The sequence below is a fragment of the Oryza glaberrima genome, chromosome 1 (assembly GCF_000147395.1).
Source record: "Oryza glaberrima chromosome 1, OglaRS2, whole genome shotgun sequence".
NCBI lineage: Eukaryota > Viridiplantae > Streptophyta > Magnoliopsida > Poales > Poaceae > Oryza > Oryza glaberrima.
In genome coordinates this window covers 20,507,109-20,649,711 of record NC_068326.1, presented here as the reverse complement: position 1 = coordinate 20,649,711, position 142,603 = coordinate 20,507,109, and the positions used below count along the sequence as shown (strand labels likewise).

General features: G+C 40.2%; 12 protein-coding genes and 5 pseudogenes across 15 annotated transcripts in view; 7 read left to right on the top strand and 10 right to left on the bottom strand.

Moving 5' to 3' along the window:
- The window catches only part of LOC127760087 (probable V-type proton ATPase subunit d), a 4,125-nt gene extending 1,877 nt beyond the window's left edge, over positions 1-2,248 (top strand). Inside the window, exons 7-10 of the mRNA XM_052284296.1 lie at positions 34-93; positions 169-217; positions 1,137-1,271; positions 1,817-2,248. Of these exons, the coding sequence (XP_052140256.1) occupies positions 34-93; positions 169-217; positions 1,137-1,271; positions 1,817-1,948 (376 nt within the window). The 3' untranslated portion in view covers positions 1,949-2,248. The remainder of the gene's footprint in view (positions 1-33; positions 94-168; positions 218-1,136; positions 1,272-1,816) is intronic.
- Positions 2,249-9,672: 7,424 nt separating this feature from the next.
- On the top strand, positions 9,673-11,420 carry LOC127779733 (plant cysteine oxidase 1-like). Its single transcript, XM_052306994.1, has 5 exons — positions 9,673-9,904; positions 10,434-10,552; positions 10,654-10,813; positions 10,934-11,131; positions 11,314-11,420. The coding sequence occupies exons 1-5, from the start codon at positions 9,673-9,675 to the stop codon at positions 11,418-11,420; spliced, it is 816 nt and encodes a 271-aa protein (XP_052162954.1).
- A 10,520-nt stretch (positions 11,421-21,940) lies between these two features.
- Positions 21,941-24,320, top strand: LOC127760273 (WRKY transcription factor 72B-like). The gene is made up of 3 exons (XM_052284503.1): positions 21,941-22,059; positions 22,745-23,128; positions 23,583-24,320. The coding sequence occupies exons 1-3, from the start codon at positions 22,009-22,011 to the stop codon at positions 24,099-24,101; spliced, it is 954 nt and encodes a 317-aa protein (XP_052140463.1). The 5' UTR covers positions 21,941-22,008; the 3' UTR covers positions 24,102-24,320.
- Positions 24,321-26,125: 1,805 nt separating this feature from the next.
- LOC127760494 (SNF1-related protein kinase regulatory subunit gamma-1-like) lies at positions 26,126-29,285 on the top strand. Of its 2 annotated transcripts, none has more exons than XM_052284762.1 (6): positions 26,126-26,323; positions 26,956-27,117; positions 27,198-27,640; positions 27,980-28,246; positions 28,400-28,572; positions 28,661-29,285. In XM_052284762.1, exons 2-6 carry the CDS (start codon positions 26,958-26,960, stop codon positions 28,968-28,970), a joined length of 1,353 nt encoding a protein of 450 aa, XP_052140722.1. In that variant the 5' UTR covers positions 26,126-26,323; positions 26,956-26,957; the 3' UTR covers positions 28,971-29,285. The 2 variants fall into 2 exon arrangements, with proteins under 2 accessions (XP_052140722.1, XP_052140723.1); XM_052284763.1 differs by having other exon boundaries at positions 26,126-26,334.
- A 1,699-nt stretch (positions 29,286-30,984) lies between these two features.
- LOC127779270 (amino acid transporter AVT1I-like) lies at positions 30,985-34,398 on the bottom strand (annotated as a pseudogene).
- Positions 34,399-39,549: 5,151 nt separating this feature from the next.
- Positions 39,550-41,834, top strand: LOC127760112 (histone deacetylase 1-like). Its single transcript, XM_052284324.1, has 2 exons — positions 39,550-40,615; positions 41,162-41,834. Exons 1-2 carry the CDS (start codon positions 39,587-39,589, stop codon positions 41,582-41,584), a joined length of 1,452 nt encoding a protein of 483 aa, XP_052140284.1. The 5' UTR covers positions 39,550-39,586; the 3' UTR covers positions 41,585-41,834.
- Positions 41,835-42,078: 244 nt separating this feature from the next.
- LOC127779183 (amino acid transporter AVT1I-like) lies at positions 42,079-45,059 on the top strand (annotated as a pseudogene).
- A 10,088-nt stretch (positions 45,060-55,147) lies between these two features.
- LOC127779100 (amino acid transporter AVT1I-like) lies at positions 55,148-61,224 on the bottom strand (annotated as a pseudogene).
- Positions 61,225-61,867: 643 nt separating this feature from the next.
- On the bottom strand, positions 61,868-64,677 carry LOC127778475 (amino acid transporter AVT1I-like; annotated as a pseudogene).
- Positions 64,678-67,387: 2,710 nt separating this feature from the next.
- On the bottom strand, positions 67,388-74,984 carry LOC127778458 (uncharacterized). 2 transcript variants are annotated; one of them, XM_052305067.1, is made up of 19 exons: positions 74,800-74,984; positions 73,826-73,929; positions 73,127-73,213; positions 72,969-73,044; positions 72,789-72,863; positions 72,562-72,615; positions 72,192-72,251; positions 72,002-72,118; positions 71,711-71,805; positions 71,240-71,442; positions 70,979-71,076; positions 70,034-70,137; positions 69,788-69,953; positions 69,594-69,716; positions 69,408-69,490; positions 69,169-69,310; positions 68,886-68,915; positions 68,592-68,662; positions 67,388-68,510 (listed from the first exon to the last, which is right to left on the bottom strand). In XM_052305067.1, exons 1-19 carry the CDS (start codon positions 74,836-74,838, stop codon positions 67,916-67,918), a joined length of 2,322 nt encoding a protein of 773 aa, XP_052161027.1. In that variant the 5' UTR covers positions 74,839-74,984; the 3' UTR covers positions 67,388-67,915. The 2 variants fall into 2 exon arrangements, with proteins under 2 accessions (XP_052161027.1, XP_052161034.1); XM_052305074.1 differs by having other exon boundaries at positions 67,388-68,507; positions 74,800-74,983.
- A 2,574-nt stretch (positions 74,985-77,558) lies between these two features.
- LOC127781465 (protein ALTERED PHOSPHATE STARVATION RESPONSE 1-like) lies at positions 77,559-82,274 on the bottom strand. 2 transcript variants are annotated; one of them, XM_052308430.1, is made up of 6 exons: positions 81,796-82,274; positions 80,382-81,654; positions 79,929-80,107; positions 79,442-79,665; positions 78,512-78,842; positions 77,559-78,293 (listed from the first exon to the last, which is right to left on the bottom strand). In XM_052308430.1, the coding sequence occupies exons 2-6, from the start codon at positions 81,304-81,306 to the stop codon at positions 77,889-77,891; spliced, it is 2,064 nt and encodes a 687-aa protein (XP_052164390.1). In that variant the 5' UTR covers positions 81,307-81,654; positions 81,796-82,274; the 3' UTR covers positions 77,559-77,888. The 2 variants fall into 2 exon arrangements, with proteins under 2 accessions (XP_052164390.1, XP_052164382.1); XM_052308422.1 differs by having other exon boundaries at positions 79,929-80,113; positions 81,796-82,273.
- A 9,039-nt stretch (positions 82,275-91,313) lies between these two features.
- Positions 91,314-94,235, bottom strand: LOC127760264 (DNA damage-binding protein 1-like; annotated as a pseudogene).
- Positions 94,236-94,814: 579 nt separating this feature from the next.
- On the top strand, positions 94,815-95,696 carry LOC127766549 (uncharacterized). Its single transcript, XM_052291624.1, has 2 exons — positions 94,815-95,028; positions 95,128-95,696. The coding sequence occupies exons 1-2, from the start codon at positions 94,909-94,911 to the stop codon at positions 95,569-95,571; spliced, it is 564 nt and encodes a 187-aa protein (XP_052147584.1). The 5' UTR covers positions 94,815-94,908; the 3' UTR covers positions 95,572-95,696.
- A 6,136-nt stretch (positions 95,697-101,832) lies between these two features.
- Positions 101,833-102,675, bottom strand: LOC127761463 (uncharacterized). Its single transcript, XM_052285759.1, has one exon. It carries the CDS (start codon positions 102,547-102,549, stop codon positions 102,172-102,174), a length of 378 nt encoding a protein of 125 aa, XP_052141719.1. The 5' UTR covers positions 102,550-102,675; the 3' UTR covers positions 101,833-102,171.
- Positions 102,676-102,768: 93 nt separating this feature from the next.
- LOC127761452 (glycerophosphocholine acyltransferase 1) lies at positions 102,769-107,532 on the bottom strand. Its single transcript, XM_052285747.1, has 8 exons — positions 107,284-107,532; positions 107,062-107,145; positions 106,517-106,574; positions 106,323-106,423; positions 105,806-105,901; positions 105,621-105,714; positions 104,024-104,261; positions 102,769-103,401 (listed from the first exon to the last, which is right to left on the bottom strand). Exons 1-8 carry the CDS (start codon positions 107,359-107,361, stop codon positions 103,035-103,037), a joined length of 1,116 nt encoding a protein of 371 aa, XP_052141707.1. The 5' UTR covers positions 107,362-107,532; the 3' UTR covers positions 102,769-103,034.
- A 9,163-nt stretch (positions 107,533-116,695) lies between these two features.
- LOC127759877 (WRKY transcription factor SUSIBA2-like) lies at positions 116,696-118,029 on the bottom strand. The gene is made up of 3 exons (XM_052284092.1): positions 117,691-118,029; positions 117,422-117,586; positions 116,696-117,321 (listed from the first exon to the last, which is right to left on the bottom strand). The coding sequence occupies exons 1-3, from the start codon at positions 117,993-117,995 to the stop codon at positions 117,051-117,053; spliced, it is 741 nt and encodes a 246-aa protein (XP_052140052.1). The 5' UTR covers positions 117,996-118,029; the 3' UTR covers positions 116,696-117,050.
- Positions 118,030-121,551: 3,522 nt separating this feature from the next.
- Positions 121,552-140,627, bottom strand: LOC127759917 (uncharacterized). The gene is made up of 31 exons (XM_052284130.1): positions 140,399-140,627; positions 140,139-140,261; positions 137,577-137,734; positions 136,958-137,002; positions 136,719-136,797; positions 136,569-136,642; positions 136,355-136,461; positions 134,865-135,050; positions 134,383-134,586; positions 134,080-134,284; positions 133,885-133,959; positions 133,439-133,791; positions 133,156-133,348; positions 132,819-133,053; positions 132,411-132,741; positions 131,456-131,636; positions 131,216-131,356; positions 130,864-131,125; positions 130,274-130,756; positions 128,432-128,895; positions 127,611-127,747; positions 127,315-127,496; positions 126,829-127,209; positions 126,623-126,748; positions 126,468-126,533; positions 124,329-126,112; positions 123,975-124,254; positions 123,552-123,782; positions 122,583-123,101; positions 122,356-122,488; positions 121,552-122,234 (listed from the first exon to the last, which is right to left on the bottom strand). Exons 1-31 carry the CDS (start codon positions 140,465-140,467, stop codon positions 121,978-121,980), a joined length of 8,064 nt encoding a protein of 2,687 aa, XP_052140090.1. The 5' UTR covers positions 140,468-140,627; the 3' UTR covers positions 121,552-121,977.
- Between the last annotated feature and the right edge of the window lie 1,976 nt (positions 140,628-142,603).

The following is a 142,603-nucleotide window of genomic DNA, read 5'->3' as shown; positions in this document are numbered from 1 at the left end:
GTGATACTGACATCTCTCTGTCATGTTTTCTAGTATTGGTACAGAGTTGACTAGAGATGACCGTCGGAAGCTGTACTCCAACTTTGGTTTATTGTAGGTTTCTATTAGAACCAGCTTGATAGTACCTTTTGCCAAGATATTGTTTGTAATACTTTTTTCGACCTCCAGGTATCCATATGGTCATGAAGAACTGGCTGTTTGTGAAGATGTTGATCAGGTTTGTCCTCATTTATGCTCATAGTTCAGTTCTAGCACGTTTTAGTATACATACATTTTCAATTGTTTAATCACATCTTGCTTCTCATATTTGCTTACATTGGCCAACTTAAACTGCTAATATGAAAAATGAACACTATTGGAGTGTTACCAACATGTTTAGCAAAAGGACCACTCATAATACTAAATAGATTTATTGGTAGTCCTATTGAACAAAAATCATGCCCTAGGCCGAGTGCTTCCTTCACAAGAAATGGAGAAGCGTGGTATTCCACGGGAGATGTTTTTGTGGCACACGTATCACATGTGATGGGCATACATCGAACTTGGTTTTCTGACTGCTCTATATCAACGTCTGTGGAGTAGTTGGTTCAGCCAAGACACAATGATTTTTTTTTTTGTATACTGGTATTACATTTATTTGTTTTGAAAATTCTGTGTTGGAACCTTCCTTGAGTAATGGAATGGGCATATTATTACATGGGAGCGCATGGTCTTACACATGTTTTATGCTTTGATCAATGTGTGCCAAACTATTTTTTCTGTGCCTTTCATCTGGAGCAGATTGGAAAGCTGCTTTAGCTATTATATGTTTTGTCTTCTCTTCTATTGTGCCCGTCATTAGTAGCAATAGGTAGTTTTAGTTATTGCCCTTTGGTCTACCATGCTTACTAGTATAACCATAGTTTTGTTCTGGCTTGACGCTGTTCTTTTTGTTAAGTTTGTTGTATAGGTAGATGAAAAAAGAGTGTGGTGCACCATTAGCATACATAAAGAATTCCTGTAAAATATGTTAGTTACACTATATGCATCATCATCACATTACCTTGATTCTTCTTTTTTTGCATCATCATCACCATTACATTGATCCTTCTTTTTTTGGACTTCCATAACACCTTTTTCCTTTTCACATCATGTAGGTCCGTGGTGTAATGGAGAAGTACCCTCCATACCAGGCTATTTTTGCCAAAATTTCGTATGGGGAAAGCCAAATGTTGGATAAGGCCTTCTATGAGGAGGAAGTGCGGAGGCTGTGCTTGTCATTCGAACAGCAGGTATGATTTTCATTGTTTTATATTAGTTACCTTAGGACCTCCATGGTGGGGGTGCATCTGCATTCTCATTTTGGACTTTAATATACCAACTTTCTTCAAGGGATCTTCTAGTTCCACTTACGAGTTTACTCCCTCAGTTCCATAGTTGTCATTTTGGACAACGACAGTCTCCAAAACATATCTTCGACTATGATCTCCTACTATACAATATACGATAAATAAATATACATGTTCTAGTGCCTTCAAACTAAATATTTTTGAAGTTATTGATAGTCAAAGCTCTAATAGTTTGACCTCAACCTTGTCCAAAACGACGGGACTTATGGAACCGTAGGGAGTAATAATAAGCACTCCGCAAAGAGCTAGTTTCTCTTGCTAAAAGAATGCATGTGGCACTGAAGCCTGCATACATGCTTGAGTGCACTCATCTAGTTCTGTTTATTTTATCCCTAGTCCAATATAAGGGGATAACAAAGTTGTGAGCATTATGCCACTATTGCGGATTCTCATGCTGGGATCTTTGACTCCATATCTTGTTTGCGCAGTTCCACTACGCTGTTTTCTTTGCTTACATAAGGCTACGGGAGCAGGAGATTAGGAACTTGATGTGGATATCAGAGTGTGTTGCGCAGAATCAGAAGAACAGGGTCCACGACAGCGTTGTGTTCATCTTTTGACCTGCTCCTGCCACTCCACGGATGGTTGTACAAAATGCCAGGTTTGATGATGGCACAATCGGGCTGCGATAATTATAAGCACATGACTTATTATGCCCCATTCATTTCTCTTTCTGCTCTGCTCGAAAGCAAGACCATGAGTGAATGTATTATTGTTTTACTTTTTGTAGTAAAATAAAGGCTTGATTGTCTTGTGGTAAATTGAATAAATCCTGTCTATTTTGGGAGGCTGTAACTATCAATATCTAGTGTACATGGAACAGTTTGTTGGCTTATTGCCAACATCCAAATTGCGCCCAACTCTTTTTTTGGTGCATCAGGTTCTGTTCTAATTTTCTACTTATGTAACCTGACGGAGTATAAAGAGAGAATGTTTCTCTTTTTTGACATTTTGGTACGCTCTTGAGTTGCCTCCGGGAAGCTGCTCATGTTTTGGTTTTAACTCACCATTATCGAGTCCAAAGTTTTTGGGAGTGGCTTAACATGTCGTGAGCTCCTGGCCCACATTGCATTTGATTTCCTCCGAGCTTTCAATATGGATTTGAAGAAACTCCCAACTCTCTCTTCTTTTTTTTTTTTTTTTGGAAAGGAGACTCCCAACTCTCTTATGAGACCATCAATCAATTTATCTAGATTTGTACCTTATATTTTAGGATGGAGAAGCAGTTATTAAGGTTTTCTTGACCCTGAAACTTTCCAATAGCAGTTTAGCAAAAGTTCTCGTAGTTGAAAAATAAATCAAAATAATGTAGCGCAAAAGCACTGTATGCCAATCATGATACCGTACAAATTTTGACAATTTAACCCTTTGAAAAAACTAATTTTATAAATAAACTGTTGCCAAAACTTATTTCAAAAGTGACCGCGTCAAATCGTGTGGCGTTGAACTTAGACACCTCAGCGCCACGTCAACTAGCGCTGAATGCCGTGCCACCGCGGATGGAAGGCTGAGTCAGCGTGCCAACGGACATTCAGCGCCGTACTATTTGGCACTGAGGTGTCTAAGTTTAGCGCCACACGATTTGGCGCTGAACAAAAGAATCATTTTTGAAATAAGTTTTGGTGGCGGTTCATTTGTAAAATTAGATTTTTCAAAGGGTCAAATTGTCAAAATTTGTGTGATACCCGGCTGGAATTCTGTGCAATTTTGTTCATTTCCTTCTTGGAACTACGAAGGCGCGCGCCATATACAGTTACTCATACTGTCATACACGGCCACACACCTGCTGAGTGTAACAGTGTAACATACACAAACTGATGGAGCCTAGCGGCAAATCCCCAACCACAGTGCATCCTTATTGAAAATGCAGCTACATGTGCGTAAAATTCATAGATACACTAAGGCTGATATCTTATCTCTACTTTCCCAACTCATCTCTCTCGTTTTCCGCGCGTACGCTTTTCAAATTACTCAACGGTGCGTTTTTTATAAAAATTTTCTATATAAAAGTTACTTTAAAAAATCATATTAATCTATTTTTCAATTTTATTTTAGCTAAAACTTAATTAATCATACGCTAAACGCTGCTTCGTTTTGCATGCTAGGGAACACAGCCTAAGATTCAATCGTATAATGGATGAAGTCATATCGTATAATGGATGAAGTCATAGATCACCTACAACTCTACCATAGTTACGTACCACTCATGCTTCCTCATGCAATTTTATTCTGATCTCGTTTACAAGACAACCAAATTGCGGGAAGGATCGCACTCATTCTCTCCGGCTAAGCCTAGGAAATATGCCGGGACATTTTTAGATGTTTCAAATTCGGTGATTGTATTGGCTACGTACTGGTCAATCAAGTTGTCCTATTAGTTCAAATGCGGCAATCGCCTAATTAAACTGATACACACAACATATCGTCAAGTTTCAGGTGCACTTATGATGCATATTTACTAACAAATATACAACAATTTACATGTCCTAATCATGGGATATGATGTATTACTCCTAAAAGGAATAAAAACCATGTATACAAATGCAACTCAATATTAATTTCTGTTATCAACTACCCAGGGCATGTACAGATATAGAGTCAGGTATGAGCTCTACGCTATTTAGAGACTAACGTCCTACAACAGTTGGAGACAATATGATATCTAACCATTAATGTATCAGTATTTTTTGTACTCTTCTTTTCTTTCTTGCACCACCATGCAACAAAATTTACTCTAATAAATGTTAAGAGGAGCCGTTGTCATATATAATAACCATATTTCTCTTTTCTCCTTTCTCTTTTTCCATGTCATCAAATTTACTTGCATGGTAATAGGAAGAGACCACTAATAAAAACCGTTGTACATGTCCTCATTAAATCCAAATCTATCTCTATCTCTAGTACTCATTAAATCAATCTTCAGTACTCAACAACTACACCTTTAATCTAAATCTTCTAGATATTATTCGCTATATCTTTTACTAGTTAATATTGTATATTTAATTCTTCATATTTCATTTATGTATTTACTACTAGCAATTAATGATAAGTCACTCATTATTATAGGGAATACTTCTATATATATTGCCCCCTCAACTATTAATATGTTCGTCCAAAAACATCACCCATCTTACAAATTTGGTATACCATCAAAACCGTTTAATTTATCCCCTCTTGGTCTAAAATAGAGTTGTTTTTGTCTATGTGGCAGTCGAATGGGACAAAAAAAAAATCAAATCAGTGAAACACATTTGGGTCTAATCACACTACCTCCAAATTTTAATTGGTGTACATAAGCTTGGCCAAATACTAGTGTTAAATGCATAAAAGGCCCTGATGTCACACATTTGGGTTTGATCGAACCTCCTCAAAATTTAAATTGGTGGGATATGTAAGTCTTTTACATATCAATATATACTTGGGCTACGACTACTATGGTCAACACTTTAGGAGCAACAAGAAGATAATTGTGGATAGAGTAATTTCACGATACTTGAGAAGGTTTTGAGAGGTAACATATTTTCTAACGAAAAATTTGACATATTTTTAGACTAAAAAAATATTCTAGATTGCAAAATGTGGTATTTCTCATCAGTACCGTACCTTCTAAAGGATCATAAAATTTCTCAGGTGAAAAGGTTGGTCCAAATAAGGAGGCTATATTCTACCATGACAAGGAAATAAGCTATTTGCATGATGAACACACTGTAAGTTTAACTGCCTTAATTTGGTTTCGGTGATTAATGACAAATCTAATTATATGAGACTAACGTTTTTATGAGCCTTTCTTTGACTAGTCTTATTTGGATATGAAAGTAAAAATGATGGGAGGTATGTATTAAACTTCACATATTCTAACTTGGTCTCTCTTGAGGATCCAAAATACAGTGTGAGCTCCCTCATTGATCTTGATTGATTATGTGCATATGCATTCCTTCATATCCATATGTATGCACATCTTGAGGGGGAGCTTATTCTATATTTTGTTCATTATAAGATCTCTACCTTGATTTGAAATTATCTTTCATCTCATCTCTTTGTATTGTTTATATCGGATTATTATCTATAACAAAAGAGAGAAAAGATTGAAAAATCTTGGATTAAACAATTTGTGTAATTGTTACTTTGGTGATAGATGATAAACCGATGTTTATGGGATTAACCTCTCTTTTACATAAGTTTTCAACAAGGTTATTTCCCGATAATGAGATGTGGTAGATATGCATTCTTTGGTGATGGACCTTAATCATGACAAGGATGAAATTCATGGAGATAAAGCGATATGTATCACTTCTTATCTCCTACTTTTTGATAGGTTCATATATATGATTTCCATGTTATTGTTATATAAGTGTGAGACTAATGTTTACTTGAGTCTTATCTTATTTAGTCTCCTTTGCATTGAGAACATGGAGATCATGAAGGTATGTGTTTTTTTTGTTTATCTTCATCATTACTACATATGCGTTCTCTATGTGTATAGGATAAACCCCCATTGGTTCTTCTTTACTTATGCATACACTTGTCTCTCTTGTATATTTCTTTGTATGCATATACTTAGGGGAGCAAATCCTATACATTTATTGTGCATGTTTTAGATCCATGTTGTTCACCTATTATATATATCGGATCTTTGCACTTGAGCTTGCACACGAGTATATGACACTTATGATGTTAATGAATACTCAACAAACATATCCATATCTTTCATATGCAACCGGTTGGTCACCAAGTGGAGGATGCCAACCGATTTGTTGGGACTAATGTTTTCCTTTGAGCCGTGCAAAGGAATAGATCTAATTGCGATGAGGCTAATGAATGACACCATGGGTTAATGGTCACCAAGCCAAGGACATCGTCATATTGGCAAGAATGAAGTCAAGCTTGTGATGAGAATAAAGTCTTGACAAAGGATGGCAAAGACCTCGGCATAAACATGGTTCAACCGAATGGTCACAAGTGTTGATGTTGGCTCAAGCATTGACTCCAAGTTGGATGGCACAAGGCAAAGGTATAATGGAGCTAAGAATGTTTTCTTAGTCTTTTTCCCGGTCTTGGTGTTTGGTGTAGACCGGATTTACTAGATAGGTGCCGTATTATCAAGAGGGGTCTATGAAGCGAGCATGCGGATGATTTTGTGCCATATTAGTTCATATGCATATAGGTGCATTTTGTGGGCTTGTCTAGCCAAGTGTGGTGAGTTTTATCAAGTCCCAAACAAAGAGAGAAGTGGGCACATCCTATAGGTTTGGGTAGCCTCATGTGGTTATGTCCGGTGGAGTATCCTTTGGAGTGTGAGCCATTTCTCCCTGAGAAAAGTTGTGTTTCTTGGATGGATTGTTCATGGTTTGGATAGCCCTTTGAATAAGCTTTCCATAGAGTCCGAGAACACCAAATTCCGAGATCCGAGTCAAGAGATATCGCCGTTTTACTAACGGTTGGTTGTGCTGAAAAGTGACCTGCGGTCTGACCGTGGGCCTTAGGTCGGTCTGACCGGGGCTGTTAGCCGGTCTGACCGGCGTGGTAAGGCCGGTCTGACCGGCCCTACTGGTCTGTTGCACTGGTCTGGTTTTTGGTGGCGATATAGAGCCGCTAGAGCCGCAACCGGTTAGACCGAGCCGATGGCGGTCTGACCGAGCCGTAGATGGTCTAACCGGCCCCTTCACTGCGGTCAGACCGGCCAGGTTGAGTGGGCTCAATGATTGCCCTGTAACTACTAGTTTTCTAGCCGTTACAAAGTAGTTCGGTCTGACCGGCCACTCTATGGCGGTCTGACCGGCAGAGCACAGAGTTGGGGATTTCGACTCCAACGGCTAGTTTTGGTGGTTGGGGGTATATATACCCACTCCCCAGCAGCAAGGGCAAGGTTTTGGCACTCCATTGCATTATCTTGAGCCCTTGCAAGAGCTCTCACACCCTTGTGCACTTAGTTTATCTAGTGAGGTGTTAGAGAGTGAGTTAAGCCAATCCAAGTGCATTGCTTCATTGTTATAGCTAGTGTGGCACTTGATCATCCTCGGCAAGCATCCTAGACTTGTTACTCTTGGAGGTTGCCGCCTCCTAGACGGCTTGTGGAGGTGTTGCCCGGTGACCTCTCTGAGGAGATTGTGGAGGAGGCCCGGCGCCGGTTGTGAGTGGTTTGGAGTTCACCACCTTCAGAGTGAAGGAAGAACTACCCCAGTGATCGAGGCTTTGGTAGTCCTCTCCGTGGGCCAGCTCCCGCCTTGCCCACCCCTTGACGAAGGGGGCGTGCGGTGGCTTCGTGGTTGAGCGGTGGAGTTGGGCTTGCCTCAACGGGGATTAGGAAACCGGCGACTTTTCGAACCTCGGTGAAAATTCCTTGTCTCTTGTCTCCTTTATTTTGTGCAAATTTACTTTGAGCAAGTTTACATACTAGAGTTTATTTGTGCTATTATCACCCTACGCTTGCAAACCTCAACATAGGCTAGCTTCTTTGTGCACTTACTTGAGACTAGTTGATTTAGGTTTTGAATTGTGCAAAACCATTTTGATTTACGCTTCCACATAAAAAACTCGGTTTTAGCCAAAAGTTTGAAAAACCGCCTATTCACCCCCCTCTAGTCGGCCTCCTTGATCCTACACACACAAAAAAAAAACATACAAAACATGAACCTTTCCTCCATTTGATGCTGTTAGCAGTAGTCATTACATGCAGTACCACCGCTACCACTGACCACCTCAAACCTCAAATGCTGCTATTCCTAGCTAGAACGTCAAATATGTAAGCTAATCATGGACCTAACAATGTACATGAGACTCAACTATAGCAAGTGTTTCCTGATTTGTTGCACTTGTTACGAACTTGGAGTTGATTCCTGTGTTCACTACCGGAAGTGTTTGTTTTACTGGCGGATCCAGAAATTTAGTTCGTTGGTGTCATAATGTGTTTATCGGTGTCATAGCATGCTAATTATATTTAGAATATAGTGTTATAATATATGGATAGGCAGTTTAAGCATAGCTTTTGCCAAAAGTCGTCGGTGTCGCCCGACACCAGTGGTATTACTGTAGATCCACCACTTTGTTTCCACCAACTATTAGTCCAATATTTTTTGTCCAAAATTCAGTCCAATAAAGTTGAAGAGTAAAATTTAGAAAAACTATGGATACTTTGATAAAACTACCACAATATTGCATATTTAAGCCGTATCATATTTAACCCATTGCATCACAAAACTACAAACTTGGTGCTGAACTTACCAAGAAACTATATATTTAAGTCATAGAGTCGTAAAATTACAGATTTAGTGTTAGTTTTTATCACAGAACTATGAATTTTAAAAGCTCCATCCTAGTTAATTGGTCATTCCTTGAAACAAAAATCCAAAATTTACACACCTTTATAAGTAGCTCTAGCCTAGTTGGTTACATGTGGATGTGAAGGGTTGATTTGCTTCTGAGTTCGTTTTCATGTAGGATTGGATCAAATTCTTTTTTTTTCTCTAGGGATGGTTTTTATGTAGCAGTGGGTTACCCATTGCGTGGGCGGATGGACTCCGTTTTTTTACTATAGTAGATAAATCATATGCTAAATTTTATAGTTTTATGCCTTCAACCTATAGTTTTGAGGTAGGTTTGACATTAAATGTGTGGTTTTGTGATATGATGATTTAAATTTATAGTTTTGGTGATAATTTTGTCAAAGTATGTAGTGTTGTGAAATTAATTGAATAATGAAATTCTCAAATGAATAACAACCAGAGTATGGTGAGGAAGGGCTACCTTTGCAAATCGGCCGTGAACTAGAAATTTGTGATACTTTGGGGTAGTGTTAAGTGAGGTTTGGGATTTACCTTGATGTGACATATTGGAGTTTATTGATTAATGCTTAAGTAGGTCATTTCCCTAAAATGTTGATATAGTTGAATGGTTAATTGTAAGTTTACAAAAACCAGCGGTTTGGATTCCAAGTTCTTAATAGCCCACAGAAAATGGAATCTTCTAGAGGAAGCAAGGCAATCTCGCCTTTGTCCCCTATACAGCCCGCCCCTAGTTTTCTCCTTCCTCCAAACCCACCATATGCGACCCTTCGCTCATATATACCCAATCGGCCGTTCCTCACCTTTGTGCCTACTCTAATTGCCTCATTTCCTCGCCGCTTCTACAATCTCAATCGTTGGGTTCCTTTTGGGGTAGGTTTTAATTAATCGTATTCATGTTCTTGTTGATTCTTTTGGTGATTTTGTTTATAGTTTTGGTGATTGAAAAGGTCATTTCTATATTGGAATTGTAGGATTTAATTTTTTTCTAGGTCTGTTACGCGATGAAACGGGCAGGGAGCAAGGGTGTTTTGGAGTCATCCTCCTCATCATCCAAGAAGACCACCCGCCGTCAGAAGAAACCGCCTACTTCCTCTCTTGAAGAACTAGAACTGCCAAACTCGGCGATGAACAAGATCCAAGAAGTGCATGACATCGCTAGGGATGTGTTCTCTGCAGCCACGCCAGGCTTTGTTCCATCACCGTTAGCCGAGGCAAACCTCACCAAGTTGCTCGGTTAGCAGTCATCTTCTTGTCTTTGCATCTATATCATGCGCATACCATCTTATATCTAGAAATGCCCGTCACTTTGAGCTTTGCATGAGCATGACTATACTTTGAGCTTTTATGGAGGTTAGTTTGATTTAGTGGTTTTTATTTCATACACGTATTCTTACAAGATTTTAATCCATAAATCTCAGGCATGATCTTTTATTGGTGGTTGCATTGTCCACTGCGTCTCTTTTCATATGGACATTTTCCTGCGATAGCAATGGTTGTTGTAATTGCCTACTATGCAATGTTTTCATCGCACATATTGAAATATGCTAGCTAAAAGTGTATCTAATTATGTGATCTGATATAGGAAGTTACATATATATTTTTTGTTCTTGTGGATGCTGCATAAATATGAGAATTTGTTGGGAATGTAATGGAAACGTTTTGCTTCCAATTGATAATTGTTTTCAAGAAATCCAATTCATAATTTTTAGCTACATGCACTTGTGGTATTCACACAAATCAACACATTAAACCATTGATGCAGATACCTTGAAGCTAGAGGATTTTGGGCTTGATGCAAGCATGCCGTATTTTAGAGCTGATCCTCAAGGGCATCCTAAAGTAACATATGTGCACTTTGGTGATGATAGTCTTAACTTCTCGGTAATTTAGTACTTCACATTTTATTGACATTGAATCATGGAAAATGTGTCTATTTAGTGTAAACTCCACTTAGATGACACATTTTACACATTTTTTTGTAGTTTGGTGTGTTTTGTCTACCACAATCGGCTGTCATTCCACTCCATGACCATCTAGGGATGACTGTCTTTAGCAAGATTCTTCATGGCTCAATGCACATAAAGTCGTATGACTGGGTTAAAACTCCCAATGGTAAAAATCGTATCTGCAGGGAAATAGATGGTTAGTTTGAGTGCTTTTCTCGCTAACATATTCACTCTTTTTTCTCTCTCACATGTTCCTATTTACACCACATTTTTTCACAAGTTTTTTTTTTCTAATATCCAGTCTTCTAAAATACAGGTGCTCATTTTGCTAAGGTGAGAACTAACACCATCTACGATGATTCATCTAAGACAACGGTTCTATACCCAGAGAGTGGAGGAAACCTTCATTGCTTCACTGCAGAAACTGCTTGTGCAGTGCTTGATGTCATGGGCCCACCATATTCCTCAGTTGAAGGAAGGGACTGCTCATACTATGGAGTGTGTCCTTCACCACGTAAGCTCTAAAATTTTCCAATTTGTTCTATTTATTACTAGTTATTTTGGCATTATAAATATTTTATACCCCCGATATCTGCCATAAGATACACAACCAAATTCTTTGTATTAGCTAAGTTTATGTAATATTTGAACACTAAATGTTAGTTGCTAATTTGTGTGACTTTTTTTTAACCGTAGGTGGAGTAAGCAGGCGGATTACTGATGAACTATCTGATTGGTTGAGAAAAGAACGTTGCACTTTCAATATGAACGCTGTGCTTGTGAAGCCAAGTACAATGACTTGATCCCCTTTTTATGTTGAGGGCATGCAAATCTTCCATCAGAAATTTGGATATTCTTTGCCTGGTATAGAGATATGCATAGTCGTAGAAAGAGATAGGGAGAGTGATCAAAGGATGTGAGTTAAGAAGCTAGCAAGATTTGTGTACCAAGCATTATTTTTTTTCCTTGAATAATCTGTTGTGGTGAAACTATGTGTCCTATTTATCGACAACTCTATTTTTTTTCCTATGTTAGTTTTTCAAGTGAATGTTTTGATTCAAACATATATTTTCGACCTCACATCCATTATAATTATATCAACTATTCAACTGATCTACGCGACCGTTATAATTTAGACCCACCATCCAATCTATTTAAGTCCCTTTCGACCTTGGTAATATAATAAATTATACGATTTAAGATTCTTAAATCTGTGTAACTGATTTCAAAGGGTAAATAAATACCGAAAGGAAATCTCCAAATTGTGAACTCTGAATTGAAACAGTAAAATGATCAATAAAATTGACCAGTAAAACCTCTATACCAAGATACATGCTATTCTGCAAAAGACTCTTCTCTTCTATACAACCGTAGAATACTAGAATACATATCCGTAGAATAGATCCCTGGAAGAAATCCTGACCGTCAGACGAAGTCATAGTTAATTTCGTGGCAATCAAGAATCCAAATACTACCTTGACCAATAATTTATCATTTAGCAGCACGAAAGCATCCATGTTTTACTGCAGGAGAAGGGCAGAACCAGAAGATAGAAGCACTGCATCTGCTAGCTAAGCATTTCAATCGTTTGGTCTTCCACTCTTTCTTTGCGTCTCGTCAGCTCTGACACCTGAAGATTATGCTCAATCTTTCTTTTTTTTTTTGGGTTCATTTGTGACAAGTCAAGCCTAGAGGCGAATTGAAACTGCCTGATGCGTGCCCAGTGGTGCATACTATGCATGTATAGAAGCAAAAATTCGACGTTGGCGATGACGTAGAAGTGTTCCTCGAAAAGATTGACACAAAAAAAAAAAGCAGCCGTGGAGCTAGAACTTAAAAAGTTTATAATTGAGGGGACCAATAATGTTAATTTTTTCAAATTTTGCTAAAGTGACAGTAACTTTAGCTAGTGAAAATTCAAGACATGGGGGAGGCTAAACCACCGCTCGCCTCTCCTATCTATGCCCCCTACAAAAACGCATATTCTCAGGCCATTCACAGTGTGTCTTCGTGGCGTTCGGCCTCAACCAAAAAGGCGAATATTCGTTGTCACGTCCTCTATCCGCGCGGCCTCCTCAAGAACACGTAGGAAACCTTGGCCATGGGTTCCTCATCGCAGGTGGGACCCACGCTCGTGCTCCGCACCGTCACGTCAAGGATGGGAGAGGGAGGAGAGAGACCTCGTTGTCCATCGTTGTGCTCCACGCCCGCCGAGCTCGTCGGCCAGGGGAGGAGGGCCGCTGGATGCTCGCTGGGTCGATGGGGAAGGTGGTGGGGCTGGAGAAGCTCGCCGGCTTCCTCCGCCCGACGATGCCGGAGAAGGGAGAGGGGAGAGCCACCGACGGGGGCAGAGGACCGGCGCTGTCGTGGGGCAGGTCGCGGCCCCGGCTGCTCCCGCGCCAGATCCGCACCGCCCGCCGTCCCTCTCTCCCAGGCCGATTCCACGCCGCTGAGCTCGCCCTCCCTCGCTCCTGCTAGTAGAGGCCGTCGCTCCTGACCTCGCCGTCCTCACTCCCGTGCCAAGTCCATGTTGCCGACCTAGTCGGCCCCCGCCGCCGACCCCGATCGCCTTCCCCAGCTCGTGCGCCGATTCCTTCCGTTGCTCCCGCCACGCCGTCCTCTTGACCGATTCACCGCCTGGTGCCGCGCAGCTCGAGCCGCTGCTCGACCACCCCGCCGGTCGTCGCCGCTCGGGCCGCCCTGTCGGTCGCTCCACTACTAGTACTTGAGAGAGAGTACTGGGTGAGAAAAGAAACAAAGGTGAGACATTGGGAGATGAAAAGTGAAAAGATGTATTGGTGGGACCCACTACTAGTACTTGCACCGTGGAGTATGAAGCTTATGAGGTTATTCGTCTATGTGGTATATGAGGAACGGCAAAAATTGGTGACGCATTGTGAGCGCCCTCAACATCTCTACCAAAATTATGATATTCTTATCTCTACAAGTACGTCACTCGCAAAAAAAAATGTAATAACCACCAAACCAATCAAGAATATCCAAATATGATAAATAGGTCCAAATTGGTTACTAATAAGATACCCTAATCCTATACAAAATTGGGCTTTTGCTAAATATCCAACGAGGGAGTAGCATCTACTTTGGTATCGAAATTTTTCATTTGAGTATCTATTTGAAATGAATTATCCAGTATTTGATTCCTTACCAACAAAGAATTTAGACTAGAGGTGGTCCCACCTTTTGAGTTGGTGAGATTATTGTGCATGTTTGAACGTATAAGTGTTTATAGAGTAACCTCGAAGGGTTTTGTTCATTTTGTTTGGCCTCCCAATTTTTCTCATTATGAGAGGCCTTCCTTGCCAACGGTTTCTTGTGCTACGTACTGTCGTTCTCGGTGTCTCCTATATATCCTCCCACTACGTTGCTAATCCAGTTGGCATGCAGCGCTCGTGCCAGAGAAAGACGGATGATCGGAGCATGCACCATAAGGAGAGCAAACATATAATTGGCAAGATCTTTTTTACTACCGAAAATTGTAATACATGTATCTATACTTAGCTAATAGATATTCAAGAAAGATATAGAGATAGATAGTAGGTATGTCATTATCTAAAAAAAAAGATAGTAGGTATCTAAAAAAATAAGACTACGTACATAAAAGTGTAGGACGTGTACAGTAGCGAATAGACAAACTAACAGGCAGATATATAGATAGATAAAACACATATGCTTTCTAAGAGTACAAAAAAGTGTAAAACACATAAACTAGTAATAGATACACCAGTAGACATATAGTAAGGTAGACGATACATATATTTAATTTTATTAATACTATATAAAGTATGTACACTGACTAATAATAGATAAACTAACATGCAAATACATATATAGATAGATAATACATATTTTTGATTTTAAGACTACCTAAAAGTGTAGAACACATAAAACTAGCTAATAGATACACTACTAGTAGACAGATATATGGATAGATAGATAATACATATATTAATTTGTTAGGACTACACAAGGTAAACGAGCAATTTTATGGTTTCTTGAGGAGATAATATAAGATATAACTTTTTGTATTGTAAAATTGGTACCTCTTAGTATCTAGTTACTACGAGGTATACCTAAATTTTATACTAATTTTTTTTACCTCCTAGTATCTACTTAAGGACCGTAAAATTGCTCTCTAAACTAGTAGGCAGCTGTATATATAGAAAGGCAGCACGTACAGATCAATAAAACAATTCATTTTCAGACGGCCTATATGAACAGCAAATTTAAGACTTACCTTCATTAGAGTACCAATTTTCTTGTAGTGTTTGTCACATCATACATGTGTGTCGGAGCCCAAAACTAATAACTTGGATCCGACTGAGATTAATGTATCAATCCCTGGATCAGTAAAAATTGATACATACAATATAACTGGTTCTTCATTGCATATGTTAAAGTCTTACAATACTAAGGGTTTTACAATAATAGGTACTCACCTATCTAATTAGTACACAGTGGAAGTTTCTATACATTCTGACTAGTGAGGTAAAACCCTCAGGGATTTTCTAAGTTATCGGGGTCTTCGTAGTAATAGTTATATGGGTCCTCCTCTTGACCCAGATCTGAAAAAGGGGTTATAAGAGCAAGGATGAGTATTCACAATACTCAGCAAGTTATAATGGAAATATGTTATGCATTGACATATAATAGGGTTCTTTGCAAAAAGCAGTATTAGACAATCTGGAAAAGTTATAGCAGAATTTATAAAACATATAAACTTTAAATTTCTAACCAGGGTACCATATGAGTCCCGGTACTCAACTACATGAGTACGGCTATTTGAATAGTTTCAAAGATATTCTATTGCAGCAGATGTACGCTTTACCTGCAGTCCACGACTTGCTGATAATTATTGGCTTTAGTCATGGCCCAGCATTAAGTCATTAACAATTATGGCACATGTTCCATGAACTTATATCCTCATATGCTCTGAACGTAATGTTAACAGCAGCAAGAGGAGTTCTGGCGTTCCCGAGGTATTTAAGGGGAACTGATCGTATGACACCACATCATCTCGATCAGGGTTTATAAATATACCATATAGTTTATACTCGAGTATCACAAACCATTTACTTGTACATGGTAATGGTTAAAGTTGCCCTTCGCGGCTATAGTTGCCTCCTGCGCGAGGACTTAAAAATAAGAACCACTATACAGAGGTGCCATATTGCCAATTAACCTAATAACTAGGTCTGTCCCCATTCTAGAAACTGCGGTCGTACTCGTTCGTTCGACATAAGTACCTGGTAAAACTTATATCGATTGAGACAATACTAGCCACCCGGAAATCATCCAAATCTTACGTATTGTCCCAATCTAAGTATAGGGTATTTTAACCAGATTGTAAGCAAAATAAGCAATACTAAATTATCTGGGTTTCTATGATTAATTTATGCATAGAAAATAGAATATTGAATAGAAGGCTATAAATAAATAATTTGTAAAATATAGGCTGAAATGATCAACAGGTATATGGTAACTTGCCTTGCTCGATGTCCTGAGATTGATTGATATTATCTAGAGTGTCAGAGGAATCCTCAAGACCTAGGGTTAGACATATAAAATTCAAATTCAAAAAGGAGTTTAAATAAAATCCAAAAATAAGAAAAATAGAGTAAATAAAATAAAATGTAAAAATAGCAATAAGGGGTCCAGTAGATAGAGGATGATTTTAGAAGAATATTGGTCCAAGTTTTAATGAAATTGGATCTATATTTTAAAAGATATGGGCTTCTAAAGTTTGAAAATCAAATAAATGTGAAATGGCACTATGTGTGGGTCCCACCTGTCAGTCTCTCTCTCTCTTTTCTTCTTCTACCTCCGGTCGTTCCCCAAATCGGGCCTGCGGCGCTAGGGTTTAGGATTGCAGCGGCACTAGAGGGAGAAAGTGGTTGCGGCCGAGGAGGGGAGGGAACTAGGGATCTCCAGCGACGGCGAGCGGCGGTGATGGAACTAATTTGGTGTGTGGACGGCCTAGCGGCTAGAGCGGCGGTGGCATGGTTAGGCTGTGATGGCGACCGGAGTGATGAGAGTTAGACATGGCTAGGGGAGGGGTTCTAGAGCATCTACGAGGTGTCTAGAGGGATTCCGGCAGCTTGCCAACCTTTGGCAAGGCGCGGAGCATAGTTGCCGACGAGTGCCTCCATAGGCGGCGGCCGTGCTCACGTCGGCAGCTCAGAGGGTGGCAAGATAGTGCAAACCGATTGCAAAAATGGACTCTAGGTAGTATGTAGATGGTTGAAACGGAAGAACTCACCGAGATCGGTTGAAACGACGGATTGCGGCCGGAAAAACTTTGCGGCGGAGAAGAACAGAGTAGCGCAGGGGGCGGTGGTGCTTGGCTTGGTGCGGCGAGGTAAAACTCGACACAGAGCTTCGGTTAGGGCCTAATACGCTAGAACATGGTAGAATATAGGTGTTCTAAGGGTTATTTAGGGCGGAAGATGGATGGAGAGGGGTGGAGTCGATCGCGCACAAGGTGTTCGACCGACAGGCGAGGGTGGTTGATGAGATGGATTGGTGAAGCAGAGCTTCGGGGTTGTGGGGCTATGGTTGTTGATGATCGATGATGGACAGGGAAGGGATTGGGGGCCTATTTATAGGGCTAGAAGGAGCGGATGAGCTCGGGCACCGTCATCGCCATGGAGGAGCTCGGGATTTGGATGAGGCAAAGGTGGCAGAGGCTGAGAGAGGGCGGGCAAGATCGATTTGAGTGGCGGGAGGCCACGTTCGAATACTTACCGGCGAAGGATTGACTTGACCGCGGTTGGAATCGGCTGGCGACGTGTTGGCGCCAATCCGGGCGCGACGCGCGGCGGCGGCGAGGGTGAAAACGGCCGGCTAGGGGGTGAATGGTTTGAATTGTGAGAGGGGATACCACCGTCTATCTTCAATCCAACCGTGCGGCAAGAATTGGCGCGATTCACCCCGGGTAGAAGCGAAATCACATTCGGCGGCGGCTTGGACGGGAGCGCACGGCGTCGAGCGGTGATTTCGTGCGGCGGTCGTCGTCCCGGCTTTGTCATCGTCGAGATTGGTGCGGCGGCGGTGGGCTGAGGGCGTCGGACGGGTGACGGTGCGCCAAGGCGGTCGGGCATGCGCAAGCGGCCCCGAGGCCGACGCGCGGCGACACGGCGCGCGGCAAAGTCGGATGCCCGGGCGGTGCGCGCGAAGGGGAGTAAGAGGCAAAGAAAGCCACGGTTTTGAGTGGGATGTGGTCCCCTAGGACCAAACCTAGACTTTGTGCAAGATTAAGTTGAAGGTGGGCTGCTCTAGTTGGGCTAAGCATTTCATCGAGCAGCTTGTGTGCAATGAACAATAAAAATCAAAATTTTTGAATATTTCCCTAGAAAAGATTTGAATTCAAACTAGGAGTTTGGAAAGGTTTTACTAGGGTTTAGAGTATAGCAAATCTCCACTAATATTAGAATAAGCTAAAGAAATAATCTATGGTTTGAATTTGAGAGAATTTGCTCAAATTCACTAGGGTTTAGAATAAAGGGAATAAGTTAGAGTAAATTGGTTGGGCTCTAATACTTGAACCAATTTTAAATAAAAATCAAATAGATTTTTGAACCAAGAAAATTTAATCAAAAGCCAGCATGATGCAGTCAAATTTTAGTTTAAAATTTGAGGATGTTACAATGTGTTTTCAGCTAGTACAATATAAAACATATATACTATGTATAAATTAATTAAGGAAAAAAATCCATGGTCTACAAGATTCAATAAATTAATTCCTTCAAGGTGAGAGATAACCAACAGGAACACATAAAGGTACGCATCAAAGAATATTATATGTGTCTTTGCACCGAGAGAACTAATACCAGACGACTTTTTTGACATTTAATTTACTCTATTACTATATAGTTGAGTGTACGCAAGCTACCGTTGCAGATGTGTCATCTCATATATCGAAACAGTTCTGGTTTGATTTTATTTTAAGGAAGGGCCAAAGCTTGGTGACTAAACAGTTTAAATTGAATGCGCATTATCTATAGTATGTTTTTCTAATACACTACTGCTACCTTGCGAAAAGGACCAGCCATTCATGTATATGTCCAATGGACCAATGATGCAATTTTCACGTGGTCGATACCAAATTATCATTTGTTTTGTTTATAGCAAACAAATCCCTAGCTTAATTAAATGCTAATCAATCCAGCCCCTCTGTTCTCTGGTTCATTCTACATTTGTCAACTTATTAAAGGTAACAAATAGAAACCAAGAGTACTCTCATGTCACACGGTTCATTACTCAGCCAGTTTATCACAAATTTGCACGTGCATCCTTCAATTGCTTGAAGTCAACCATTTCATTCACTTTGATGTTAAAATAAATGTTAGCTTGAGAAATAACTGGATGGTTGCTTTTATGAAAAATTGAACATTATAGATTGGCAAAATGAAACAAGCTTCAACACTATAATGTTGGACCAAATAATGGCCATATAAATAGAAAAAAGAACTTTATATCTCTCCCTCCTAAGGAAAAACTCACGGCGATAGGACGGCAGGTTCTGGGGAGACGGGTTGGTGTTCCGCCCTACACATGCTCTTATGTGTCTTTCTTAGGGTATATACAATAGGCCTATACAATAAGTGATTGTCAACTCATGTGCTGCATGAGTTATATATTAGTGTTAGTAATATCAATATTAAAATTTAATCATATGTCGAATACAATAATTAAAATTTTCAAATTATAGATGATTAGATTAAAATAATTGTTCACATCAATTATTACTTGCTAATTATTAATTTTAAATTTTTAGAATTGAATAAAAATACTGAATTCGAAATCCAACCTAATGTATCTTCTATTGTTTTATGTTTTATTTAAATATTTTTGAATTAATTAGTGTTTAATTGTATTTGTGTTAAAGTTTAAATTTAGTATGCTTCATAACTTAGGTCATGTTCATAGCAAATTTATTTATTTTTGAATGAATTGCAATCTACGTCATGTTTTATTATCTAAGTTTCACTTTGGACCATCTTTTACTTAATTTTTTCACTTTGGACTACGCAAATTTGCATTTGTTGTAGACCATTATAACTCTCCTTTTTAGCCACATTAGCCTCTCCTCCAACAAAGGGTGGCATACACGCAAGTGGGGAAGATCCCTAATGTGTGGGCACCGATGTGCATGAAGTAATTGATGTGCTCGAGCAGAGAGTTGGGATGTTCCAAAGTGCAACATAAGCAAAATAACCAAGTTAAGTGGAAGAGTGAATTGTGCTTTAGGCTAACCTTTTATTATCAAGGTTTCACTTTAGACCACCTTTTGACTATATTTTTCTTTTTCACTTTGGACTAGTTAACTTTACTCTTTTTTTTTTTTTGCACTTTGGATCAACCCCAAGTATTTTCTCCAGCTATGACTAACCGCTCCTCCAACAAAGATATATCTTGCGTATGGATGAGGGAGTTTATCGGTGAGTTGTAGTCAATGTGCTCAAGGTTTTTTATGTACTGAAGAAAATGGTTTGGGGTGATGCTGTAGGGACTTCCCCTGCAGTGGTATACTTGAAAAAAAAAAGAAGGTTTGGGGGTGGTTTAAATTGCAACAAAGACAATTATTTAGTCCAAAGTAAAAGGATAAGATAAAGGGTGATCTAAAAGTGATACTTTGATAATAAAAAATAACTCAAAGCACAATTTATTCAATTGAAAATATTAGCTAAATGGTGGTCCAAAGTAAAATTTATAAAATGGAGCCCAAAAATACAATCCGCTCTTATTAAATAAAGTTGTACTACGTTTAGACTTTATATGATATATAATTAGTCTTTTATATGTTATAATAATTACATAATTAATAATTATTATTTTGCAATAGATAGAAAGTCTTGTTTTATCTAATATGTTAAGTAAATTTGAAGAGTCCACAATATTTCTAGTTTTATGTTTAAATTGACACATTCTAAATACAATCTGCGGTACAACATAATTGTGCACTCGATCTAATCAACATCTATATTTTTCTTTAACATAGGAGGTCCATCAAAGTACCCAGTTAGTATAGAAGATTGCTAAATTGATAGATAGATAGATAGATAGATAGATAGATAGATATTCCCTCCATTTTATATTATAAATTGTTTTGATTTTTTTTAGTCAAACTTCTTTTAAGTTTCCCCGCAAAAAGAAAAAACGCTTTAAGTTTGATCAAGTTTATAGAAAAAAATATAGTAATATTTTTAACACAAAATAAACATATTATCAAAATATATTCAATAAAACTAATTTGATATTTTAGATGTTACTATTTTTTTTATAAATTTAGTCAAACTTAAACAATATTGACTTAAAAAATCAAAACGACTTATAATATGAAATGTAAATGTAAAGAGTATATATTATCTTTATTAGCACCACGACATGCTTCTCATGATATAGAGGATATATAGAAAAAGAAAAAAAAAACAACCAGTGTCTTCTCTCAATGGAGATAACCATGGTGCGAAAAAAACAAGACTCAATAGTCTTGTCGAACTAATAATCCTTTGTATTTGTATATGGGCCTAGTCAATCTGAATTAATTAATCCTACTAGTAGAAAACTCTTTCTATGCTGTTCCGTCTGTCTCGTGCCTTCCGAAGAGTTTTCTGTGCCGTCTTTATGTCAGACGATGATGAGTTGATAACGTGAAAGCCTCTAAACAAAAGCCCTTAATTACGCGTGCAGCTGACTGATGTCGCAACAATCCGAGAATTATTCTCAAACCTACTTCCTCCCTTTGAACACGGTACGGCGAAGACTCTTCTTCGAAATGTCTCAAATTTGTCTCCTTTTCTAACTAAACCAGCATATAAAAGATAAAACTACAAAATAATCACACGGGATTTATCGTTAACAAGTAGCCATCACGAGGGATAATCCTCCTAGCTTGTGGCTAAGAAAAAACACCCGACCAACCAGTTTAATTTAGTTCAGAATTCTGACCGAATTTTGACGAGACCACGGCCGGACACGCACGTGCACATGGAATTCACGAGGATTAGATCGAATTTACATCTTTCCGGCGTGGGAGTGGATGTGCGGCAAAGCGAGAAACCGTCAAATTGAAATGACCAAAGCGGTCACGTCTCGAATTCTAAACGAAATTCAACCGAGTTTATTCTCGTTTTTGACGCATGTGTTGCTTGCCCTCGGCATCTTGGCGGCTCTGTCAGAGATTGAATTCGGCAGTTCGTTGGATATTTTGGTCAGCTTTTGACATTTTCAGGTGCTGCTCCCTCTATATATTCAGATAGAACTCGCTGCAGGGATATGCTTAGTTATTGGCTTATTGCAGAAAGGAGCAAAAACTAGGGAGTGGGGAAAGAAAGGGTTTTGGATTCTGTCTGAATTCAGAGATTGATCGAGATGAACACTTTTACACTTTTCAGGGATGAGGTGCAGAAAGCTTCAGAGAAGGTATATATATGCAGTAATTATTTCATTGATTCAGAGTTGATTTTTTCTATGCTTCAGAGCTTCAGAAATTAAGATGATATAATTCTTTTGTTGGGACTACATGTTTTACTGCAAATCGGTTGCTACTAGGGAGATTAACATGTCCAGTGACTCTGTGACACACCTCTGCACTTCTTGTGCAAATTCCATTTTCAACATGTTGCCGGAAAGGCATATATCGTACACTTTTACTGTCTATGTATTGTCTGAAGATCAAACTCCAACAACGAGTTTTGAAGGATAAAAGATAATGAGCTATTACTGTTCGCCATATTTTCACAGGATATGCCCCCTCGATGCATATAGTTTCAGATTAATTTGACCAATAATTATTAGAAGAACATCTTTTTGTGAAATTTTGTTTATGCTCTTACATGTGTATTTTACATTTAATTGGTAGCATGCATGAATATTTGAATGTTACCTTGACAAAGATCTCTGTAATCAATATATACCAGAAACTAATGAACAAACTATTCTGAAAAGCATCAGTTACATACTTACATTGATTTGGTGGATTTAAGACCGAGAGAACGCCCATATGCATGCATGATATGATGATAATTATGTCAACCTATTACAGTTACATGCTGTTTAGTAGCTTTAAACATCTCTGGAGGTTAATCGATTGCTGATTTTGCTGTAGGTTCATCGGCATCACGCGAACGACGACGAGGCTGGATTATTCCTGTCACTTGGGCTTAGCCTCGGATCGTCTCCTGACGCGTGCCACGCCAGCAAGAAAGACGAAGCGGACGCCGGCAACGGCGGCGGCGGCGACGGCTACCTCGACCTCGCGCTGCGCTGCGACCCCGCCGCCGGCGAGCCAATGGTGCATCCCAAGAGGCAGAGGGCCACCACCAACAGCAGCAGTAGCAGCAGCATCTGCGGCGAATACGGGGGCGCCGCCGCCGCCGCCGCCGTGCCGGCGGACCACGACGACGACGACCGGTCTTGCATGATCACCGCTGCGTCGACGGTGAATCGGCCTGGCCGGGTCGTACTCAGAACACGATGCAGCGCACCCACGGTACGCACGTATTACACGCATATAGTGACAAATTTATATATTTCATATTATAAGTTTTCTTGGCCAACGTTTTTTTTGAAGAAATTAAATTTACAGAGAAAGTTAATAAAATTTACAACACCAAATTAGTTTCATTAAATTTGGCGTTGCATATATTTTGATAATATGCTTATTTTGTATTGAAAATATTAGTATATTTTTCTATAAACTTAATCAAACTAAAAAGAACTTTGACTAGGAAAAAAACAAACGACTTATAATATAAAATGAATGAAGTATTGTATAAGTTGAGACATGTCAACACTTCATTATTGTATATTCCCTCTATTTTTTTAAAAAAAAATACATATGACACCATTAACTTGAGACATAATATTTTAGTCTTATGTAAAAAAATATATGCAAATACAATGGGATTGCTGAGCTGATTTTTTTTTTTAATTTTATCTTACAGGTGAAGGACGGTAGCCAGTGGCGCAAGTACGGGCAGAAGACGGCGAAGGGCAACCCGTGGCCGCGCGGCTACTACCGGTGCACCGGCGCGCCGGGCTGCCCCGTGAAGAAGCAGGTGCAGCGCTGCAACCACGACACCTCCGTCCTCGTCACCACCTACGACGGCGTCCACAACCACCCCATCACGCCCTACGCCGCCGCGCTCCCTCCGTCGTCGTCCTCCTCATCGGCGGCGGCGGCGGCCATGCTCGCCTCCTCCTCCTCCTCCTCGTCGACGTTGTCGGAGCTCCAGCGCGCGATGTCGAGGAGCATCGCCATGCCAGCGGCGCAGTCGTCGTCGTCGTGGTGGAACCAGAGAAACTATCCTGTAGAGGCAGATGTCGTGGCGAAGGCGATCTGGGACCCCAAGTTCCAGGCGACGGTGGCGGCCGCCGTCGCGAGCTACGTCCGTGACCGTGAGCAGAGCGGCGCCGGCGGGAGGGTTGCCGGAGAGCTCTTCAATCTGGCTCCTCCATGCTGACAAGTGACAACACCCTCTACTAGCATCCATAAATATACAAATGATGTACTAATATGCACAGGTCGTAAAAAAAAATGTTTTTAATTAGTTTTGGTCCAATTGCTGACATGACATACAAGAATAACGACTTTTCATTTGTTTGTTTGTTTTTTTAAGTTTGAGACTCAAATCCGGGTGAGCAGATTGGCTCAGTTTCTCATGTAAATTCAATTTGTTATTTGTAACTAGGTTAAACAAATTATGTTGAATTGGTTAAATTCGTTTTGTTAAAATTGCCCTTGTGAAGCACTGATGCATTTTACGCAAAGCACTAGACCTACTTTTATATAGTGATGTAAGTGGACTATTCCAATACCCGCATAAAAACCCGTTTACCAGTTCATTTCTCATATGTTAGTATAAATTTTAAAAGAGAATTTGAACTAAATTTTAAAGGGTTAATTGGATTCATGCCACTGCAAATGTGGCAAATCAGAAAAATGCCACTACTATTCATTAAATCGGGTAGATGCCACTGCAATCTTCTAAAATTAGAACCATACCACTCCATCACGATTTCCATCATCTCCGTCACATTTTCCGCCGTCTCCATCTCCATCTTCTCGTCGTCTTCGTCTCGGCGCCGGAGGAGGAGGGCACTGTGTCGGATGGGGAAGGGCTTCGAGCGGGGGAACCGGCACGCCGTCCTCATTGGCGCTAAGCTCCATGAAAGGCAACGAAGAGCTTCTCCTCCTTGCAAATCCGACGAAGGCGATGTCGACCTCCAACGGCAACAGAAACGCGGTGCGCCTCGACTGGAGACGATGGGCCGCCGCAACACTCTGGTCCACGATGACGACGATGTTCTAGGGGGTTTCGACTTCAGGGAGATGGTGGCCGGGCTTCCTCTCTTCGCTGTGGTCCCGGTGGAGGTGGTTGCACTGATAGGAGACGATCAGGGCGACGGCGCAAGGCGGCTGAAACGCGTGGTGGCGGCATTGAGAGAAAGAACTCGTGGGGAGAGGCAGCCAGGGCATGGCGAGCTCGGGCTAAGGTTGGGAAAGAAAGAGGAGACCATGTGCATCCTTTGTATATGTAGATGAGAAGGAAATTGATGCAGATATGGCGCAATTTGGCTTCGGAAAGATTAGGGTTTCTCCCGAGTTCACCAGAATTTAGACGACGCCAAATCTTGAGGATATTCCAAAGTTAGTTAAGGGGAAATCGATAGGAGATCAAGGGGATTTTGTTTCTGCAATCAATTTGGGAAGAAGAGCAACTTGGAGGTCGTATTTGAACGGGAGGCGGAGGCGCAGTGTATGGGCACGGCCGCACGGAACTTTGTCAGGAGGTTGAAGACTGTAGCAGAGGCACAACGTATGGGCACGGGCACGCCGGTGAAGCCCTTCCCCATCCGCCGTCGTTCCCCATCTACTGCCATGCCCTCCTCCTCCGGTGCCGTTTTGTCCATCCAGATGAAGCCGACGATAAGATGAACACGAAGACAGCGGAATGTGACTGAGAGAACGGAAATCGTGATGGTGTGGCATGATTCTAGTTTTAAAAAATTACAGTGGCACCTACCCGATTTTATGAATAGTAGTGACATTTTTCTGATTTGCCACATTTGCAGTGGCATGGATCCAATTAACCCAATTTTAAAAGTAAGCGTCAACTGGTTAGGTTCCTTGTAGTGGAACAGCCCATACAAGTTCAAATTCTAGATTTGATACGGGTGCTCGTATTTACGGCTAATTATTCTTTCAGTCGTAGGCGATGTACCTCTCAACAATAAGACGAAAAAAAAGATAACCGAGCAAATTTAATAATCTCCTTTGCTTGCCCCACCTGTGTCTCTACTTTTATAGTAGTATATGTGGCGGGCTATTTCAACCGTGGGCCTAATTATGTAGGCGGCCCAGTAAAAAGAATAAAATAAAATAAAATAATAATAACAAAAACGCCACCTCTCGCGCGACGTGGCCCCACCCAAGCGCACACGTGGCACCGTGCCCCCATGGCCGCGAGGCACCGAAGTAGGAGTAGCTAGCAATCGAATCCATCTTCCTCCACCCCCTCCTCCTCCTGGATTGCCGCCGCCGCCCGCGGTTTCCAGCAAGCGCCGCGGTTCGCGCCGCCGCCGCCGCCGCCGCCGAGCGGAGCAGCGCCCCGATCGATCCCCTTCCCCTCCCGCGAGCAACCGACGCCGGCGGAAGTCCCAGCTGCTTCCGCCGCTTCGCCCGGTGAAGCATCCGTACTCACGCTCTTCCTCTTCCTCATCTCTCTCTTTACCCACTACCCCGACCCTTCTTTTTTTTTTTCTTCTCGGATTTCGTTAGCCTTAGCTTCTCTTCCAGATCCGGAAGCAATTTTCTTGAATTGGACCTAACCAGAGTAAGAGTAGCAGTTTGTTAGGATTGGATTGGGAGTGTTAGCCCCTGATTAGTTGATAGGACTAGATTAATAGTGTACCTCCGTTGAATTGATGAACTTGCTAATACTCCCTCCGTCCCAAAATAAGTGCAGTTTTGCACTTTTCACGTTCAACGTTTGACCGTTCGTCTTATTTGAAATTTTTTTATGATTAGTATTTTTATTGCAATTAGATGATAAAACATGAATAATACTTTATGAGTGACTAATTTTTTTTAATTTTTTCATTAATTTTTCAAATAAGACGGACGGTCAAACGTTGGACACGGATATCCACGGCTGCACTTATTTTGAGACGGATGTAGTATATGCCAAAGTGGCTTGTCGTGATTGGGTTAGTTATGAGTATCTACTGTGCCATGATTAGATTAGATGCGTGGTCCAGATTGCTGCCATCTACTGGGATTAATGTTTGAGTGAGTTTTGTTTTTTTTTTGTGTAGAAATGGATCGACCTGATGAAACCGTGAAATTCCCAAGCTGTGATGCCTATTTTGACACTATACAGTCCAAGAAGAAGCTGCCCCTCTCTTTGCAAGAATCGCTCACTGCTGCCTTTGCTCAGATTCCTGTCTCGTCTTTTCCTGATGTTCCTAATGGCCGAGGTACACACGTTCTGCAAGACAAAATTAACTAACTAGTTGTCCACGCCATGTGTTTGATGATCCCTCATATTGCATTGCAGTGATTGAAATTCCAGGAGACACTTCAGTTCTTGACGCTGTGAGAATTCTCTCCGAACACAACATTAGGGCAGCGCCAGTGCTAAATCCGGAATGTGGAGCTCCGGCTGATTGCAAAGGGAGGTACCTTGGCATCATTGATTACTCGGCTATCATCCTCTGGGTTCTAGAAAATGCTGAGATTGCCGCCGTTGCTCTATCAGCTGGGTCAGCAACCGCGGCAGGAGTTGGAATGGGTGCTGTCGGTGCAGTGGGAGTGGCAGCATTGGGTGCAACTGGTCCTGCAGCTGTTGCTGGCTTGACTGCCGCTGCAGTAGGGGCTGCTGTTGCTGGTGGGTTAACAGCAGAAAAGGGTGTGGCAAAGGATGGACTAACTGCTGCTGATCAATTAGGAGAAGATTTCTACAAAGTTCTGCTTCAGCAAGAACCTTTCAAATCAACCACAGTATGCATTTTACTCTATCATGAATTATTATGCATATTTGGCAGTTTTTTTTTCCTTTTTGTTAAATGTTGATCATTTATAGAGTCCAGTCAGTCTCAAATTATTTGTTATATTTTCTACCCTGAACCACTGTTCTGTGTGGCTACACCGAAGTTTGGCTATCCTAATTACAATATATGCCGCAACTTGGCATGATTAAACACTTCCTGTGATTTCTTAGCTGCAACTTATTGTTGCTAATAATAGTTTGGATATCTGTCCTCTTCGCCTCAGTTGAATATTGCATGATGATCTTCTGATGTAAATCCTGCTAACCTTCATTTTTTCTCATTATTGTAGGTTCGATCAATTATAGAATCCTACCGCTGGTCTCCTTTTGTCCCCATTACACTGGACACTTCCATGCTTACTGTACTATTGTTGCTATCGAAGTACAGGTTAAGGAATGTCCCAGTGATTGAGCCTGATAAGCCAATCATTAAGAACTTCATTACTCAGACTGGTGTTGTTAAAGGACTTCAGCAGTGCAAAGGAAGGGATTGGTTTGATTATATTTCAGCACTCCCTCTCTCGGACTTGGGACTTCCGTTTATGTCACTTGATGAGGTTATTGCGTCTCCCTAATCCAATTCTTTACTAATGATAAATCATGTCCCCTACATTATCAAGATAAAAGTTATATCTCAAGCTGAAATGTACTTTTTTTTTCACTTCACTTTGCAATAGATTGGTAATTGAACAATTTTGTGCTTTCTTCAGGTTATCACTGTTAACAGTGGTGATCTAATCTTGGAAGCTTTTAAGTGCATGAAGGACAACAAAATTGGTGGTGTGCCTGTAGTAGAAGGTCCCAACAGAAAACTTGTTGGCAGTGTGAGCATAAGGGATATTCGCTTTTTGTTACTTAGGCCTGACTTGTTTTCGAATTTCAGGTATCAAACCATCTGACTATTTGTTACCGCGTGAGTCATTTTTTAAATTTTGCATTTCCATGTTCCTAATGATAAATCTTCCATACAGGCAACTTACTGTCATGGAGTTCATGAAGACCATAGGCTCCACCGTTCCTGATTCAGGGAACGGCCTGGTGAAGCCACCTCTCACCTGTTCTCCTGACGCTTCTCTTGGCAGCGTGATTGACAGCATTGCATCAAGAATAACCCACCGGATATACGTCGTGGACGGTGACTTCGAGGTTGTTGGTGTCGTGACACTGCGAGACGTGATTTCTTGCTTTATCTATGAGCCTCCTGGTTACTGTGACAACTACTTGGCATCAGCCATGGATAAGCTTGAGGAGAAAGGTGCAGGTTCTGTGGACACAAGTTGAGCCTTTTTCTGTAACGCGAACACCAAAATAACAGACTGAATTAGGGAGCAGTAGCAATTCTGATGTATTCAGGTTTAATTTGTGCTGTTGCTGCAGTGAAAGTGTGTAGAACAAGACTGATGCTGTTGCTCCATGGTCTCTTAATGTAGTTTGCTTGGTGTTACTAAATTACTATATAGGGAGAAGTCAATATACCCTCAGTAAAAGTCCATCGAACACCTCATACTTTGAAGTCGGATAACCAACTCTATCAACTTCATAATACTGTTTGTATAACCGCTAAAGTGCTTTTTATCTAATTATTTTATTCGGTTTTATCTAATTTTACATGTACAATAGATGATTTTAGTGACGCGACACTCCCGCTATTCAAAAATAACTCTATTTTTAGTCTTTGGTGTTCAAACTTCAAACTAAGGTTGAGAGAAAAGACCAAAGTCTCCTTATCAAAAGAAAAAAAATAGCATTCCATTCTGATGAATGGATAGATAGAGGACATTGAAGGAATAATCCTTAAAATGGTATTGATGAGTAGGTAGATAGATAAAGGTATTAAGGAATAAAACTTATAACAGGATAAAAGTGAACTTATTTTTCATAAAGAAATAGTATTACGAGTGTTTTAGAATAAAAGGTATAAAAGAAATACAATTTATAATAGGCTAGAAATGAACTTATTTTAGAATAAACTGTTCATGTTAGAAATGAAGTTATCTTCGGAGTGAGGAGTAGATATATTCAAGATATATGTCAAATTCTCCCATGCACTCTTTTTTACACCAATAACTGAGGATCGATACAATCACAATAATCGAGGATCAAGGATTAATGAAGTGAAAATTTGTCATCTTTGTTAACCAAAACCTTATTTAGTATCTGTATACGGAAATCAGCATGTCCAAAACAACCTCAGAAGTTATATGAACAATATTATGTAGTAAGTTGAAGCGTTTAGGTTAGGGTGTTAGATATGCTTTTATCCAAAGTTATATTTGTGTGACGTTATAACACAATGAGATTATGTGCCTTCCTCGGATTGAGATCCATTGACTTACTTCCATCCAACTTTGATTTTATCCTCACCTATGCCATTTTTTTTAAGAAAAAGAGAAATAAAGAGAAAAGGAGAGAAAAAGGGCAAATAAAAATGTAGTAAATAAAGACACAAAGATATGATAATCATTATGTTTCGTCGTTTCCTTTCTTCTTTCTTATTTTCTATGGTATATACAAGGTAGAATGAACATTTTGATTTTAACTATGTATGCTAGGATGATGTGGCATGTCTGTATAACGGTTTCGGTGGATTAGAGACTATATCAAGTCACATGATAAATTTAGAGGTTTATTTGGAGTTTGGACAATATAAAATCAGGGATTAAACTAACGATAAAAAAAAATTAAGAGACCGCATTGGCTATTCACTCTTGTTGTGGAAGATAAAACTGTGCAAGTGTAAGTAAGTACGTGCGCAACGTGCTAGTGATGCCACCCCCGGTTGCTCAGTTCACAGATGTAGGATCTGTTTTGTTCTTTGCCAATATCAAATTTTGGGCAATAGCAAGAAGTAGTGGTTAAGAATATTTTATCCATCAATTGTGGCTCAAGTAATTTATTTGATTATTCCAATGATTAATGCTCTAGTGAGGATTTTTTAGATAATATGGTTCAATTTAACCCTTCATGAAGTATAAATAAACCACTTAAAAAATAAAACACCCAATAAAAAGATAATCTATTGTATCATAGAGGAATAAAAAACAGGACATGCACAAACAGAGCCAAAGGGCAAGTGCAACAGCCCATATATTGTACTAATAATAGTGCTTAATATCCATAGCAGGATATGGCACATAAAATAGTACCATGGATATGTATGCGTATAATGCTATTCTCTGATCTTAGAAGGAAACAAAGTGATAAAAATATATCTCAATCCTCTGGCTGGCCACTGCATGCGCTAATCGTCCTCAGCGCATGCAAACCAACGCCAAATCTCACTTCACGTGACCAATCAGTATATATAGACGAGATACAATCCAAATTCATCTCGGTCACCTCCCTTAACACCAGCACAGACCTGGCTCCTGCTTATGCTTTTTTCTAGATTAACACCAGAAGGCTTTGACTGCAATGAAAAATACAAGAATCCATATCATGTCTTCATGTTGTGATATGTCTTCATGTTGTCAAGCTATTCACTGTGCCTCCTTGATGTTGTCCATCCAAAACCATCAAAGAACACGATAATCTCATCAGCTGTACCATCTGCACCTTTTACATCACTTTGCCCAAAATCTGATCAGATACAGAAATCTACCGAACTGCATGCTATAGTTCTTTGCTAGTAACTTGCAAATAACCGATACTTCTCTGCACATATATATTTATTTAACTGACTCTCGAGCAAACCACTCAACACTTTTCTAAATAATTTGGCTTGCATAAATGGACTAACTAAAAGCCAAATTATGATACAAACAAGCCGCTCAGTTGATTCTTAACACTGTGTATAACGTATGTTTTTTTTCAGAAAAAAAATAAAAAAAGAATTTGAAACCTATATAATTACTACCAAAACCTACCACCATAACCTGCTGAAGGGAGGTGTAGGTGCCAACAACGGCGACACATACTCCGATGACCAGTATCCCGATGATCGCCGCCATCTCGAAGCAGCCAACTCCTCCTCGGGACATGTAGATCTTGAGGTAGCTCAGGCACAGGAACAACACGGCAACAGTGACGTTCAGCGAGGACCCGATGAATGACATGAGGTAGCCGAAGAAGGGCATCGTGCATGCCAGTACCACCATGCTGATAACGACGGCTGTGCTGGTGAGCACCCTAGTCAGCCTGTTGATCTCAGCGTCCGTCGTCGCTGACAGCTTCTCCTCTATCGCTATTGTGACTGGCTGGATCATGAGCGCGTACTTCGCTAGGTGATTAGTGTCGTCAGGATGGCGATCCTAGTGTACAGCTTCCCCGTGGGTAAGTTCAGTGTCACCTGCGCCTGCACAACTTCACCATAGATCAGATAACCCAACATTGTTGTCACTGCGTAGTTAAGACTGCACAGCACCGAAGAGATCAGTAAAACCTGCACATTAATTAGAGAGGAATAGAACATTATTGGAGTACTGATCCATTATCATCACCATCATGGTTTCATAAACCAAATTATGATAATTGGAACTAATAATTCGTAATCAATTATCATTGGTTGCCAAATCTCTCTAATTGAAAGGTAAAACTTAAAATGCAACATTATTGAGCTATATCATATGAAAATAAGGACCATTGAATGCAACGGTTGATACAATATCTGTCAATATTCATTGATAAATATCAGTAAACGAATGGTGAAAGGTTGAAGATTGTTCAAGAAACTTCCATGAGTTAATGGAGTAATAGTCAATGTCCTACCACTTTTGCATCTTATCCCTAACAATTCTCATGCTTATTGGTTGAGTCTAAACTTAGTACAAGAATATATACAATACAATAGATCTCTATTTTAACTTGGCATAGAAAAGTTTATGATGCAACACATCTTCCAAATTTAGATACGCTGCTTTTTAATTTATCTAAAATTGTATTGGACTACACATAAAATTAGTTAAAAACAAATTTCGTAAACTTTGTATTCAAATGACTAATATAATTTTTTCATTTTAAGTGCTAGACACATCTTCTATCTTTAGGTTTAACATATAAATTAAATCATATTAGGCGGCTCATGATTAGCTTTATATTTAAGCTACATTGCTTTTACATGGGTGGATGAGAGGTAACCAAATATAGTTGAGAGACGACCCTAATCGCCTCGAGGAACCTATTTATTCCACTGGAGTGATAGGCTGTTCTGTAGCACAATACACTGCCACGTCACTTCACACGTTAAACTGGTCGAAAGGCTATCCCAACATTACCCTTAATTTATGTCATTATATAAAAAAAAGTATATCAATACTAAATTGTGTATATTGCACTTGCCATTAATTTTATATTGCACTCACCATTCCTTATCAGTGTAAATTAACATTACGAAATTGATAACTAGTACAACATTTTTTTAGGGATGGTACAACTTATTTCAATAAATCATTTTAATGTTGATTTCTTCTGATCCTAATTCTTACTTTTACTTTTAATTGGATGGTCAAAATAAACTTATTAGCTTAAATTTTATGAACATGATGTATATAGAGTCAAAATAAACTTATTAGCTTAAATTTTATGAACATGATGTATATAGACCTAATGTATGAATGGAGCGCCAACGCCAACAAAATATATGAGAAGCATGCAATGATGAGTATGATGAGAATGTAGCACCGATGATAATTAAGAGCTGTGCGAGTATAGTGTGCATGATTAGTGATGTACGAGTTCTAAAAACTAATTATGAGTGTGCGCATCTTCTATGCATACATGTAATAAAAAACAATATGTTTGTATTCTTACTGAACCTGTTGCTAATTTAATTCCACCATTGACTATTCAATTTTCATTAACCATAATTCTAAATTTACATTGTTAATTGTTATCATAAATTTTAGCAAATTCACTATGAAGTAAAACACATAAATACATTTTAAAAAGTGTACTTAGGAAAATCCTTCTTAGAGTTCATTGAGGAGTACACAGTCGGAAAAACGCCATGTCCGGCGAAGCAGACGAAGTAGAGGCTAAGGGCGGTGGGCAGCCCGCTCAGATTCAAGAGGCTGCTGCCCTCCATGTGGAAGCCCTTGCCGGCCACGCCGGCCCAGACCAGCGATGCCGTCAGCGCCACCGACGAAACGAGCCCAATCGCCAAGACATACGCAAGCATGCTGAGGTTCTTGAGCCACGTCGTCGGGAGGATGACGGCGGCCGCCGCGAGCACGAACAGTTGCTTCCCGTGAACCTGGTACCCTAGGATCTCCACCACTATGCCAGGGAGGAGCTTGTCGAGGTTGTCGCCCTTGAGGATGAGGAAGCTGATGGCGACGAGGTAGAGCTCGACGTACATGATGAGGCCGATGGCCATCCGGCCGTAGCTGCCGAAGGCGAGGTAGCCGATGTCTGGGTAACTCCGTACACAGCGGTCGACGCGCATGCACCGGTCAATTAGGTTGCCGGTGTAGAAGCAGATGGCGCCGACCATGGCGAAGAGTGTTAGGCTGAGCCACCCGCCCTGGGATAGCGCGTACGGCACAGAGAGCATCCCGATGCCGGATATGACGTTGCTAAGGTTTAGGCAGCTCCTCCCGAAGGAAGCGCCGGTCATACAAAATGAGCCACCGCCGGTAGGGAGGAGGAGATGCTGCTCCATGTTGCTGCCGGCAGGGAGGAGGAGATGCTCCATGTCGTAATCCACCTTATCTCGTAGATCTTCTTGCCTATGGAGAAGAGCCTCATCGATAGGACTCTTATCCGCCGCCATAATCCCCGTGTCTGTGTGTGCACCTGTTAAACCAAAATCACCTGACAGATTTTTAATACTTACATGATACACATATGGAAATAGCGTGTATAACTTATCATACGTATCATAACACAGAATTCATTATTAATGATAACCTTATAGTTAAAAATAAAGTGCAACTTACATTTAGTGAAACAAAATAGAAATAAGAGAGATACTAGACAACTACTCATTACACCTAAAAATTTGCTAACAAAATTACAAACAAACAAGAAACATTTATTAGTAAATTAATACAAAAGGTGACAAAAAAATAATGAGATAACTAAAGTAGACGCACGTTGATTAAGCTAGATTAGATGTTGTACTAAAAATATCAATGAGATGACTATATAACAAAACAAACAGAGAATGGTGAATCGGGAGTAAACACGTGATCCTGACCAGTCTATATACATGTTAGAAAAGTGAATGAACACATATGGCAAAAATTAGCATAAAAAACTAGCATACCGCGTACTTTGCACACAAAGATTGTATACAAAACAGTACTTTTAAAAAGGGATAAGTCCATTTAACACCCCTCAACTATTATACTTGTCTAAACTACACCCTTAACTTTAAAACCAGGTATTAGACACCCCTCAACTCTTAAAACCATGCAATTTATACCCCTCATCCAAACTGCTCTGGTTTTTTGCTTAGGAAGCAATCCAGTCAACATAGGACCCACCTGTCATTTTCCCTTTTTCCTTCTCTCTCTTGGAGCACAACGAACTACGCGTCTACGCCTCAGTCTCCGGCAGCTTGGCGCAGGCGAGGTCGAGGTTGAGCGGCACATTACGGAGCCCTTCCTTTGGCATCTCGGCACAGGTGAGCTCGAGCTTGAGATCCGTGCCGAGTGTTCCTCATTGGCCTCTGCCGCGCATGTGGAGCACCACCTCTGTCGGTATGTGCCAAACTCTATCTCGTGGCTGTCCTTGCCTGGAGCTCGAGCTCTGAGCTACAGCTGCGTGTCCTCTTCCCTTGCCGCATTCGGGTAGGACTGCATGAGACAGATGATCTGCTTCTTCGACTCGATTGCTCACCAAAACAATGGAAGTGAGTCGCTTACCAGCCCATCAATGCCTGCACAAAGGGAAAAATCAATTCTGAACCAATCGATCCATTCTACTAGCTCGCAGAAAGAAAAAACAACTTTGTCCAATGGAGGAAAGATTGATCCATGGTAGCAACAAGGAAAAAATTCGACCGTCGCCGTTGTCTCCTCGAGTTCCATCGCATGCTCAACATGGGGCAGGTCAGGTAAGCTCGAACTCCGCCTCGACGGACACGCGGACCTCCACTACCATCCGCTCGTCTTCCACTGCAGCCCAGCTCCCGTTCTTTCAACCTTTCCCACGCCATTGATGCATCTAGCCCCTAGATCTAGACCGCGTCGAGCTCGCCGCCAACCCCGTGGCATCCTACTGTACCAATACTGCCCTACAAACCATTCAGGGATGAAAAATGAACGGTATTGAAAGTTTAAGGGTGTTAAATATCCGGTTTTGAAGTTTGAAGGTGTATTTTATACAAAGCGAAGAGTTGAGGGGGGTAAAATGGACTTATCCCTTTTAAAAACTTGTATACAAAACTACTTAAGTATTATATGCGACGGAGAAAGGAAGTTTTCCTTCATTGGTTTTATTATAAAAAACTATAGGTAGTTATGCGAAAAAGTTGTAACAGCTTAGGCCTAAGAAGGGTGTATCTAAAATTCTCACAAAATTGATGGCTATTTTGCAAAAAGGACAACTTTTAAATTCTGACGGAATGTGTGATAGGCTGATAGCGCCGCAGGAAATCGTTGGATCGTCCGATACATTGATCCAGCGCTAAAATAAGCGGCTGAAAGCAAGAAATTTTTCAGCCGGTAGACAGGTAGCACATCCTAACAAGAATTGAATTTATTCATGTAAAATCTTATGTATATTTTTACTTGAAAAGGGACCATAAATAATATGCTTGTATTATAAAGCAATACATATGTTATTATTTTGTTCATCGTGTATTTCGCTATTATTATAAAAATTGAAAATATTTTTGTTAACAAATGTTGTACGTCATCGGTTTACTCCGTAATTATCTAATCCGCCGATCCACGGGGCAATAGGATTTGGATTTTTTCTTTCTTCCGTCGTCCGAACAGCAGGCATATGCCCGCGCAAAAAAATTCGTCCGCGTTCCACTCACGCTTTCCATTTCTCTTTTACTTTCCACACGGGCCAACGCGATTGATTAAGCATGCACAGTACTGTCGCAGCCGAAGCCCTCGTGGTAGCCAACGATGCACGTTGACGGCATGCATGCAGCCTTGGTTTATGGCGCCCTTGTAGAACGTGAACTCCCGCGCGCATGCCGGCCGCAGGCGGCACACGTCGATGTACGCCTAATTAATTTGATCAGAGTATTACATAATTTGTAACAAGGCGTTAGGGCTTGTTTAGTTCCCAAAACTTTTTCTTAAAAAAACATCACATCGAATCTTTGGACACATACATAGAACATTAAATATAGATTAAAAAAATTAATTGTACAGTTTGTATGGAAATCGCGAAATGAATCTTTTGAGCCTAATTAATCTATGATTAGCCATGGTGCTACAGTAACCCACATATGCTAATGACGGATTAATTAGGCTTAATAAACTCGTCTCGCAGTTTCTAGCCGAGTTATGAAATTAGTTTTTTCATTCGTATCCGAAAATCCCTTTTCGACATCCGGTCAAACGTCCGATGTGATACCTAAAATTTTTCTTTTCACGAACTAAACCCACCCTAACCAATGTGATTTTGTGACGGCCTAATTGTATCAATAATCAAGTAGTAATAGCAGAAATTAGCTTCTACCTGAAGAAGAAGAGCGACTAGGTGAATGACGACAAAATTGACAGCGAGAGTGTCTTAGGGAGAAGCTAATCCTATCTTACTATAAAATTATAACCCACTAATTCTAAAACTCAACATGCAAGTATGCCACCTCATCATTCACTAGCAATAATTAAATAGAAAACTTATGCAAGCATGCAACATCATCTACAATTCATTTAATTCTACAAAACAACATCCAATCATCTTCTTTCACATTATTATTCACAATATTTTTAACACACATATATATTCACTATTTTTATAATATTTAACATATACTCATCCATATAATCAAGAGAAAATCCATGAAATACCATTAACAAACACCCTAATCCCAGAAATGCCATCGACAAACACAACTTCCTGAAAATGCCATCGTACAAGCATATTTCTCCCAGAAATGCCATCACAGCCAAACTATTGTTAACTCCTCTCCGTTAAGTTGTATGAAAAGGCAATCTTACCTCTGGGCAAACATTTGCTCACACATCATTTTGTATTGTTTGCTCATACAACATTATTTTGCATTGATGCATATTTAAATTCAGACATAATTATTTTGCTATCAATCAAATTATTTCAAAATTAAATTCACAAAATTTGGCATCAAAATTATTTCAGAAATTTTGCTATCAATTATCTGGGTTGTAATATGAGCAAAAATAGGGTTATATATAATCTTTTCTTATTATAAAGTTATAACCCACTAGATCCTAAAGCTCAACATGCAAAGATGCCACATCATCATCCACTAACAATTATTGCATTTAAACATCATGCAAACATGTTATATTATCTATAATTTTATAATTTATTACATTTTAGAGTTTTAAAATGTAAGCATGTTAAATCATCATCCCACATAATTCACATAATATTTCTATATATATCTTCATCATTTTTTATAATATCATATATACCTATATGATTCATCCTCACTTAGTTAGCATTATTTTTCTCTTCTCCCATTAAATCATATCATATCAATTGTTTTTTTTTTTGCCTTACACGATTAATCTACGGTCCAAAGTATCTCACTCCCTTTCTTCTCTCATAAAGCCACATCATCTTACTTTTACATTTGAATCATTATTATATATATCTATTTAAATTTAAATTATCATAAACCATATCAAATTATGTAAGTTTATATTGTTTAGCTATTTTACATATTATTTTTACTTATTGTTATTATACTGAACTCCCGCAGCAACGCGCGGGGTTTTACCTAGTATAACTAATGAACTGGCCATGACGATTCAACAAATACTTCCTCCGTCTAACAAAAACCTCCTAGAACAACATACATCAATCTAGAAGGGGTCACATCCCCTTCTAGGTTGAGTTTTTTTTGGATGAAGGGAGTACTTATTTTTCTTTCAATTCTATAAAACTCTAAATGATACGGCTGGTTTAACAAATATATTTTCCTGGAAAGTTATTTACCATCATGGCCACTCTAATGCACAATATCAAACATATAAGGTTTCATAAAAAAATATATAATGTTATTTAGATAATATCCTGAAGATATAATAAATCGTTGTCATCCATTTATTATTGTATTTTTTATCCGTTGCAACGCACGGGCACTATTCTAGTTTTAAACCTAAATTTTAAAACCCATTAAATTATAATATAATAGGCTATAAATATTGAGCGCGCCAACGGGCGCATCGATTTTCTAGTCCCATCCAAATTAGAGGAGCAAGGAAATTACAAAGGAAGCATGTATAGAAAGATATAGCAGAACATGCAGGGTAACTAGCCTAATAACAAAAATTGGGAAAAAAAGAGAAGAAATTATAGGAACGTAGCTAATTTCTCACATCTCCCACCAATTTGTAGATTGATATCGGCCGCGACGCGCGCACCGCCTGCACCGCTGCCGCACGCCCGGAGGAGATATACCGGTGGAGACGCGCGTGACAACGATGATGTGACGAGCTGTGGACGAGAGCTCTCACCGGCCGGGGTTATGGAAGAAGGTTAAAAGAAAATAGCGAGAGAGGGTTAGATCTATATATGGAAGAAGGTTAAAAGAAAAAAAAAAGGAAAGGTAGGGTTAGATATATATACGAGTTCCGTTCCAAACTTCCGATCAGGTAGTTGGAAGTTAATTTGGAAGTTGTTTTCGGATTAATTAATAATTTAAAAGTCAATTAACAATCCAACTCCGGCACGAACTGGGCTTCGATCAGCCTTACATATGTTTAGCCTATATATGTGCGTGTGTACGTCCGGTGCATGCGCCACCGTGACGTCTGCATCTCGCCGGTGTAGCTAGGTTAAACATGGCCATGGCCGGCGGCGGCGGCAATTCGCTGCCTTCGCCGTCGTGCGGCGACGACAAGAAGCGGCGGGTGTGCTACTACTACGACCCGGGGATCTCCACCGTCGACTACGGCGAGGGCCACGTCATGGTGCCGCACCGCGTCACCATGGCGCACAACCTCGTCGCCGCCTACGGCATGCTCGGCTACATGCGCCGCCTCCGCACGGCGCCCGCCACGGCGGCGGAGCTCGCCGACTTCCACGACGAGGGCTACCTCGCCCTCCTCCAGGACCTCACCCCGGACGGCTGCGGAGGCGACGACGGGGTCGGCGACATGGCGCGCGCCAGGGGCATCTACGCCGTCGAGGGCAAGGGCGGCGGCCGCGGCGTCGACAACCCGGTGTTCGACCGCCTCTGGGATTACTGCCTCCGCTACTCCGGCGGGTCGCTCGCCGCGGCGCGCGCCCTCGGGAGCGGCACCGCCGACATCGCCATCAACTGGTCGGGCGGGATGCACCACGCGTGCCGCGGCGGCGCGAGGGGCTTCTGCTACGTGAACGACATCGTGCTCGCCATCCGCGAGCTGCTCGCCCACTTCCGCCGCGTGCTCTACGTGGACATCGACGTCCACCACGGCGACGGCGTCCAGGCCGCCTTCGAGGCGTCGAACCGGGTGATGACGGTGTCGTTCCACCAGCACGGCGGCGGCTTCTTCCCGGGCTCCGGCGCCGTCGCCGACGTCGGCAAGAAGGGCCCCGGCCGCTACTGCGCGCTGAACGTGCCGGTGAGCGTGGGCATCGGCGACGAGGAGTACCACCGGCTGTTCGAGCCGATCATGGCGAGGGTGATGGAGGTGTTCCAGCCGGAGGCCGTCGTGCTGCAGTGCGGCGCCGACTCCCTCGCCGGCGACCGGCTCGGCGAGCTGAACCTGACCACGCGCGGCCACGCCCAGTGCGTCAGCTTCATCCGCAGCTTCAACCTGCCGCTCCTCCTCCTCGGCGGCGGCGGCTACACCATCAACCACGTCGCCTCCTGCTGGTGCAATGAGGTAACTAAATTTTACAAAACTCACTCAATTTAATTTCTGCCAAACTCACTCTCAACTGTTTGTACGAGAAATTAACTATTTTGATACCTCGTCCCTCATTTGTTTAAAACCCTTTCAAATAGTTTAGTTTATGATTTTTTATTAAAAAAACGTAGCAATATTCATATATACAACATATATACATATCCCACTCCAAAAGGAAAAAACTTAGGTACAAAATCAAATCACACATTGAGATATAAAAAAAAGGGACTAATTTATTGTATGAATACTATTCGCACCCGACTTTATCATTTGTTTATCAAAGCTTAAGTCGAATTTCAACTTGATTTTTAGAGGAGTGATAGATGCTATTATACTCAACACGGTCAATTTCTTTCAGAATTTCTTACAACCATATGTATTGAATTTGGAAGTAAAAGCTACACGATGGGTTATCCACTCGAGAGATTAGAATTTTATTTTTTTATGTTTCTTGCGAAATTTATCCAAATTTGATGGCAATGCTGATCCCGCGTTGTGATGAATTTCTGTGGATGGATGCAGACGGCGGTGGCCATCGGCAAGGAAATCCCCGACGACATACCCAAGCATGGTTTCGACGTGTTTTACAAGAACCAGGAGTACAAGCTCCATTACAAGTTGCAGACGAAGCACCTGCACCGCAACCGCAACACGGCGAACTCCATAGACGGCATCAGGATGGCGGCCATGGAGAACCTCTCCAAACTGAAGCTGGAGGCGGCGGCGAGCGTGCAGTTCGAGGAGCGCCGCCACCGGAGCATCGACGTCGGCGACCTCTACTACGACCCACGCGAGCAGGAAGAGGAAGAGGAGAGCCCCACGGCGAGGCTGCACCGGAAGCTCTACTTCGAGCCCACCGGAGATCAGGAGAGCCTCTACACTAAGCACAGGTGCAACGTGCAGCCAGGGGGGTCGAGTAGTAGAAAGCAGCGTAAGCTAAAGTGATCATGAAGATCAATTGGCCCTCTTTGAAAGAGCTGTACAAGAACATATAAAATTGTTCAAATTTTGATGGAACCTAGTAGTAATGTAACATAACAGAAGGCTGATGTGGAAATCGTTTCGAAAATCAATTGTGTAGTGTATGAGGAGTGCAGAGAGATTTCTTTTTTATCAAAAAGGACGTGTTCCATTTGAACTGACCCACGTCATGTCGGAAAAAATTACAAATAATAGCTAGGCTATAAATAAATAGCACATCCATCCCATATTTACAGTTCATAGGGGGTGTTTAGATCCATGGGTATAAAGCTTTGGCATGTCACATCGAATATTATATAGGGTATTGTATGGAGTGTTCGGGCACTAATAAAAAGACTAATTATAGAAGCCGTTAGTACACTAATAGAAAAAAAACTAATTATAGAAGCCGTTAGTACACTAGTAGAGAAACAATTTTTTCCGTACGGTCAAACGTCAACCGTCTGGAACATGAGATTATGGCGGCGGATAAGAACCCTATCGACGAGGCTCCCTTCTATGGTAAACATGAGCAAGAAGATCTACGGGACGATCGCGTACAGCGCACGTGCTCCCTCCAGCGTAAGGAACGTGCTCCCTCCAGCGTAAGGATGCTCTCCGTGCTGTACGCGCTATCTCAGGGCATGTGGCTCTCCATGCTGGTATCGCAGGGCAGGTGGCTTCACCAAGCCATCTGCTTCTACACCGGCAACCTCATGGACCGCTGCATGCGCGTCGATCGCTGAGCTACCCTCGCAGGGCAGGTGGCTCAGCCTGGCGCTCTTCACCAAGCCATATGCTTCTACACCAGCAACCTCATGGACCGCTGCATGCGCGTCGATCGCTGAGCTACCGGACATCGGCCACCTCACCTTCAGCGGCTATGGCCTGACGGCCATCGGCCTCGTCATGTACGTCGAGCTCTAGCTTGTCGCCATCAGCTTCGTCATCCTCTTGGGCGACAACCTCGACAAGCTCCTCCCTGGCACGGTGGTGGAGATCCTAGGGTACCAGGTGCATGGGAAGCAGCTGTTCGTGCTCGCGGCGGCCACTGTCATCCTCCCGACGACGTGGCTCAAGAACCTCAGCGTGCTTGCGTATCTCGGCGGTCAGGCTGGTCTTGTCGGTTGCGCTGAGCGGGTTGCCCACCGCCCTCAGCCTCTACTTCGTCTGCTTCGCCGGCTATGGCGTCTTCCCGACCGTTTACTGCTCAATGAAGTCCAAGAAGGATTTTCCTATACACTTTTAAAATGTATTTATGTGTTGTACTTGATAGTAAGTTTGCTAAAATTTGTGATAACAATTAAGAATGTAAATTTAGAATTATGGTTAATGAAAATATAAAAGTCAATGGTGGTATTAAATTAGCAACAGGTTTAGCAAGAATACAAACAAATTGTTTCTTTGTTACATGTATGCATGGAAGACGCGCACACTCATAATTCCTATACACTTTTAAAATGTATTTATGTGTTGTACTTGATAGTAAGTTTGCTACAATTTGTGATAACAATTAACAATGTAAATTTAGAATTATGGTTAATGAAAATTTAAAAGTCAATGGTGGTATTAAATTAGCACTAGGTTTAGTAAGAATACAAACAAATTACTTTTTTATTACATGTATGCATGGAAGACGCGCACACTCATAATTATTTTTAGAACTCGTACATCACTAATCATGCACACCTCTTAATCATCATCGCTGCTATGTTCTCATCATACTCAGCATTGCATGGCTCTCATATATTTTGTTGGCGCTCCCATCATATAGCATGTCTACATATACATCATGTAGATAAAATTTGAGCTAATAAGTTTATTTTGGTCGTCTAATAAGAATTAGGATCATACCAAATCAACATTAAAATCATTTATTAAAATAAGTTGTACTATCACTAAAAAATGATGTTGTACTACTTATAAATTTTGTAATAATTTCAGATATATGGAATGGCAAGTGCAATATTCACAATTTAGCATTAATATATTTTTTTGCATAATGATGTAAATTTAGGGTAATGTCGCGTTAGCCTTTTGACTAGTTTGACGTGTGCGGTGATGTGGAGGCGTACTGTGCTACAGTACAACCTATCACACCAGTGGAATAAACTGGTGACTAGCGTGGAGGCGTACTATGCTATATTAAAGCCTACCACCCTAGCGGAATAAACTGGTGAATGGTAGCGATTAGGGATGCCTCTCAAGTTGGAATTTGGTTACCTCTCATCCACCCAGGTAAAAGCAATGTAGCTTAAAGATAAAGCTAATCAAGAGCCGCCTAATACGGTTTAATTTATATGCTAAAACCTGAAGTTGGAAGATGCGTCTTGCACTTAAAATGAAATAATTATATTAGCCATTTGAATACATAGTTTATGAAATTTGTTTTTAAGTAATTTAATGCGTAGTCCAATACAATTTTAGATAAATTAAAAGGTAGCGTATCTAAATTTGGAAGATCTGTTGCATCATAAAATTTTTAATGCCGAGTTAAAAGAGCGATCTATTGTGTTGTGTTGTATATATTCTTGTACTAAGTTTTGACTCAGCCAACAGCTATGAGAATTGTTAGGTATAAGATGCAAAAGTGGTAGGGCATTGACTATTGCACAATTAACTCATGGAAGTTTCTTAAACAATCTTGGACCTTTTACCATTCTTTTGCTGATACTTATTCAGGATCTAACAGCGGATATTATATCAACCGTTGCATTCAATGGTACATATCTTTAGATGATGTAGCTCAATGATGTTGCATTTTAAGTTTTACCTTTCACTTAGAGAGATTTGGCAACCAATTGATAATTGATCATTGGATTATCAATTCCAATTATCATAATTTGGTTTATGAAACCATGAAGATGATGATAATGGAACAGTACTCCAATAACGTTCTATTCCTCTCCAATTAATGTGCAGGTTTTGCTAATCTCTTCGGTGATGTGCAGTCTCAACTATACAGTGACAACAGTGTTGGGATATCTGAGCTATGGTGAGGATGTGCAGGTGAAGGTGACACTGAACTTACCCACGGGGAAGCTGTACACCAAGATCACCATCTTGACGACACTGATCACCCCGCTAGCGAAGTACACGCTCGTGATCCAGCCCATCACAATGGCGATAGAGGACAAGCTGTCGGCAACGATGGCGGCGGTGGCGGACAATAGGAACAACGGGCTAACCAGGGTGCTCACTAGCAGCCGTCGTTGTCAGCATGATGGTGCTGGCGTGCACTTTGCCCTTCTTCGGCTACCTCATGTTGTTCATCGGGTCCTCGCTGAACGTCGTCGTTGCCATGTTGTTCCCGTGCCTGAGCTACCTCAAGATCTACATGCCCCGAGGAGGAGTTGTCCGCTTCGAGGTGGTGGCGATCGTTGGGATACTGGTCATTGGAGTGTGCATCACCATCGTTGGCACCTACACCTCCCTTCACCAGATTATCGGCACATTTTGATCGGGCATTTGTGGGTATGGTGGTAGGTTTTGGTAGTAATTAAATAGGTTTCAAATTCTATTTTTCCTGAAAAAACAACATAGATGCTATACAGAGTGTTAAGAATCAACTGAACGGCTATATATTGCATGTGTACTCTCCTGGAATGCATATGTGTATTATCACTAAGTAAGTTTCATAACTTTCATTGTCTTGTTGACTAATTATCGCAGCTAAAATTTAAGTTTTGAAATTAGTTAAGTTTTAATATATTCTGAAGTTTTTCCATCATAATTTATCTTCTTCTACCCTTAGTTTTAAATCACTAGTAACACGCATAAAAGTTGGGATTTGCTATATGTGTGTCTACAATTTTTTTTTTGGTTTTATCTATGGTTTGTTTTGTTCAGGGCTTATTAGCCTAGAACTGAATCTTGTTGATTCTGAAAGTATGGTGAAATATGGTGCAAATGGCCATGCATTTTATGAGATTATTTTTTTATGAGAGATCGGTAGAATATATTCCCTCAGTTTTTTAATAGATGACGCCATTGACTTTTAAATGAGTGTTTCACCATTCACTTCATCCAAAACTTTTATGCAAATATATAAGATATAAATGATATGCTTAAAGTCAAGCATAATGAGGTGGAGAGTTCTTATCATTGGACTTGTGGGTATGTGACTCTTTGTTTTTTTTTTTTTTGATTGCATGCTAACCTTGGATGTCTTTGCTTCTGTTTTTTCACTGAATAGTTTCTCTATATGTCTTGTTGCTGCAGGCGCCCAACATCACTTCATGACCGTGGTAGGGATAGTGATGATGATGACTTCCGAGACAGGGATTATGATGTGGCAGCTCTTGCTAATAACTTGAGCCAGGCATTCCGATATGTGATATATAACAATGATGATATGGAAGAGGTGTGTGTGTGAATGATTTTGTTTCTATTGCTTTGATGGTTTGCATCAGTCAACATGTTTCTCTGCCAGCACATTTTGTTAGGTTTAATTTGAGAGGATTCTATGGTGGATAAAATATCATCCTGTTACCCATGCTATTACATTATCTACTTGAACGACTCACCAGCTCTAACCATGTTCCGGATTTGTAGTTCCTTACAGCCTTAGTGTGCTAGATACTAATGATACATGATTGTTTCTTGAGTGCAGAATCAAGGGACACTTGAACGGGATGATGAGGTATATTTAAGGATGCTAGTTTACCCCTATTTAATGCTTTTTTTTTGTTCTTTTCACCTGTTTTTTAGTTCAATTTAATTAAAACTTTTAGTACAGTTCCTAAATGTTTGTTTCAATCAACCATGTAAAAAGAATGGAATGTTGCATGCGGATAATAGTGTCTAGAACCATATTTGTTGAAATTGTACTTCTCACTGAGTGGATTTCCATTGTTTTCTCCTTTTAGGATGTCTATTTTGATGATGAATCAGCAGAGGTCGTAATATGTTCTCTGTGACTGGGAGATGACCTTAAAACTTACTTTGGTATCCTCTTTTTTTTTGCCCTTGGGCTAATTATGCGTTTATGTATTTAAAAGCAGATATGTGCTAACCATATACCAATATGAATTCATTCTAGGATTAACTAGATGCACACAATTCGTGAGAGCACTTTTCTAAAGTATATATGCTAACCTTTATCATATGCTTAAGACATAGTAATACTAATATTGGTTTATTTATTTATTAATAATTGAAAATTACATATATACTCGTGGTATGTGCTAAGAATTACTCGTATAAATTTAAATTCACTACTTAATTTTAAAATTGTTTTGTCTATTTTTATTACTTATAGGTACTTTTTTGATAAAACAGATAAAGTTAAATACTACTCAGGATTTCAGCGCATGCCATATATTTTAAACCTATTAAGAGGTCAGTGTAATGTATAGTGACGTTCAGTTCCTTTTACATAGCTAATTTGTGCCACATCGAGTGGTGTTGAGATGTTTTAGTTTAGTGTCATCAGGGTTGGCGCTGAGATCACGGTTTATTTTTTTAAGTTAGTTTTTGACATGGTTTATTTTTAAAGTTTTTATAGAAGGATTAATGTGTCAAAACTACGGCGTAAACAGAAGTAGCCAAATCAATGTGTACAATGATAGACCAATATTTTCCTCTTTTCTTTCTTCCTACCTAGTCCATTCAATCGTGCATGGCACTTGGCCCATGATATTGCATGAGGCATGCGCAACCGTGTATAGGCGGGGTGTATAGGCAGCGTCGTACACGCATCAAAAAAGCATTGTGCCACCTGGACCAATATGCAGTTGGTAGAACAACCAGCATGAGAATAATAGATAGATTATTATTTTATTTGCTCTCTCAGTCCAGCAGTATGCTACCCGTATGTTAGAGGGATTACTAATTCAGAGCACCTATATTTATGCTACCATATTTTTCATGAAAAAATAGTCAATATGTATTTACATTGTAGAATACATTGTAAGTCTGTAAATTAAATATGTAATTTTAGTGTATTTACAATGTAAGTCCCAAAATTACATATGTAATTTTTGTTTTTTTAAATGTAATTTTACTTTGCAACCGATTGTGGACATAATGGTGAACCGTGGACACAGTATAAGAGAAGAAAAGGCGAATTTATTATCAACTGTACGAGTCCACGAAGTGCAAATGAGCACATAAGAGTTGAAGCTTGATCAGGTGTCCCAGTTAGTTACGCTTTCGGATAGCTTTGATCTGACAAAAAAATCTAATTGTAATCAGCCCCCAAATATGTTGCCACACATGTAGAAAAACTGTATTAATTTTGTTGACACATATGAACGAACAGCAAATAAGCATACTGTAATAGTGTCAATCGGTTAATTAATTAGCATGCTAGCTTCAGTGGTGCAAATATTAGTTGTTTTCTCACGGTTTCCACAAATTCCCGATGTTGTTCTTGTTCCTTTTTCTTTGGCTAAAATTAAAAGTTCCAGAAAAAGCTGTGTCTATGCTAATTTTGATCAGAAGTCAAAAAATGCCATCATTTTTACCAACGGACCAGATTACAAGATGGATATCCCAGTAACTTCCAAAGGCTCTACGGTTTGAGATAATTCAATATGCAACTTCTTCCCAAGGGCCGCTCTACTATTTGAAAATAATTCAACATGAACTTCCCAATGGCGCTACGGTTTTTAGATAATTCATTAAATTGATAACTGCATTCTATAGTTTGATTTGCGTACACGTAATCCTCAAGATATCTCTACGTATAAATCTCGCATATCCTGCCCATTCAAAATTAGATCTCATCTCAACTCTCAATTAATAATCGATTAAGCTAAAAATATCTCGACAAATTTTTCCGTTAAGATTTGTCGAATTTTCAGCCGTTACTCTAACCTTGAGATCCGTGACCTCTTGGTGTCAGCACTCCCACAAAACGCTTAACTCGCGAGTGTTGGACTACCTAGTATTGTACATCCATGCATACGGCTGATTATCTTTCTCGCTCACTAATTAAATAGTTAAAAGTTGTTGTTAAACATCTTGTGTACTGTTTCGTCAACTTCACTTTGCCCAAAAGCGTACAGGGGATGAAAGCCTGGTAATGATGAGAGAGAGAGAGGAGGTAAGTTGTGGAAAAAATTACAGAGTAAATATAGTGCTTTTAGAGTATAATTTGTTGTACTTACATTGTGACTCGTTGTAAATTACAGTGTAATTTTTGTTAGATTTGTATGTAATTTATTTTTTCTATTTTTCACTAAGTGTAAGTTACACTTTATTTTAATTATAATGTTATCTTTAAATTACATACAAATCTAATAGAAATCACATTGTAATTTACAACGAGTCACAATGTAATTACAACAACTTACACTCTAAAAGCACTATATTTACTCTGTAATTTTTTCCACAACTTACCTCCTCTCTCTCTCTCTCTCATCATTACCAAGCTTTCATCCCCTGTACGCTTTTGGGTAAAGTGAATTTGACAATACACTAGGCAATTAACAACAACTTTGAACTATTTAATTAGTGAGCGACAAAGATAATCAGTCGTATGCATGGATGTACAGTACCACCAGGTAGTCGAGCACTCGCGAGTTATGTTTCATGGGAGCACTGACACAAAGAGGGCACGGATCTCAAGGTTAGATTAACGGCTGAAAATTCGACAAATCTTAACAAAAGAATTTGTCGACAGATTTTTAGCATAGTCGATTATTATTTAGAGTTGAGATGAGATCTAATTGTGAATGGGGATGATAGATTAGTTATACGTGGAGATACCTTGAGGATTACGCGTACGCAAATCAAATTACAAAATGCAATTATCAATTCAATGTATTATCTAAAAACCGTAGCGGCCTTGGGATGTTCATGTTGAATTATTTCCAAATAGTAGAGCAACCCTTAGGAAGAAGTTGCATATTAAATTATCTCAAACCGTAGAGCGTTTAGAAGTTATTGGAATATCCATCTAGTAATCTGGTCCCTTGGCAAAAAAGATGAAATTTTTTGACTACTGATAAAAAAATAGCATGACACAGCTTTTTCTGAAACTTTTAATTTTAGACAAAGAAAAAGGCACAAGATCATCATCAGGAATTTGTAGAATCCATGAGAGAACAACTAATATTGGCACCCCTGAAGCTAGCAAGCTAATTAATTAACCAATTTACACGGTTACAGTTTGCTTATTAGCTATTCGTAAATATATTATTTACATCGCTCATTGAGGACTATCTATAGCTCAGGCGCCACAAAATTGAGCCTATAATAGTTGGTTCAATTTTAGACTAGATTACAACCATTTAAAAATAAGTAAGTCGATTAAAATACACAACATAAATTATTTCATCTAGAAAACTAGTGATCACAAAATTACAGTATAATAAATTAGGAATTACATAATAATTAAAATGCAAGTACAATATAAATATAATTATCATGTAAGTCCAGCTTAAGTACTATTTAAGTGTGCAAGTGTAAGTGTAGTTTAAATATAGTGTAATTATCATATATAAGTGTACTGTAAAGTGTGTATAGTATAAGTACAATATAACTATATAGTTATAGTGTTGAACATTATATGCACATCGTAACTTCTCAACTTTTCATTCTCTTTTGTTCTCTATTTTCTTATGTTCATCGATATGTAGCCTTGGCTAATGTTTGCTACTACTAGGTAATGTGCCGGAAGATGAGCAACATTAGCTCGGGTAAGGAGAAAGCAAAGCACATATTTATGACTCATGTTTGGATTTGCTTCTCTTCATGCAAAAGTGTGTGGGCAAATCGAGATAAAAAAATATTAGTTCAAACCTTAATTAATTACCTAGGTAGATTATCGTTGTTTTGTTTGACAACAACTGCTTCTTCTAGTGACTGCGTTGTTTAACGACACTATACCAAGTCAGTAGCCCTCGTACGCATGCACAAATCTTACATAAATCTAACTATCTAAAATTTGGCTGTGATTTCATAAAAAATGTGTCACCACAATTATAGCAAAACCGATTAATAATTCTTCTAATGTGCGGGTAGCATACTGCTAATGACAGCGCAAACAAAATAATAATCCCATCCAAATAAGAGGAGCAAGATTTATATCTTATACATTTGCATAAATGTTCTGGATAAGACGAATGGTCAAACACTTATTTAAAAGTCAACAGCGTCATCTATTAAAAAACGAAGGGAATATATTCTACCGATCTCTCATAAAAAAATAATCTCATAAAATGCATGGACATTTGCGTCATATTTCACCATACTTTCAGAACCGATAAGATTTAGTTCTAGGCTAATAAGCCTTGAACAAAACAAACCAAAAATAATTTATAGATAAAACCAAAAAAAATTGTAGACAGATATATAGCAAATCCCAACTTTTACATGTATTACTAGTGATTTAAAACTAAGGGTAGAAGAAGATAAACAATGATGGAAAAACTTGAGAATAACTGAAAACTTAACTAATCTCAAAATTTAATTTTTAGCTGCTATAGTTAGTCAACAAGAAGACAATGAAAGTTATGAAACTTCCTTAGTGATAATACACAAATGCATTCTAGGAGAGTACTCATGCAATATATAGCCACTCAGTTGATTCTTAACACTCTATATAACATATCTGTTGTTTTTTCAGGAAAAAAAAAGTAAAAAAAGAATTTGAAACCTATTTAATCACTACCAAAACCTACAACCTGTAACACCCTGAAAATTCGACCGACAAAATCAAAACTCTAAAAATACGGATTTTCAAAAACTTTTTAAATAAATTGCATCATGCCGATTTTATTCGATGATTTTATTGGATTTTGATTTCGGAATTCATCGATCACAAATAGAGGAAAATTAATTAGGAATTAACCCTGAAATTAGATTTGGTTAAAGAAATAAATTATAATTTAAAGAAAAGATTATGTAAGGATAGAAATAAATAAAATATCATCGCGGACATATTTGTATCAATTAGATTTAAATGCAATGGAATAAGAATTAACCCTAATTAAAAATTCAAATAAATTATATAAATAAAATATGAGTAATATTAATCTAGAGTGGATCCATTGGTTGGGCTAATACACATATTGAGTAAACTTCATTCATGCAAGATTTAGAAATTATAGAATCAAATTTATATGGAAAATAAACTAAAATCGGGAAAAATAGGAAAAATCACTATTCATCGACCGCCAGGTGTTCGATCGCGTTCCCTAGCCCTAGCCCCTCTGCTGCCTCGCGCCCCGCGCGCCGCGCGCCGCTCCGCCTCCCCTCTACCGTCGCCGTTGTCATCACCGCGCGTGCCGCCGTCGCCACGCCGCCCGCCCGTCGCCATCGCCGCCTGCCGCGTGCGCCGCGTCGCCCGCCCGTCGCGCGTGCCGCCGCCGCTGCCGCGCCATCACCGTCGCGTCGTCGTCGGCCTCGTGCCTTGAGCCGCCGCGCGCCCGTCCCCTCGCGTCTGCCGCCCGTCGCGTCATCCCGAGCCCCGTGCCGCCGCCTCGCGCCCCGCGCCCGTGCCGTCGCGCGTCGCTCGCCGCCATCCCGTCGCGCCGTCCCATCGCCGCAGCTGCCGCCCGCCGTCGCGTCGCCGCTGCCGAGCCGTCGCCGTCGCTGCTCCGCGCCCCGCGCCGCGCCGCGCGCCGTCGCCACCGCTGTCACATCGCGCGTCGCTGCAACCGTCGCGTCGTCTCGCGCCGCGCGCCCCCGCCTCGTGCCGCCCGCCGTCGCGTCTCCCCTCTCCCCCTTTTCTCTTCCCCTCCCTCTCTCCTCCTCCCCTCTCTACAAATACCCCCCCCCTTCTCTCCATTTTCCCCCACCCCATCTCACCCTTCCTCCCCTCTTCCCTCTCCACCGCGCCGCCGTTCCCGTGCCGCCGCGCCGCCGCTCTCGTGCCACCGCGCCGCCGTTCCCGTGCCACCGCGCCGCCGCTCCCGTGCCGCCGCGCCGCCGTGCGCCACCGTCGCCGCCGCCGTCGTCACCGCTGCCGCCGCCGGTGAGCCGCCCTCCTTCCCCCTCGCGTCCACGGCCGCCACCGCTTGGGTGGGAGAGAGAGCGGAGAGAGAGAGGGAGAGGAAAAGAGAGAGCCGAGAGAGAGAGGGAGAGGAAAAGAGAGGCCGGCAGAGAGAAAAAGGAGAGGAAGAGAGAAAAGAAAGAAAAAGAGAAAGAGAGAAAAGAAAGAAAAAAAAGAAAAGAAAAGAAAAGAGAAAAGGGAGAAAAAAAAGGAAAAGGAAAAATAAAAAGAAAATTTGGAAGAAAATTAGGGAGGTTAATAGTTTAGAAAATTTAAAATAATTAGAATTTAATTATAGAATAATTATGGTCGTAGAATTGCAAAATTTAATTATTCTTGGTAATTTCTAAAAGAAATCAATTCGTAGTAGTGATTTAGATATAATTAACAATTAGATGAATCTTTATGGACTATTATAGATCATTTTTTTTGAATAATCTCTATAAGTAATCGATTCGCGGTAGAAATTCGGATTTAATCGCAAGGAATTTTAGACGTATATTATATTTAATCGTTTAGTCATAGACTAAATTAAAACGTATAATATTATAAGATAATTTTAGGATTCCGTCCGACATTTAGCTCGCGATAGAAATTTCTAACCTATTATATGGATATAATGCTCGGGTAGATTAAATTAAAAACTTACGATAACAAAATATTTATACCCGCAAAATAGTTTAGGATATAAAAAAAATCAAAATTGGGTTTGCCCTAGTTTGCGAATAGTAGAGTTAATATAAAAGAATCAACTTTCGCATTCAACTTCCATTTGGATTTATTTGGATTTTTATTTGAATTCTAACCGAATTCAAATCGTTTCTTCGCACGTAATTTTAGAGCCTGAGGGAGTTGCGGATCCAAGCGAGGACCAAGACCCGCAAGACTTTGAGCAAGGCAAGTCATCACTATTCTTTGAACATGTTGATCCCAATTGCGAAATTGTTTTGTTTACAAATAAAATTGCACGCAATAATGAACATCCTACTTGTGATTATGCCATGCCTTGATTATTGTTTGCCCTTATTCCTTCGTAACCATGTTTACGTATGAGTCCCTAGTCAATTATGACAATTGCTTAGAAATGCTATTCTAGAGTCATGCATACTCATATTTATCAAATGCTATATGCTTGGGCAATTACCTTTGGTAAGGTAATTGAGATGTGGCATGTGGAGACATGAGCGCCACATTGCCATGATGTTGATGACATGATTTGTGAAAGGAGAAATAAAATTAAACAATTGTTTTCGACTGGGGCGGACGGAGGATTTGGGTGGTCTCTGGGAAAGGCTAGTACCGTCTCTGGTCAATTAAGGACCGAGCCATGAAGTTAAGCATGAAACGACCCCCGTACAACCATACTTCTCGAATGGGTATAGACCTAGCGGATTAGATAGCCGAGCAGAGGCAGTATCCCTGCATAGATGGTTCACCCCTGAGTGAGGCAGGTGCGCTATGATGGGACAGCCGTTGAGGTAGGGCCGAGAGGCGTGCTCTACATCGGTGTCGCCATTGGTAGGACTGCCATGAGTGTGTGAGAGAGAGAACTTAACTTGAACCATAATTTCATATGTGTGAGACTTCTCTTTCCCAGGAGCGCCAGAACTCCTCTCACTGCTAGAAACATGGACGCCTAGAGTGCATGAGGATTTAAGTTCATGGAGCGGGTACTGCCAATGCGAGGTTATCGAAAAGCTTTGCCGTGACGCGTCTCATGTGTTGGGACGAGGCTCATGTGTTGGGCAGTCGCGGAGTGCGGGTAAAGTGTACATCCACTGCAGTGTGAGTAAACCAAATCTATTCGAATAGCCGTGCTCGCGGTTATTGAGCACCGGGACATGTATTACACTTGGCTAGACTCTAAATTCTTTAACTTGTGCGGGATGGGATATTGCATGATGATTTTTATGCTGATGGAGTCACTTCCTGAGAGGCGGGAATGTGGACGTCCTCAGAAAACCATGACGACTCAATGGCGGGAAGCTATCCTTGGGATCACAATGGATAGTGGACAGAACCGTCATTGTTTAATATGAACACTGGTACTAAAATTTGATCAGTCTATGCTAGGTCTTAGGCTTGTGAAAAGAATTACAAAACTGGCTTTGCGCAAAGGAACCATAGCCATCCTTTGAATACCCCTATCATGTGCATTCTTGCTGTGATGGCTTGCTGAGTACGGTTGGTACTCACCCTTGCAAATATAAAATTAATCAGAAGCGGGAGATAAAGCTTCGGAGGATCCCTATGCCTACTACCAGGAGGGAGATGAAGACGATGGCGCTCAGTAGATCTTAGTTACGGTCGTTGTCTGTGGCAATGGCGTGCCGCTGCCTTACCTACTACTGTTTTTGGAATGTATTCCGGACCGCTTGGTCCGATGATTTAAGACTGTGCCTGCGGGCTTATGATGTAATAATTCGTACTAGACTCTCGTGTATGTGCACTTGATATTTCAGCCATGAGTTCGTGTGTACCAGACTATTTGATCCAGGGAAATGGTACTGTTTACACGATTGATGTTTACACGATTGATTCCTGTTATAAAAACGGGGGTCGACACAACCATACCCACAAATGCACAATCAAACTGTGCCTATAATCTAGTGAAGGGAGGTGTAGGTGCCAACGAAGGCGATGCATACTCCGATGACCAGTATCCCGACGATCGCCGCCACCTCGAAGCGGCCAACTCCAAATCGAGGCATGTAGATCTTGAGGTAGCTTAGGCATGGGAACAACACGACAATGGTGACGTTCAGCGAAGATCCGTTGAACGGCATGAGGTAGCTGAAGAAGGGTACTGTGCACGCCAGCACCACCGTGCTGACAACGACGGCTGTGCTGGTGAGCACCCTGGTAAGCCCATTGTGCTCGGCGTCTGCCGCCGCCACCGTTGTCGCTGACAATTTCTCCTCATTCACTGTTGTGATGGGCTAGATCACGAGCGCGTACTTCGCCAGCGGGGTGATCAGCGTCGTCCGGATGGTGATCCTGGTGTACAGCTTCCCCGTGGGTAAGTTCAGTGTCACTTGCACCTGCACAACTTCACCATAGATCAGATAACCCAACATTGTTGTCACTGCGTAGTTAAGACTGCACAGCACCGAAGAGATCACCAAAACCTGCACATTAATTGGAGAGGAATAGAACATTATTGGAGTACTGATCCATTCTCATTATCGTCATGGTTTCATAAACCAAATTATGATAATTCGAACTGATAATCCAATGATCAATTATCATTGGTTGTCAAATCTCTAAATATATGGACAATTGAATGCAACGGTTGATATAATATATGCCGTTAGATCATGGATAAGTATCAGTAAAAGAATGGAGAATGGTCCAAGATTGTTCAAGAAACTTCCATGAGTTAATTGAGCAATAGTCAATGTCCTACCACTTTTGCATCTTATCCCTAACAATTCTTATACACGTTGGTTGAGTCTAAACTTAGTACAAGAAGATATACAACATAATAGATCTCTTTTAACTTGGCATATAAAAGTTTATGATCCAACACATCTTCCAAATTTAGATACGCTACCTTTTGATTTATCTAAAATTGTATTGGACTACGCATAAAATTACTTAAAAACAAATTTCGTAAACTCTATATTCAAATGGCTAATATAATTCTTTTATTTTAAGTGCTAGACGCATCTTCTAACTTCAGGTTTTAACATATAAATGAAAACATATTAGGCGGCTCATGATTAGCTTTATCTTTAAGCTACATTGCCTTTACATGGGTGGATGAGAGGTAACCAAATATAGTTGAGAGACGACTCTAATCGCCTCCAAGTCACCAGTTTATTCTGCTGGGGTGATAGGCTGTAATATAGAACAATACACCTCCACGCTAGTCACCAGTTTATTCCGCTGGGGTGATATGCTGTAATGTAGCACAGTACGCCTCCACATCACTGCACATGCTAAACTGGTCGAAAGGCCAACCCAACATTACCCTAAATTTATGGCATTATGCAATATATATATATATGTATATATATATATATGTATATATATATATATGTATATATATATATATATGTATATATATATATATGTATATATATATATATAAATGCTAAATTGTTAATATTGCACTTGCCATTAATTCCGTATCACTATAAATTAACATTACAAAATTTATAAGTAGTACAACATCTTTTTTTTTGGGATAGTCCAACTTATTTTAATAAATGATTTTAATGATGATTTTGTCATATCCTAATTCTTACTTTTAATTGGACGATCAAAATAAACTTATATGAGGGCCAACAAAATATATGAGGGCCATGCAATGGTGAGTATGATGATAATGTAGCAACGATGATGATTAAGAGGTGTGCATGATTAGTGATGTACGAGTTCTCAAAAACAATTATGAGTGTGCACGTCTTCCATGCATGCATGTAATAAAAAAAACAAAATGTTCATGTTCTTAAACCTATTGCTAATTTTATTCCACCATTGACTTTTAAATTTTCATTAACCATAATTCTAAATTTAGATTGCAAATTTTTATCATAAATTTTAGCAAACTTATTATCAAGTACAACACATAAATACATTTTAAAAAGTATACCTTAGGAAAATCTTTCTTGGACTTCATCGAGAATTACACGGTTGGGAAGAAGCCATGGCCTGCGAAGCAGAGGAAGTAGAGGCTCAGGGCAGTGGGCAACCCACTCAGACTCAAGAGCCACGTGGAAGCCCTTGTCGACCACGCCGGCCCAGAGCAGCGACACTGTCAGCGCCACCGACGAGACGAGCCCAGCCGCATAGACGTAGGCGAGCATGCTGAGGTTCTTGAGCCACGTCATCGGGAGGATGATAGTGGCCATCGCGAGTACGAACAATTGCTTCCCGTACACCTGGTACACTAGGATATCCACCACCGTGCCGGAAGGAGCTTGTTGAGGTTGTCGGCCTCGAGGATGAGAAAGCTGATGGCAACGAGGTAGAGCTCAACGTACATGACGAGGTCGATGGCCGTCCGGCCATAGCCGCCGAAGGAGTATCTCCGTACGCCGCGATCAGCACATGCAGCGGTCGTTGAGGTTGCCGGTGTGGAAGCAGATGGCACCGACCATGGTGAAGAGCACTAGGCTGGGCCACCTGCCCTGCGATAGCACGTACGGCACGTAGAGCATCCCGATGCTGCAGATCACGTTGTTGAGGTTGAGGCAGCTTCTCCTGAAGGAAGCGCCAGTGATGCAGAACGAGGCGAGGATCTACTGCTGCTCCACGTCATAAACCACCTCATCATCCCATAGATCTTCTTGCTCATGTTTGCCATGGAGGAGAGCCTCGTCGATAGGGCTCTTATCCACCGCTATAATATTTGTGTTTGTGTGTGTACCTATTATTAGTAATAATGAATCTATAGATCACCCGACAGACTTTTAAACCAAACACCTCAGATTTTTAATAATTACGTAATACACATATGGAAATAGCATGTATAACTTATCATATGTATCATAACACAGAATTTATTATTAAAGTGTAATAGTGAAAAATAGGGAAAAAAATAAATTATATACAAATCTAAAACAAATTACATTGTAATTTACAACGAGTCACAATGTAATTACAACAAATTACACCCTAAAAGTACTATATTTACACTGTATTTTTTTCCTCAACTTACCTCCTCTCTCTCTCTCTCATCATTACCAGGCTTTCATCCCCTGTACGCTTTTGGGCAAAGTGAAGTTGACAGGAAACAGTACACCAGACGTTTAACAACAACTTTAAACTATTTAATTAGTGAGCGACAAAGATAATCAGTTGTATGCATGGATGTACAGTACCAGGTAGTCCAGGTCTAGCACTCGCAGGTTAAGCGTTTTGTGGGAGCGCTGACACAAAGAGGTCACGGATCAAAAGGTTAGATTAACGGCTGAAAATTCAACAAATCTTAACGGAAAAATTTGTCAAGGTATTTTTAGCTTAATCGATTATTAATTGAGAGTTGAGATGAGATCTAATTTTGAATGGGCATGATATGTGAGATTAGTTATACGTAGAGATATCTTGAGGATTACATGTACGCATATCAAACTACATAATGCAGTTATCAATTTAATGAATTATCTTAAAACCGTAGCGCCCTTGGGAAGTTCATGTTAAATTATTTCCAAATAGTAGAGCAGCCCTTGGGAAGAAGTTGCATATTGAATTATCTCAAACCGTAGAGCCTTTGGAAGTTATTGGGATATCCATCTAGTAGTCCCTTGGTAAAAAAGATGACCTTTTTTGACTTCTGATCAAAATTAGCATAGACATAGCTTTTTTTGGAACTTAAATTTTAGCCAAAGAAAAAGGAACAAGAACAACATCGGGAATTTGTGGAAACCGTGAAAAAACAAATAATATTTGCACCCCTGAAGCTAGCAAGCTAATTAATTAAACCGATTGACACTATTACAGTATGCTTATTAGTTGTTCATTCATATATGTCAACAAAATTAATAAGGTTTTGCTTCACGTGTGGTGACATATTTGGGGCCTGACTACAGTTAGATATTTTTTTGTGTCAGATCAAAGCTATCCGAAAGCGTAACTAACTGGGACACCTTATCAAGCTCCAACTCTTATGTCCTCATTTGCATTTGCATTTCGTGGACTCGTACAATTGATAATAAATTTGCTTTTTCTTCTCCTATTTTGTGTACACGGTCCTCCATTATGTCCACAACCGGTTGCAAAGTTAAATTACATTGTAAAATTATAAAATTACATATGTAATTTAGAGACTTGATATGTAATTTTGGGACTTACATTGTAAATACACTAAAATTACATATGTAATTTAAAGACTTACAATGTAAATACATGTTGACTATTTTTTCATGAAAAATATGGCGACATAAATATAGGTACTCAATTAATAATCCCTCTAATACGCAGGTAGCATACTGCTGGACAGAGAGCAAACAAAATAATAATCTATCTATTATTCTCATGATGGTTGTTTTGCCAGCTGCCTGTTGGTCTAGGTGGCATAATGCTTTTCTGACGCGTGTACGATGCTAACTATGCAACCCGCCTATACACAGTTGTGCATGGCTCATGCAGCATCATGGGCAAGGTTCCATGCACGATTGAATGGACTAAGTAGGCCCACGTGGGAAGAATGAAAAGAGGAAAAGATTGGTCTATCACTATACGTATTGATTTGGATACTTCTGTTTACACTGTAATTTTGACAAATTAATCCTTCTATAAAAATTTTAAAAATAAACCGTGTCAAACTAATTTAAAAAAATAGACCGTGACCTCAGCGCTAACCCTGATGACGCTGAACTAAAACGTCTCAGCACCACCCGACTTGGCACAAATTAGCCATGTAAAAGGAACTCAGCGTCACTATACATTACGCTGACCTCTTAATAGGTTTAAAATATAGGCATGTGCTGAAATCCTGAGTAGTATTTAACTTTATCCATTATTAAAAAGTGCCTATAAGTATTAAAAATAGATAAAACAATTTTAAAATTAAGTACGGAATTTAAATTTATATGAGTAATTCATAGCACATACTACGAGTACATATGTAATTTTCAATTATTAAATAAACCAAGATTAGTATAACAATGTCTTAAGCCTATGGTAAAGGTTAGCATATATACATTAGAGAAGTGCTCTCACGAATTGTGTGTATCTAGTTAATCCTAGAATGAATTCATATTGGTATATGTATTTCTTTCTGAAAATAGGATTCCAAAGGTTAGCCTATCTGCTATTAAATACATACATGCATAATTAGCCCAAGGGCAAAAAAAACAAGGATACCAAAGTATATTATAAGATCACAAATTACCCATCTTGATCATCTCCCAATCGCAGAGGACATATTACGACCTCTGCTGATTCATCATCAAAATAGACATCCTGAAAGGAGAAAACAATGGAAATCCACTCTGTCAGAAGTACAGCTTCAACAAATATGGTTATAGACACTATTTTCCGCATGCAACATTCCGTTCTTTTTACATGGCTGATTGAAGCAAACGTTAAGGAGTTGTACTGAAAATTTAATCAAATTGAACATAAAACCAGGTGAAAAGAACAAAAAAGCAATAAATGGGGGTAAACTAGCATCCTTAAATATACCTCATCATCATGTTCAAGTGTCCCTTGATTCTGCATTCAAGAAACAAGCATCATTAGTATCTAGTATAGTAAGGCTGTAAGGAACTGCAAATCTGGAACATGGATAGAGCTGCTGAGTCACTCAAGTAGATAATGTAATAGCACGAGTAACAGGATGATATTTTATCCACCATAGAATCCTCGCAAATTAAACCTAACAAAATGTGCTGGCAGAGAAACATGTTGACCGACACAAACCATCAAAGCGATAGAAACAAAATCATTCACACACACACCTCTTCCATATCATCATTGCTATATATCCCATATCGCAATGCCTGGCTCAAGTTATTAGCAAGAGCTGCCACATCATAATCCATGTCTTGGAAGTCGTCATCATCACTATCCCTACCACGGTCATGAAGTGATGTTGGGCGCCTGTAGCAACAAGACATATAGAGAAACTATTCAGTGAAAAAACAGAAGTAAAGACATCCAAGTTTAGCATACAATCAAAAAAAACAAAGAGTCACATGCCCACAAGCCCAATGATACGAATTCTCCACCTCATTATGCTTGACTTTAAGCATATGATTTATATCTTATACATTTGCATAAAAATTTTGGATAAGACGAATGGTCAAACACTCATTTAAAAGCCAACAACGTCATCTATTAAAAAAACGAAGGGAATATATTCTACCGATCTCTCATAAAAAAAATAATCTCATAAAATGCATGGCCATCTGCGCCATATTTCACCATACTTTCATAATCAACAAGATTCAGTTGTAGGCTAATAAGTCCTAAAAGAAACAAACCAAAAATAATTTATAGATAAAACCAAAAAAAATTGTAGACACATATATAGCAAATCCCAACTTTTATATGTGTTACTAGTGATTTAAAACTAAGGGTGGAAGAAGATAAACTATGATGAAAAAACTTCATAACAACTTAAAACTTAACTAACTCGAAAATTTAAATTTTAGTTGTGATAGTTAGTCAACCAGAAGACAATGAAAGTTATAAAACTTCCTTAGTGATAATACATGTAGGCATTCCAGGAGAGTACACATGTAATATATAGCCGCTCAGTTGATTCTTAACCCTCTGTATAACATATCTGTTGTTTTTTTAGGACAAAGTAAAAAAAGAATTTGAAACTTATTTAATTACTACCAAAACCTACCACCATACCCACAAATGCACGATCAAAATGTGCCTATAATCTGGTGAAGGGAGGTGTAGGTGCCAACGACGACGACGCACACTCCGATGACCAGTATCCCGACGATCGCCGCCACCTCGAAGCGGCCAACTCCTCCTCAGGGCATGTAGATCTTGAGGTAGCTCAGGCATGGGAACAACACGGCAATGGTGACGTTCAGCGAAGATCTGTTGAACGACATGAGGTAGCTGAAGAAGGGTACCGTGCACGCCAGCACCACCGTGCTGACAACGACGGCTGTGCTGGTGAGCACCCTGGTCTGCCTGTTGTTCTCGGCGTCCGTCACCGCCGCCGTCGTCAACGACAGCTTCTCCTTTATCACCATTGCGATGAGCTGGATCTCGAGTCCGTACTTCTCTAGCAGGGTGATCAATGTCGTCAGGATGGTGATCCTGGTGTATAACTTCCCCGAGGGTAAGTTCAGCGTCACCTGCGCCTGCACATCCTCACCATAGATCAGATATCTCAACAATGTTGTCACTGCGTAATTGAGACTGCACAGCACCGAAGAGATCAGCAAAACCTGCATATTAATTGGAGAGGAATAGAACATTATTGGAGTACTGATCCATTATCATCATCATCGTGGTTTCATAAACCAAATTACGATAATTGGAATTGATAATCCAATGATCAATTATCATTGTTTGCCAAATCTCTCCAAGTGAAAGGTAAAACTTAAAATGCAACATCATTGAGCTACATCATCTGAAGATATGGACCATTGAATGCAACGGTTGATACAATATATGCCGTTAGATCATGGATAAGTATCAGTAAAAGAATGGTAAAAGGTCCAAGATTGTTTAAGAAACTTCCATAAGTTAATTGAGCAATAGTCAGTGCCCTACAACTTTTGCAACTTATCCCTAACAATTCTCATAGCTGTTGGTTGAGTCTAAACTTAGTACAAGAATATATACGACACAATAGATATCTATTTTAACTTGGCATTGAAAAGTTTATGATGCAACACATCTTCCAACTTTAGATACGCTACCTTTTAATTTACCTAAAATTGTTTTGGACTACGCATTAAATTACTTAAAAACAAAATTTCGTAAACTATGTATTCAAATGGCTAATACAATTATTTCATTTGAAGTGCTAGACGCATATTCTAAGTTCAAGTTTTAGCAAATAAATTAAACCATATTAGACGGCTCATGATTAGCTTTATCTTTAAGCTACATTGCTTTTACATGGGTGGATGAGAGGTAACCAAATATAGTTGAGAGGCGACCCTAATTGCCTCCATTCACCAGTTTATTCCATGGGGTGATAGGCTATAATATAGCACAGTACGCCTCCACGGTAGTCACCAGTTTATTCTGCTAGGGTGATAGGTTGTACTGTAGCACAGTACGCCTCCACGTCACCGCACACGTCAAATTAGTCTAAAGGCCAATCTGACATTACGCTAAATTTACATCATTATGCAAAAATATATATATTAATGCTAAATTGTGAATATTGCACTTGCCAGTAATGCACTCGCCATTCCGTATCACTGTAAATTAACATTACAATTTATAAGTAGTACAACATCTTTTTTTAGGATAGTACATCTTTTTTTAATAAATGATTTTAGTGTTCATTTCGTCTGATCCTAATTCTCATTGGACGATCAAATAAACTTATTAGCTTAAATTTTATCTACATGATGTATATATAGACCTGCAATGGTGAGTATGATGAGAACGTAGCAGCGATGATGATTAAGAGGTGTGCATGATTAGTGATGTACGAGTTCTCAAAAATATTTATGAGTGTGCGTGTCTTCCATGCATACATGCAATAAAAAAACAATTTGTTTGTATTCTTACTAAACCTGTTGCTAATTTAATTCCACCATTGACTTTTCAATTTTCATTAACCATAATTCTAAATTTACATTGTTGATTGTTATCACAAAATTTAGCAAACTTACTATCAAGTACAACATATAAATACATTTTAAAAAGTGTACCTTAGGAAAATCCTTCTTAGACTTCATCAAGGAGTACATGGTCGGGAAGACGCCATGGCCGATGAAATAGACGAAGAAGTAGAGGCTAAGGGTGGTGGGCAACCTGCTCAGATTCTAGAGGTTGCTTCCCGCCATGTGGAAGCACTTGTCGGCCACGCCAGCCCAAACCAGCGAGGTTCTTGAGCCACGTCGTCGAGAGGATGACAATGGCCACCGTGAGCACGAACAGCTGCTTCCCGTGCAGCTGTACCATAGAATCTCCACCACCGTGCCGGGGAGAAGCTTGTCAAGTTGTCGCCCTCGAGAATGAGGAAGCTGATGGCGACAAAGTAGAGCTCAACGTACATGACGAGGCTGATAGCCGTCCGGCCATAGCCGCCGAAGGCGGTGGCCAATGTCTAGGTAGCTCCATATGCAGTGATTGGCGCGCATGCAGCGATTGATGAGGTTGCTGGTGTAGAAGCAGTTGGCACCGACCATGGTGAAGAGCACCAGGCTAAGCCACCCGCCCTGCGATAGCGCGTACGGCACGAAGAGCATCCCGATGCCGGAGATCACGTTGCTGAGGTTGAGGTAGCTCCTCCCGAAGGAAGCGCCAGTGATGCACAACGAGCTGAGCCGCCAATGGAGATCACGTTGCTGAGGTTGAGGCAGCTCCTCTCGAAGGAAGCGCCAGTGATGCACAACGAGCCGAGCCGCTGACGTGTGGGAAGGAGGAGTTGCTTCTGCTCCACGTCGTAAACCACCTTATCGTCCCGTAGATCATCTTGCTCGTGTTTGCCATGGAGGACAGCCTTGTCGATAGGGCTCTTATCCGCCACCATAATCTTCGTATTTGTTTGTGCACATGTTATATTAATGTAGTATCTAGATCACCCGACATAAAATCACTCAGATTTTTAATACTTATATAATCATACGTATCATAACACAGAATTCATTATTAAAAATAACCTTATAGTTAAAAATAAAGTGTAACTTACACTCAGTGAAAAATAGAAAAAAAATAAATTGCATACAAGTCTAATAGAATTACATTGTAATTTACAACGAGTCACAATGTAATTACAACAAATTACACTCTAAAAGTACTATATTTACACTGTAATTTTTTTCCTCAACTTACCTCCTCTCTCTCTCTCCCTCATATCATTACCATGCTTTAATCCTCTACGCTTTTGGGTAACATGAATTTGACAGGAAACCGTACACTAGATGATTAACAACAACTTTAAACTATTTAATTAGTGAGCGACAAAGATAATCAGCCGTGTGCATGGATGTAAAGTACCACCAGGTGGTCAAGCGCTCACGAGTTACGTTTCATGGGAGTGCCGACACAAAGAGGGCACGGATCTCATGGTTAGATTAACGGCTGAAAATTCGACAAATCTTAACAAAAAAAATTGTCGATGGAATTTTAGCATAGTCGATTATTATTGTGAGTTGAGATGAGATCTAATTGTGAATGGGCATGATATGCGAGATTAGTTATACGTAGAGATATCTTGAGGATTACATGTACGCATATCAAACTACAGAATGCAGTTATCAATTTAATGAATTATCTTAAAACCGTAGCGCCCTTGGGAAGTTCATGTTAAATTATTTCCAAATAGTAGAGCAGCCCTTGGGAAGAAGTTGCATATTGAATTATCTCAAACCGTAGAGCCTTTGGAAGTTATTGGGATATCCATCTAGTAGTCTCTTGGTAAAAAAAGATGACCTTTTTTGACTTCCGATATTAGCATAGACACAGCTTTTTTTGGAACTTAAATTTTAGCCAAAGAAAAAGGAACAAGAACAGCATCGGGAATTTGTGGAAACCGTGAAAAAACAAAAAATATTTGCAGCCCTGAAGCTAGCAAGCTAATTAATTAACCGATTAACACTATTACAGTATGCTTAATATAGGAATTACATAATAATTAAAATGTAAGTACAATATAATTATCATGTAAGTCCAGCGTAAGTACTATTTAAGTGTGTAAGTGTAGTGTAAGTACAATATAAATGTAGTGTAAGTATAGTGTAATTATATCATATAAGTGTGTTGTAAGTACAATATAATTATATAATTATAGTGTTGAACATTATATGCACATCGTAACTTCTCTACTTTTCATTCTCTTTTGTTCTCTATATTCATTCTTCCACTGATGTGTAGCCTTGGACAATGTTTGCTACTACTAGGTAATGTGCCGGAAGATGAGCAACATTAGCTCGGGTAAGGAGAAAGCAAAGCACATATTTAATGACTCAGGTTTGGATTTGCTTCTCTTCATGCAAAAGTGTGAGGACAAATCGAGATGAAAAAAATATTAAATCAAACCTTAATTAATTATCCAGACAGATTATCGTTGTTTTGTTTGATAGAATACAACTACTTCTTCTACTGACTGCATTGTTTAATGACGCCAAAAAACCAAGTCAGTAGCCCTCGTACGCATGCACAAATCTTACATAAATCTAACTGTCTAAAATTTGACTCTGATTCCATAAAAAATGTGTCACCACAATTATAGCAAAACCGATTAATAATTCTTTTAACATGCGGGTAGCATACTGCTAGACTGAGAGCGCAAACAAAATAATAATCCCATCCAAATTAGAGGAGCAAGGAAATTACTAAAAAAAAACAAATCTATAAGGATATAGCAGAACATGCAAGAAACCGGCCTAATAACAACAATAAGGATAAAAAGAGAGGAAATTATAGGAACGTAGCTAATTTTTCACCTCTCGCCAGCCGGGGTTATGGCCGGGCGCACATGCGCATGCACCGGCACACATGCGGGTAATTCCGAGCGCTTAGCGAGAGAGGGATCAAACCGATACATAGAAGAATGTAAAAAAAATAATGAGTGAGAGATTATCGAGAAAGAGATTACAGAAGAATGTTCTCTCGAGAGATTAGATATGTTTTCATGTTTCTTGCGAAATTGATCCAAACTTGATGGCAATGCTGATCCAGTTTGTGAAATTCCGTGGATGGATGAAGATGGCGGTGGCCATCGGCAAGGAAATCCCCAACGACATACCGAAGCACCATTACACGTTCTACAAGAGAACTACAAGGAAATTGGCGGTTGGACGTGCTCTACAAGAGCCAGGAGTACAAGCTCCATTACACGTTGGAAACGAAGCACCGCAATCGCAACACGGCGAATTCCAAAGACGGCATAAGGATGGCTGCCATGCAGAACCTCTCCAACCTGAAGCCGGAGCCGGCGGCGAGCAAGCAGTTCGAGGAGCGCCGCCACCGGAGCATCGACGTCGGCGCCCTCAACTACGATCCACGCGAGCAGGAAGAGCGCCTCATGGAGAGGAACTACACAGCACAGGTGCAATGTGCAGCCCGGGGAGTCTAGTAGAAAGCAGCGTAAGCTCAAGTGAAGATCAATTGGCCCTCTTTAAAAGGGCTGTACAAGAACATATAAAATTGTCCAAATTTTGATGAAAGCTAGTATAGTGATGTAGTAACATAACAAAAGGCTGATGTGGAAATCGTTTCGAAAACCAAATGGGTAAGAGTGCAGAGAAATTTTGTTTTTATCAAAAAGGACGTGTTCCATTTGAACTGACCCACGTCATGTCGGAAAAAATTACAAATAATAGCTAGGCTATAAATAAATAGCACATCCCATATTACAGTTCAAAGTGTTAAACCTAAAAGGAAACAAAAGACCACGTTGACAAAACTAGCTGCCATCCAAAGAATGTTCTTTTCCATATATCAAGACACGACACAGAGACTAACTGACAAATGACGTTTGGCACCAACCTATTTTTCCCATGAACTGGAGGCGAACTTGAAACAAATTTTGACCAGTTTCAGATGTTGCGATGACGAGCGTGCAGTTAGATGATGGTGATCATTTTTGTACAGGGATAGGCCACAATGGATGGCAAAAATAGTACACTCTTTTTATTGTACAGCAGTTTGCTTCGGACATGTCCATGCCTGATTAGCAGGTGAGGCTTGCTTGTCTTTCTGACCGATCTGGCTAACAACTGTTCTGGTCAGCTATGCCATTTTAGCCCATGAGATTTCCTGCCCCTTCACTCATTTGCTTTGATTTCATCGGTTTTAGTTTCAACATCCACAGACGGAACTTCCTTAGTTGGTAACTCCACGTCTTCGTTATCCACAGTTTGTTCAGACGATACTGCTGTGTTGGCTGGATCAATGCTACTATCTTCAGGATCTGGCAAAACTTCTGAGACAGAATTACCCGAATCAGATGAGCCAGTGGGTTCATCTGCAGTTCTCTCTGTCTGCACCTCATCAGAAGATGGGGCTGAAGATACTGGTGCTGCCTCTGCAGCTTCTGTACTAGCTTCAGCATCACCATTTGAAACATCCAGGTGTCGCTCAATCCCTTCAGCGTTTTGTAGTTGCTCATCCTCCGTGCTAGTAGCCGGGTGTTTAGTAAATTCCGCTGCATCTTCTGCCTCCTCAATAGGACCATTCCCAAGATTGACAGTATCCATATGATCCTCAGTACCAATGACGACTTCACCATCATCAGTTTCCTCAGTGTCTGGGGAAATCTCCTCTGAATTAGGTGAAGACGAAGGAACCGCAGCCAAACGGTCAGTAATACCTCTCTCTCCATCAAATGTAAACCAATTCGAATTTGTAAAGAGGGAACTGCTTTTAAATACATAAACACATAATTAGCCCAAGGACAAAAAAACCAAGGATACCAAAGTATGTTTTAAGATCACAAATTACCCATCCTGATCATCTCCCAGTCGCAGTGAAGATATTACGACCTCTGCTGATTCATCATCAAAATAGACATCCTGAAAGGAGAAAACAATGGAAATCCACTCAGTCAGAAGTACAGCTTCAACAAATATGGTTCTAGACACTATATTATCCGCATGCAACATTCTGTTCTTTTTACATGGTTGATTGAAGCAAGCATTTAGGAACTATACTGAATTTTAATCAAATTGAACTTAATACCAGGTGAAAAGAACAAAAAAGCAATAAATGGGGGTAAACTAGCATCCTTAAATATACCTCATCATCCCGTTCAAGTGTCCCTTGATTCTGCATTCAAGAAACAAACAAGTATCATTAGTATCTGGTATAGTAAGGCTTTAAGGAACAGCAAAACTGGAACATGGTTAGAGCTGGTGAGTCACTCAAGTAGATAATATATAGCACGAGAGTAACAGAATGATATTTTATCCACCATAGAATCCTCTCAAATTAAACCTAACAAAATGTGCTGGCAGAGAAACATGTTGACTGACACAAACCATCAAAGCAAGAAAAACAAAATCATTCAAAACACACACACCTCTTCCATATCATCATTGCTATATATCCCATATCGGAATGCCTGGCTCAAGTTATTAGCAAGAGCTGCCACATCATAATCCCTGTCTCGGAAGTCATCATCATCACTATCCCTACCACGGTCATGAAGTGATGTTGGGCGCCTGCAGCAACAAGACATATAGATAAACTATTCAGTGAAAAAACAGAAGCAAGACATGCAAGTTTAGCATGCAATCAAAAAAAGAAACTGTCACATACCCACAAGCCCAATGATAAACATTCTCCACCTCATTACGCTTGACTAGAACATCTGTTTGCCAGTCAACCCACTCACTATTTTCCTATTGTTAAAAAATAATTCGAGACAGTGAGCAGAGAACTCAGGTACTTCATAGTTCAAAAAACTAAAGACTGTTGAGTCAATGGAAAGAAAGGAAATATCACCTGCAAGTGAATCTGGATTGTGCCGTTACTGCTTCCCAACTGAATAAGCTTGTTGGCTATTCTTGTCATGTGACCAATATTCCCAATTTTGGGAATCGATTTACCATCTGAAGGTATAGTAGGCTACACACAAGACAAAAATGATGTAAGGGGATTATTACATCCAAAATTACCACAGACTGTTAACAACTTACCCCAGTAGACTCTGTTGACAAAGAAGAAAGTTTTTCCGCGGCAAGAATTTTACCAACAATGTCACAGTCATTAAGAACATGCTCAACAAGTTCAGTTCTTTTACCCTCCAGGCAAGAGACAATAATATTCTCAACATGATGGTGCAAAAAATTGTTATATGGGTACCTGCAGTTCAGAATTGTATGAAAGGGCCATTAGACCAAGGAAACAAACGAATTTTCTCGAAAAAAAAATATTGGACTTACTCGAAGAATAAATCAACAGATCGCTTTATTGCTGATTGCCTGATAAGCTCTTTCTCAGCAGTTTCACTGCCAATTGTCAGCAGAACTGAGATGAACTCCACAATCTAGGGGGGAAGAATAAATCCAGCTTAGTACAATTGCACCCAAAAAAAAGTAACGACAATCACCAAGACAGAATTTCAATGCCAAAATTAAAAAGAATGAAGAGTTATACACTGCAGATAAAGGTTAATGACAAAAGAACACTTGATGTCATAAGGACTCGAGCATGCATGAATCTCTGTTTTCTTGGATATTCCTATCTCACCCGAAATGAATTGATGAACATACCAAAACTCAGTCTTATGAGGGCAGCCTAGTGAATGACCCAGCCACGGGCACCAGGTAAATGATCAGATTATCAGGTCATCGGACGAACCACGTTTCCTTTTATTTTATAATGAAAAACTATTGATATGTTCTATATATTGAAATATACACTCCTGCAAACCAAGAAATGAGCTAGGCTCAACTAGTTTAGGTGTAAATGCCGTAGCTGTAGACCATGAGTTCAATCCCTGGCGGCAACATCATTTCTGTGAATTAATTGGTTAAATGGCCTTAAACGGTTCAAGTCACACATTCTATCATACTGGGACGCCCAATCTGTTGGGCCAATTGCAGCACCAATCCAATTAGGTTTACCAGACCCAATCCAATTAGGTGGACCAGACCGGCACAGGTCCTGGGTCCCTTCTTTTCTGTACACCATCTGGTCCGAGACTGAAATCTACGAAACAAAATGACTAAACCTAAACAAACCTAGGCAATTTAAATATGTTTATTAAATGCATAGATCCATCCATTAAGGAAATGACTTTGTACAGAACAAGAAATAATCACTGAATGCAGAAATGGATAAATGGTCAGTTGTAATTTGTAAATGAGCATTGCATCATCCAGTACCTTCAAACGATGTTTTCCAAGGGGTGGGCGTAAACATCCATATGTCGTAGGCAAAACATTTTCAGCACCAGAAGTATCCAATAACTTCAGCAAATTGCCTACAAAAAATGTCAGTTATAACCAATATACAAAAACTTAACATTGCAAAGGGCAGGTAGCAAGATACCCTAGAAATGGAACATATGATAAGGTCGAGTATAGATGAACCAAAGAAGATTTTTTCCTAACAAAAAAAAGCACAAAGACATATCCAGAACTCACCTAGGCTCTCAAGCATGCCATCAACAGTCTCTGGACTGGCAGTGACCAACGCCCCGTGACTTAAGTTGCTTCTAAATGCTTGATAGGAAGCTGATGCCAATCTTTTTGGATCCAACAGAGATATGCACACTGACAATGAATGAACTAGAACGGATTTGGGCCTTGATTCTTCAAGTGCATGACGAAATAGCCTCCCAACAAAACTGAAATTTCATAGAACATATGATAGAAGGTGACACAAACAGAATTCAACAATGAACAGCATATTTGTTTGATTGGTTGTTCTAAATTATTCAAAACCTCTTTAGGGTTATAAAGTTCATCAAAGAGTTGGGAGAACAGCATAAACATCTTTTTTTCTGTCCATTGCAAAAAAAATATCCATGCACAAAGTTCATTTTAAAAAGGTTTCCCGAAATCACAAGATAAGGATTAAACTGTGACTTTGTAACAAGGATATAAAATGGAAACCTTGGGCTGCATATCTTTGCAGCAAGAGATGGAGGAGCACATCGAGTCACGGCACAAAGAATTTCAGCAGCATTGGCATGCACTTCAGGGGAGTCCTGCATAAAAATAACATACCATATAAAAAATAGGAATATGGGATAATAATATTTAGGGGATTAGCATCAAAATACTGCTAATTTTATAGAAATTACAAGCAGATATAAGTGCTGACCTACTGTGCCAGATGGATGATTAAAAACATTTCCATGTTTATTACATACATTTCTTAGCAAACAAGCTTTAGGAACTCACCGATGAGCTAAACTTATCAGCAATCATTTCAAGGACATCTGTATTTTCTAACCACTGCAATGTATCGCCATAGTTTGAGTATATGGTCTCATCAGCACCAATCAATCGTATTAACACCTGAAGGATCCCAAGGGCAGCATTAGCCAAATGCAAGCGCAGAGCAAATAGTAATTATTGATAGCCTGCTTACCTCCATTATTGATGTGATGCCAATCAGGTCAACGAGTTGGACAACTATTTCTGGATGTCCCTATAAAAATACAGATTAGGTGTCATGAATCCACTGAATGATCAACCCAAAAAAAAATAAAATCTCACAGGGCAAACAACATACAAGTGTAAGTGCATAACAGTTTATCTTAACCAGATATCTCAAAGAAAATGGTTCAGTGTGGATGATTAGCTTGTTCCAGTTAACCAAACAGCATATAATTGGAAGAACAACACAACTAAAGTGAACAGAAGACAGGACAGATGCATCGAATATTTGAATGTCAGACCTAGTCAGCTTAAATAGAATCAATAAATTAGTTCAATTATACGAGAAAGACAAGGAATACCTGAACATAAGCCATAAGAGGAGCAGTCTTCCGCAGCATCAAACATATTACCACCTAGAACAAACAATTAATCAAGCTGATTTCAACCCAGCAAAAAAAAAAAAAAGCAGGTTGGAGTTTAACATCGTAACCACAATAATCACCTAAAAAATTAACTTCTACAGTGCCTTCATACTATGAGTTTACCCATGGTAAAGTTACATATAATGCCTGATCAAATGAAGTACCTTGCTGAAGTAACCAGATAACAATGTGCTATGTGGATGATCGGATTTCACAAATGAGAAAAGCAATTCCATTAACTGCAACATACAGAAGGATAAATAACATTAGCTAGACAATTGTGATTAGCTACAACCACTAATGTTCTGAACAAACACTTCAAAAGGATATGAAGAAATGCCAACCTGTTCATCCTCGACTAGGGTCCTCAAAATGACATCAATTTCGCATGTAAATATCTCACAAGCAATGAATGGAAACCTACAACAGATGGACAGAAAATTGAGGTGGAAAATTCTTCTCTTTACATAAATGATGGCATATGTCAACAAAAATGTCATACTTGAAAGAGCGCTTTTTTTCAGCATCATCTGGTACTTCTTCCACAACATAACGAAGCAATTGCTCCACCTGGGCTCTGTCACGCAAGCTACAAACAAAATTTTTAGTTATTATAGGCGGACTAAATAAATGTAACAATTAATATCTATTTGAAGAAACAATGAAACACTATTATACTGTAATGCATTCAACCAGTAGACTCTGGGTATATGAATGCAAATAAAAAGACATGAAGTAGAAGTGAGAAAGAACAATTGTGCCCCAGAGAAGGGAGGAAATGGAAATAGTTATGTAAACATAATAGAGGAAATTTTTGAACCATATAATAAGGGATAAAAAGGCACTATGACATACAATACTCCCAAAAATAGTATTCCACCTATATTGCCCAACAAATGAAAGAGCTACTTTTTCTTCCATATGATGGAATTAGAATTGTGCAGGTCCAACGAACAATAAGTGCCAGGAAAAAATAGCAACTACCCAATAAGCTGCTAGCTTATCTAAGAAGCAACTGAATTGCCTTTGCATCAATCACAATGAATAAGTGAAATCATAAGAACACCGTAACTGTTTCTTATTTGCTACACACGTACAACATAAGGAATGAATGGTAAGTTGCAACAGCCAATAGTACACTAATCATGTCATGCCACTCAAGTCTCCTCAAACTAATAACAGAAATATTTAAGGAAATTACAAATTTATGAGTCGTGTATTCAGAGCTTTGCACTCTTGAATAATTTCATCCTCGTCAAGAAGTTCTTCCAGTGTAAAATTTTCCTTGTCTAGGATTGTATCCACCTGAAGCAATAAAATGTTGAGTTAGGCAATATAACCAGAACCTTTACTTGCATATGTATCAATAACTTGAGGCATCAACTAGATATAAGGCTATTTTGACAACAGGAAAACAATACAAAAAAGGGAAAAGAAATTATCGCTCAATTAGGATCAGGCAATACAAATAAGTTCCAGAACTCATCAACACATAACATTGAAACGGGGTTAATCATGGCATTATGTTCAAATATGAACTCTGCAGCAATCATAAAATGGAACAAAAACTTTATCATAAGTTCAGTTATTCAAAAGATAGATGTCCAATGGCAATGCCAAAAAAGGGTAAGAGCTTATTGTACTACAACAATGCTACACCCTCACAATAAAGATTCTTTGAGCAACGCTGTCAGTGCCCAACGAATCGGAATCTTCACCTCACAATGCAAATGCAAACTAAGACTTGTATCACCAGACAGAATCACACAGGATTCATTTGTAACAATACGCCAGTCCCTTTCATGCCATACGCGGGGCTGATCCAATCCTCCCCCAAAAATCAGTAAAACCTAACCAAATCGTGGCCACAGCACACCCAACAGCACCATCCAAATCGCCGGGAGCAGCAGAGCTACGTGCTCCTCCCCCCCCCCCCCCCCCCCCCAAACCGCAATAATCACAAGCTCAACACGAGCGACTGGCACAACAGCCCAACCAACCGCCTCATCAATTCATCCACAGCCAACCCAACAAAAAAAACACCCAACGGAAAATAAATAAACAGACAGAAGAAAAAAAAAACACGCAGCTCGCCGCCACGCCGCGCGCGCGCGCACCAATCCTACGAAGATATGAGATAACCAGGCAGCAGCTAGAGAGAGGGGAAGAACTCACGGGCGAGGCCGCGGACAGGCCGGTCATGCGCCAGAACATGGCGGCGGAGGCGGAGGCGGATCTAGGGTTTCCGGCGACGGCGACGGCGGGCGGGGGTGGGGCCACGAATCCGCGGCCGGCGCCGCGCGAATCCGGGCGTGGGCGTGCGGATTCCGCGGCCGGCGAGGGGCGGTGGCGGGGGGCGGCGGATCGGGGGGGAGGCCGGAGCGGATCGAATTGGGATCGCGAGGGCGAGGGTGGGGGAGGGGGAGGGGGAGGAGGCGCACGAGAGGAGGAGAAAAGAACAGCACGCTTTTTTTTTTTATTTTGAGAGGGGGGTGGGTTTGATTTGGTTTTGGATGGATGGAGAGTTAATTTTACTTTTTGGCGAAGAGGAGGAGTGGATAGTGATAGGTCAATGATTTGCGAGGGCTTCTTTACAAACAAAAAAAAGTTGGAATCACTTTCATTCGTTTCAATCTCATCGAAACAAACCAAAAAAGATAAAAAATTTCCTACAGACACTCGAAGTTTGTGGCCTTGTCTAAGAGACATCCAAAGAATGTTTATCTTCTCGTGGACACTGTAAAAATATGGTAATTAGCTGGTGGACAACCGCTGCATTATTTTATTATTTTCGATGAAAACAAAGAGAGAAATTTTTATAAAAGACAATTTTGCCATCGGCTATGCTCGCCTCGGTAAGGTCTTAATATACCAAAAAGGTGATCGGGGAGCTAGCTGTGGCCATAGGCCCTATGCGTCCAACGTGGCATGCTTCTCGTCTCGTCGCCGCCTTGTCTTCTCAACTTATCTCGGCTCGTGTTGGCGTCGGCCGGAAATCCTCCGCCGCCGCCTCCGACGTGCCTTAACATGAGATCGCCTCGCCGCCTCCGACAAGCCGCGTTCCCGGGATATTCTGCCACCGTCGAGGCTGTAGAGGCGAAGGCTGCCGTCGTAGTCCAGCGTGAGCCGCCTCATGACACCCTTGTCGTCCTTGTCGGAGGCGTATAACAAACTAAAAAAATGTGTCCGAAGTCATAACCATAGTAGTAGTCCTGGGAATGTGAATACCGCGTCGTGTTTGGCTATGACTATACTTAATTATTGGAGGATGAGTAATGTATTATAAAGTTATTTGGTTGTTGTCTTAACTCTTAAGGCGCATGCTCTGTGTTTGCATAGGGTGCTTTAATGGAGTTCTTGTCTACTCCATGGTGTCCATGCTCATCTTCTACGGTTGGTTTTTCCTTTAAGGATGATTCATTCTTCTCTCTATATAATGAATAGTGAATCTCTTAGTCTTAGTTTTAAAAAGAAAGTGCCTTGGTTTTTCAAATGCCATCATGCCTGCTTTGATATTTGCACACGGTATAAGCTACAAAATCCCTCCTCGCCAAGCTAGGGCATCTTAGAAACGTAGAAAAAAATTATATGCCTTTTACCAGAAATAGTTCACTTCCTTGAAAATTCCGTGAAATTCCTCCAAACTGAATGCACTCTTATTTGGGTTAAGTAGACGAGGAAGAAAGAAATTAACTCATAAGGTATAGGAAGAATGGAAGAAAATATAGGTATAAAACTTTTCGTTAAATACTTAGTCATAGAGGAAAATATTACTTATACTTTTATGGCGAAAACACGATTATAACAATTCACGAAATATAAGGGATTGTTGAAATGTCATATTTGCACAATCAAAATAAACAACAAATGGTATGCTTGGTTAGCGATCTTTGCAATTTGTTTCAAGGTAACCAAGACTACATAAACAGAAAACAGAAGAGAAGACTAGTATGTATATTTACTTTTAAAAGTACCACATGCTATTTTGTACAAGTATTTCAAATGCCTTAGTCAAATAGATAACGTACATATAAATCTAGGGTCCTAGAAAATATTTAGACCTAAAAAGTACGATTACTTAAAACATGTTACAAAACATAGTACTCTGTATCCCCCATCCGAAAAAATGCTCATGTAAACTTTAATTTGTTTTCAAGACAACTGCATAGAAGCCGGGTGGTGGTGCCTATGCTGCAACTCGATTTGAACACTTTCGTATCTCTCAACATAAGTATATTTCATGAGAAATGATCGGACCCCTATAGCCAACATGCTCGTATTCCAAAAGCTCTTTTGTTCCAAAAAGAAAAAGTCATCGTTATTTCTTAAAACATTTGTCTTTTGAGTTTTTTTAGCAATATCCATCATCATCCATGTCATATTGTCACGAGTCTATCTAGCACGTACGTAGACATTTTTTTCTCTTATACTCCCTCCGTACTCGTAAAGGAAGTCGTTTAGGACAATGTTTAAATCAAACCTTGGGAATATAAATCATGAATAACTCTCAAGTTGTTGAGTCTGAAAATGTAAAAATTATATGAATAGATTTGTCTTGAAAAATACTTTCATAAAAATATACATATATCACTTTTCAATAAATATTTTTATAGAAATAAGAAGTTAAAGTTGTGTTTTGGAGACCGTGTTGCTGTCCAAAATGACTTCCTTTACGAGTACGGAGGGAGTATATGTATGGTCAAAATTAAAACTCTGGCAATTCAGACTCAACGATGACGGTAAAAATTAAAATTATGGCATCTTTAATCAGAGGGAGTAACAGTATATAACAATTCAGACGTTTCAAACGTCTTGTCCAACAAATCAGAAGCTGTAACAAAATGCAGAGGAATACGCACAGATTAGATTACAGAGCATTATTCCCATACGTCAAAAAAATAACAACCAAGCAATGAATAAAAGCATTTGTCATGTGAGACTTGACATTCAGTACTCTGATATTGGAACTGTATTGTTGAGAAATAGAAAATAGCATCATATAATGAGAATTGAGAAGTTGAGAACATGCAGCAACAGACTACTGTTCAACTGTTCAAGTATCTAGCTACACATGAATCAGACATCCACCTCTTCCCAAATCGAGACTATGTTGATCTATTCAAAAGACTACTATGCCTGTACTGACTTAAAATCGTCGCTAAATTCTTTCCCTTTTTAAGTTTTGGAAGAGAAGTGTATTCACGTAGAACCAGTTTCTTTGCCTACTTACAATGAACAATCACAACGAACCATGCCGGATGCAGTCACGAAGAAATGGCAGGTGAAACTGCTCCCGAGTGGCTGGCGACAATCTCACTGCATCTACTGATACCTTCGAACGCCTGCACGCATACTCCTGAAAACCCCATCAGAGCATGGAACACATTTGGAAGGCTCGTCTGAAGATTGTTCAGTGTCATGGCTCGACTAGTCCTCACGGAGTTCAGATACCTAGCCTTCTCCTCTTCAACCTGCTTTTTGAACGTGTCCAGCTTTGCAAGTGTAGGCTGGCCCGAATTTTGGGTTGCATTGTTGCTGTGTTTCTCTAACTGGGTATGGAACTTGCTCTCGATTTGGTCGGACTTTTTCTTCAGTTGACGCTCCTCAGTCTGCTGTACAACTATAGTGTGTATAACTGACAGAAAAGTCTTTATTGCTTCTGCAGCTACCTGTTTATAAACAGAACATTTAGAAGAAAAAAAACCACGAAGAAGGCAATCGAAGTGAATGATTATGATAGAGCTCAAATTCTGGCACATGAGTACAATATACTGGGAACATCTTTATTTAGAAAAGTGGCATATTCTTAAGCAAAAGTTCCTACAAGCTTGATTTCACCGGATAACACACAATGTTAAACTAATAAAATAAGTTGGTTTTACTCTACCTTCTCAGGTAATCCTGTAAGAGCTCGCTGGAGTTCTGCACAGAGACTACGAATTCCTGACGAACTTTTCATAAAGCCATCGTTATCAGGCAGGCAATCAGTGAGTTTAATCCACTGGTTAAGGATGGTTACGTAGTCACGCTGTAAGGTGATGAGATTGCAGAATGAACTATGCCATGCAGAAACTTCAACTTCCAGCTGAGATGTTGCCTGACAATGAGTGTCAGTTGTTGGTTCATTCCCTGGTAAATTGCCTAGAAGATTGGCTTGCTGGGCAATGTGGTTCTGAACCTGATGGCACTCATACATGTTTCTCCACATATGCACAAGCCTAGAACAGAAGAAGCAAGGAAACGTGAGAAGATATATCATAGAACAAAATAGCATCATAACAAGGAATATTTTCAGTATTAGCAAGATATCATTGTAGCCATAGCACTGGCTCAGTTTGAAACATATTATTGAGCGGATTATCTACTTGATTATAGGGATAAACTAAATGTTTTGATAGATAAACTTCACAAATAGCAATGCAGTAGAAGAAAGTTTTTTGAGAAAATGTATTTTAGAAGCGTGGAACAGATAATCTGTTTTAATAACCCAGTGAACAATCTGAAAATAACTAAGCCACAAAAATAATTGAAGAGATACGTGCTACCACAATGATGTTGCACATCATAACTAGGGCACTTAGTAGTACTAATTATTTCCATAGGCCAATTGTCATGGGCTTCAGAATGTAAGACAACACCAATTAGCTTAAAAATTATAATTGGGAGCTCTGAATGAAACTATCAGCTACATCGGGGAATGAAATTTGAAATGCATTACTCTAAAACGCTAATTCATATTATGAACTGAAATCAGATACCATGCACATAAATGTAATATAACAGCCTAGAACTTAGGTAACTAAAGTTTGAAGCTCACCCTGCAGATAATTCAATAATCTGAGGATATAACTCCTCATCTCTGAGCTTTGATATGGACAAACATGTCAAACCAACAGCTTCCTCCAAAGAGATTATCCGAGCTTGCAATTCCTCTATATTATCTCGCACTTTCTCTGCATGCAATTTATCATGGTCACCTGATTCTAGTCTTTGTAGCAACGAGGTGTTCTTTCTGTACTGGAGCCTTGCAAATTCTTCATCCTGCAACATAGGATGATAATAATCAACAACATATAGACTTTTTGAGTTTTGGGTAGTAAAATGTGGTAATTTGTAGGCATTTCTTCATCAGGTACTAAGGTATCCTGTTAATGGATTACAAACTTCTCTGCTCAAGAAACAACTCCCGGATAATTAAGAAACCTGAAATCTACCATATAAGCTATTATCTCCTGCATGGCTACATGATTGCATTGTGTAACGTATTGTAAAGAAATGCAAAAACTAGGGCTTCTGTAATTCACCTTGACTAACTTGTAGAGTTTTTGCTCCTCTTCATAAAGTTTCTCTAGTGTTTTGCCATGGTAACCATATCCAGAGGCATCACTTGAATGCATTGAGGATTGTCTATTAGCTTGCGCAGATTTGAATGACCAGCTCCAAGAAATTGTGGAAAAAACCTTGGCGGATTTGGAATTTTTTCCTGCACCTAGGACAACAAATGTTATTCTCTGGAAGTGATTGCTTGCGAATAAACACTTTTCTTGTCCTTTCGTACTTAACTTTACTGTAATAGAGTAAAGAATAGAATGTTCATGATCTTGAAAAGTTTAGTACAACCAATCATTTCATTTCCCATGGATGTAGCTTTATATCTATATATGTGTTTCCAGGAGTTGGAATTATAAAATAGTAGCATTAAGAAATATTAAAATGATGGCAAACACTAAACAGAGACAAGATACTGTATATAATACCTCTGTTTGCCTCTAACTCTGAGGGATCTGGCTGCCCACCAGAAGAGTCCAAAAGTATGACGATGTCACTCCCACTCGCCGCTGCTTTCAAGAAGTATTCATCAATCTCCTTGGCAATTCCTGCCAGCGACTTCTTACTCCTCCAGGCCATCGCTGAAGTGTCTGAGTCCTTTGTCACCCAGCTAACCATTGATGAATTGTCATCACCTAGAGCCCTACTCTTGGCTTGATTCAACTGGACACTGCTCACAATGCCTTCAACATTACCAGACACACTTTCATCGTCATATCCATCAAATTCTGTGTTAGTCTCCACCCAGTTATCATCATCCATGGTCACCTGTGAGGCCGCTTCTTTATCAATCCTATCAGCCAATGAAGATGGAAAATTTAAGGGACGCATTGCAAAAGGTTCCAAGTACTCCCACTCAACCCCCGGTGGCGGGGGAGGTGGTAGAGGAGTCGAGCAGCTGTCAGTGTCGTCGTCGTCGTCCGTAGAATCATCCTCATCGAGTTCACCGTCTCTCTTTTTCCTCCTTATCACTATTGGACTAAACGGTAGCGATGGTGGAGGGCGTGGTGAGGGTGGCAATGAGGATGTCATCGAGTACGGTGGCACTGAGGATGTCACTGAGTATGCAGGAGGTACTGGCACCGGTGGTGGCGGTGGAGGTGGAGGTGGAGGTGGAGGTGGTGGTGGTGATGGATGCACTGCAATACCTGCAGGGGGCTGCTGTGACAATGCAGACTCCACCTCAGCGAATTGTCGAAGTGTGGCTCCTGTGTTTCGGAGTGACTGCAGGTAGGCGGTTTGTGCAGCCGCAAGCTCAACTCGGCGCCGCACTAGCTGCTTCATCAGCTTCCTCCTATCCTTGCACCTCCTGACGGCCTCCTCATCCTCCACCTTGGAGTGTGTGCAACCCATTTGCCACCAGCACACACAAAGAACTCCCCACCAATCTTGGAAAGATTGCAGATCACACCACAAACTGAAACCCCCAAAGGGTACTTTCCTGGCCCAACCCAAATTGGCTGGAATTCGTCACAATTCACACCCAAAATGCCCCAGCTTCTAGGCATGGGACATGGACAGGACCGATTGCCCAAACGGGCTTCCTCAATTTCCGACGAAATTCACCGAAATTTGCCCTCAATTTGCACCCAAGAAACCGATGGGCAAAATTGCTCCTCTTCTCCAACAACCGCCCACCAAATTACATACTGCCGCCGCCCTTACTCCTGCATCGAATTCTTGCAGGGCAACAGAGTCGATCTAAAAAAACGAGAGGTATCAAGATATCAGCTACAGCGAGCGAGGCAATACAACAAACAAGAAGCGGACATGAACCCAAAAAAAGAAAAGAGCCACAGATTCTTCAAGAGAAGCGCGAGGTGGGGCGCCTCGTTGCCTTACCTTACCCAGAACGGCACCACACCTCAAGAAACCGCTCCCAGGTCACCAATCTCGGACCTGTTGGTCTGCTTGAAAGCTAAGCAGGACTGGGGAAAGAAGGATCTACACATCCAGAAGAGAAGAATATGCCAAGAAAGGCAAAAAAAAGATGCAGAAGATGTTAAATTGGTAATGGCATCATCTGACCCTCCTCAATCCGCAAGAACCCATCTCTCTCTCTCTCTCTCTCTCTCTCTCTCTTCCTCTCTTCCGGTAGGTGGGCAATTGGGAGAAGAAAGAGAGCGGTTTTGGGAGGAGAAAGAAGGGGAAAGAGGAAGGTGCGGGGATTTGGTTTTGCGGGCAGGTGGTAATAATAAAAAAAGTATAGTACGGATCTCCACTCCAGTGGAGAACTCGTGCAGGATGGAATGGAATGGATGGGGATTGAGGTTGAGGATGGTGGTGGTGTAGGGAATGTGGTCAGAACTGCCACTTTCCACTGCCACCGAAACTCCTCTCCACTTGTCCTCTTCCCTTCCTACTTTCCCCCTCCCCCTTCCTTCCCTTCCCTCGCCTGCTTGTGCTTGGTTTTTGTTACGTGCACGCTGGTTGTCCCCCCCAGTGCTTTTCTTTTTCTGTACTCCTTCAAAAAAACACAAGCACAGTGACACACATTATTTCAGTTTTTACAAATCAGCCTATGATATTTTTTATACTATGGAATAGTAAGGCATTTATTTCAAACAAGTGATTACCATATATTTAAGGAAAAAGTACGAATTACTCCCCTCGAACTATCACGGTCGAGCGAATTACCCCCTGAACCATAAAACCGGATATTCTTCACCCCCAACTATGCAAACCGGACGAATTACGCCCCTCGACCCAATCCGCGGCAGTTTTGGTCTACGTGGCGTACGCGTGACAGTCCAGACAACATTTTATTTTTTTAAATGGTGGGACCCACATGTCATACCCTCTATCTCTCTTCCTAATGTCTCTCTTTCTCTCTCTCATGGGCAGAGGCACGCACGGCGGCGCGCGGCGTGAGACGAGGAGGGGAACCGGACGACATCGTGAGGCCGCGGCGGCGGTCCTCGCCCGCGGCGGCGGCCGGCGCCACAACGGCGAGCGCCACCCAATCTGATGTTCCCCTCGGCCGCCATGACGGCTTGAGTTTCGCGTCTGAGGACGTCGTCCTGAGCATCAGGTTGGGCGGCGCTCGCCGTCGTGGCGCCGGCCGCCGCCGCGGCCTCACGCTGTCGTCCGGTTCCCCTCCTCGTCTCACGCCGCGCGCCACCGTGCGTGCCTCCGCCCATAAGAGAGAGAGAAAGAGAGACATTAGGAAGAGAGATAGAGGGGTATGACATGTGGGTCCCACTATTTAAAAAAAATAAAATGCTGACTGGACTGCCATGCGTATGCCACGTAGACCAAAACCATCGCGGATTGGGTCGAGGGGGTAATTCGTCCGGTTTGCATAGTTGGGGGTGAAGAATATCCGGTTTTATGGTTTAGGGGGTAATTCGGTCGACCGCGATAATTCGGGAGGGGGGGGGGGTAATTCGTACTTTTTCCTATATTTAAATAAGCAAACAAGTATACTAACATATTTGGTAAAAAAATATATTTTTTCTATGACATTATAATATAATTTATTTTACCTATACCAAAGCATAGGTGTTTTGCTATTTTTTTTTAGAAAAAAACACAGCACAAACAAAATCACTCACATACGCGCAGACACTCATGTTTATAAACACATGTACGGCTTACTACTATAGACACCTTCGAATACTGGGTTTTAGGGGCACTTGGCATAAATTGATAAATCATAAAAAATTAAAAGAATATATGGTATCTTGTTGATTTGAGAACTAATGTTGGAAGACTAACTACAACAAAAAAAAACTTTAAAATCAGCTCTAAATTTAATATTCAAATTTTAAATATGCTGATAAGCTAAAAAGCAAATGATGGTGTTGTTGATTCATAAGAACTTTGAGAGGAGGGATATTATTGGTCCATGTATTCTCGTTATTGGAAATCTCGCATCATATTTAAAATAACAGTCAAAATAACACTTACCTATAATAATGGTCTTTTATACGAGCAAAGAAAACTAATATAAGCTTCACAATTTTGTTAGAGAACAATGGCCAAATCTCTTCTTCAAAAAGAGGTATTGCAGCCCCTCTCCTCCCTTTCATATCTCCGCGTCAGCAAAATGGATGTTAGAGCCACCTCATTTATTCATTTGTTATATGCTCTTATGTATTATTGATTTGTGTGGATAGAAAATATGTAGTTTAAAAACAATAATGCACTTAGAATATAAAGTACATTCTTAATTAAAAAACATAAATAGGATCTCACAATTGTACGACACGTTGTACTTATCTTCTGTGGCTTGCACGTATTGGCATGTTCCAACAAAGTTCATTGGATTCTTTCTCAACATGCCAAATCTATTTTTCTGTTCAACCTACTTTTTATAATTGGGTTGGTAAGCTTTCTTTGTTTATGGATGTAATGATATTTTTAATAATTAGCGTACTTATACATATGTAAAAAAAAATCAAAGAGTGTTGCATACGACAGAGTAGCGTGCACCTAGTAGAACCATCCATCCTCTTAACTAGCTAGTCAATACTAATTGGTTAATTTGCAACGACTTAACAACAAAGTGTACTAGTAACTTCTAGAAAAGGTTGTAGCACAAGTTTGGGTTAGCTTGTGGGTAGGGGTGGGCAGAAAAAGACCGAACCGAAAGACCGAACCGAAAAGACCGAGACCGAGACCGAAAAGACCGAGACCGAGAAATTCGGTCATCAATTCGGTCCTAGGTAGTGAAAGACCGAATTTTGTTCGGTCAATTCGGTTAGTCTCCTCGGGTAACCGAATAGACCGAAAAGACCGAATTACCAAAAAATGTCTAAATGCAACATACAATCCACTATGTTTAATAGGATTAAACTCTAATTTTCATATCCTACTTCTTATAGGCATGCAACCTATTAAGAGTCTTTACTCATAAGTGCTTACGGATTTTTTTTGTGATTTTTGTGTTGAAAATTTCCATTGTTTCTTTGCATATATGAAAATATTGTTGAATTTCGGTCAGGACCGAGACCGAGACCGAAAAAACCGAGATCGAATTTGTCAGTCCTGACATTTTTCTACTGAAATTCGGTCTTCACTTTTCAAAGATCGAAAAGACCGAAAGACCGAGACCAAAATTTTCGGTTAGACCGAATGCCCACCCCTACTTGTGGGTGGCACTAACAGTTTCCCAAACACACTGACGGCAGATACACCTAAACATGATACGAAGTAAAAAAAGAGAAGTGTTGGGGCAATTTGGATTGCTACTAAAAACATACCCTACCAATATTTTGGTAATTGAATAGTACTTGTGTTTGATTTGGATTGAAGCCCATTCATTGGTAATACTTAGTCTAGATTTGGCATTATCTAGAACATTCTTTACTACAATTTCACATTTTGACTCTATGTTGGTAGCAAACCAAATATGATAAAAACAATCTTAACTTATCAAATATTTGGTAGTGCCAAAACTTGTCTAGATTTTGGCACTACCAAAAAATTGGTAGGGTAACGATCCAAATTGGCCGGCCCGTTGACTCGCTAGTTCTTTAGGGTATTGACACAGTGCTGGCCGAAGCTATTAAATGGCTTCTTTTAACGTGAGTAATAGGTATGCTAAAACACATAAACGGAAAAAAGGTGATTCTTATACATATGACATTTGCAAAGCATAGGGTTATGAAACGAAACGAAACAAAACACATAAATGATTTGAATAGACCACCAAATAGGACGATAATTTAAGGAGAAAAATAAACCAAAAGAAAATTTCTACAAGGTTAGTGTGGCTCTGTGCCCCTCCCCCTAACCCCAGCTGATTGGAGTTGTGTTTAAGTCATCGTAGTAGTCTCTTCTTTTTTTTGGTTGTGTTTTTTTTTCTCTTTTCTTGGCATAAGCTAATCTAGCTGATTGTGTCGTGTAATAAAATTTTTTTCTTCTAATATATTGACGTACAATGCTTTTGCGTGTTCACGAAAAAAAAAGGAGGTTAGGTCCATGTTAAATTTCATCTAAAATCCTTATGTATTGAATAATTCAAAATAATTTCACAGTATCACAATCATCTATTAAAAATAAAACATTCTCCATTTCAAACCCTACAAAACTCTTCGCTAAAAATGCGTTCTTCAAAAACTGCCGTTAATGTTCCAAAACCCATCGGATATTAAGATTGTTCGTCATGAGCTTTTCTTTAAGATTTAAAAAATCTCATAACTAATTAACAGATTAACACTATCCTTCGATGTGACATCACTCAGATCTGATTGTCTCATTCTGAGTTGGTATTATGTCAATAAAAAGATGTCTAATTAATGCTAAATAATTGCAAAATGTGCCCACCTAAACAAATAGTAGTAGGAATAAATGGTCAAATTTCATGACGGTGAGATTTTTAAGCATTATTAATGGAACATACTTATGTTCGATGTTCTAGACAATTATTATATCTGTTTTCAACTACTACCTCCGTTTCAGGTTATAAGACTTTCTAGCATTGCTCATATTTATATAAATGTTAATGAATCTAAGCACACATATATGTCACATATATGTCTAGATTAGGGATGAAAATGGAGCAGATAGTTTCCATCTGCTTCGGCGAAAAACGAATACAGATACCTTTCGGATCGGATAGTTCGGATACGGATACGAATACGGATATTTTCTCCTGAATACGAATACGAATATGGTATCGGGGTTTCCGTCGGATACGGATAATAATTCGGATATCCGCAGAAGCCATGAGACATACCCCATTTTTTATATCTCTATGACCTTCAATATACTTTTTAGATTTTAATAGTGGTTTATCTGTTAACACTAGTCCACACTATTCATATTATTTAAATTTTTAAAAATATTTATAAAGTATACTACATTTAATATAAAGTGAGCTAACTATATACGTTGATATTTGTTTCTATTAGAAGTTAAGTTGGTTTTGGTGTTCCGAGAAAAATTTGTTTCCGTATTCGTGTTCGGTCATATTTGATTTTTATTCGTATTCGAGATAATCTGTATTTGTTTCCGTATTCGAGCTATCCGTATTTGTTTCCGTATCCGGTAAAAAATATGAAAACGAATACGGTATGAGCATTATCCGTCCGTATCCGCTCCGTTTTCATTCCTAGTCTAGATTCATTAACATATATATATAATATATATATATATATATATATATATATAAATCTAGATATATGTTAATGAAACTAGACATATATGTGTGCCTTGATTTATTAACATCTATATGAATGTAGGAATGCTAGAAAGTCTTATAATATGAAACGAAGGAAGTAGTTGCTATGAAAAAGAGAGAGACAGAGAGAGAGAGAAACTTTGTAAAGAATTGTTGCAAATGGCACCAGTGCATTTATCACAAAAATTACTTTCAAACAATAAAATTTTCTCTAAATTTTCAATTCCAATTTAAATATTTTTTATAACACATTATTAATTAGTTTAATTTGAATTAAGAATAGCTTAGCTAGTTAAGTTTTTTTTATGGAACTTGTTCACTCATGTTTAAGTCCTACGATTGACATAAATACTCATATTTATTACTAATTATTTTTTTAATAGCAAACGATGTACTTATATATGAGTTAATTATTTTTTTTTAGTGATAGACGATGTACTTATATATGAGTTAATTATTTTTTTTAGTGATAGACGATGTATTTATTACTAGTGAGATGTTCGTGGTTAAGCATCTAACTGATTTTTTTGGGTGAAAGATAACGTCCCTGTTGAGAAGTTGACAATGAGGTGTATGCGGTTAAGAGTGTTTGTGTGCGTGTAAGCTTCATAGGTGCATTTGTTCTGTCTTACGTAAAAGAAAAAAGGAAAATATCTACCCTAGCTCCATCCTTCTTTTTTCTTTCTTTGATTTGATCTAATAGCTCCATCTTGGACAAAGGCACTGGAGCGACTGATTCCCGTGTGGCTTCACAGATAATGAGCCGTGTATGCATGTACCGTGTACATCGTATTGGGTATCTTTACTCTATTCGTTCCAAAATAACTCGATCTAAAATAAGATGTGATACATCCAAAGTCAACTAATGTGAACATATTTTTCGGGACAACGGAGTACGTGGCAGGGAGCGTAAATCTGGCGGCCAACTCGTAGCGGTTGGATCCAGAAATGATGGCATGTTCGGCCGAGAATGATGGCGGTGTATTCGGTGGTGGATCCTTCTTGGGCCGCCTGAGGACACAATCACCTTCTTCTCCCTGCTGCCTGCCTGCACGGCGCCACCCATGGAGCATGTGACTGCGAGCAACTCATTAAGAAGAGCCAGCTCAGGCTTGCCTCTTTTCTCTTCTTAAAAGAAGGGGCCCTAGACCTTGGATGCCAGAGACAAGCTCAAGGAGAATTATATGAGAGAGAAATGACAGCAATTAGGAATTTGGGGTGGGTCACTATGTGGGTATTTCTACTCGCTAACTCACGCTGGTTTCATTTAAACGATAGTAAATTTCAGAAGGTAGTCTTGCTCGATCAGAACCTTAAGTGAAGAACTCAATTAAAAAATAATAATCATACTCTATGTTTTAAAATTTACAAAAAATGGCACTCAACAGTAGAATGGTTGGTTTTATAAAACTTTAAGAGTATTATGGTAATGTGCCACCAATTTAATGCCTAGTTTTTTAAATAAAGTTTTGACTATAAAATACAGGTTTTTTTTCTGAAATTTACTCGTTTAATCATTAAGTAAATTATTTGTCACATATCATCTATTTTATTATAGAGCTAATTAAATAATTTAAGAAATAAGCTTAACAAATAGTATATTAAAACAAGTGATTTAAACAATAAACTGTAAGAAATTTCTTTGAAAAATATATTTTTTTGAAGGGTAGAGCAAATAATCTGGTGAATAAGTGAAAAGAGCAATGTCTTATTCTAATTGAGAAAAATCAACTAAAATAAAATTTTTAATAAATACTACGTATTTAGTTTATTTTATTAATACTACTTTCTTGGAGTGACTCATGCCCGTCACTATGGACAATTATACGGTACCTCTTAGAAGAGGCTGTTAATAATTGTGCCTCCGGCATTAAAGTTTAGGGGAAAAAAAGCAGTATCGATGTATAATTGTTTTTTTCTTAATCTGCTAATAAAGAAGCGTAAGAATCACCTGTGATCTTACTGATCTATTAGTAATTCTTAGATGCCATTCCTCTGTTTCTTTCATTTGTCCTCTGTTCCGTCGGGAGGCTTTAGTGGGCATCTGGAGCAGTGGAGCCCATGTCGGCTAGACAATGCCTTAATTTATTGAAAGTCTCGTTTGCAAGAGAACATTACTTTTGTCCGATGTCCTGGTAAAGCATACACAGCGACGAAATACAATGATACACTTTCTTTTTCCCATGATCACACAGCTGAGAATAATCGATCAGTTGCGTTACATGAATTGCATGCGTAATTACACTCATTTTCTCTTTGATGCCAAACTAGCTCACTCCAGAACAATGGCATATATGCTCGGAGTATCTTGATGCACTATGCTGCAGCCTAACTGAACCTGTGTCTAAAAGGTTTCAGACAAAGCACGTATGATTTGCAACTACTGACAATTACTCTATTTCCTCCTACCGAGTACTCCCTCCGCCCCATAATATAAGAAATTTTTGGTAAATATGATACATCCTAATACAATAAATCTGGATAGAATATGTCACAACCACCCAAAATTCCTTATATTATGGGACGGAGGGAGTAGTATCCAACTAAACATGGAAAAATTGAACCAGTAGAACCAGGAGGTTACAAAATCTGTGTTCTTGTGTGGCCGTTTAGTTAAGCCTAAAACACCAAATAGCACCTTCAACATCTCACCTGGTAGTGCTGATTGACGATGGAGCTATGCACAGATTTTCCATCCAGTCTTGTATGTACATCAGCAGCAGCACATGGAGATCAGAATCTAGCTGCCATGAGTGCCATGAGTGCAGTTTCCTCAGCGCCTTCACTACCTTAGAGCATCTCCAACAGTCTCTCCAAATCCAACTCTTCAAATGTCTATTTGGCCAACTCTCCATCTAATTTAGCAAGTCAAACACGTTGTTTACTCCAACAGTTTCTCCATTTACCCTCTCTATTCTGACTCTATAACAGTGGGACACACGTGTCAGCCTCTACAGCCCTTCTTCTTCCTCGTACTTCTCCATTTTCCCCACACCCCTCTTTATCCTCTCCGGTGGACAAGAGGGCGATGGCAACGACAGATCCACTCCTCGTCGGCCTCGTCCTCCTCGATAGTCGCCGGAGGAGGAGAGGAGGGTGACCTCAGCAGCCACGACGTAGCGGGATCCGGAGGAGGCGCGCGGCGGCGGCGGGCGGCAGTGGCCGCGCGCGGCGAGGCACCGCCCCCTCCGGTCCGCTCGCTGCACCAGCCGGCCTCTCCTCCTCATCCGCGCATCACCACCACCACCACCGGCCGGCCACCCGACGAGCCCTCCCTTCTCCTCCTCGCCTTCGCATCGGCCCGGCATGGGGTTCCGATCTACTGTTGCTCCCTAAGCAGCTGCTTCACCTCCTACTGGTGCTTGGCTAGCATAGGCGCCGCCGTTGCAGCAGGACAGGCAAGGTCGCTTGCGAGCTCCCCAAGCTCGCCGGCGGCGGGCGGAACCACCCCGCCTCGGCGATGTCGGTGATGCTCCCGCTCAACCTCTGCAACCTGACCCGTGGCGCCGACCCGGAGCCGGAGGTGATCATCCCGCTGCTGGTCTCCCATCTTGCCGGTGGCAACGAAGCGACGGCGACGGCGAGCTTCCTTCCCCGTGGTGGCGGCAGGCACGAGCGAATCGGGAGGAAGGGCGGTGCGGCAAAAGGAGGGAGGGCACGGGCAGGGATGGTGCGGCTGGTGGGGAGAGAGAGGAAAAAGTTGGTGGGCCCACGGATAGCCAGTGGCTGAGGGTGGCCAAAGGCTGGCCAAGTTTGGCTAGCTCGAGCCCATGTTTGGCCATTGCTAACTTTTGGCCAGTGGGATAGCCATTCTGTTTGAGTGTGTTTTTCTATCAAATCAGCTAAAATTTAGCTTGGAGAGTGGTATGGAGAGGCTGTTGGAGATGCTCTTATACAGCTCGTCCGCATGAAGCCACACCATCCGTGCAACCTCCTCCCATCTTGCTTGGTTCCAGGCTGAGGAAAGACTCGATCAGATCACTGTCCACAAATCCCTGGGTCACACCTACGCTCCTGCCGTCAGTACAGAATGCCCGCCACGGCGCGTGGGTAAGGTTGCCAACGCTCTTGATGTAATCAGCGAGGACAAGCTGCAGCCTCTCAAGGAACATGATGCATGTCCAGATTCAAACCCAAGGTTTGTCTTTTTTTGGGACAGAGGGAGTAATGTGGAAGAGAGGAAATAACACCGATGGCGCCACTGGCCGTGCCGAATGTTAGAATTGTATCTCGTGTATATCTCTGTTTCCCTATTTTGCCGATTCCCCTTATCTCTCTCGGTTCAGTTTTTATGAACCGGTTGAGTGGATAAGGGAGATTTCGTGCCTATATTTACTCCGCACCGATATCAATCCAATCTATTGCGTTGAGTCTATTCCGCTTTCACCGAAGATGAAGGTAGGAATCTGGTCTACTTCTGAGCCTGGATCTTGCATCACAAGGGGGCCATGATGGAATCTATTCACCAGGTCCCCCAGATGGTATTGCCCAATGACTAAAAGCCTCCCAACACGGTGCTTGAGCACGGTAAACATGTTATATCAATTGTCCGCGCCAATATAAACGTAGTCGTCGAGCATCTCAACCGCAGTCATCCAGGTTGTGTTATAGTCCCTACTGAGTTCATCTGTCTGTTAACAAGAAACACATAACTGATAACTGTACAGAACACAAAGTGGAAAAATAAATGCTTCAAATCATGAACACAGTACCTGTCCCTTGTTTGTAGGGCGTCCAATGTGGTCAGATGCATCTCTCCCCGACCTGCATATTACATACCGATTTTCCTGATTCAAATAGACAAAAGCGTTCACAAATTTGCAAGATGACTTTGCTCTGCTGTCTGGTGAGAACTTGATAGATGCCAATACCTAATATAAAGATGCAGAACCTTGTAATCATACATTCATCTACAACTAACATAGTGAAACATTTTCCCTGCCCACTAGACCAATAGATACTTAAATTAAGCAAAACCTTCTCATGGCTACTCACTCCTAATAACTTGCTAAGGTGTGCGCAATCTTTTTGCGTATTCCTGAAAATTGTTAAATTTATAACTCCTCCAAAAATATATTGATAGATTAAGTGAATGAATGCATGTTTATGATTGGTTCCAATGAATTCTTTGAGAGGCTAAAGGGGCTAGATTGGACTTTAATGTCAGTCTGGCAGTCACGTCACTATCACATGCATACTTTAAAACCATCTGAATGTTTGAATGCAGGAAAAATACCGTTGCCACGGATACATATTTTAGGTTGTGTTCGGATAGTAGGGTTGGGAACCCAATCTCCCGCACGAAAAACAGAACGGTCCATTAACGCGTGATTAATTAAGTATCAGCTAATATTTTTTAAAAAATGGATTAATTTGAATTTTTTAAACAACTTTCGTATAGAAACTTTTTTAAAAAAACGCACTGTTTAGCAGTTTGAAAAGCGTACGCGCGGAAAACGAGGGAGAGGGGTTGGGAATCTATATAAAAATAATGTGATGATGGAGAGATCAAACCTTGTAAGAAGCTTTGACTTACTCCCATCCCAGTGAAGAACACAATATCTGTATCTCTCCGTACAAATGAAAAGAGAATCTTGATTCTTGAGTTTCATTCTAGGAATGAAGAGCCTTATCTTTTCGCTTATGCTTATGCTTTTCAACTAAAATTTTAATTTTTAACTTTAAATTTAGAGTTGATTTTGGGGTTTTTTTTATTGAAATTTATTTTTCAGCTTTTACTTTTAGATTGCTAAAAACACGTATATAAAAGTTTTATTCACAAATTATTTTTCGTTTGCAAATATACCATAACGATGGGACCGGAAAACATAAGATCTTAAGATCAGTCCTACAACAATACTGTCTGAAGGCAGGGAGAATCTTTCAATTTTTTAGCTGGAGAAACAGAGTACAAACTTACACAAGGACGGAAGAGCTCAATTGTTGCAATTCTTCCATACACAGGTGCATCAAGAATAGGCTGGTAAGGAAAGAAAAGGTCTTACAGAGTTATAGTTGTAAGAATATCATGTAACCAGTTGATCTGCCAGGACAAATTCTAACTTGTCAACTAAAAGTATATCAGCATTTATCTGAACAACAGTAGCCATTATGAATAACCTTAAAAAACACCTTTTCAACAATTGATGCTAACAACAAGGCACAGTTATTTGCTGTCCATAATAATAGATAGGTTCAAACAGAAGGAACATATTCTGGTCGAGGCAAATCTGTCTGACCTGAAGACCCTGATGAGTAAGCAGATACTCCAATCTCAATACGGGTACATTTCCTGAAAGTTGTTGTACGGTCAAGCTTTAGCCCAAACAAATGAAGGATGTACATAAAATTTTGGAGAAAAATAGAAGTCAAATACACACAAAAAAACATATTAGAAAAACACAATCAATCTAAGTTTTATTAACTCACAGATGTTTTACTGCTTCACCATCATCACAGTACCACGAATTTTTTTTAAAATAAATGAGTAGGCTAACATCCACTACAACTGAATCCACAAGCCCATTTCTGATGAATGACTAGTGTGAATGACTAGTGTGCTACACGAACTGAGAATTCCAAACAACAATACATGGAGAAGGAAAAATAGAACAAATACACGGGGGAGCTCTTAAATTTCCCACAAAACCCACTGTGTCCAAATTGGGACGCAAATCGCAAGCACGCCCCATTCCAAAAAACAAAAAAAAAAGGGGGAGCACCTCCACCTCGGTGTAGTACGATCAACCTAGCACGAAAGCATCGAATCGATCATCACAGCAAACATCGACGGGGGAAATAGGGTTTAAGCGGGTAAAAAAAAAAAAAACCAACACACAGCCGCAAAGCCCTAGCGCCCGCCGCGATCCCGCGGAGGAGGAGGAGCAGGCACGTGCGGTGAATGCGTGATCGATCGAGCGAACAAGCGAGGCGAACGCTTACGAGAGGTCGAGGTGATCGGGCGCGGTGAAGTTGCCGACGCAGGAGCGGGCGACGACCGTCAGCTTGTGCGCCGTCACCACGTAGTTCCACGGCCTCATCGCCCCAACCGCCGCTGCCGCCGCCGCCGGGTCCCCCGCCATCGCCGCGCCGCCCACCGGAGGAGAGCTCAGCGACGAGAGAGGGAGCGGTTGGAACTTGGAAGCAGCGGTGGTGGTGGGTGGAGCAAAAGCAAACTGCCAGGCGGGCCGCACGGCGGGTTGTCTTGTGGTCGTCGATCTGGGCCAATGGGCCCTCTTAGATTGGGCTTTGGGCTATCTACTTGCTTTCGAGGCCGCCTCCACTCTCCGGACCAGAAACACACCTGGGCTGTTGATTTGGGCCCATGAACACACGTGAGAAGGTAACCAAGCTTGTTGATTCGAGCAAGTTCGTTTCACTCTCTGATCTCAGCCGTTCAATTACCCAACCAACGGCCAAAAAAAAAGGAGAGATTTGATAATATAATTTAATCCTCCGTAAATGGGTTTCGGTTATTTGATATTTTGGTCCACTTTCATTCACTCAGATGATTTCATATATCATCCTTATAAAAAATAATTATAGTAATTGAAAAAAGTGTTAAATTATTAAACTTCTTCCAAAAAGGTGCCCGAATAATGGCTGAGATGTCTCCACAGCTTACACTAGGAAATCCAATCCACCGTGGCATTTTCTGTGGCTCAAGCTTTGATCACCCACACGATGGGCCCAGCCCAGAGATAAGCTGCTCTCCATTGGCCACACTCCGATTCCTCTCTTCCTTCCTTAAAAAAAAAAGAAACAAAAAGAAGCGTCGAATTCTTGCTTCGCCGGAGGAAGAAGAGAAGAGAGAAGGGGAGGAGGAAGAAATGGCTGCCGTCCAAGCAGCAATCTCCACCTGCTGCTCTTCGTCTTGCCTGTCCAGGCCGCCACCGCCGTTCGCGAGGAGGCGGCGCTTCAAGGTCACGGCCATGGCTCCCCAGAAGAAGGTAACCAAGCTAGCCATGCCCCGTCTCGACTGAAATTGGAGATGTGTTCATCCATGATCCATCCATGGCGGATTAATTGGTTGGATATTGGGGGTGCAGGTGAACAGGTACGACGAGAAGTGGTCGAAGCAGTGGTTCGGGGCGGGGATATTCGCGGAGGGGAGCGAGGAGGTGGAGGTGGACGTGTTCAAGAAGCTGGAGAGGCGGAAGGTGCTGAGCACGGTGGAGAAGGCCGGGCTGCTGTCCAGGGCGGAGGAGCTCGGCGTCACGCTCTCCTCGCTCGAGGAGCTCGGCCTCCTCTCCAAGGCCGAGGACCTCGGCCTCCTCAGCCTCGTCGAGGCCGCCGCCGCCGCCTCCCCCGACGCCCTCGCCTCCGTCTCGCTCCCGCTCCTCGTCGCCGCCATCGCCGCCGTCGTCCTCGTCCCCGACGACTCCGCCGCCCTCGTCGCGCTCCAGGCCGTCCTCGCCGCCGTCCTCCTCGCCGCCGCCGCCGGCCTCTTCGTCGGCTCCGTCGTCCTCGCCGGCCTGCAGGAGTCCGACTGATCGTCGCCGCAGGGTTTGATGATCACTAGGACATGTACGTATTAATCACCGTATTTATACAGTGCTTAGTGTGTTACTAGTATCGACTGGTTCTCGAGATGAAAATTTGTTGTAAATTTCAAGGAGTTTCAGGCTGCAATGGATGATTGTGTAATTAGGAACGGGAAAAAAAGGGGGCTCCTAGGCTCCTAGCAAGCGCGTGCACTCCGCACTCCCCTCTTAAGTCTTAATTATCTCTGTTAGTTAATATACTTAACACTAATGATAGTAATTAGGAAAGATTATGGAGATTTTTTCCTAACAGATTGAAAATTTTTTTAAGTTAGATTTAAAAACTTTCGATTTAAGTTTTAAATTTTAAAGTCAAATTTTGAAAACTTTCAACTCAGATTCAAAAACTTTCAAGTCTAGATTTGAAAAAATTTGAAAACTTTCAATTTGAGATTTGAAAACTTTCAACTCGAGATCCAAAAACTTTCAAGTCCAGATTTGAAAATTTTGAAAACTTTCAAGTCGAGATTTAAAAACTTTCAAGTTCAGATTTGAAAATTTTCAACTTAAAATTTAAAAACTTTCAAACTCAAAACATGCTAAAGATTAAAAAATAAATCAGAAAAAAGTGGGAAAGAAAACAAAAAAAGGGTAGAAAAAAAGAAAAAAAAAGGCTGGGAGGAGGCGCGCGCAAATCAGCAATCGCGGAAAAAATGATTATAATGAGTTGAATGCATTTCACCAAAAGTTGCCGCCTTATTCCCGCTTTGGATTATAATGCAAATCTAGTTCAAATCTACTAGTGCTTTAGGGCTACCGACTTGTCTTATTGGCAATTAGATTTTTAAAAAGAGCTTGGTTGCAAAATTAGTAACATAGAAATCCCTAAAATCATATTCTAAATTTAAAATATGTTGCTTGGTATTATAATCCTATTATCAGCCAAGGCAAAAAAAAAAAAGAGCATCAAGTTAAAGAGTGGTGAAATTTTCAATTGTACTTGTTATTAATATTTAAATTTGACACTTAGACATGAAATAGAAAAGCATGATGATATTTGGAAGGACTCGGTTTTCAACACGTAAGGCCTGTCCGACCAACGACAAGGGCGTCTCCATGAATTTGGGGCCCTAGGTGAAATACACATTGAGGGCCTATAATTTTTTTATAAAAGCATGTCTAATATAAATAAAACATGTTTTCGTTCAATTATATAGATGCAATATGTGCTATAATGTACCATATTTTGAAATATATCATATGATAATAATAATAAAAGAGTGAAGAAGGTAATGCTGACCTCATGTAGTCATGTTCTACTAAAAGAGTGAGGAGAGGGAGGGCAGGAGCCAGGAGCTCAGCAAGCAGCTGCATACTGTAGAGCTGCTCGAAGATTAGAGTCCAGGGCCATCGCCGTTGCCGCTCGGAGTCACAAGCTGTATTGTTGCCTCGCCGGTCAACACGGTGCGGAATTAGGATCGACAATCTCGTCTCATTCTCGTAGCAGCCACGGCGCACGCAATCACGGAATTAGGATCAATGCGACGATGTTGCAGTATTGTACGCGTGGCCACCTGGGCTTGACGATTTGCCTTGCATGTTATAGTTGTGGGAAATGGACTTTGGGTCGTCATCTTCATATGGGCCCCGAAAAAACGTATGTCCTGTGCAGTCGTCTATTTGGCTCTTGACCATTGACTTGGGGCTGGTCTGACCGATGACATATGGTCGGTCAGACGGCCAGACCAGCTAACCTCGACTCCAAGTTGAATTACATTGATTCTTTGGTTTTTTTTCCTTGGAAAGGCAATTTTTTATTCTAATTAGTTTCTATCCCGAATAAGACGTAAAAAAGATCCTCTAGAACGTAAAACCAACCCCTTTATAATGGCTATGGTTGGTTCAATTAAGATACAATCTACTCCAACACAATAGCCAATTAAATTACTTTTTCAGCATTGCATCTACTTTTTATCTAGTTCTAGCCTAGTTTTCATCCATCTTCACTGGTTTGCATCGAAAGCTACCCGTCTTCACCACGAGAGTGCGAATCCTCTCTTTGTAGGTTTGTCCTGAAAACCTTCCGTTCTATCCACGAGACGTGTGTTTATCTTTCATCTAAATTGGCTCCACTAGCCGGTTTAATCTTCAAAAGCTATCTGGATTTAGAGTTTTTCAGATTAAGGTGGTTGGCAATTTGATATCATCACAAAGCATTAGGTGTTTTAAACGTGTTTGTTGGCATGAAAAAAAAGTTGTGTACTCCCTTCGTCCTAAAATATAAGCATTTTTGGATCTGGACACGGTTTCCGAGATGCTACTTTTACCAACAATATCTAATAAAAGTAAAATATCTTAAATAAAAAGAGCTGTGTCGACGTTTGATGTCGCGATTCCGGTATTTGCATAGTATGGAGATCGTTGGTACTAAGATATATGCGAGATTGTAATAAAAGAGATGGAAACGGAGATTTTTATATAGGTTCGGGCCCCTGAATTGTCAGGTAATAACCCTACTCCTGTTGGCTGAAGCCGGTCGTTGCTCTTATTCACCGTAATCACACTGGTACAATATTTGGAGTAGCCTATCTATCTGTTGTTGACTTGGTGGTCTGAAGTGCTGACTCGTAGTCGACAACAAGGTAGTCTTCCTCCTCGAATTCGTGCCCGACGAGATCAGAGACAGCGCTAGATCCCTACAGCAGGCCTCTGAAGGTACCGGATAGGGTCAGTCCAGGCATATCTCTGATGTCGATATCCGGCGACTTGTCTTGGCGCATGTTGGCTTGTATGTTGATCTTGTGTCTTGATCTATTGTTCCGTGTCCCCTCTCCTCCTAGGGGCCTTGTATTTATACCCATAGGTGTCCCCTTGTCCAAGTAGAACTAGAGAAACCAATATGGATACAATCCGAGTAGCCCTTGTCGTTTCCATGTAGAACTATATTCATCATTCCTTATGCGAAACTCCTTCTATATCTGAAGGTTGTTTCCGTATAAGACATGGGTCCTGCCGAGATTTAGTCAACTACTATTAGATATGTGGTATCCATAACCCTGATAAGTTGTATAATACAATAGTTCGTTTAATGATAAATATAGTAAACATCAAATTTACATGATTAATCTTTTTAAATTTTTTTTTCTATTAATAGTTAAAATTTAAAAAGTTTGATTTGGCATTATTCTAAAAATACTTATATATTGTGACGGAAGGAGTAGCATTTTCCTTGCATAAATGCTTCCTCAGATGGCTGGACAACTTCGCTTGTGCTTAGGTTGGCATTGATAATGGCGCAGGGTGCAACTGTCAATTAGTACCCCGTACAGAAAGTATTTTCTACAACTAGATGCCATGGCACCTAGGTATATGCATGTAATGTAAACAGTTATATAAAATTTTTATAAAATTTGATAAGATAGTCCATGATAATATAAGACACATGCAAACATGCAAGTCTAAATTCGATCGATATATGAAGAAACAAAAATAACAAATTTTATATGCACTGTGCGGGTACTATTCACTGTCTGATTTTATTATTTTTGTTTCTCTAGTCATAGATCAAATTGAGTCATGCATATTTGTGTATAAACTTGTATCATCACAAACGATGTTACTAATTTTTTTTCAATTTTCTCTGTAACTATTTGAGTCGTATACAAATGATAGGTGTCATGGTTTACTTAGGTGTAGAAAATCCTTATCCGTAACAACGTAAGCAATATTTGTCAGTAGGATTTCATCTCACTTTTGTGTCTGTCTCGCGTTATTTCTGTTGGCCAGTTGTAAATTAGTGAATCTCTCCGATGCAAGAGCGTAAAATCAGTAGAGATTACATCTTTTTAATCAGTAAATCACGTCAGTTGGCCCGGAGAGGAGGGTTAATGCTGCATTGTTTCGCTCAGCAAGTAAACAAAACCAAAGTTCACAAGTCACCTTAATTAATTAACCAGACTTAGTTTACCGTGTGCTATTGACTTGTTCCCAGCATTATCTAAGAAGAATTGACTGGCACCTCTCCTTTTCATTCGAAATGATCATCTTTTCCCCTCGTAAGTTTCTTATCACTTGTCCCCAACGGCTGAGATTGTTTGCTGTTGCTTGAATTTATAAAATTGACCGCCTAAAAATCAATGTTTACTCAGTCTGTCTCTACAAGTAAACCCCCCCTCCCCCCAATAAAACCACACACACATTGACACATATACTTTCTCTGTCCCTAGATATGTAACGCCGTTGATTTTTTTAAACACGTTTGATTGTTCGTCTTATTAAAAAAATAAGTAATTATTAATTTTTTTCCTATCATTTAATTTATTGTTAAATGTACTTTTATGTATACATATATTTTTATATATCTCATGAAAGTTTTTGAATAAGACTTACGGTGTCCATTGTTGTAGAGCCACGAGCTACGGCACCGATAGTTTTGAAGGGTTAGGACTGGGAATTGGATAGGGAAGGATGAAGGAATGACTCGACTAGTAGCGGAGGCCAGAGACGCCGCATTTGAAGATTGATGTCCAAAGCTGTTGTCTGATTGATGTCCGACCGTGTTACAACGTGGCACAACTAACAGGCGCAACCAAAGATTCATCACGACCTGAATCATCTATCATGTGTGAGGCATTTCATCATTGCATTGGTCATAAACTAGAGTTGGACAACGGCGTCGTATGTATATTATTTTTGATTTAGAAACTCGTCTTCTAAAGTAATAACTCTTATGTATGTATATTGTGCAGGTACTCATGGTGATGGTGTCCGGCCCAAGATGAAACAAAAATTAGATGACAAGCGGAAATGTAATTTAACTGAACTCTTCAATAGTATGCCAACATATATAATTAGTTGATGGACAACGATGCTCGACAGAGCCGTGTACACAAACAAAGCGGAGTCACAGTGAACTCTCAGAAAGCCATTCGAATCATCATTTTATATACCATTTAAATTTAAATCACATCAACTTATATAATCTTATGTTTTTTAAACTATTTTACACATTATTTTTTTTATTATTATCATAGTAAATTCTCATAGCAACGCGCAGGGTTTCACCTAGTATATAAATATACCCACGGTTTATTATCGGATCATTTGTTAATTTGACTTGCTTGTTGCTTCCACCAACTTTAGTTTGTGCCGGTGAACTTCCTGTAGAATTCAGTCTTACGCACTGCGATCACGTCAGATTGCTTAACATCATCTCCACCTAAAAAGTGGCGTCACCACACATAGTAGCAGACAATGGATTATTTTCTTTCTTTAGTGGAGTTGACAATGGATTTTAAACACCTATTTCTTGCCTGTTATCTAAATAATTAAAAATTTTAAAAACAATAAGATAAATTAATATGTGTTTTATCACGTCACAAATATGTAAAATTTATTTTCTTCTTAAAAAATTAACTTCTACGAATTGATAAAAAAAATGGGTGTGATAATATGCATACTAGCTTGAGCTTAATTTATTCTTTTTGTTACAACTTGTAGATGTTGAATTTGAACTTATATGTTTGTGGAACGATATATAATATATTAATCTATCTTATCAAATCTTTTTAATTATTTTATAACTATTTAAATGACATGCAAGGAAACATCTCCGTGAGAGTTTAAATCATCTCCAGTGAGTATACTCGAAAATTCTAAAATACTACGTAGTATTTTAGAACTTTCGAGTAAATTTCACAAAATACGTATGCAACTATATATATTATAAAACTACAGATTTTAGCACCAAAATTATCTTAAAACTAAAACTTAAGGCATAATATCACAAACTACAGGTTTAGTGATGAAGTCATCTATAGATTTTAGAGTTCAGATCCATAGCTACACATAGCTTGAGAATAACAAGAATTAAGCTGTTGAGCAGAAACAACTATTAGTTAAGTAATTTTGTAATTCGCGGCCATTCAACTTGTAATTTTTATAATAGTTGGTTTTCGAATATAATGGAATTGGCAGGGTTCCAAAGGTTTCACAGGGGTTTCATTGTTAATTAACTGTGGTTTTGCAGTCCTCAAGGAAAAATAGGTTCTGCAGAGCCCCAGAGCTAGTATTAAGCAAATCTCACTTTTTTTTTAAATTCTAGTTCCTCATCAAAAAGGACAATCTTGAGGCGAGATGACAAAAATATTTCCCTATTTTTAGGAAGAGATAACAAATGTCATCCCTTTAAAAATTAAAATTGTATGAACTGCTATATATTGAAACAAAAAAAAGAAGAATGATTGATAGAAAAATCAATCGATCACTCAATGGATAAATATATAATCCTTTGTTGATATCAAATTGAGATCCCTAATCAACAACAACCACACTACATATAGAGCTCAACGAATAATCACAATAACAAGCACTGTATAACACCATAGCCAGCAGAGCATGCTGGTATTGGTTCGTACTGCATCCACTGGGCTAGCTGAACATCGACACGAGCGTGAAGTGCTCATACGTACACATTTTGTGTACTTTTGATCCCTTTTAATAGTAGTATTATTTTGTTTCTATGGATCGCCTGACTAGCAAGTAACTCACGTCACATATATATACGCATCATATGCATTTATTATTATTATTATTATTATTATTAATTAGCTATTTTGCGCCGAGATCGCGGCCGTCGTCGACGACGACGAGGGCGTAGAACCCTCCGCCAGCGGTCGCCGCGCTCATCGCCCACACGAGGACGGCCCCCGCTGGCGGCATTGCGCCCGCGACGCGGCGCGTGAACGCCGCCGTGAGCGCCGCGGAGAGCAGCCAGACGGCGCGGCGCAGCCACCGGCGCCTCGCGGCCTCGGCGGGGGGCGCGCCCTCGTAGAGGCGCAGGCAGAGGAAGAGCAGCGCGAGCGCGAGCGAGGACGCGAGCACGAGCGCCACGGCCGCGGCGTCGGCGCGGCTGCGGTACACGGCGACGCCCGTGTTGACCGCGTGGAACGCCAGGGCGAGCGCTGACAGAAGCGATAGCGGCTTCATGGTGAGATGCGAGTACGTAATAAGTAGTAGTAGATCGGAGCAGCAGAAGGCCAGAAGCTAAAGAAAAGAACTTTTTACCGGCCTGGAGAAACGAGGTATATATAGAGCCCCAAGGACCCAAGACCCAAGCCAAACACGTAAACGCAGTGTACTTCAGCGAAATTACGTACTAGTCATGTAATAACTTGTCCAGCAAGTACTAGCAGATGACGGGTCACGCACGGAAATTTGTCATGGTCAATATCAGAAGTTTCAGTGAATATCATGGGTTGACTGGGAAAAGAAAAATAGTTTTCTACCTGAGAAATGCTCCCTGCCTGGAGTCTGAATAGATCAAACCTCACACACGCATCAAAATTCTCAACCCAACAGAACATGGATAATTTGTTTCGAGCACACAACACACAGAGAAGCTATCCACAGTGTATTAACTGGTGAAAAAATGAAAAATGCTACCGTTTGAGATGGTTTGGTTTTTCAGTGACTTAGCTATGCTCGGATGAGTGTTGGCCGTTTGCTGACAGGTCCCCTTGTGATTCTTCAGCATTCTGGCTCGAATTAGCCTCTTCCATGGGCTTCATCTCTAGCTTCTTCTTCTCCTTCTGGACGACTTGCCTAGGCATCACCTCCAGGATGAAGCTTCCACCGTTCCATGTCGACGCGCACACCTTGAGTATCTGAAAGACCACATGCATCTGGAAGGACAGGAATATGGGAACGGTAAGCGCCATTGTCGCCACCGTGAACAGCGCTTGGAGTAGTATGTACATGAGTGGCCGGTTCCTGTCGCCAAGAAGCCCGCTGAGTCTCCACCAGATGTTGTTTGCTTTCTGTGCTTTCTTTGAGAGCTCCCTACAAGAAATTCATGAAGAAACACACATTATTGGGCTACTTCATGTTCTTTCATGACCAAACACTGTTTAAAACTGTGAACAGTTACCAAACTAACCTGTTAAGCTAGAACAATTGGAAACTATTGTGCAGTAAAAGACACAGCTAAAAATGATCAAGAGCAGAAACTTTTAGGAAAAGGTGTGCTAAGAGAACAAATGTAAACTAGATCAAAACGGTAGTGCACACATGTCACTACAATGTTGTTCAAGGATTGTCTAAAAAAATGTTTAAGGATACAACCACAGGCCCGTGAATTTACCCATATTATTTGAATGGGAGTGGGTCTAAATATCATTTTCAGGGGTTCAAAACTGAAACTTAGTTCACTTAGTTGAACGGAAATGGGCCAACTATTACCTACTGGTCTTAGTGTATTGAGTGTGCCAATCACAGGGTTCCAGGTGCAAAACTATCCATGTAACCTGCCATTGCAATTCGTCTTTTCGACACTCTAATTCATAATTCCAGCCATTTTAGCTCTATGAGTTTATATCTTTTAAGTCAACATTAATACCGTACTGTATATCAAGCAATGTAATCCAACTACATAGGTACACTGCCAAGAACAACAAAGATGTACCTGTATGATGTCATGACTTCAGGATCCTTTAACAGCCTTTGCCGACGCAGCACATTAACTATGAGAAAATACATAAGTTGCCACAGGGTGTAAGCAGCTAGAGGAACAGCAAACAGCCATGTCCACAGGTATGATTTGTCCTCCACATAAGGCCATGTGACTCTGGCTGCTCTTCCTTCTGGATGCATCGCAGCAAAAGTTTGTGGATTCCACCACCGGATAGTGAATATAACTATGCCTGTAAAAATTATTTGCCAGTATGTCAGTCATGTAATCTCAAAATATTTTAAAATGCGCCGGATGGAGAATATAAGTACATATAACCCTAATACATTTAGTACAGACAGGTCTGTTTCATATCTGGAACTTGAGGTTGTCAACTGTTATGGTCGTAGACCAACACTTCTTGCAATCCTTGTGGCACCCATTTGGAAGATTAGGTAAGGAAGTGATAAGATTTATCAAAAAATTAGAGATAACAATCAGGCTGCTGGTTTCCATGATATTAGGATTACTTTCTTAAGGGTCAAGTCAGTCATCCATACATATAAAGGGGCCCCATGTACCACATTGCCAATCAAACAACAAATCTTAAGTTAGTCCAACAAGCCACAGAGCTTGATAGTTCAACAGGGACAAGCCCGGTCAGAGTTAACTGAGAACTGAGCCCCCCCCCCCCCCCCCCCCCCAAGGCACACACCCACACCCGCACCCAAGTCTTCACTCTGCAGACCTTACCCAACCAGTGACCATGGTACCAACAATTTCAGGAGGTTCCTCACGCGCTTGTCAAATTCCTCAGAACAAATGTTGATCATTTTACTGTTTGTGTTGCTAAAAAAATTTTCGGATTCCACTTGTAATTGTCATGAAAGCAACCTTGTAAATAACATTTAATAGTTAACAAACAACCATCTGACCTTATAATGTTTGACTGCAAAATGGCCTTCCAGTTTTCCACAACTATATATCGTTTTACAATTCCAAATAAGAGATGTATCCATGTCTATTTGATACACAATAAGGATCTAGTCATTATTCCTCTATACAGAATGGAGCTGCCAGTAATGTCCATGGCAGAAGCAAAAAAGAAAGGTTTGACTAAATTCAGCTTGCTAGAATGCTTCCATTAAATGTTCCATGCTATATTTTGTAATCCAAAAGGAGGATTTCTACCGTACAACAACTAGAAAATGCTCAACTGCCAAACGGTCTAAATTTCTAGGTTATTTTCACGCTTAATTGCCTCTAAATTTAATACGATGGATAGACTGCCTTTCCCTTGTAAACAACATTTTACAAGGCCACAACACCCTTTATTTAGAACAGAGCATGAAATTGTCAGCAATAAGAAAAATACCAGAAGTTTAGTAACTAAAAATGAATGTGCTAGTTTAAAAAATCATGAGCTACCATATTGGAATAATATGCTACAAGGTTTTGCTGTAAATCCTCTGTATCTTACTTGCAAATGATAGTAAAAGAGATTCCATAAACAAGTAAATCATGTGGTTCACTACCCTAAAATGATACTACACTTACGTAACTAACATTTCCTAGAGAGTAAACTGGGACGTTGAATTGTGAGACCGCTTACCAGGCAAAAGGTGAATCAGAACACTAACAAGTTTATCAAATGAGCTAAAAACCAAGCTGCAGCGCCACACAATTAATGCCCAAGCAAGCGGCCCCTGCAAGAATTCATGGCAAACCAAAAAATCACACAAGCTACGAGATGGGTGCAGACCAGAAATCAACATGAATACTTCTAACTTCCCATACCTCTGCAAATGAGAAGCAAACCATGAAAAGCTTTTCATCCTTTGGATAGAAGAGAATCATAACAAGGAGAAAAGTGTTGGCATAGTAACAGAAGTCCTGCAGAGAAATGACGATGCTTATAAAACAGGGGATTATTATTAATGACTTACCAAACAATCAATGGCTTGAAACTGTAATGCTTCTATCATAAGAGCATAAAAACAGAGTCAATTTTCACTAACCAAATGGAACACTCGCATTGCAGAGTAAACCAGGAAACATGATGTTGAATTGCACAAAAATCACAGGCATAGCATTCATCAGGTAAAGGGCAATTCCTAATATCCTATCTTAAATACTACAAATGCCTAGCGGGAATTACCTTCCCTGTTGTAATAACCATAGCTAAACTGTTAGACATGTTGTCCAGCCAGCAGTCAAGATAAAATAAACAAATTTTGGTGGAAACAAGTTTACCGGTACTTCCCACATTTGCAGGATAGTAAACTCTGAAAAACTGAAAAATAATTGGACTCACCAGGAGATAGTAATGCCATTTCTTATAGCGGTAGTAGATCCACCGGAGCGGAACAAAGATGACATAGAACAGGCAGTACACATACGGCACATCCTGTGGTCCTGCAAACAAAACCAGAGCATTCTTAGTGACAAACCAAAACATTGAGATGCAGTAACACGCCAACAGAACAGATCAATGCTGCAGTAGCTTACTGGCACCCAGGAGGTAGCAAAATGTCCCAAATCCAAGAACACCCAGCAAGTGTGTGACCTGCACATTAAAAAGCCAGCACCATGTAAGAACATCCAGCCAGAGCCATCCAATTATTGTTCGCAATCTTGGTCTCCTGGTAGTAAATACTCCCTCCGTCCCAAAATATAAGCATTTTTAGCTATGAATCTAGACAACTGTGCGTCCAGATTCATAGCCAAAAGTTGTTATATTTTAGGACAGAGGCAGTAATTCACGTACGGGTCAATAAATGCAGAAAATTGCTCCTTAAAAAAATAGATGCACAAATTGGAAGCTACAGCATTACATTGTGCCCAAATGCCCCCAAACAGTAACACCACGAGTCCATATATACACCCCCTCTGACGCTCGTTTAAAGCATTTGCATCAATGCCCGCCAAAATGAACAGGTTACGCATACAATTTGAATAAAGAGAACATGGACACCCCCCCCCCCCCAAAAAAAAAAAAAGATTTTTAAGCAAGAAGCGACGCGAGATGAGCAAAAAGGATAGGAGGAACGGACCTTGAAGATGAAGCGCTCGTGCTCCTCGGCCTTGGTGGCGATCTTGACGGCCTGCTTGGACAGAATCTCCTTCGCTTGGTCCCTCTGCGCATCAAACAACGAACCATCCCGAGGAAGAAGGAACAAAAAAGATTAGCAAAAAAACGGAGAAAATTAGGGGCAAAACGGAAACAACAAAAAATGGGACGGGAGATATGGTCAGGGAAAGAGAAGAGAACCCACCCTCCGCCGGACTTCCGCGGCGCCGGCACCGCCGTTGGTGAGCACCGCCGCCGCATCGTCCTCCACCTCCGACGCCATCGAACCTTCCAGTCCCTTCCTCCTCTCCTCTTCCCCTCCCCTTCCTCTCGCCGAAGCCGTAAAGCCGAAGGCTTCTAATGGCTCAATCTACACCACCTTTCCTTCCTTTTTTTTTTCTGTTTAATTTTTGTTTTGTTTATTTTTTTCCGCCTCCTTCCTTTTCTTTTCACATCTGCTCCATCCCGTGGGTTTGTTTGTTCATACTTTAACACTATAATAACAAACTATAATCGTCGCTTCATCCTCGCCGTCCGTTCCACGTGGACCGGTCGGTGCGCGGTCTGATCTGCTCTGTTCTTCTTTTTCGCCCTTGCGTTTTCTTCGCGAGTTTTCGCGTGGCGTCTCGGCCGATCTGCAGCGAGGCGGGACGTCGGCTTTGGCTGAAGAACACGTGTGCGCGCTCTCGCGTCGCGTCGACTCCGCGGCATCAGGTTCGTTCTGCGGCTACGGGGAGGCGCGCGCAGGTTGGGTCGGGTTGCCGTTGCCGGGTTGGGGTGTGTTCGGCACCCAGTTTTTCCGACAACTCTCCATCATTTTCCACGCGCACGTTTTTCAAACTACTAAATGTATGTTTTTTTAAAAAAAGTTTATATAAAAGTTGTTTAAAAAATCAAATTAATCAATTTTTTAAAAATATTAACTAATACTTAATTAATTATGTGTTAATGGATCGCTCCGTTTTCCGTGCATACTATCCCCAGCTCCCAACCGGGGTGTGGCTGGCAGTTTGGGTTGGGTTGGATGTGACCGGCGGCGCGGAGGAAGCCCGACACGTGGAGCTTGCCTAATTTTCTCTGCTCTTTTTCTCTTTTTAGTTTTTGTGGGGGATATTTTGCCGTTTGGATGTTTTGCTCGGAGAAAGGCTTTACGTGTTGGTGCTGGTTTGGGTGGCCGGCAAGTTTGGTTTTGTTTTTTTTTCTTTTTAGTGTGCACCTCGACGCCGGTCACGAGTCACGACACCGTGTGTGCGGCACACGCGTCAATTGCAAGCCGAGCGTGCAAGCTTGGATCGATTTTACAGTCAGATCCACGTCATGTGCCACGTACGCCCGCAACCATCCATCATCACTGCCCGCGAGAAGCAATCAACAATGATATCCTGACCCTTTTGTAAGATAAACAGAGGTAGAGGCCTACTCTATTGGGCTCGTTGTGTTGCTTATGCTAATACTTATCTGTACTTTTTTTAATAATAATAGTAGTAGTAGAAGTAAAATTTGTATACACGTCTTTAACGATTAAAAATAAATACGGTAAAATAATATACAATAAAAAACTTTAAAATTGATATTAACGTATAAACATAAGCCTAAACGAAATGGTAGCATTGGATTTGCTCATGTGTGTGTATATGACATTAAGTATAGAAAGGAGCAGGGGCATGACATCTATTGATTATTCTAAGGTTGTGTTCGCGGGAGAAGGTTGAGTCATTAGCACATAATTAATTAAGTATTAACTAAAAACTTGAAAATACATCAATATATTTTTAAAGGAGTTTTTTATATATTTTTTAAAAGATGCACCTTTTAACAATTCATGAAACGTGCGTACGGAAACGAGAGAGTAAACGTGCATACGAAAAAGGAGAGAGTAAGAGTTGGAAAATTAGAGAAAAGAACACACCCTAATTTGTGTTAACAATAGTAGTCTTAGGTCAAATTGTTTTCAGCTACTTCATCAAATTAAATTATTACAGTGAATTATTTGCTCCACATCTCTTTAGAAAATATATTTTCTAAAAAAAATTGTTCTACTTAGATTACTTAGTACCACATATTTTTAAGCTATTTTCTATGTTTATTTTTAGAAATATTTAATTCAACTCGACAATTCGATAGATAATTTGTTTTAATTGGATGATACCAGTATGGTTTCTTTGGGCATAAGCCTTTGGCTATAACTAAATGGCTAGAGGCCTAAATCCGACATATCATCATTTTCATCATCGTCGTATTATTATTATTATTATTATTATTATTATTATTATTATTATTATTATTATTATTATTATTATTATTATTATTACTACTACTACTACTACTATTATTATTACTATTATCGTCGGTGGTACTACTACTGCTACTTCAGATTAATTTTTTGCATGTTGGATGCTTCATGTTTCACAAAATATCCTAATGCATTTTCCTACATTTAACTTACAATTTTTACTTCACACGTTATTAAGGATATTTTGGGGCATCGCAATTTAAAAGTGCAATTGCGTAGAGGAGCATATGTATTTACACCCTTTATTTAAAATTTATCCAAAATAAGTGCACTTTTATAGTAGAACTTCATCCACAAATGTTAAGGTGGAAGAGAAATACTTTAGTGTCTTTTATTAAATGGGGTTTGGTTAGAGTTAAGATGACAACTTTATCTAGGTCATTTTCTTCGTTGGTAATTTGTCTTTTAAATAGAACTACATTGTTTTATAGGAAGCACTTTACAAATGTGATTACGAACCAATAATTAACTAAAGACAAGCAGAAAACACATGGACATGGGTTCGAGGGCTCCATGTACCCCTATCTGATACGGATCTAGATCCTCTAAAATAGAGAAAGAATTGTACCTCCAACAATCTGAGTCCAATTGAGATCCCCTGCAGTACTGCACTGCAGGCTGACATATGGGCCCGAGGGCTGTGGGGCCCACATATCAGCATGCAGTACTGCACTGCAGACGACCTGTGTCCATCTGAGTCTGCTACGCAGCTAATCTGAGCACTGTACCAGTTCTACAGTTCACGCACTGTTTATTACTGTTTAAATTTGTCATGTTACTGTAGCGATTTATATCATCCATTCATTCTAGATCCAACGGTGAAAAAATAGTACTTAGCTAATATATACTCCCTCCGTCTTTAAATATTTGACGCCGTTAACTTTTTTAAATATATTTTGTTAAATATGTAAAACTATATGTATACATAAAAATATATTTAACAATAAATAAAATGATAGGAAAATAATTAATAATTACTTAAACTTTTTGAATAAAACGAACGGTTAAACATGTTTAAAAAGTCAACGGCGCTAAATATTTATGGCCGGAGAGATGGTATTTTACTGTTCACCTACTGCAGAGGATCCCAACAACTATAAGAGACAACCATGCCAATGCTTCATTCTGAAACGAGGATAGACGATGGATCGTAAAATAAATTTTAATTTTATTCTAATACGTTAAAAATTGATTCAAAAAGTATTTTTGAAAAAGCCAATGAAAAAAAGTTTTATTTCTTTCCTTAAAACCCACGCCATTTATAAGGATGTGTTCTTTATCGCCTCTTCCCAATTTATATTTCCTCTTTTTACTCTTATGTTTCCACAACCTGAAATAATTTTAAAGAACCATATTAATATATATTTAAAATTTATTTTAACTAATATTTAATTAATCACACGATAATAAATTGTTGCGCTCATGTGCAGGAAACCTTCCCGTGAGAAAAGAAGACAGCCAATAGACTCTTTTTGGCTGCAGCGCAGCTGGCTGCCGGTTTTGCTCACAGATCTACGGCGCCCCCAGCCTGGCGCTGCCGTCTTCTCTTCTTTCCTTGGCGTTCCTTGGCGTTTTGCCGGTTGGCGTTTGTCTGCATTGCCGGAAGATATCGTACCCCTTTTTGGCTCCTCAAATCTATGTCAGGATGGTATTTTAGCCTTTTAGGAGCTCAAGTTGCCTGTCTTGGAACTTGGAAGACAGGATGGTATTTTACTTTGTTCTCAATGAAATGATTAGTAGCATGACCAGCGAGCTGAAAATTGTCGTAATATGTGCACCTAATATTCGGTAATAGAGGATAAGTTTATACGTGTTTAAGATTACACTTCAACTCCCACTATTGGTGACTCCTTCAGGCGAAAAAAAAGTATCGTCTTCCTTCCTCTTCGTCTGGCCCTTTTCCTCCATCGATTCAGTGACTCAGTTCCCGAAGTAATGTTTTCCTCTTTGTTTTCTTTTTCTTTTTGATACATTTGTGTAGTGCAAGAATTCGGCGGCGTCACGTTTCTCTTGTCCCGGTGGTCATCTATAGATTCCAACCAAATCCATTCATGAAGTGGTCTCCGGGTTTGGCATAGACGCCTCCAAAAAAAATTTGCTTCACAAAAGGTTGCATCGGTCATTTGGTTCATTTATAACAAGGCAACCACAAGGTTGCAATCCTTCTTCATCACTGACGGTGCATCTTCAAAGAGAAGCAGAATTTTCATGATTTTATCATGGAAGCCTTAACCTCCAAGTGGAGGCTCCTTGTAGGTATGCTTCCTTGCACCTTTATTTTTAGCTACTCTTAGTTTCTTCATCATCGTTGCAGCTATGGATCTAGCTTGCTATCTAGTAGAGAAAAGAAGGACTTGATTGCCTTTTCTAGTTTCTTATAAATCCTTCCTAGCAAATTTTAGGAGCTTATCTTAATTTGATCATCTTCAAGTTTTTTTTTTGGCAAAAACTGCTTGTACTTAGAGATGACTTCCCTACGAGGATAACTCAGTTACCTAGTTAGGAAAAAATATGAATTACCCCTCCTCCCCCAAACTATCATCCGAATTACCCCCCTGAACTAAGAAATCGGACATTCTTCACCCCCCCCCCAACTATGCAAACCAGACGAATTACCCCCCTCGAACCAATTAAGAGCGGTTTTGTCCAACGTGGCGCACACGTGGCAATCCAGTCAGCGTTTTTTAATTAAAAAATTGTGGGACCCGCCTACCATACTCTTCTCTTCTTCCTCTCTCTCTATTCTCTCTCTCTCTCTCTCTCTCTCTCTCGCTTTTTCTCTCTCGCGGCTCGCGCTGCGTGCACCGCGAGTACGGCACGGGGACGGGCGGTCAGCGACGGCAGAGGCAGCGGTGGCGGCGAGGCGAGGCGGCGGCGGAGGCAGCGAGCGCGGGGAGGCGAGCGGCGGCGGGGTGCGGCGGAGGAGGCGGCGACGGCGGCGGGGTGCGGCGGAGCGGCCGATGAAAGATGGGGGAGGGGAGAGGTGCGGCGGTCGGCGGCGGCGGAGCTCCCCTCTCCCCCTCTCCCTCCTCCCGTCGTGAGGCCCTCGAGGCGGCGGAGCTCGACCGGGCTCGCCGGCCGCCTCTTCCCTCTCTACCACCTCGCCTCACCGCCGCCGTTGCCTCCTCCGCCGCACCCCGCCGCCGCTCGCCTCCTCCGCGAGCAGCGCGAGCTCCTGCCGCCGCTCGCCTTCTCCGCCGCCCTGCCCCGCCACTCGCCTCCCCGCGCTCGCTGCCTCCGCCGCCGCCGTCGCCTCGCCTCGTCGCCGCCGCTGCCTCCGCCGTCGCCGTCCTTGCCGCCCCCGCGAGCCGCGAGAGAGAGAAAGCGATAGAGAGAGAATAGAGAGAGAGGAAGAAGAGAAGAGTATGGAAGGTGGGTCCCACAATTTTTTATTTAAAAAAACGCTGACTGGATTGCCACGTGCGCCACGTTGGACAAAACCGCTCTGAATTGGTTTGAGGGGGGTAATTCGTCCGGTTTGCATAGTTGGGGATGAAGAATGTCCGGTTTTGTGGTTCGGGGGGGTAATTCTGATGACCGCGATAGTTCGGGGGGTAATTCGTACTTTTTCCACCTAGTTATCTATCAATAAAATGCATGAGTTTTATAAAAAGAGATTACCCTTCAACTTTGGCCTGCATGAGTCCTGATCAACCCAATCGTTAGGTTGGGCCAAAGGCCCAAATGTGTCTTACTACTTTGGAATAAGTTCATTTAAGGTCCCTTAACATGACACCAAATACTATTTTCATCCTTGAACCAAAAACTAGATACAACGGGTCCCCCAACTTACAAAACCAGTATAAACAAGGTTTTTTGACAGTATTGTATCCGGTTTTGGCTGACATGGCACCTACGTGGCTAATTTGACTAAGTCCTCCTCCCACATGGTATTGGCGTGATACTTACGTGACAATTTAATTTGGAAAATAATAAAAACCGTGGACTCACATGTCAGTTACACCAAAAATAATTAAAAAAATGATGGGGCCATGCATGTCGTTCTCACTCCCTCCTATTCTTCCTCCTCTCTCTCAAGTGGCGAAGCCAGGATTTAGAGATAGAGGGCGCTGGTCATGAGACGTAAGAACTCAACGGCGCCTTTTTGGATAATGGTGTGGAACTTGGTGACTCAAATACTGCGGCGTGGTAGATTGGCCTCACCCAATCTGATGTGACCATCAACTATATGCATAAAACCAAGCATGAGAAGTATAAAACATTTTCAAAGAATACATCGAATGAATGGAGGATCTACAAGATATTAAAGTCCAATGAGTTTTGGAATCCAGTTCGGCCTCCGGAGACAGCACTGACTTCAAACGGACCTAGCGCCTTTATGCCAACTCCGATTTGGGTGATCTTGGACTTCATGGAAAACTTCTCTCATCACCTTTCAAACGCATCCAATCTCATATCCAAATTCATTCCGAGTCAACGGGAATCGTCAAAACAAGGCAGTGCTATTGCTGAAACCGAACTTAGGCCTTAGGCCTTGTAATAGATTAGACCTATCTCAGAAGTGTCTCCCTCCACCTCTACGAGTTAGCACTAAACACTAAATCTATTTTTCTCTATAAATGTCCATGTACACCCTCTAGAACAATTGGGTTTTGTTTAGTTGAATTTTGCCAAGTGCCATTCACATTGTCTCTAGTCCTCGCTTGATTAGCCAGCGACTATAGATTTAGAGCCCCCAATAGTTGGTGTACTGATTTGCCAGGTCGATTAGATCTAGCACTTCAATCGCAACTATTCTTTTGTGCTTAATTACCTATTCGCAATATTTAGATTGCATCTTATCTTGTTCTTGCAGTGTTCTCTCGTTTGCATTGCAGGGATCATCAACCGCGTGTCACGGTTGGTACGACATTGTTTGTGGTGTAGCGATTGCATGGCATCCTGGACTTGTTCTGGTTGGTAGCTACATCGCAAACGTTGCACTCGATCAAAGCGAGAGTTACCCCCTCACTAGAAGATCGGGCCACGAGAGAGAGCGTCATCACAGTCGTCTCTTGTTCACTCTAATATGCATGATTGTGGATTAATTCGACACGCATAGTCGCTCCTCGTATAATTATATTTTGAATTTTGTGTTTATTTATCGTTTGCACTAATATATACATAAAATGATTGTTACGATTTTGGATGTATTTCAACGCATTCTTCCAGATTCATGTATAAAATTGAATTTATTTTAGGACGGAGTGTGTATGTCCGAATGTACGTTAATATAACATAAAAAGAAAAACATGAAAAGCAATTTTAAAACTAGGTCACTAAATAGCACAACTTTACTCAATATATGAATGACACGGCATCTCATCTCTATTCATCCTTTTTAATTTCAGAGACTTGCAACACATCGCTTAGTTACGTTAATGAACTTATATAATCACGTAAAGCTAAAACCTATTGCACCGCAGTCTACGTGGCCTACCTATTGCCAATCCATCGACTATTGTACTTGTTCTTGGGATATGCTCATCCCACACGTAAAACAGGGTACTTATTAGCGTATGATTAATTAAGTATTATCTTAAAACATAAAAAATAAAAAATAGATTAATATGTTTTTTAAAAGAAACTTTCATATATATATATATATATATATATATTTAAAAATACATCATTTAGAAGTTTGAAAAAACATGCTACGGAAAACAAGGGGTAAAAGACGGAAACCAGCTCTGCCGAACACAACCTGAGTCGACTAAGATAATTTTATGGAACAATAGTGTAATCTAGTGTACCGCAAACGATGTTCGTGCTATAAATTTATGAGTAAATTTCATAGAACGTAACCCCAGATATTATAGTTAGAGTTCTACAAAACCATATTAGGCCCCTAAACTCTTAAAATGAATATAAAACCGTTCTGGTTTGGGTCTAGGGGGTAATTCGTCCGATATTGAAAGTTTAGGGTGAGCAATGTCTGGTTTTCAAGTTTGTGAGGGTAATTTGGCCGACCACGATAGTTTTTTTTTTTTTTGGGGGGGGGGGGTAATTCGTACTTTTTCCCCAAGGCTATGACCCACTTAAAATTATCCTTTTCCTTTCTTTTCTTCTCCTTCTTTTTATCTTTTCACCATTTTTTTATCCTTCTTCTCGGTATAACTGCGGGCGCTATCGCACGGGGCGCTCGCCAGAGTGACCTTGGGTCGCCTGTTGGCAAAGGAAGAGGAGGGGCCTTGACAATGGCAGCCTAGGCTGACCTAGAAATTCTGCGGGCGATGGACCTAATGACACACTATTACAAGTTTAAGGGTTACTCGTGCACTTTACTCAATTTTGAATTCATATGTATATCAGATAAAATAAATAATGTGTTGTTTTGTGAAACTATAGAACTATAATACCATGGTCCAATGCAACGCGTCAAAACTCATATAGTTTTGTACAACTTGAAGCAAAATATGTGAGATTTTGTGAAATTAATTACTCTAAATTTGTTGTAGCACATGACCTAAGCCATTGAGTCTCGATTGGATGGCTATGTGTTATTCCACATTCTATGTAACTATATAGTTCATTCATACTAAGGTCTCTTTCGCATCCACCCAAGATGAAAATTAAGTATAGACACACAAAACAAGAAAGCCATCTGTGCATGATTAATTGAGTTTAATTATTTCAAACTTAAAAAATGATTTATTTTATATTTTAAAACAATTTCTATATAGAAAGTTTTGAACAATTACACTGTTTAATAGTTTGAAACGCGTGCCAGCATAAACCAAGGTGAATCTATATCTTAATCAGAAAAAATAGGGGCTAAGTATAATTAATGTTATTTCTCTCGTTAAGCCACACCACATTAATTGTTTTTAGGCCTTGGATGATTATTCTATGGTCAAAAATGTTTATTTTATCCCCGCAAAAAATGTTTATTTTATTTTTCTTCTATGTAAAGCCACATCATGTTAGTTTTTTCCTTCCGATAAGCAATATATATAATCTAAGTTATCATAAACCACACTGTTTTAATTATTCATAGCATTTTACGAAGATCGATTAAAAATGCAAATTGTACCAAGTATATAAAGTTACGTCGTACGTATAGCGGAACTCAAATATATCTTATACTTTATTGTTACCGTTATCATATAATATTTGTACAGCAACACATAAGGTTTCATCTAGCATAAAAGATCAACCGACCATTCTATCATCCGTGTTTATGATTGTCGAAATTTTGTTCTAAGGATCAAATATGTGCATGCTCTTGACTCAATCATAAGAGCTAAGGAAAGTTCTCTTTTACTCCATGCAACGAATGAGGTAATTAAATCTCCTATCTCACTAATTAAAAAATGGTATGACCCATAGCGTCTATCATGGCTGTTGTTTCTAGACAAATAATTAAAGGTTTATCATGGCTGAACTACTAGATCTATAGATTAATATACTTACAACTGCTAAAGACATACGATCCATCAAATTGTATAGCAAATATATACAATACTGTTTCAAATAATACTGTAATGCAATAATTGTACATGAAATTCGTCTAATTTAGATGAATTAAACGACCTACTATATATCGATGGGCCGTAATTTTGAGTCAGGTCGCCTTGGTCCTCGATCGGAGACAAACTAATTGTCCATTCCTGTACGGCCCAGGACTCACACTAGCTAGTCAGTTGTCGCCGCCGGTGCCGCCGCGTCGGACTGGCCGGTCAAGGAAGCAGCAGCGAGGTGGCGGTGGTGCCCCTGAAGAGAGCGATCACCTCGGCCTCCTCCAGCCCGAGGCGGCCGTGCGGCGCCACCACGGCCGGTGCCCCGGCGATCGAGTAGCCGCCGGGCGGCGGCAGCTGCGGCCTGAGGTGCAGCGGCGCCGGGTGGTTGTGGACGCCGTCGTAGGTGGTGACGACGAAGCGCGCGTCGTCCCGGGCGCGCTCCACCCGCTTCTTCACGCGGCACCCCTCGCTCGAGCACCGGTAGTAGTTCCTGCACGTACGGACGCCGATCAACCAACCATGGCGTGGCGGCGGCGAGATGTGCTCTCCGGCGAGCGATGGAAGGATGGATGGATGGGTTAATTAATTACCTTGGGTTGGGGCTGTTCTTGACCATCTTCTTGCCGTACTTCCTCCACCGGTAGCCGTCGTCCAGCACGTCCACCTCCGACCTCGTCTTGAACGCGATCTTGCTGCCGTTCTTGCTCCTCGGCACGCCGCCAGTCGCCGCGCCGCCGCTCACCTGCGCCGGTCCCCTGCAAAGAAGGCAGCCGTGTCAAAAGCTGGACTCGTCTAAAACTTCATCACGATCGAGCTAACCAAGGGAGACTTGTTTTGTCAGAGAATTCATAGGACTGACCTGTCCATCTTGCCAAGATTGACGGCGGCTTCCCGCCGGCTTTGCTCCCTGCCTCCTCCGGCTTCCAGTGGCGCCGCAGCAACTGGCGGCGGGTTGTGCTGCTTTGAGTGGAAGCCCACCTCCGGCGTGTAATACTCGACGTCGTCCATGTCGAAGGAGAGGTAGCTGGACACAGTGTCGGCGACGGCAGCCATGTCGTCGTCGTCGACGACGACGTCCTCCCCCGCGTAGCGGCCACCGCCGACCTGCCGGTACTCGGCGGGGCTCTCGCTCAGCGAGAGGAGAGACGGGTACAGCGACGACATCGCGCGCGACGCCTAGCTCAGCTCAGCTCACGCAGAGCGCTTTATCAACCGGAATTGTGTGTGTATACTGTATAGTAGCTAGTAGCTGTGAATGCATAGCGACATGCTGCACGCGCGCGTGCGGTGACCACGGCCGCGTTCAAACCGACGGCGACGTAGTACATGTGCCAGTGTGGGTGTGCGCGGGGGGACTTTGCCTGGAAAATCGCGGCAGGAAACATCGCCGCATGCAGCAGTAGCACATACACGCACGTCTCGATCCCGGATATGCGACAGCTACGGCCGGCAACGCGACGGCCACCCGCGCGCGCGCGGCGAGTCTCTGCTAAACCAGAAGTCCAGAACTGTGCAGTACAAGTGGCCCGGCTCCTGTCCAGACGGAGCCAGAAATTTAACCATGTGTGATGAATTACTACTATGTATTTAAGTGGGGTCATTTATTTATTTTTATTTATACATAAAAATAAGGTCCATAGAGATATTTTTTAAAAAAGCTGTGGGGTCCTCATCGATCCATGCTAGCTTAGGAGAATGGATTTTAAACTCAACGGAACGTTTCCCTAGTTGCTTATACTCCCTCCGTCCAAAAAAAAAAGACAAACCCTTTTATGAAAACTATGAAAAAAAATTAAAAAGACAAGTCACGCATAAAATATTAATCATGTTTTATTATCTAACAACAATGAAAATACTAATTATAAAAATTTCATATAAAACGAACAATCAAACGTTGGACACGAAAACCCAGGGTTTATCTTTTTTTGGACGGAGGGAGTACGTCACACAAATAGTTATGAAAAAATTGAAAAAAAAAGAGAGAAAATGTATTAAGATATAGTATATGATATATCACTACATAATTATGCAACTGAAAATTTAACTTCTATATGTCACAGGAAAAAACAAATTTTAAGTTGAATTTAAGTTGCATACTTGTGGAATGTTATATCACATATTAATTCATCTTTCAATTTTTTTCAGTTCTTTTATAACTATTTTAATGACATAGAAACAACAAATAAATATCTCCTCGAGAGTTTAGAATAGTTTTCCCTAGCTAAGGGCCGGTCCTGTGTATCGTGATGGTTCGGACCTTAGCTCTCAAGCACACATATATAACAGTGTGACGGATTGACGTATGGTTAATAAAGTATTAAAAACTTAAAAACTGGATTAATATGGTTTTCAAAATCAGATCTTTTATATAAAAATATTTTTACATAAAACGTAATGCATAAACTATTTAGAAAACGTGCGTACGTAAAACGAAAAAGTAGGAGTCGGGCAAGTAATTAGAGCACACAAGCGTATATGGACGACGGACCAAACAAGATCTGACAAGCTAGCTATACCCTCATGCTGCGCAGCTGCGGTGTGTGTGTAGAAGTTGGCGGTCGTCGGCGTGGACCGGCGGGGCGACTTTGACGGCGGACGTAGACGGAGGTGGCTTAGGCCCCCTTTGATTTGTAGAAAAAGTGTAGGAAATTTAAAGGATTTTAATCCTATGGAAGAAATTCCTATTAAAGCCTTTGAAACTAAGGATTGAATCCTATACTATCTTTTAAAATTCCATGGAATGGCTAATACTATAGAAATTTTAGAGAAAAGTTAGCAAGAGGTACAACCTCTTGGAAAAATTCCTTTGAGTCTATCTCTCTCATCCGATTCCTGCGTTTTTTCTGTGGTCCAATCAAACGGTCATTCCTGTGTTTTTCCTGTATTTTCCAATCCTCTATTTTATACATATATTTCTGTCAGAATCCTACGTTTTTCCTATTCCTCCGTTTTATCATTCCTGCGATTCAAAGTTGTTTGCCGGCCGGACGGGCAGGGAACGACAGTGTGTCGCGTGGCAACGGCGGGGCCGGCCAGCTGGTAGGTGTAGCTAGCACAGCGACGTGAGCCCGGTGGCACGGCGCGGGGCCGGGGGTGGTCAAGGCAGAGCAGTGGGCAGACAGCGACAATAATCTTGGCTGGCTGGCTGGCTGGCTTCAACTAATCAACGTACGTACGTATGGAAGGGTCGTCTCGGCTGGAGACCGGCCACGACCGGAGATGTTGATCGATGTGCTCCCCCCAAACTTAGCAGTGAGTTAATCTTTTTCTTTTATAAAAAACAACATAGTATAAATATAGGCGTTTATAACATGGGCACACTCTTCCCTCTATAAATGTACGCGCACACAATCTTATCACTATGAGTACCTCCGGACTACGCAAACACATCTTGAAATTGATGAAGTTAATACGGACGTCTCACCGTCGACGGTTACGTCGTCCACCACTGAAAGAATAATTAGTCATAAATACAAAAACCGTATTAAATCTAGAATTTGAACTTAACATATCTTGAGATTGATGAAGTCATCATAGACGCCACCATAAGAAATCTAACCAGTTGAGTTAAGCTCACTTTGCACCATTAAGTTAATTTGGAGGCAATTTTTAGTGGAAAGAGTCTATTTTACTCCTTTGAACAATTTTAACCCGTGAAACTGTTTTTGCCTTTTCATTTTAGCTTCAAGAATGGCGCTGATCAGTATTGCTGGCTGCAGCAGTGCAACTGCTACATTCAGCCCTAAACGATCAAAGCGAATGTTAAAAACAATTCACTTTTCTTCTTAATAGCATTTATTAGTTTTTGTTTCTTTTATACGAGTTGTACTGTAAGCTGGAAATTTTTAGACACAGATGACAACGCTATCAAAGTTTAAAAATATTTTATTTTTTTCGTGACTATTTGCATGAAACTTTAAAATATGGATGCTTAAATCAGTCGCAGGTGCTTCTAACTTACATAAATAGTTCTTTTTTTTTAAAAAAAAAGTCCATAGTTATAGTGCACATATCACATATCAAGTTTTAGTGCAAAATACAACTTATATTGAGAAAAAACCGTTAAGAAGTTGGAATATTTTTTTAGGAGTTTAGGGTGCAAAAATAAGTCAAAAATAGTTTAATGGGTTGCTCTAGCGAAATAGTTCGATGGAGAAAAGTCGTTTTCTTTTTCATAATTTAATCCGTAGGTGTTTTTGGAATGGCTTTCTTCAGTTGATAGGTACATGTGCTATCATCGGCTCATTGCCAATAAACCGATTAGACTGGCTTTCCCACTAAACAGGTGCATGTAGTATTATTACCATGCGGCTCTGTTCTTTTCTCCAACAAAAGTTGGATAAACTTTTGGATACTCGTGGCACGCTTTTCAAACTGCTAAACGGTGTGTTTTGTGCAAAAACTTTCATATAGTTGTTCTAAAATATCAGATTAATCTATTTCTTAAGTTTGTAATAATTAAAACTCAATTAATCACACGTTATTATCACCTCGTTTTACATGAAACACTTAAACTTTATCTTTATCTTTAGGAGATTCAAACACCACCTGAGATTGGTGCTATGTGTTCTTGCAGGTAGCATTTTGAATGAGAAGACTGTTCAAGGGGAGAATCATTTCAAAAGAAATATATTGGATGGCATTAATCTGGCTGCACTTTCCATTAGAAGTACTGACAGGTCATCATCATCACTGTAAAACAATTGCTTAGTCCATAATATGACTGCAGCTGATCCGGATCCGTAAATAAAAACATAAATCTGGTTCGCGTTAGCGTCAGCTTTGTTCTCCGCATAAATAGAGTTACACCCCAAAAAACAATAAAGAAGAGACGAGATATGATCTCCGTATCTCAACGCGCTTGTACTATAGACTAAGGTCAAAAAACACGAGCACGTCTGTACCTAACAGTATACACGTCTAATAAGCAACTCTTTCCTTTGTCATATGGTGGTGTATGTCTGTCTACTAGTAGTTCACTCTGCTGTGAGAGCGAAGTTTACATTAAGCAGATCTACCAACACATTGGACTATGGGAAAATTCTGCAGAGATGCCAAAATTTCGTGCAGGCCTTCTACGCGAAGAACTTGCAGTGCGGAAATGAGCGCTGTACAAATTGATTCTACATAGCACATGATACCAAAATTACCTCAACCACCTCCCCATTTTCATGGTCATTATCTTCCGTCTCTTGTGCTCCCGGTGCTTGGCAGCGATGCGCAGCTTCCTCTTGGCATGGCGCGCCGGGTCCACGGCCGCGATAAGCTTCTCTGACTGCTTTCTGCTCTCCCTCTTCTGTTTGAGGCCCTTCCTGACACTGTTGTAAACCTCTACAAATTTCTCGGTGCCAATCAGGTCACACAACTTGTCGCGGACACTGTCTGCTAATTGCTTGACATCATCTGATAATAAAAATAGCTTCGGATAAGTTTAATGACATAAATAGAACTACAAGGACTTAACAAAGAATCCCAACAATTTTGCAGCTTTCCCAGTTTGGAATAATGAAGACAGAGATCATACCACTGATGACTTTCCCAGCAAATCCTTCACAAACTTTATATAAGGGGCCCAAGAAGAGGTTAGCATAGGATAGTGATACTTCAGCACCAAGCGCTGATGAAATCATGCTGAAGCAATTGAATACAATCTTCATCTGCACATGCATAGTGAAAGTACAACTCTAAGTATTGTATGCAAAGTATAAGTTCAATCTGAGAATAATATTCATGTTGAGAGATGCTGCTTACCTGCGTATCCTGCATCTGCATTGCAATCTTTCCCATCCTCTTCAGGAGCGAAGAAACTAACAAAGATGTAAGCTCTTCACCTCCATCAATAGATCCATTTACATCAGTAGATGCAGAAGTGCAAAGGAGAAATGCGTTCTTTGCTTTTGTTGAACCAAACAATTCAAAACCCTCAAGGAATGCACTGTGATCAGAAGAACTAAGGCTAGACCAAAACTGGTGTGGCGAGGTTGTTTGCTTAACCAATGTATGCAAGTTACAGACAGAATACGAAAGATTTTGTACAATTAGATTGTTCGCTGTAGTATCACTTAGTTCTGCTCTCAATTGTTTCATCAACGAAACAGCTATTAGGAATAGCATGCTTGGTTGGATAAGCAGTGAGGACTTGCCATCAAATTTCTTTTCACGCTTACTCTTCTCTACAAAAGAGAAATATGAGGCCACAAGAGAGCTGGATATATTACGCAACATTGAATGGGGATGGATCAGCAACTTGCAAACTATCATCCAAATTTCCTGCAGGTAGAATTGGGTCACAAACTTGATTGCACAACCAAAAGGAAGTTGCAGGTCTCAAACACATACTGTTAACAACCACTTCTCGCAAATCAGAAGTATCAAAATAAAAAATACTAAGTTTCATTAAATGGGACAAAAAAGACGTAACTACGGAAATACAGTAATAATAAGGCACAAACACAAAGGCTAGTCATCATCTAGATTTAAATAACATAATCTGAATGTTATACAGAGCTAGTTCAAAGGGAACACTAGTGAAGCAATGACCATATCCAAGTGCACTTGAATAGAAGGCTAACAGATGCATATCAAGAGTCATCTATGTACTATGATGGTTCTCAGCATGCAATTAATGGAGAATAGCATTGCATCAAACTATCAGAGAAAATCATGCCAGAATTTATTCTTGTAAAACAGTTTAAAAATACAGCTCACAAGTAATCATACCTCCATATTTTGCTTGAAGTACAACTCTGGAAATCGTGCAAGTAACCTCTCCATCATGGCAATGGAGTGGTACGATTCCTTCCAAAATGGCAGGCAAGTTTCATCAGCTAAATCTACTTGTCCTCCAGAAGCAATGACAGAACATTCCATTATTTGCTTAGCGTTAGCCAAAATGTTGTTAAGGTGTTTGCCAATTCCCAACGAACAATCCCCTACAAGTAAACCAATGACCTGAAAATTTTTTTACAAGGATTATTTCTCAGTTCATGAAACGAAGATTGTATAAATGCAATAAAATAATATGAGGGAAATGCTTCAATGCTCTCCCAAAATGTGAAAGCAAATCCAGGGCACAATTTGCAACTGCCCGCACTAAATCGTGCAATGTAGTGCTTGGGAAAATAAAGTAGTTCTGATATTAACCTGCGCTGAAGCACTCCACAGATTCTGTTTTTCACCTGTGTACCATGAAAGAGTATATTCAAATATAGAATTCTTTCCCTGATCACCGATGCGCCCCAACAACTTTTGGATTGCCCTAAGGATCATAGAAGACACATTCTGGTGCTGTTCATTTGATAAGGCAACTACAAGATGGAGGAAAAATGTTTGACCCTGGTCATCAACTATCCTCTGGGGAAATCTGGTAAGAATATCATGGAGCATCTCAAGCACAGCTTCTCTTCCTGATGGATGCTCATAACTGCAAATTTGCATAAGGTTAGCTTACAACGCACAAAGGCAATACCAAAGGTAAGTAGCTACGGATATTCTTACCTTAGATTTGTCAGGAAAAAATCAATATGTTGCTGTAAACGCTTCTCAGAGAGTGGATAATTTAGAAAAAATTGCAGCAGAATCTGGATGCATTGCTGGCGTATAGATTCAGTTTGAGTTGTTACCATCAATTCTCCTATCCTAACTACAATATCATAAATCTCAGGGGAAACCAATTTTCTTTTGACTATTGCCTTCAAAAGCGACAAGGCAACGGGTGAAGGGTTTGTCTGGAGATCAACAAAAATAGGGAAATGAACAATAATCTGGAGCTGATCATCTGAAAGTGAAATCCTGAAACCCCTAAGTAGATCAGCAAGCAGTTTCAAACAAGATGTGACCAAATGACCATTGGAATGCCCAGCTCTCTGTGCAATGTCCATAAGTACATTCTTGATCAGATTTGCATTGTCCTTGAGAGATGGCAAAGGAAGTTTAATCAACAAGGCAAGACATCTAAAAGAAATCGAGAGGACACTTTCGTGTTTGGAACTCAAGCATTCTGCCAAAAGTTTGACAAAAGGATCCAACTTCGACAAAAGTTCCTCATCGTTCTTATGTAGCTTGATGCTCTTCAGACGGTTACGCAATAAAGCAACTGCAAATTTCGTGATTATATATGAATTTTGCAACCCACTATCATGTAGTCCAAGCAATTTGTTTCTACGAGTATTTTCTTGACCATGACCAGATCCCGCATTCTCTTTGCACTGAGACTCACCTGCTGTAATGGTGTCCTTAATAAGCCCATAAACAAATACAAATAAGTCAAACGTTTCAGTAGATGGATTGCATTCGATCCCCAGGGCTATATTATGTAACATCATCTCAAGTTTTGTCTTTAATTTCGGAGTAAGGTGCTTCTGAAGATGGGAAGAAATCGGTGAGATTAATTTCAAAGAATGTGTCTTGAATGTAACACATTGAGAAATCAGCTTGAGTGTCTCTAATGACATTCTCTTCTTCGTCTCTTTCATTTTGGATGCAATCTTCTCAACTTCCTTTTGCTCCGCAACATCCCCAAGTATATCACTCTCAACAACAGCAAGCAAATCTTCTAAACAATAGTTAAGCCTACCATTCATATCAGAAGTTATGGTTTTTGATAACAAATAATGAAGTGTGTAGCCCAAAACATGTAATTCATAACCCCTTTTCAGTATTGCCCTCAATATCTTGACCACGAACTGCAAGTACCCAATCCCAAGCTCCTTTAGAGATGCAGCCAAAGCTGACCTTGCTTCATCTCGTATGCTTTCAAGACGGTTCTTGAGAAAGTTACAAATCCGATGTATGATGCTTGAAAGTTGTGACTCGAAATAATCTACCGGTAGTAACTTAAGTATTTTAAGTGCTACCAGGTTTATGCTTACGTTGACTTTCTCTGGATCTGCTCCTAACAGTTTTTGAACCTGTGGGAAGACTATCTTTTGCAGGTAGTGTTGCTTCTCAGAAGAGACTATCGTTGAGGAGAAAGTCAAGGAAGAATCAGAATCCTCATTCATAGCATCAGAATTCCTTGAGACATCATGCGCAGGTTTCATGAAATGGAACGAGTCTAGCACAGCACATATAAGCCTCAATATGATCTTCTGCTTATCAGGCTTGAGGCTCAACTCACGGAAGCATCTCATCAATATTGTTCGATAGTGCTCCCACTGCACCTTGGCAGCAATAGAAGAAAGTGTATCCAAGCATACATCTCTTACTTGTTCACCCTTCCCAGCTTTGACATCAAAAATCATGTTGAAAAAGAGTGGAACAAAGACTTTCATCGTCACATCCTAGAATGAAAAAAATAAGATTAAAATGAACAAATAAACAACAGTTAAGTTTGTTGAAGAAAAACAAAAGATCTAACGGATGCCCCTGATGTACCAGTAACCACAAGATGCATAACCCTGAACTACCAGCAAGCAACAAAAGATAACTCAAGTGTAAGGTGTTAGTACACCAACTGATGGGGTGAAATGCAGCACAAAACACCTATGGTAATGAATAGCAACATAAAGCTACTATGTATGAAGCACGGAATTTTTAACTCAACGACGAAAACAAATAGGCAATCATCTAGGAAAACAATTCAATTTTGTCAGATTACATGTTCCACCATTAAGAACTTGATATTTTATAATGTACCTCAGAAAACTCGGTATCTTTGATCCGCTGCTTGAAAAGAGACAATGCTTTGGATCTTTTACCCGCCTGCATCAACAGATACAAGCATACAAGTAAATAAGTAATCAAGTAGTACTGTCTTTTTGTTGCCTTTGGGGCTGAATAAAGTAATTTACCTGTAAATGAGTAATATTGTGGAAAAAGTCCTCTTCCAGGTCTTCCTTACAGAGAGGAATAAAGGAGTTTAAGGATGGGACATGATTAAAATTATAGACCATCTCCCGAAGTAAAATAATCCACTCCTGAGAACACAATAACATTAGTTTCAGCTTTTACCAAAAACATCGTATGCTAAGATAAAAAATATAAATCAAATTTAAACCTTCTGAATTGATATATCTTTGCTCATTGCCACCCCCATATTGTGCAGGTAAGTTTTCTCCAATATCTGGTGTATACTGCCTTTTGTCCAAATGCCATTGGAATTATTCTCTGTTTCTATACAGTGTTTCGACTCATTATTCATGATTGAAGCAGAGAAATCCAGGAACGATTGAAGAGCTCTGGATGCACTTTGCCGAAAAATCAACTCTTCAGATGACATATCATACACACAATGAGATAATATGGCACCCACATGCTCCTCTCTCATGTCAAGAAAAGATTGTGGCTGAATCGTATCGTATGCTTTAATTCTAGTGTCATAATCTACTTCTCCAAGTTCTGATGTTGAAACTGCATTGAGATCTCGCACTAACATAGCCTGTAAAAGATATCAAAAATCACAATGCAAGCTATATAAAAGGAATAGATATTGCAGGGAAGTCGCCACAAAGGAAACCACATAAAAAAATGTATCAATGATCACCAGAGTGGACACTGAAGGCTCGTGAAATGATAGTCCAACATAAATATCACAGATACATAATCGCAGCTCCAGTCCAGCAGTGGCAAGCAATGGGTTCAGTGCATTTAGAATTTTAGCAGATACTCCACATCTTAGATTTGCAAGTATTCCCCCAACAACACGTAGAGCTTCCAAACATTCATCTATCATACAAAAATAAGATGAGCGTAAAATAATAATCAATAACCTCGTCTTTTTCATGGATGCTGAAGCACAATATGCATGTTGCATAAGGTAAACTTGACAGAAAGGCTTACCAGGGTTCAAATCTTTCTTGCTGAAAAACGGAAGGATGAGATCTAAAACATGCTCTGCAGATGAGGGGTCTGTGATGTACTTCATCAATAATTTAAACAGCCTTAGTTCGCGCTGCCCAAGCCACGTCCCAGATTTCCTGTAGACACCAAAAATACCAGATTTTGGATTTTGAGTCAAGCTTTGAATATTCAAAACATAAGCTCCTAAATGTGTGATACTCATTGTGGAGAATCCCCAAGCAACAAAAGGGATCATAATACATCACATAACTAGCATTAACTCATTTGTATATTCTGCAAATATGTTTTGGACGAACTAAAGATATGTTTCCAAAATATGTGTAGCACCTAAATATAATTTTAAAAGCTCATGTTCTTTGGCACTTTAAAACTACTCCCTCTGCCCTAAAATATAGCAACCTGCTATTAGATTAGACACCACCTAATACTATGAATCTGGACTTTGGGACGGATGAAATGGCTGTTTGCTTTTGACGCTTGGAACATTCTGAGCTCAACCCAGCTGTGAAACGTAAACAACACCTGAAAATAAACATATTTCATGGAACTTCTGGATTGCGATACTATAGCCAAGAACCATCACCCCATACTGGGTTATGGCCCATAATACTAGCTGATAGTCAGACCATGAAGATAGAGGATCAGATAGAACCAGTGAAGAGTTTATAAAGAATTGCAAATGCAGCACATTTGTACAAAATAAAAAATAGTTTCAAAGGCCTTAGCCTCACACATGAGGGGTTTCACTAATAATGGATAGATAAACAACAAACTCCAAAATTAAATAAAGCGAAATATACCTGTGAAGTTCTCTGCGATAACTAACAAAATCATTGAGACTATGGAGAAGAACATCCATATGTGGGACAAGAATTTTCTTCAGTGAATGATCTCCATGCTGCTCTAAATCAGTATCCAGCTTGATCAGATTCTCAATGAACTCAAGTGCATAGGATGTGATGGATCCTGATGCTTTCTTCACAGTTAAGATAGAAAAAATGGCTGGTACAAGGTTGTGTGCCCCCAGTAATGATGCTAGTTTTGGGCTCTGACTCATAGCCATGAAGCATGAAAATAATGAACTTGGCTTCTCACTACTGGACGCCTCTTGTCTGAAGCAGTCAATCAGAGGTTTCACAGAAGTAAAAAAGATATTCCAGAATTTTTCTCCAAAGTCATTACTCTCATACTGGTTAAGTGCCAAGGAAACAATTCTAATACATAAAGACCTTAAATCCTTCAATTGCTTGATTGAGACACTTTCCTGCATGACAGTGAGGTAGCTGATGGGGGTTACCACAGATAAGATATTGCACTTGACCAACATAATTAATAGCTTCATCATAAGAAGAGACAACTATGCAAGAACACAATTAGCATCGAGTATTCGATATGATCATGCAAGTACTGGCTATGCTTTCTAGGATTTGCTAAATACAATTAACTAGTTCTTCCCTACAATATCAAATACTTTCAGATTTTATGGAGCATCCGGGCATGTCTTCATTATATTGGTGTACAGAGGTCCATTCTTCATTTTGTACCACAAAAGCTATTTTTGGTGATTCTGTTGAACATGATACTTGCTCGGCTCCTCCATTCTATTTTAGCTGTCATTTCAGAATTAGTGCATTTCTACTTCAAAATTTTTACCCCCTCATATATACAGAAGTACTTTGATTTGTCCTATGAAGTTGGTATCAATAGATTTAACATCAGAACTACCCTCATGGCCATTGTAGTATTAATAGTCTTGTTAGCATAGAATAAGAAAAGGAATTTGTCAAAGTTGAGCATCGGCAGAGGCCGCCGCATTGATGTGAAACACAAGTTGGAGAGAATGGAGAGAACATGTACTCCTTCCGTCCCATAAACTGGATGTGACACATCCTAGTACTACGAATCTAGACATACCTTTGTCCAGATTTGTTGTACTATAATGTGTCATATCCAGTCCTAGATTCGTTTTTTTTGGGACAGAGGGAGTAGTCCCTACAATTCCAAAAGTAGGACATTTTAGCCTTCTCAACTCTTTGCTAAATGTAAGTCAATTCAGAACTTCTAGCTAAATTATGAAGGGTAATAAAGTCATTTGAGTTATTTTCTTAATTTGTGTGCATAAGTATAAAACTACTTGTACTTGGATTCAGAGGGAACAACAACTAAATTGATCTGGAAGTGGGAACAGTCAGAGCACCATGCTTTTTCCAAGGCATATAGGACAGCAGTTTCAAGCACCTTCATGCCTACGGATCCAAGCCGATACCTGTCACTGTTGTTTAAGATTGGCGACGTGGATATATTATCATACCCGATAGGAGACGTTTTGTTGATATCAAGCACAAGAAAAAATGAACTACAATAGACTTCACTAGTTTGGACTAGTTGCATGAATCACGATACATAATCACTATAGTTGGGCTAACTTAAAAAGTAGTTCTATTAATGGTGAGTCTGCCATCGGCCATCGCTCAACCACAACCTCTGTAGAGTTGTTTGCAGATTAATGTTTGGTTGCAAATCATATGAGTTATTTCTTGATATCCATCATACTAAAAGGATATCTGTGGCCATACAAGTTCTAAGTTTAGAAAATTTGATGTTTATTTGAAATCCGTTGCAACACACAAGTATTTACACACCTTGTTATGGTCTGCTGAGGGCAGATCTTTTGAGTGTTCTTTCAGGCTCATAGAATTACCAGCTTCCAGAGTCATAGAACATTTGTCATCAGGGTGATTTGATTGCTTGCTAGGATAGTCCTCTTCATTCATACTTCTGAGATTCCGCATGCAACTCTCCAGCAAGCGAACAACAATGAGCAATAGAACATCAAGAACTGGACTTATATGTGCCATACCAAAAGTACCAAAGATTTCTTCAACCAAATGAAGAAAACCATTTGCTTTTTTCCATGTTAGGTTCTCTAAACAGATCTCTGTTGAAGCTTCCACAATGTCAGAAATATTTCCAAGCAGGTTGTCAGACCGAGACCCAAATATTTCAAGTCGAAGGTTCCCAGGGATCAAGGACTTCAGAAGTAACGAGAAAAAGAGCTGAAGCTCATTTGAATCAAATTGCATAAGGAATCGGAGAATTGCCTTTCGATGGCTAACCCCTGTGTGCTGGCACAACAAAGCACGATATACAGGTGTTAGTTTGTGCCAGTTAAAAAACAAATATCCATTTTAACCATTGTGGTACATAAACAATTAGCTAAGTAAATACGGACCTTTCGAGAACCAAGCAACTTAAATTTCTTTAATTTAGGTGTCAATACACGGATAACCAAAGGAACAACACTACTTCTGTGGTCTTTCTGGATAGACAAGGAATCATATGAAACTGCCCATGTAGTGAGCTCTTCACGTAGAGTTTTTGAGTCAATTAAATTCTTGAGACTTTTACTGTATGGTGTCAGAAATTCATCCTTCCAGTTTAAAAGGCAATCCAATGCTTTTGATTGTATGTCAGGATCACTCTCGTCTAAGACCCTGCCAATGATTTATCAATTTATCAACACATTATCACATAATACTTCACCTGCAGAAATAGAAAAAATATATTAATATTCAATCACAAACCTTTTAGTTAGTACTTCCTGAAGAATCTTGCTCTGATATAATGATCGAGCATTGCGCATTAATCTCAAGACATTCAACCACTCTTTCAGAATCGTCTTCCATTGTTTGCCTTTACATTTGTTAGATATATATGAATCAACACTGCACAAAACAAGAACAAAAAAAAATATTAACAAGGAGTGGACTTCAAATTTCAATTCTGGAATGCAACAGTAATAATATGTGTTATCAACTAGATACCTAGTGATGTTGCTATTATCATAGCCCATGAAGGTTAGAAATAATGGCACAAGATGCCGTGATCGAGACTCAGCAACATCAGATATCTTCTGGAGAGACTGAAGCAAAAGGGTAGCAACTGTCTCCAGAGGTGTGCAATCGTAGTTTGTAGAAAGGTATATGCTGAAGCAGTCAAAAATAGCTGCAAAATCGACCGAGAAGAAATTTAGTACAAATGGAAATCATCAAAAGTTTAGGAAAATGAACCAGAGAAAATAGACTATAACCCCAAATATTGCAGTCTACACTCTACCCTCATTACTGATGTATTTTTGTTGCTATTCATATACCATAAAAATTACCATGCATAACAAGGGTATCACAAATAAGTGAAGTTTGAAGATAAATTACCAGTTTAGTGAGCTAAACTGCACAAAGGCAGAATTGACATTCAGAGTAGTAGCACGCAAAACAGTACTCCCTCCCGGTTTCATTTTAATTGGCATTTTGGACAATGACACGGTCTACAAAATATATCTTTGACCTTATTTTTATATTATAATATATACAATAAATAAATGCATGTTTACTTTTATTATAGTGCTTTGAATGATAAATCTATATATGCTGTTCTAGTTTCTTTAAACTAAATATTTTTAAAGTTATTGATGGTCAAAGTTAAAAGTTTGATTTCAACCTTGTCCAAAACGTCAATTATTATAGAACAGGAGGGAGTATGTAGTATTAGTACGGACAAGTATATACTCACAAAAGATAAGACATGAACTGCCAGGTAGTACAGAAAACATGGCTGTTTCTGCTATATTCTCTTTCTATATGAATAGAACTAGTCATGCAGCAAGGCAAAATATGGATAAGAGCAACTAAGGCACAAATACAAATAGAGGTTTGCTCTAATGGTGGGCTTGGAGAAGAATAGTACAATTAAAACACTACACAAATATATGAGACATACATTGTGGTTGGATTGTAGCTTCCAGCTTATCCTGATTTTTCACACTCGGACCATTTGACTGGTGGGTTGCGATAAATTGAATAAATTGATCCCACACAAGCTCCTTGTGTTTACTAATAAGGACGGCAAGACAATCCAGTGCTGGTGGCCAGAGATCACTAAATCTATTATATAATATGCCAATAATCCCATGCAAGAGAAGAGGTATGTAATCTTCGTGGACCATCTTGGAAGATAGGCTCATTTGTATGCGGGAAACAAAGATAGCAATTTTCCGGCTAGTAGATACGGATATTGGAGTTGATTCAACAGCCAGAAGTGTGTCCAAGACCTGGTTTCAAGGGAAATATCAGGATAAAAAGGCAAAATAATAAGTGAAATATTAGCTGATAGCCTGATAGGACATACATTAGCATATTTCATATCAATAGTGTCGTCACCAGAATCTTCTGTTTTTTGCCTCTTATGTGGACGCTCCTCATCTGTGCCTAGACGTTGATCCATCTTCCCAAAATAGGATAAAATCCTCAATGTTAAAACCCGGAGATCCTTATTTGGACTGCTTAAGTTAACAGCGAAGATAGAGAACAAATCTAAAAGGTTTTGTGGATCACATTCTCCTGTCATTCCCAGGGAAGCTGCTCTGCTCACAGAAACAAAGGAAAAAGTTTTAATTGCCCCCACATGGTCAAAGTAACATGGTAGATGAATGTAGAATTTAAAGGTAGAGAGCATATAACTTTACCCATGCAGGGAATCCAAGTATTCAGCTATAGCAGATAGTACTTGTGGACTTGTGCTGTGTTTCTTGGCAAGAGATAAGATTTGGCCTATCCCTGAACTTATACTGGTGTTAATAAGCTGTAATTCATGATATGATGATAATGCTGCGCCAAGTAGACTTCTCCAAGTAGTCTTTGGAAGGCCGCTAATGCTCTCTGCATGTCAATATATACAAAAGTACGCCTTTCAGAAATACAAAATATGGTTCTCATTGTAAGAAAGTACAGATCGTCAAGTAGAATCACCTGCTTCCACTTCAAGCAGCCGATCAAGGTTGCAAATTAACTTATTTAACATTGACAAACTAACTTGAGGTACATCTTTGGTATTAGGATAGCAGCAAATAGATCCCCACAATATAGCAGCTTCCTTTTCATTGACCAGGTTACTTGTGTGGTTACCAGTTTTAACTATGTCCTCTAATAGCTCTAGCCAGAAAGAAACTTTTGATTCAATGAATTTGCATACTTTCTTCTCCCGATGTATATAACTGCCATCAATGCCATGAAGAGTTATTTGCGTCTTTGCTCTCTTAAAGAAATGCAGAAGGATAAACAAAACTTCCTCAGGCGAAGTCTCGAGAAAAGTATCCATTGCACTGTTACATGGCATCAAATTGCATGGTCAAACCTTTATGTGTGTGAGCGTATGAGAATATTTTTAAGCAATAGCAATAAATATTAGCACATACCTCAATATCTGACTCTCAAAAGTTTGTATAATTTTTGGACCCTTTGTCAATAGTTTCCTCACAAAGACAAGCATGCTGAAAATATTGAGTCAAAATCATTAGTGGACCAACTAGCTCTATACTACTATCATCAATATAAAAGATATGCACAGGAGCTGTACAAGCAAACCAGTATCAATTAAGATGAAGTTTTACCTCAAATCTGTTAATTTGAATACTGGATCATAGAAGGGTGATATAAAGGATAAATTGCCAAGAATAACTGGAACATCCAAAACACAAAGCAGAAAATCCAGAACACTGTTCACAACCTCAGATGATGAAGTTTCTCCAGTACAGCTGCCAGGAAGCATATACTTACTGACCAGCGATTTAACAAGTTTAAGGATGTTAGCCTTATCTGGAAAAAAAGGTGAAGTACAAATTAATCATTTTTATTAAAGAAACAATAAAATTCAAGCAGCCAAAGCATATGTGCCATGAGATGGAAACTCATACCAGCCACATCACTTTGCTTGCTGTTTTGTAAAGCGAATGTAAGAAAATCGATCAAGCGCTTCAAATGGTCCAAGTAGCCATCCTTGATACAAATGTTGATCTCTTCAAATAAACAAGTATATATCAATTGCAACTCTTTTTTATCTATCTCATCGCACAACCTATGAATCAGCCCAGTTATGACTTCACGAATAGTAGAAGACCCTGCATTTTGTGTTAATGCACTGGTTACAAAAAAGAATTGTTCACATTACAAGTTTCTCATGTATGATTCAAAAAGGACAACACAGCAATTAGCAAAACCAAAAACTCATTTATGATGAATCAATGATGAACAATAGCCATTTCGGCTATATTGATATGAAAGGATATGACCAATAAAAAGAGCAGTACATCAGTCAAAAGAAAGAAAGTGCAAAGTAACTAATCAGCACAAAAATTACAGTAGTTAGTATATGTCATTGCACAGAAGGTTATCTGACCATCAGGGAATTTTTCTTGAATAGTAGTGAGGTTTGACTTGCTCAACAAGAACTCCATAATCTTTCCAGCTCTGGAGTGAAGTCTTGTGTATGTTCCTCTCATGACATGACATAGCAAAGCAGTTATCCCATCTATATGTACGGGTGATGGATTTTTAGCAGCCTCAAGTAGAACATTCCTTACACCTAACAACCAAAGGAAAAAAAGGAAGAGTAGCTTAGAATGACAAAAACATAAAAGTACCTATGCAAACAAGACCAGCAATCTTCACAACGCCCCCATTTTTATCGCATTGGCTAAGGCTTAAACCCTTCAACTTACTTGGTTGTATGAATATTTTCCTAAGCAAGAGAAGGGATATGACATAAAAGAACATGCCTCAACAAACAGACTGCTAGGTAGTTGCATAAAAAAGTAGTTCTAATTATCTCAAAAAAGAAAAAGTAGTACTAAGAGGCTAAAGACTTAATATAACCTGAAGTTACACAATTCACTTAGATACAGAATTTAGCATCATCAACATGGTGTAAGCAAGCAAAAGTACAATTGAACTTATTCAAGAATAAAAAAAATGGTAAAAAGGCACAAAAAACTACAGAAGTAACATGGAAAGGAATAAACTGAAAAGCGGAACACGAGGAAGATAAAGAAATGGAAAGGACATAGCCACTTTTTAGCAGCAACACAGGCCCCTTCTAAGCCTCCATTGTCATGTAGTCAATCTCTTTTAGTACCTCAACAGACTTGATCCCTGTTAAGCCCTCTCTTTCCAACCATGTTCAAAACAACCTTCACAGTAATAAGTGTGCTGGTATTCCCTTGAGGAGAGGGAATGGCAGGTGCAGCCAATGTTTCAACTAGTGTCAAGGAGGCAGAGCAGAAAAACGTTTTTGTAGCAGATAGCATGTAGCAGCAATATAGAGCGCACAACAGACTTGTCTATCTTTGTAGGCATGTTAATTTAAATCAAACAATATAAAAGTAAAATGGCTTATCTTGTATTGTGGTTGTTTGTTCCTGTGCAATAGAAGTAAAAAAAATGTGATTCTACAGATGCAGTGTTACAAGAACGCTAGTTGCCATAACTGGTTATAGATAGCCATAATGTGCTGCTGCTGTGCCACAGAAGAACAAAGTGCTACAAATGACCATTTATTAGAGGATCCCCTGGTTGCTATGAACAGCTGCTGCACCAGAAGACTGCAAGAGCTAACGACAGCCATTTATTAGCGGACACTACCCATTTTTGCTATATTGAGCTACTCAAAAAATAGGTAGACCCACCTATCAGCTCGCTATAAGGTCGGTGACTCACAAGGTTCTTTTGGATCAAGCATGAAACTTAGTTGACTTGGAAACCACTAACCATCATTGGAAACGAAAGGTAAAAAGCCTAAAGGAGAGCAGTCCCAAGAGGAAACAAAAGGTACTCTTCCTTTCCGCTAATTTACTTGAATAAAAACAAAAAAGCAAAAAAAAGGAGGAATACCTTCTATTTGTTGACCATTGGGTGCATTCCTCAGAACAAATGAAACAGATTCAGCCATAAACTCTCTAACATAATCCTTTGGAAAAAATCTCAGTGGAGCTGTGATCCTTCAATTATAAACAAAAATCAATATGATGTGGAAAAATACTCCAAGAGAAAATATTTCCAACAGCATATATGCTGTCATCATCATCTAAAAGGGGGAAGAACTAACCTGAGAACCTGAACAACATCTTTAACTAGATACTTTTGCAAGTACATCATTACATATGACCATGACGTGAAGACCTGGATTAAACTGGATCATTAAGACTTCTGCTGCTCAAACACAGGATTTACAAATAACTGTAAGAAGATAATCTACCTGCTCCATGATTTCAGGGTCTCGATCACCTCCGTCACTAAGGAGAGCTAAAATAGCATTAGCATGTCTTCCTAAAAAACTGCAATTAAAAAAATGCAAAAGAAGGGCAAGCCCAGTTAAGATAAACAGAAAACCAAGCAAACAACCACCACCAAGAAATGGACAAAAACCATAAAAATTAAAAAGTATAAACCAACAACTATCCAGTATCTACAGTTAATTTAAATTAGCAAACTCACGGCAAAAAATCCTCCAGAATATCCCTGGAGAGAGCTGCAACTAACCTGCATATAAAACATCACTTTAGACATACAATAACGGTAACAGTCATTATTGCTGCAAGCCATAGCTGAACTATTGTAGCAGTGCCCAGGATATGCCATGGATCATGAAAAAGGAAGTTTGAATTTCTCTTCTGGCTCCATGGCTCTTTGGAATCCGTTATGGCCATATTTTCATGTTAAGCAGAATATTAACAATCTGATCAAACCAAACATGATGCAATATCTCATGACAGTTCACATTCTCTTAAGTTATCCAGAAACATACCCCACTCAGCAAGCTCAACCTAATTTCCACAACGAGTAGAGACAAGACAAGCTAACGGGCTATAACATATACACAACTTATTTGTTACCCAACAGAACAATCAAGGATAACAATAGACTCCTGTAGCAAGCCTCGACAAATGATCAGTTAGGCAACATTCTATTCAAGCTCATCCTCAGTTTATTACCAAACATGGAGGCTATTTAAAAAACAATTAGGGCGCAATATCTAACAGGAGCAAAAAGCCATACATTTAACTAGCAAGAAGTCACAGTATTCAACTACATTCTAAATGCATGGTCCACTTACATCAGTATTGGTTCAAGTGACAATCTCGCCTTCATATTTATTCTTTTTAGAAGTCCGGAGAATATTTTTTCACAGTGCAACACGATTTGAGGCAATGTTTGTACCAAATGTATTGTCTCTTCATAAAAGGAGATGAAGTCATCTGCAGTATTGAGCTCCTGAACCAGTGGAAAAGAACAATATTAGAAGAGCTGATAGACTGAATGCACATCACTGAAGACTTATACAATTTAAATGAACTAAACTTGGATCCCTTTCCAAACGTTAAAAACTAATTTTAGAACACTACAAATATCGCACAGAGAGACCAAATGGTGTGCAGCTAACTATCATCTTCAGTTCATCATTCAAATTTCTACTTATCTCTGGTCACCATCATCCAAATAACATCCATTTTTTTCTCCACCGCTAAATGCTCCCCAAAAGATCCCAACAAACTTATAAACCACCAATCTTAAAAGGTAGTTGAAATAGCTCCTCAACCCCCACCAAAAGGGATGTAAAGCATTTATTTCTGACACAAAGTCAGCATCAAATCAAAACAGGGAAAATGTAAAAAAATTGTACGTCCAAATATCTAGCTTGCTAGCTAAGAGATCAAAACATTATCCCATGGAAAATGGTGCCTGAATATTCATGATTGAACAATATATTAGAACCCTTATTCTAATAGCTAAATAAACCTATTTTTGTTTCAGTGGAGTCGAGTGTATAATTCTAATTCTAACATATAATAGCAGTTGGACGTTTTCAAACACCACAAGATCACAAACTGACAAACATCATGTTCACAGTTTGCCAATGCCAAAAGGACAAAACTACTCATGACACATTATAATCCCATATACGCTGCAAAATTTGAATCACATATAACAAGAAAATTCCAATCATTAGAAGAAAAATAAGGCACTGAACTCCGACATGATCACAACCATCCATTTATTCTTTCAATGTTCACAGTTGTTATTGCAGCAATTCCAATTGCTCCATTTCCTAACAGAAGTCAAAGCCATTAACCAACTTATCCAACGTGTTTCCTTAATCTCACAACTGACAATGTAAGAGCTTCACCAGAGCGAATGATTAAAGTGAAAGTCCCTGAAAAATACATGTTTATATCTGCACCTAATGACCAAGTTCAACCCATAGAGTTCCAGTAACTTATGCACATACAGAACTCATGGCCACTCTGAGGGCTTGTTCGGATTAAAGGGTTTACACCAGATTTTGTAGGACTCCATGATTCTTTTGGATTTGCTACTATTCACATTCGGATTGTAGGAATCACACAAAGGAATTTTGGAGTTCTGTAGCCTTGCCATGAAAACACAGGAGTTCCAAAGGATTCCAAACATTCACTCCAAAACCTCTTTTTTTCATCATTGCTGCCATAGGATGGAATCCTGTGTTCTAATCCTCCATTTTTTATTCCTGTGTTCCAAATATCCTATCCTACAAAATTCATTTGTTTTCTAATCCTCCATTTTTCACGTGCAACCCTATCATATTCCTGCGTTTGTCCTTAGTTCATTCATGAGATGCTGGTTTCAAGAAACTAAGGGCCCCTTTGATTTGGGGGAAAAACATAGGAATTTTAGAGGATTTCAATCCTATAGGAAAATTTCCTATGAAGCCCTTTGAAACAAAGGATTGAATCCTATCCAATCCTATGAAATTCCTATGGAATGGACAATCCTATAGAGATTTTGGAGGAAATTTAGCAAGAGCTTCAACCTCTTGCTAACTTTCCTTTGAGTCTATCTCTCTCATCCAATTCTTGTGTTTTTCCTGTGGTTCAATCAAACAGTCATTCCTGTGTTTTTCCTGCGTTTTGTTATCCTCTGTTTTACACTTACATTCCTATCAAAATCCTACGTTTTTCCTATTCCTACGTTTTCTCAATCCTGCGATTCAAAGGGGCCTAAAGCTTTAAATGATATAATCCCCTAGATAACTGAAAAGTTTTAGGCCTATGAGCAAGCACATAAATACAAGCATCACTAAGACCAAAATTGTCTCCTCATCTAGTTCTTCAGATGCATGCACCAAATATGTACAAGCATGCCTAGGACGGAAACATCCTAAATTATCCCCTCATCCGCAATTTTTCGTGTACACACTAAATCACCACAAGTATAACTTAGATGTAAACATTTTAGTTCCTATACATCTGTAGATTAAGGCTATGCTATTGGTACTTCAGGAACAATACTGATAACATAATCTCCCAGGCTCTTCCTTTGAACAATTTTAATTTTACAGCAATATCCTTAATTTCCATATATGTCAACAAACAGTATGTGGCTTATTTTGGTAACAAAAGAAATGGGGAATGGTTTGTTATTGTTCAATACAACAAAATTCTAAACAATACCATAATATTCATGTGTATCCATCATAGTTCATGACACCACTCACTACTTAAGACGCCTAATTGAGACAGTTTTAAGCTTTCCTTAGTGATCTAAGCACCACATTTAGCATCTCCGCTGCTCTGAGTGTGCGAGTGTTAACCAGGAACAATTGAAGAACGGAAGCAAGAGAGGGATGAAGTGGTGATACCCTCCACTCCACGAGGGCGTCGAGGAAGAACGAGGAGCCGCTCGATGGCTCCGCCTTCACCTCGTGAAGGCTGCGGTACACGTCGATGTCGATCTCCTCCACCCGCTGCGAGAAGGACTTGAACTGCACGAGCACACGCACGCAACGGACGCACGAAACCACATCAGCAGCCGCCAAACGCGCCCACGAGCTCGATTCCGTGGGGAGGCGGGGGCGAGAGAGAGATTGCTGGAAGCGCGGGGAGGGGCGGATGCTCTTACCACGAAGCGCTTGCGGCTGGAGGACGACGTGTTGAGGCACTTGACCGCCGCGTACGACGGGGTCGCCATGGCCGCGTCCGCCGCCGGCGCCGCCGCCGCCGGAGAGGTGGGGTGGAAGACGGTGGGCTACGAGGGGGATGGGGGGAAGAGGGGCGGCGCGGAGCATGCGGTGCGGGGACGGCGGGGTTTAAGCGAGGAGTAGTGGGTTGTCTAGTTGTCTAGGGTTTTGAGGCGGTGGCAGTTGGGGGGAGTTGGGGAGGAGGACGACGACGAGATGGCCTTTAGCAGTTACGCGGGCTCGAAGACTGGGCTTCATGAATGGGCTCCTGGCCCACTACGCTTAGCTTCAGTTTCAAGATATTTCCATTTTAGGACAAAAAAATCAAAAAACTTGTGCTAATTCTGAAAGGGTTCATAAATATTTAGGTTTGGTATCAAAATTGAACCAATGTGAGGAGAATATATAGGTATTTTCAATTCTTTTTTGGTAGTGAGAGGTTTTAATATTTGGTTTATTATCTTACCAAAAATTTATGATACCGAAATTTGGTGGCGTAGCAACCCACGTTAGCCCTAAAATTCAAGGTAAGAGCATCACCAACAGCATCTAATATGCTTCCCTTGAGCTCTTCTGCTCTTGGTGTAATGCTCTAAGAACACCACATGCATTCGACTTCTATGTAATTGACGTTTTGGCATGTAATTCTCGTGTCTCAACTAGCTCCGAAGTCTTAGGCTGCGTTCGTTCCTCCGTTGTTCCCAACTCACTTTCCATCGTTTTCCACGTACGCTTCCCAAACTTTTAAACGGTGCGTTTTTTGCAAACTTTTTCTATAGGAAAAATGCTTTAAAAAATCATATTAATCTATTTTTTCAAAAAAAGCTAATATTTAATTAATTATGCGCTAATGAGTTGCTCCATTTTGCGTGCACTGTAGTAGTTCCCAACATCTAGTATCGAACACAGCCTTAGTCCTTTAAGTTTCCTTTAGTCGGCTCTTCGCTCTAGTTTTATTTCTTGTACCCTTGTAATGGCTTCCGGCCATTGCTTTGAGTAATTGAAATTTTGTTTTCTTTTAATATGTTGACGTGCAATCTTTTTCGCGTTCGTGAAAAAAAAAACGTTTTGGCATGCCTTTTTTTAAGTGTAACTAATTGACCAGATATCGCAGTTTGTAATGCAAATCAAGTCTATGGCATGACCAAAAATCCTACTCATGAAACTGAAAATTGGAAGCTCTAGGAAAAACTTACATCCCTACCTATTCAGCAGCTGCTGACTAACACAAACTACAATATCGACTAGTATAAATGTATAATCGATGAACATAAGCACACAGTGAACTGATTAGAAACAGGGCATTCCGCATTCAGCCTTTCACTCAGTTAGGAATAAGATGCCTAATAATAAAATGGAAAACCGCTTCCAATCTTCCATGGTAATATTATCTTAAGAAAATCTTCCATGGTAATTAATCTACTCTGTATTTCATCATGAAAAAAAAATGATCTACTATGTGCTTGCACTAGCCGGTTGTGCTATGCTCATCAGAAGAAGCCACAACACATTTTTTAGACAAAGATATGCGCTGAAGCAATCAGTGTAATCTGAAAACCAGCTTTTTTTTAGCAGCCACCATCATATAATCAACGATTTCATAGTTTCATATGAGAAATCAACATCATTCAGGTCTGATTTATTGACTAAGACTAATTACTAAGCAGATAAAATGATTGCTTGATCTGGTTCTGACAAAATGCCGGAGAGCGAACTTGTGGGCTAGCTGTGGCAGCACCGCTGCATCAGCAATCAGCATGAATTGCTAGAAAAATAAATTCCACTGGCAATTCCAGCAAAAACACTAATGCGCTGGTTTAGGGAATACGCAAAAGATTTGTGCATTCTTGTATTAACTATTAAGTAAAATCCAATATTTTTAGTTCTAGGATCTCATTTGACAAGGTAACAAAAAGAGTGAGAAAAATCCTTCATGGATTGTGCTAAACATTAACATGAACAGAAAACCAGAGACTTCATGGAAAAACCGCAGCTGCAGAATACCTGCAAAAAACAGATGTCTTGATCGCAAGGAAAATTTCAGCTGCAAAATACCTGCAAGAACACATGTCTTGCTTGCAAAATGAAAGGAAGAAGAGGACACCTTCGGCCACTACGGTACATCATCACATTTTCCCTTGACATAT

Coding starts and splice junctions, on each gene's coding strand:
- LOC127760494 (XM_052284762.1), top strand. CDS start 26,958: ATGGATCGACCTGATGAAACCGTGAAATTCCCAAGCTGTGATGCCTAT. Junction 27,118..27,197: donor TGATGTTCCTAATGGCCGAG/GTACACACGTTC, acceptor ATTGCATTGCAG/TGATTGAAATTCCAGGAGAC. Junction 27,641..27,979: donor AACCTTTCAAATCAACCACA/GTATGCATTTTA, acceptor TCATTATTGTAG/GTTCGATCAATTATAGAATC.
- LOC127779733 (XM_052306994.1), top strand. CDS start 9,673: ATGAAACGGGCAGGGAGCAAGGGTGTTTTGGAGTCATCCTCCTCATCA. Junction 9,905..10,433: donor AAACCTCACCAAGTTGCTCG/GTTAGCAGTCAT, acceptor CCATTGATGCAG/ATACCTTGAAGCTAGAGGAT. Junction 11,132..11,313: donor TGGAGTGTGTCCTTCACCAC/GTAAGCTCTAAA, acceptor TTTTAACCGTAG/GTGGAGTAAGCAGGCGGATT.
- LOC127778458 (XM_052305067.1), bottom strand. CDS start 74,838: ATGTTCTGGCGCATGACCGGCCTGTCCGCGGCCTCGCCC. Junction 69,311..69,407: donor GTTTATCATTGGGCTTGTGG/GTATGTGACAGT, acceptor TTGTTGCTGCAG/GCGCCCAACATCACTTCATG. Junction 68,511..68,591: donor CTGGGAGATGATCAGGATGG/GTAATTTGTGAT, acceptor TGTATTTAAAAG/CAGTTCCCTCTTTACAAATT.
- LOC127760112 (XM_052284324.1), top strand. CDS start 39,587: ATGGCCATGGCCGGCGGCGGCGGCAATTCGCTGCCTTCGCCGTCGTGC. Junction 40,616..41,161: donor CCTCCTGCTGGTGCAATGAG/GTAACTAAATTT, acceptor GGATGGATGCAG/ACGGCGGTGGCCATCGGCAA.
- LOC127781465 (XM_052308422.1), bottom strand. CDS start 81,306: ATGGGTTGCACACACTCCAAGGTGGAGGATGAGGAGGCCGTCAGGAGG. Junction 78,843..79,441: donor ATTATTGAATTATCTGCAGG/GTGAGCTTCAAA, acceptor CTTCTGTTCTAG/GCTTGTGCATATGTGGAGAA. Junction 78,294..78,511: donor TTACAGGATTACCTGAGAAG/GTAGAGTAAAAC, acceptor GTTTATAAACAG/GTAGCTGCAGAAGCAATAAA.
- LOC127760273 (XM_052284503.1), top strand. CDS start 22,009: ATGAACACTTTTACACTTTTCAGGGATGAGGTGCAGAAAGCTTCAGAG. Junction 22,060..22,744: donor TGCAGAAAGCTTCAGAGAAG/GTATATATATGC, acceptor ATTTTGCTGTAG/GTTCATCGGCATCACGCGAA. Junction 23,129..23,582: donor CACGATGCAGCGCACCCACG/GTACGCACGTAT, acceptor TTTATCTTACAG/GTGAAGGACGGTAGCCAGTG.
- LOC127761452 (XM_052285747.1), bottom strand. CDS start 107,361: ATGGCGTCGGAGGTGGAGGACGATGCGGCGGCGGTGCTCACCAACGGC. Junction 107,146..107,283: donor CCGCGGAAGTCCGGCGGAGG/GTGGGTTCTCTT, acceptor TTTGATGCGCAG/AGGGACCAAGCGAAGGAGAT. Junction 103,402..104,023: donor GAAGTCATGACATCATACAG/GTACATCTTTGT, acceptor AATTTCTTGTAG/GGAGCTCTCAAAGAAAGCAC.
- LOC127759917 (XM_052284130.1), bottom strand. CDS start 140,467: ATGGCGACCCCGTCGTACGCGGCGGTCAAGTGCCTCAACACGTCGTCC. Junction 131,637..132,410: donor AGCTACAATCCAACCACAAT/GTATGTCTCATA, acceptor TCGATTTTGCAG/CTATTTTTGACTGCTTCAGC. Junction 127,748..128,431: donor TATCGCAGAGAACTTCACAG/GTATATTTCGCT, acceptor TGGTGTCTACAG/GAAATCTGGGACGTGGCTTG.
- LOC127759877 (XM_052284092.1), bottom strand. CDS start 117,995: ATGTCGTCGCTGTACCCGTCTCTCCTCTCGCTGAGCGAGAGCCCCGCC. Junction 117,587..117,690: donor AATCTTGGCAAGATGGACAG/GTCAGTCCTATG, acceptor CCTTCTTTGCAG/GGGACCGGCGCAGGTGAGCG. Junction 117,322..117,421: donor AAGAACAGCCCCAACCCAAG/GTAATTAATTAA, acceptor CCGTACGTGCAG/GAACTACTACCGGTGCTCGA.
- LOC127766549 (XM_052291624.1), top strand. CDS start 94,909: ATGGCTGCCGTCCAAGCAGCAATCTCCACCTGCTGCTCTTCGTCTTGC. Junction 95,029..95,127: donor CCATGGCTCCCCAGAAGAAG/GTAACCAAGCTA, acceptor TTGGGGGTGCAG/GTGAACAGGTACGACGAGAA.
- LOC127761463 (XM_052285759.1), bottom strand. CDS start 102,549: ATGAAGCCGCTATCGCTTCTGTCAGCGCTCGCCCTGGCGTTCCACGCG.